Consider the following 144179-nt stretch of genomic DNA (forward strand, 5'->3'; position numbering starts at 1 on the left):
TGCCTAAACCCGGTGACGATAGACTTCGTGCCAATTCCTTAGGATAATCCTTAGGAATTAAATGAATGTGGAATAGCTAATTTTTATGGTAGATCCTTAAGAGTAAAGAAGATAATGGGGATGGGTAATTGGGTTAATTAATTGTTTGAAGATTAAACATAATACTTATATTATTGTGGGTTGAAAACCCTATGTACTCACCAAGTTTCCCAACCTTACCCACTCAGTTTATTTATATCACAGGTGTTGATATGAAGTCACATTACACTGAGAGATTAAGGAGATACAAATCACTAGTGAGATTCTTATTTCATGATGTGACCGGGTCACATATTGATGTTTTAAGAATCAAAGAAGAGTGAAGAAACTTAAAGGAAGTATATGATGATTCTGATCGCGAAGAGGGATTTCGATCGCATGGTTCGGTGATCAGAATTTTGAGTTGTTACTTAAGAGTTGAGCTATATTGCTTAGGAATAGATAACAACAAGTTTTCCATATGGATTTTAAGGATAAGTTTTCCGCAAAGTTTTAAAATAAAAGAAAATGGTTTTGATTTTATTTATTTTAAGTATCCTTACAATGGCATTTGTGAAAAAGGTTGTTGCTTATATGTTTCCATTGATAAGCAATATGGGTAAATGGATTTGATTCTTTCATTAGTGGTAGTGTCATAATTTACCAAATAAGGAAAGATTCTCATCACCCAAGTTTCAGTTGGATAGAAACTTGGAATCATGCAACTTGTATTGTATGATGAATGAGAAGTTTTCATCTTTGGGAAATTAAGACTAATTCCTTGTTCACATGTACATATGAGTCAAGTGAAGGACTAAAAATTTTTTTGGGTACACTTGGTTGTGTGCTGGTCAGGTCCACCACAAAGGTTGATAAGATTATTCATTATGATTTACTAAAGTTTAGTAAATATGGTTATGCTTACGAGTTTAAGTGTAATTCTGAAACACTGGAAAAGTTTCAATGTATGGCAGAATGAATAAGACGAATCAAATAAGGAAGAAAGATAATTCATACTTAGTGATTATGGAACCATATCACAATTGATCCTCTAAGGAGACCTTAGTGTGTTTGTTGCCTGAGGAGAGGAATCGTGAATTGTTGAAATGGTTAAATCAAAAGATAATTCATACTTCATTCCAAAAATAAATCCTGGAGTTGTACTCCAAGATTGTAACTTGAGTGACATAGTCTTTAGAAAGTTCATAACACTCATCAAATGTAGAGTAAGATGTTTCCTATTCTTGTACATTTGAGATTGGTAAGTTGTGATGTTTTTGATAAAACAAAGACCAGCTAAGACCAATAGTGAGAAGTTTTTAACTTGAGAAGAATCCACACTAGCTCTTGAATATTTGCTTTGTCAATGAATGGTTCTTGAGAAAGGGAAGTCTTATATGTCAAGAGGACAGTGGGAGTATAAAAGATTGAGGTTTGTAACCTATCGTGTTGACATATTCTTATTTTTGTGTCTATTCCAGTTAAAACTTGATTATGCTTGTGAGTTCTATGAGTTCTCAGTTGTTTGCATAACAACCCGGAAGCAATGGTGGGCATTGTGCTACCAGGTGGCAAGAAATTAATATTGAACAAGTTCAGTCTATATGAGTATGGATTTATCACTAACCTTGTCTTGTGATTATGGTTATGACAAATTCACATGGATAGGAACACATACACCATAAAATCTAAGTGTCATAAGGTTTCTCTTCGATTCATGAAAATGATGGTGAGGAAACGCTTTCACTAAGAAGATTTTAAGTAGATAGTGGTTGTGATATTTGCATTCTCATCTAGTTAGTGGAGCGTGTGTGGTTAACCGGCACACTAACTAGTGAGAATTACAAAAGGTCTAGACAAACATGTGAGCTATCTAAGGAAATGTGTATGTTTTTGATAAAGTCTTATCAAAGCAATCTAAGAAAATCAATAAAGTATTGATTTCTAGAACTCCAGCTGATCTCTGGATACATGTCAAAGCTAGTGGGAGCATAAGTGTTATGCTAGTAAGATAATAATCATCATGCTAGTGGGAGCATGATTATTATGTTAAGTGTTGCAAGTCAGCAATATTAATTATAGAAAACAAAAGTTTCAATTCGCCTTGAAAAAGTTGTTTTGCTATAATTAAGGGAGAGAATTTTATACTTCACTCTAATTCTACAAGCTTAGATTGATATTTTAATCTACTTTAGTCAAGAATATATATATGAATGTTATGTTGGAATGGTTCAGCATAAGGAAATTCTATATATGTTGCATTCTCAAAATTCGATTATGATTATGGCATCCCTCTTCATAGTTCGAATTATGAAAACATGGAAAATAAAAATTTTATAGCATGAATCGTGTCCCATATGCTTCGGATATAGGATCGATTGCATGCACTATAATATTCATCCATTCTAAATTTTCCTAATGCTTAGGGCATTAAGAAGGGAAAAGGGATTAGAATTGGATATGACTAAAATGATTAAGCAAAATTGTCGAGGACAATTTGAGGTTTACCAAAGATTGGTTACTCATGGACAATTAGAAGTATAGAGTAAGGACCATATTGACATATTTTGAAAAGAGGCAACTCTTATTCAGAAGTGATGGTCAAAATGGTAATATGGAATTGTCTCCATAGGTGGAAGTTATTCTTTGAATCCGTGTAAGATTAAAGAACTTAATGCTAAGAAGGATGTTCAAAGGAATGTACTTTGAATTTGAGACTTCATTTCCATGGAATTGTTTTCCACTGGAATACTTTGTAATGTCAGTTGTCAGGTCTTTGTGACTTCTGTGCACAGTCATTACCAAGGGGATCATTACATATAAGTTTAGAATCTAACAAATTACAGTAAATGGCAAGAGTTTGATATTCTTGCATTTACAACAAGGATTGGAATTGTGAAATGAGCATCATTGGAATATTGTCAATTGATCTATTTCACAAAGAGAGGACCTTATGTAAACATAGTATGCATACTTGGAGTATCGCATAACTGTTGTTTGGAAAAACATAGTGTGTGCTTGGAGCATTGCATGACTATTGTTTTGATTCAAGTATTAAGTTGATAAATTGAAACATAAATAATGAATAATCAATATGGTGCTTAGATAAAAGTTGTTTTATTTACACCCAAGTGTTGGGGCCATATAGGATTAAGTATTATTCTTGTGTTTCACTTTGCATGTTTTGACTTCCAGAATAACTAGGGTGTTCTTCCTAAATGACTAAGTTATTCAAACCATCCACAGTCAGTCATATGTTGGAAGTAGATATGAATCAAGACTGTCATGAATTTGGCTTATATGATTTGTCTAAAGTGATTTAGACAATGCAATGGTTGCTACAACATTCATGAGTACTCATAAGGGCTGAGTATTGGATTCAACCCACACTCACTTGCATCACTTCATGGAATTTATCTCGAGTGATCGTGAGACGGTAATATCACATAAATCTTCAAGCCTAGAGATATGAGTTGTTAACTATGAGTTAGTTATTCATTGATTGTACGAAAACGCATTGGTAACTCGATGTTATAAAACGTGCCTTTGTGAATAATTCAACAAGTAGTTAGTACAAGCATATCAGTCGAAGTTTATCTGTTCCTTCTAGAAATAGAAGCGATATCTGGGCCCCTCGATGATTTGGTTTTGACCTATGTACTGGGCCTGGTCAGAACCTAATTGATGTGTTCAATTTAGTTCTATGTCGAAACAAATCAGAGATCGAGAAACAAATGTTGGACAATAAGTAAGGCCATGTTCCATGTGTTTTTCCGGCTGATATCATGAGAACAGAGGATTATATGATCACTTATCCTAAATGGCGTATCATCATCATCTCAGTTCCGAGAGACTTTGAAAGAGCTACGATTGCTAGTCGGATTTTGAAGTCATATTTGCAAATTTAGTTATTAGACTTATCCAAGTGGGAGACTGTTGGATATAGTGTCTAAGTCCGTAACTTTATTTGGTATGTACTTGACCCGACCCAGCATGGTCCATTTGGGTTGCATGTGTAACACTCGTGTTTCTAGCCTAGGCATTTATATTGAGTTGATAGTCTAGGTTAACCTTTGTAACTCGATTTGAAGAGATGAAAAGGAATTATGTGAATATTATGTGAATTATGTGTTTTATGCTTAATTATTAGGGCTTAATTAATTAAGAATAAAAATAAGCATCAAAATTAAAGTGTGAGATAAGCCCGATATCTTTACATAAAGTTGTAGTGGTCGAAACAAGGATTTCGGGGATATAAACAATACCAAAATCCGAGTTATAACGAAGAAGTTATGACATGTCGAAGTTTCGTGACAAAACCAGCACGGTGCTGAATGTCGTAAAAAGTGAGTTTTCGATAAACTAATTTTTAGCCTTAGTAATCTAAATAAAAGTCGTAGTATTTGTTAAACCGAGAAGTTCGATAAAAAGAACGCCCAAATCTGACTTCGTATGAGGAAGTTATGATTTTTTGAAGTTTCAACGTAGCAGTAGACAGCTAAAAACTCGAATTTTAGATCGAGCGATTTTTAGCTGACACAAGCTAAACGAGAATTGAAGGTCTCGTCATTACGAGCACAACGGTAAAAAGTCTGACGAAAACGGACGTCGGATGAAGAAGTTATGAATTTTTAACGGATTTCCTGTCCCGGTCTGTTAAAAATAATAATATAAAATATAAAATCAAAATTAGCCGACGAAGTCTAAACGGAAGTTGTAGATCGTAATTTTAGCTACGCGTGCATATAAAGAACGTCAAAAACGGAGCTCGTATGCGAAAGTTATGAATTTTAGAAGTTTTGGCACGAAAACTGAGAAATTTCGCATAGTCACAATTGCCATGTCACCCTCACTTAGAATGTGACACGTGTCCTGCTGAGTCATCAGGCTGCTGAGTCACCGAAGCTGCTGAGTCATGCGAAGCCACGTGTCCTCTTCTGATTCGACCGAGGAGGAGGCCTAATCCGAAGTAGCCAGCTCCCCAGCCGAAGCTTCGCCCTGCTGCCGCGTGTGTCCGAGCCTCGCATAGCCTAACTCTAGGCCTCGCAGGTGCACCAGTAAGCCGCGGTCCACTTAGAAGCCGCCAGCAAGCCCTCGCAGGTGCGAGCCTTCGCCTGCGAGCCTTCTCAGCCGTCGGATCAGAAGACTCCTGACCGTCCGATCAGAAGCTTCCCCCTATAAATAGAAGGCTGCGAGCCTTCTCGGATAATATTAAGAAATTGCCACTTTTAACCCCTAAACCCATATTTTCTTCATTTTAACATCCCGCAAAGCCCCGGTATCGATTGTAAAGCCCGGAATACCCCACGAAGTGCCTGAGAAGCCCGGAAAATTTATCTTTTCGGTTTCGAAGCCCGACTTTTACAAAGCCCGGTTTCTCAATAAAACTCTCGGTTTTATTAGAAACGATCGTTTTAGGAAACGAATTGCTGCCCGATTATCATCAAATCATGTGAGTGTATAGTCACTTTCATTTTACACATAGATATGAAGTATTTACCTTATAATACGTGCTATGTGTAAATATATTAATTATTTATTTGAGGTAATTGTTGTGTTGATGTTTTATACAAGTTTTAAACTGTATAAGTATTTTTATCTACAAATATATTGGGTAGAACATGGGTAGATTGTGATGTGTGATAAAATAAATTTGATGAGAGGCCTCGATGTGTTTTGAGATCCAGTCATCTAGCGGAGTTTGGATGACGACCACGGACTTTCTAGACAGTCCATTGGGAAACATTAGCAGGTCCGCAACCTGTAGGTGTTAATGAACTAAGAGTGTTTATTCGCTGTACTCCATCCCCCTCATGGTTGCCTTTAGGACATGTATGGCTGAGGAAACCCCTTAGCAGTAGTGTCCATCCCGATGATATTCTTTAGGCTAAGTCCCTTGTGATAAGTGTTTAGGGACATAAAGTGAGGATAACGGGAAGGGTAATCAGGGTTATAGTTGATTGATGAACTTAGTAAGTTTATTATTATTGTGGGTTGAAAACCCTATATGCTCACCTGGCTCCCAAGTCTAACCCACTCAACTTTTTATGTTATAGGTAGTGGACCCCGAGCATAGTCGGAGGACAACGAGAGATTTTTGGATTATAGGCCAGTAGTTGTAAATAACTGTTGAAAGGCTTATAATGTCTTGTTTATGCTTTTGATCTGTATCGGAACATGACATCCCGAGGTTTTGATATATATATATATATATATATATATATATATATATATATATATATATATATATATATATGAAAAACATATACCTTCTTAATGAAGGGTTTTGATAAACTTTTATCATATTTTGTTTGGGGACCAATTTCGCAACATCTTTTAAAAAGATTTCTCTGATTTTATTTTAAAAAGCATAAATTAAATCGGTCTTTTCTGGCCGAGAAATATGGGGATGTCACAGTTGGTATCAGAGCCTTAGTTTAAGCGAACTAAGAAATTGTAGAATTTCTAGACTTGAACTTAGAATGCTAAGTGATGATTGTGAGATGAGTGTCTACCATATTTTAGACACGAGCACTAGTTTATTTTAGGGAAGATGCCTAAAATGCCCTTATGTGCTAAATGCTATGTGTTTGCCATGTGTGCCATTATTTGTTCGGATCTATGGTCTGTTGCCGACCGGATCTGGAAACCTTATGTGTGTAGGATTCTAAGCGTATGATTACGAGATTAGAACTAACATGTAAACGTTTAGGAGTGATAAGGGAATTGACATGTCTAACAAGGATAAAGACCTAAATTCGCCTTATTCGTTATGTAGATTGTAATGGCCATAACTCATAGTGGAGCTACAAATGCAAACGGAAACAGGGATCAACAGCCTCAACCTCAAGTTGTTGAGCAAGTACCTATTGTAGGAGCTGCACCTAAGCCAATGACGATGGCTGGGGTACAAGCAATGATACAAATGATGTTAGATCGCCAAATGGAGGAGACAAGGCGATTACTACAACAACATAGGGAAGAGACTACGATGCCTGTTGAACAGCCCGTATTGAATGAAGGGCAATCAGTAGGAGGGAACTACAGTGGGACTCTTGGTCAAGCCAACCCACCGATAGTTAGACAAAACAACCAGGATGGAGGAGTTGATGGACGCGGATGCAAATACAAAGATTTCATGGCATCTAAACTGCCGTTTCTATCTGGAAGTCCGACACCGGTGGAAGTCATGAATTGGATCTTTGAAATAGAGACGATGTTTGAAAGTTGCGAGTGCAGCAACAAACAAAAGACTGCACTTGCGATTCCTCTATTAAAGTCTGGTGTGTTAAGCTGGTGGAAGTTACTAGTTGATTCGATGCCCAAGGGTGAAGCTAGTAAGATGTCTTGGGAAGAATTTGTGGTACAACTGAAATTGCAGTATTGCTCTGAGCAGGATCTTCTGGAAATCAACAATGAGTTTCAGAATTTAAAGAAAGGAAAGATGAGCTTTACTGAATACGCTGCTAGTTTTATGGAAAAGATGAAGCTAGTTCCTCATCTAGTTCCAATTGAACTCTCTAAGGTCAACAAGTTTGCCCTCGGATTACCAGCGGACTTTGGTCCGATGGTTAAGCAAGCAACCACTTTGAAAGCCGCCATCTGGGCTGCTAAGAATGTCGAGGTTCAGATCAAATAGAAGGGTCTGGAGAGGGTAGAAGTTGGTGAAAAGATAAAATATGAAGGAACTTCGGGTTCCAACAAGAAAAGCAAATTTTCTAAGTCCAAGAAGTTTGGAGGAGGAGGAGGTGAAGTGAAATGGTGTGAGAAGTGCAAGAGAAAGCACTCTGGGAGATGTAGTGAGGAGGTGACTTGCTTCAAATGTGGAAAGACTGGGCATTATGCCAACATGTGTCCGTCCGACAAGAGGGTATGTTTTGAGTGCCATGAAGTAGGGCATGTTCTTAAAGACTGTCCAAAGAGGAAGGATGCCGCAAAGCCTAATCTACCACCAAAGCCGAAGGCGAGAGCCTTTCAGATGACACTTGAAGCTGCAAAAGAAGAAGTCGATGTCGCTTCAGGTACCTTTCTCGTAAACGAATTGCCTGCCCAAATTTTGTTTGATTCTGGAGCCAATTACTCCTTTATATCGCATGAATTTGGTAGAAAGCTAGCTTTGCCTGTAGATAGGCTAGTTAATGCCTTATTAGTTGAGATTGCTAGTGGCAAGTTTGTACCTGTTAGCCATCGAATGAAAAACATCCTCATTGACTTGGATGGGAATAAGTTCCAAGAGGAATTATTGCCTATCGAGTTAAATGGATTCGACATAGTTTTAGGAATGGATTGGCTTAGCGCCAATGATGTAGAAATACTATGTAGAAAGAAGATAGTTAAAGTAAACCCACCAGGGAAAGAGTCGTTTATGGTGTATGGAGACAAACGCAGAGTAAACTCTGGAATCATTTCCCTAATGAAAGCCAGAAAGTGTTTAGCCAAGGGATGTACATCATATCTAGCGTTCGTGATCGATGCCAAGATGGAAAAGAAGGAGGTGCAGAATATTCCGGTGGTGTGTGATTATCCGGAAGTCTTTCCCGAAGATCTTCCTGGATTGCCCCCTGATCGACAAGTAGAATTTCATATCGACTTGTTACCAGGAACGACGCCGATAGCGAAAGCACCTTATCGATTAGCGCCAACCGAAATGAAAGAACTTATGACACAACTTCAGGAGTTATTGGACAAAGGTTTCATTCGACCTAGCTCATCACCCTGGGGAGCCCTTGTGTTATTTGTAAAGAAGAAAGATGGAAGCATGAGAATGTGAATCGATTACAGAGAGCTGAACAAAGTGACGATAAAGAACAAGTACCCATTGCCAAGGATCGATGACTTGTTCGACCAGTTGCAGGGTTCGAACTATTTCTCGAAGATCGATCTTAGGTCGGGATACCATCAATTAAAGGTAAGAGAGCAGGATATCGAAAAGACTGCTTTTAGAACGAGATATGGACACTATGAATTTTTGGTTATGTCGTTCGGACTAACCAATGCCCCAGCAGCTTTCATGGGTTTGATGAATAGGGTTTGTAAACCATTCTTAGATAAATCCGTGATAGTATTCATAGACGATATCTTGATTTATTCGAAAAGCAAGCAGGAGCATGAAAAGCATCTACGTGAAGTGCTAGAAGTCCTGAAAAAGGAGAAGCTATATGCAAAGTTCTCCAAGTGTGAATTTTGGATTCAAGAAGTCCAATTTTTAGGTCATGTGGTTAACCAAGAAGGAATAATGGTTGACCCAGCAAAGATTGACGCTGTAATGAAGTGGGAACAACCAAAAAGTCATACGGAGATTCGAAGCTTTTTAGGATTAGCTGGATATTACCGAAGGTTTATCCAAGGCTTTTCTTCGATTGCTACTCCATTAACAGCTTTGACCCACAAAGGAGCCACTTATGCTTGGAATGAGAAGCATAAGGAAGCTTTTGAGAAGTTGAAGAAGAGACTGTGTGAAGCACCGATTCTTTCGTTGCCCGAAGGAGTTGATGACTTCGCAGTTTATAGCGATGCATCTGGAGTTGGGTTAGGTTGTGTTCTAACCCAAAGGGATAAAGTGATTGCGTATGCATCGAGGCAATTGAAGGAACATGAAAAGAACTACCCCACTCATGATCTGGAGTTGGTAGCGGTAGTATTCGCCCTAAAGATATGGAGGCATTATCTTTATGACACAAAGTGTAAACTTTTCACTGATCATAAGAGTCTCTAGTATCTCTTTAATCAGAAGGAATTGAACATGAGGCAACGACGCTGGCTAGAGTTACTCAAGGACTACGACTGTGAGATACTTTACCACCCTGGTAAAGCAAATGTGGTTGCTGATGCTCTCAGTCGGAAGGTAAACCTTGAAAAGAAAAGGCCAAGAGCGTTGAGAATTGAAGTTGTCTCGACAATTGTGGAAAGTATAAAGAAAGCTCAAGAGGAAGCTTTAGAGAAAAATGCCCGAAAGGAAGAACGTTTGGGCAAAATGTTAGTGTTCGGCACAAACAACCAAGGGTTGAAGGTATTTCAAGATAGAATTTGGGTACCTAAGATAGGAGGAATAAAAGATCTTCTGATGGAAGAAGCTCACAAGACCATGTACTCAATTCATCCCGGAAGTACAAAAATGTATAGGGACCTAAAACCCTATTATTGGTGGCCGATGATGAAGCTCGATGTTGCTAAGTATGTGGCCGAGTGTGTAACTTGTGCTAGGGTTAAGGCACAACATCAGAAACCGTATGGGAGTTTAGAACCTTTACCCATACCCATGGGTAAATGGGAAGACATCACCATGGATTTTGTGACTAAACTGCCCAGAACAAGGAACGGTCACGACATGATTTGGGTGGTCGTTGATCGCTTCACTAAGAGTGCGCATTTCATAGCGGCCAAAGAGAAATGGTCTATGGATAAACTTGCGAATTCTTACGTGAAGGAAATTATGAGGCTTCACGGTGTTCCGTTAACGATTGTGTCCGATCGTGATAGCCGTTTACCTCAAGGTTTTGGAGGAGTCTACAAGAGGAATTGGGTACCAAGTTGTGTTTGAGTACAGCTTACCATCCGCAAACCGATGGTCAGAGTGAGTGAACGATTCAAACATTGGAGGATATGCTGAGAGCGTGTACCCTAGAATTCCAAGGTAACTGGGATGAACACTTACCTTTAGTAGAATTCTCCTATAATAATAGTTTCCACTCAAGCATTAAGATGGCACCTTATCACGCTTTGTATGGGGAGAAGTGTCGAACGCCATCATGTTGGCTGGAAGCTGGGGAAAAGCAGTTTATGGGACCTGAAATAGTCCATGAGACTGCTGAAAAGTTGAAAGTGATAAGGGAAAGGATGTTAGCTGCTCAAGATCGACAAAAGAGTTATGCTGACAAGAAAAGACAACAGATATCCTTCGATGTTGGAGATTCGGTTTTACTTAAAGTTTCGTCGTGGAAGGGACTTATAAGATTTGGTAAGAGAGGGAAGTTGAGTCCAAGGTTTATTGGACCATTTAAAGTTCTTCAGAGAATCGGTAATCAAGCTTACAAGCTAGAGTTACCGAAAGAACTAGAGGGTATTCATAAAACCTTTCATGTGTGTTATTTGAGAAAGTTCATAGGAGATGTGCCCGACATAATTCCGATTTCTGAGTTAAGGTTGGATGAAAACAAGAGGTTGATCGAGGAACCTGAGGCAATCGTTGACCGTAAGACTATGAAGTTACGACGCAAGATGGTCGATTTAGTGCTTGTGCGTTGGAAACATACGAATGGACCAAATCTCACTTGGGAAACGGAGAGTGACATGATGAGTCGCTACCCGCAGTTGTTTGGTGATATGTGATTCACAGGACGGAATCATCCTAAGGGGGAGAGAATTGTAACACTCGTGTTTCTAGCCTAGGCATTTATATTGAGTTGATAGTCTAGGTTAACCTTTGTAACTCTATTTGAAGAAATGAAAAGGAATTATGTGAATATTATGTGAATTATGTGTTTTATCCTTAATTATTAGGGCTTAATTAATTAAGAATAAAAATAAGCGTCAAAATTAAAGTGTGACATAAGCCCGATATCTTTACATAAAGTTGTAGTGGTCGAAACAAGGATTTCGGGGATATAAAGAATACCAAAATCCGAGTTCTAACGAAGAAGTTATGACATGTCGAACTTTCGCGACAAAACCGGCACGGTGCTAAATGTCGTAAAAAGTGAGTTTTCGATAAATAAATTTTTAGCCTTAGTAATCTAAATTAAATTCGTAGTATTCATTAAACCGAGAAGTTCGATAAAAAGAACGCCCAAATCTAACTTCGTATGAGGAAGTTATGATTCTTCGAAGTTTCAGCGTACCAGTAGACAGCTAAAAACTCAAATTTTAGATCGAGCGATTTTTAGCCGACACAACCTAAACGAGAATTGAAGGCCTCGTCATTAGGAGCACAACGGTAAAAAGTCTGACGAAAACGGATGTCGGATGAAGAAGTTATGAATTTTTAACGGATTTCCTGTCCCGGTCTGTTAAAAATAATAATATAAAATTTAAATTCAAAATTAGCCGACGAAGTCTAAACGGAAGTTGTAGATCGTAATTTTAGCAACGCGTGCATATAAAGAACGTCAAAAACGAAGCTCGTATGCGAAAGTTATGAATTTTAGAAGTTTTGGCACGAAAACCAAGAAATTTCGCATAGTCACAATTGCCACGTCACCCTCGCTTAGAATGTGACACGTGTCCTGCTGAGTCACCAAGCTGCTGAGTCATCAGGCTGCTGAGTCACCGAAGCTGCTAAGTCATGCGAAGCCACATGTCCTCTTCTGATTCGACCGAGGAGGAGGCCCAATCCGAAGCAGCCAGCTCCCTAGCCGAAGCTTCGCCCTGCTGCCGCGTGTGTCCGAGCCTCGCATAGCCTAACTCCGAGCCTCGCTGGTGCACCAGTAAGCCGCGGTCCACTTAGAAGCCGCCAGCGAGCCCTCACAGGTGCGAGCCATGTGCGAGCCATGCGAGCCTTCGCCTGCGAGCCTTCTCAGCCGTCGGATCAGAAGACTCCTGACCGTCCAATCAGAAGATTCCCCCTATAAATAGAAGGCTGCGAGCCTTCTCGGATAATTTTAAGAAATCGCCACTTTTAACCCCTAAACCCATCTTTTCTTCATTTTAACATCCCGCAAAGCCCCGGTATCGATTGTAAAGCCCGGAATACCCCACGAAGTGCCCGAGAAGCCCGAAAAATTTATCTTTTCGGTTTCGAAGCCCGGCTTTTACAAAGCCCGGTTTCTCAATAAAACTCCCAGTTTTATTAGAAACGATCGTTTTAGGAAACGAATTGCTGCCCGATTATCATCAAATCATGTGAGTGTATAGTCACTTTCATTTTACACAAAGATATGAAGTATTTACCTTATAATACGTGCTATGTGTAAATATATTAATTATTTATTTGAGGTAATTGTTGTGTTGATGTTTTATACAAGTTTTAAACTGTATAAGTAGTTTTATCTACAAATATGTTGGGTAGAACATGGGTAGATTGTGATGTGTGATAAAATAAAATTGATGAGAGGCCTCGATGTGTTTTGAGATCCAGTCATCTAGCGGAGTTTGGATGACGACCACGGACTTTCTAGACAGTCCATTGGGAAACATTAGCAGGTCCGCAACCTGTAGGTGTTAATGAACTAAGAGTGTTCATTCGCTGTACTCCATCCCCCTCATGGTTGCCTTTAGGACATGTATGGCTGAGGAAACCCCTTAGCAGTAGTGTCCATCCCGATGATATTCTTTAGGCTAAGTCCCTTGTGATAAGTGTTTAGGGACATAAAGTGAGGATAACGGGAACGGGTAATCAGGGTTATTGTTGATTGATGAACTTAGTAAGTTTATTATTATTGTGGGTTGAAAACCCTATATGCTCACCAGGCTCCCAAGCCTGACCCACTCAGCTTTTTATGTTACAGGTAGTGGACCCCGAGCATAGTCGGAGGACAACAAGAGATTTTTGGATTATAGGCCAGTAGTTGTAAATAACTGTTGAAAGGCTTATAATGTCTTGTTTATGCTTTTGATCTGTATCGGAACATGACATCCCGAGGTTTTGATATATATATATATATGAAAAACATATACCTTCTTAATGAAGGGTTTTGATAAACTTTTATCATATTTTGTTTGGGGAGCAATTTCGCAACATCTTTTAAAAAGATTTCTCTGATTTTATTTTAAAAAGCATAAATTAAATCGGTCTTTTCTGGCCGAGAAATATGGGGATGTCACAGCATGGCATTGCAATACATGGATAGACTAAATGAGAGAATAAGGCATTTATGATTATTAATATATTATAAGTTCTAATATATTAATAATAGTATTATTTAATTAGTATTGATCAAGTATTAATCTAGTATTAATTTGGTGATCAAGTTGAAACTAATTAAATATATGGGGTTGATTATGACAATCATCTAAACTTTTATAGTGGGTTAAATGATCCATGCTTTATGGGTTATGGATATAACCATTTGGATCTCCATGGATAGTCCATGGGAGTTACAAACCCATGGGTCATGAGAATGGAAGAGTCATGACAGTTATTAGTCTTCATGATGAAACCCTAATTGTGACACCACTATAAAAGGGACCCCCATGGCTAGGAAAATGGGACCTAGTGTTACTAGAGAGGGCATAACCGATTTTTGAGTGCTAGAAGTATTCTCTCAAGTTATTCCAAGTTTTGTGGTGTTGTGTGAAGCATTTAAGGCACAACATTTGGGGTGGTAGGCTCACAAAGTCTTGAAGGAATCCAAGCAACAACAAGGTATGTATTTATACTAGTTTTATGTTTTATGTAATCCCCATGCCATGCTAGTTAGGAAATAACCTTGAAAAAGAAATTTACATGTATATAGAGAAAACATAGATTCAAGGTTATTAGGGCTGCATGTACACTTAGGAAGTGTTAGAATGCTCAAAACCCATCAGGTATCGCTCAAGAGGGATGCCAACTCATTATTGATAGGCTTTGAATTGATTATTCTTGTTAGCAGGGCTAGAGCAGTACAACACCATCACTCCAGAGTATGGGTGAAAAATTAATCACGCGAGTTTGTTCAAGATCTTGGGATTATCGAAGGGACTTAAATGGATTTTGATAAAGATGTATAGGGTGGATCGATTTATCAATAAGCGGGTAGTTAGATGGGTGATCTATCCATTCCGGTCGGAGGTTATGGTTCTTTGTCACAAACTGAAATGGCTTAAGGATTTCGAGTTATAATGGAATGCTAGCCTTGTAAGCCCTAGTCACTGACAGTTTGGATTGTAAGGTTTTGAGATGGATTAGGAACCCATTAATGTTTGGTGCATTGGAAGAGCACAACCGAATCTAATAGGGGGAATCATCTCGTCTAAAAGTTGTACAAAAGTGGATATTCAGCTTTCATTATGCATCAGTAGTGGTTTATGGTGGGTATTTGGAAGGATTCAGGTTATCATATCTAAATATATGAAGCATCCATCATGGCACATTAAGAAAAGGTAAGCAACTATAGGTGGAGGGATTTGTGTTAGACCTCCTTGCTTGTTCTTGTCTGATTAAGGCTTTGGGGTTCTAAGCACAACCCGAACACCTGGTTTGGATTCAGTCAACATGGTTTTAACCCATTCTTGAACATGATTGGTACAGTTGATGGACGATAAGACCATGGTGGGACCATTAATGGTGGGAGATCGCTAAGGTTGGCTAGCAATGGAATGCTAGCCTTGTAAGCCCTAGTTGCTGACAGTTTGGATTGTAAGGTTTTGAGATGGATTAGGAATCCATTAATGTTTGGTGCATTGGAAGAGCGCAACTAAATCTAAGAGGGGGAGAATTGTCTCGTCTAAAAGTTGCACAAAAGTGGATATTCAAGTTTCATTGCACATCAGTAGTGGTGTATGGTGGGTATGTGGAAGGATTCAAGTTATCATATCTAAATATTTGAAGCATTCGTCATGGCACATTAAGAAAGGGTATGCAGCTACAGGTGGAGGGATTTGTGTTAGACCTCCTTGCATGTTCTTGTATGATTAAGGCTTTAGGGTTCAAAGCACAACCCGAACACCTGGTTTAGATTCAGTCAATATGGTTTTGACCCATGCTTGATCATGATTGGTACAATTGATGGACGATAAGACCATGGTGGGACCATAGTAGTGTGGGAGAGTTGTAAGACTATGGGGCAACCGGTGAATTCACAAGGTTGATGGGTATATATGTAAGTATTGTAATACTACGGGGTATCCATAGCATATGCAATGATGTTAAGATGCGAGAGAAGTATTGTAACTCAACGATGTGGTCATAACATTCATCAGAATAAGGTAGGCCACGTTATTTAACGCCCGTAGATTTAGGCTAGTAAATTTAGAAATAATAAGCGTTAAAAATGACTTTTTGATAGAATATTGTTTAGGATAAATAGTCGTAACCAAATTCATAGTATATCTCACAAGGATCTCGTACATATAAAGAACGCTGAAATCTAACTTATAACGAAGAAGTTATGACCCGTAAAAGTTTAACGATTAAACCGGCACGACTCCACGTATTGTAAAAAGTAAATTATTGATATATTACTTTTTGCCTTAGTGATCTAAACAAAAGTCGTAGTAGTCATTAAAACGAGAGTGTGCATATAGAGAATGTCTAAATCTGACTTCATTTGAGAAAGTTATGATCTTTTTAAGATTCAACCTAGCAGTGTACAGCTCGGAAATCGAATTTTAGATCGATCGATTATTAGCCGACACAATCTAAATAAGAATTGACAATCTCGTTAATAGGATCTCAACGATATAAAGATAGTTAAAACCAGACGTTGGATAACAAATTTATGAATTTCTAACTGACTTTAACTGTCGAAAAAAATCAAAATTAGTTGACAAATTCCGAATAAAGTTATAGATCTTGTCGATTGCTACACGTAGATATAAAGAACGTCAAAAACGGAGCTCGTATGTGAAAGTAATGGATTTTACAAGATAATTAATTCTTGGATTGACAAGAGTGTGACACATGTCACGATCTGGCACCCACTTTTCTCCCTACAGCTTGCCACCAGATGCTGACACGTGGCCTCTAGTACGTCCAGCGTAATTTTAGTACGCCCAGCGTATTGGGCCTCCTGGCAGCCTATAAATAGGACACGAATTTCACTCTTTTCTTCACACCAATTCATTATTTCTCTTCCAAAAATATCCCAAGGTCCCAAGACCTTTCTCTAGAAAGCCCGAGAAATAGAGCTTTTGGTTTAGAAGTTCTGCTCGCACAGAGTCTGGTTTCTCGATAAACCACCTGTAAGTTGAGTTATGCTTACTGTACTATAAGTATAACTTATGTTTAAGTTCATTATAATTATTATGAACTTATAAAAAAGATTTATTAGTAATTCCAAGTCATTATATTGATTTACATACATACAGGAGAGGTATTTAGAATGGTCATGTTGGCTTGGTTGTTGGATTTTAGAAAAGTTATACGTCAAAATGATCTTGCCTCCCAACTACCCTACCTGGTTGATCCTTACTTGATAGATCTTGAAGTAGAATTTGAATTAATGATTAATCTAAACTAATAATTAGTTGCAAGAAGTATTAGACTAAGAATCAATGATAATAATATTAGGTTACGTTGAAGGAAAAGACAGTTACTACAAGCGAAGCATTATCCGAGTTTCGAGTCATCACTTTAACAAGTGAGTGCATAGTTACTTTCATCTTAGATGTACATATGAAGTATTTAATATAAATACATGCTATATGTGCCTATTATTTTTTTTCCTCATATCTATTCTATATGAACGGTTTATACATGTTTTTCTTGATTTAAATTGTATATGTATTTTTATATCTATAAATATATAGGGTAAAGATGGGTAGATGAAAGATGATATAGATCATGAGGGATAAAAGATGACATAGATGACGAGAGACGAAACAAGAAATAGATGATGAGAGGCTTTGACTTTAAAGATGACTTCGTCTAGCAGAGTATAGATGACAACTACAGACTATTCTAGACAGTCCAGTGGAACGCTAGCAGACTTGCAACATGTAGGTATTTTTAAACCATATGTTCATCAGATGTACTCTAAAAACCCATTGATATGTATTGTGAGTGGACTCCCTAAAATATTACTATCAATAAAGAAGATAAACCTTGGCAGCTATATACTTAGTGCCTATTAAATAAACACTGACAACTATGACTTAATGCCTAATAGATAACTCCAGCAGCTATGGACTTAGTACATATTAGATAAACCCTAGCAGTGATGGACTATGTGCCTATTCCTTAGGACAAATCCCTATGAATAAATATAGAAGAATACCTAGTAACAAGTGTCATGGAGGAATCTATGAACCAGTACTGTCATAATAGATGATTCTTAGGGTAGATCCTTAAGAATAAAGAAGATAATGAGGATGGGAAATTGGGTTAATTGTTTGATGATTAAACATATTAATTACATTATTGTGGGTTGAAAACCCTATGTGCTCACTAGATGTCTTAACCTGACCCACTCAGTTTATTGTATCATAGGTAGCGATATTAGAGATACATTTTGTTGAGGGATTCAATGAGTATTAGGCCACTAATTTAATTACTGTAAGGCTTGTAATATTTCGTTTTGCTTGACTCTGTATTGACGATGACATCCCAAAGTTTTAATATAAATAAAATACATTTCTTATTATCATGTTTTTTGGAACAAATTCCGCAACATTACTTTTGAAAAAGAATACTCTGATTTTTAAATAAGCATAAACAAATCAGTCTTTTCTGGAAGCGAAATTGCGGATGTCATATGGTAGGAGTGTTCGTTGGGTTGAAAAATGATCAACACAAGCATGGGTTGAGGCAGACAATATTGTGAGATGATTTCTCTTTTTGTTGGTATAAGGATCGTTGGATCTGAGGCGAATTTAGGCATGCATAGCAATCGATGGGTGGGACCCGTTAGTGAGGGTCGCTCGATTATGCAGATTGGGTGGGACCCGAGGGTGAGGCCCGTTTGGTTGAGATAGAATGGGTGAGGCCCTGTGGAATAGGACTGGAGTGCGGTTTTGGAACACTTTTAGAGTGAGATGACTCTTTGGTTAGTGGTTGGTATCCGTATAATGGTTAGGCAAGGGTAGCCTTTATCAGTAGGCTTTTATTCGAAGCCTTGTGGCAGGACCTGTCGCAACTAGCAACTCTAATGTTTTGTAAACACTTAACGAGGATAACATTGGGATTAAAACCTGAAAGCATGTATGATGTTTATTCAATGACAACAAAGTTTCCTTCAAACACTCCGTATAAACATTCAAATAGTCAACAAAAGGTTGGAAACCCTAGAAATCCCGGTTTAAGTCCATTATGGACTAGGATATCCTTATTAGGTCTAATGGACCAATAAGCTTCCAATTTGACTATTTTGGGCCTAGAACCCTTAAATGGGCTCTAATTGGACCCACTTTCATAAAATTTAGCATTTTGGGCCATAATGGGCCTAAAATGAAATAAATTGCCCTAATGGGCCTTAACTAAACTAATAAGCTTTATTGGGCCATAAAACTCAATCTTTTAAAAATTATTGGGCCGTAAGATATCTTAAAAGCCCAATGGGCTAAAAAATAATAATTTGGGACTATGATTTCGAACTAGGGCAACTAATGGCCCAAACTACTCAACTCCTTTCCCCTATCCCAATTCTCGACCCACACCCATGATATTAATAAAAAAGGGAGAGAAGTGAATTATTGAGGGTTAGACACCTAATCATTACATTTTGGGTATCCATGCACCATCCGCTCCTCCCCATGCACCATCACTTCATCTATTTATCTCTCTCCTCTTCTCTCCTACTCTCGGCCGAAGGTAGACACACACACACATAATTCATTTCCAACTCTTTCCAAATTCTCTCAAGAACACTTTCATTCCTCCATCAAAATTTCGAGATCTAGGGCATTTTAAGGAGGTTCTTCCATAATAAATCATCATCCTTGGTAAGTTGTACTTAGATCCATGGTTTAGTTTCTTAATTCTTTTATAAATCTCCTTTTAACTCATGAAAGTTCATGATCATGCTTCTTAGAACCTATCTAAGCCAAAGTCTTCTCAACAAGCTTTCTAGGGCCGAAAATAACATCAAACTCTTCCATTCATTCTTCAAAACCAAAAACAACAAGCAAAGGTGAGTTCATAACCCTCTATTTTCGGTTTGTACATGTTTTATGGGGGATAATACAAGTAAAATGTGTAGATCTATGTGTATTTGTATGTTATGTGTGATTTCTTGTGTTTATGTGGTAAATATGTGCCAAAAATGTAATATATTCGAGATCTATAGTTCAAGAAGGAAAAATATGTGATCTAGGTTATATTTCACTTAACATGGCAAGATAAACGTCCATACAAGCTTTATAATAAGCACACAACAACATAGAATTTGTTATTGGACCATTTTTGAAATATAAACAAAAGTTGGGGAAGAAGATGTCATTCACGATTTCTACAAGGATCAAAAGGTCAAAACAGTTAAAATAGAAGTCTTTATGAACATTATGCTTTCCAAAGGACTAAAAATGTAAATTGTAGCCTATTGGGCTAAAACTTTTGGGCTTTTCGACCCATAGGCCCAAATTTGCGAAAAATATGGTTTTTAAGGGGCTGAAATGGTAAATTTCTTAAAACAGTGGGTAGAAAAGTAAATAAATCTATTTCAAGGGTTAAAGTGACCCTTTTTGCCAAAAAGGATTAAAAATGTAAAGTTTTTGGACTTTGGGTCAAATTTGTAAAAGTTGCGAAAAGTTTGGATTATAAATAATTTTTTTTACTAAAGGGGCTGAAACTGCCAAAAAGTAAACATTGGGCTGAAAACATTATTTAAATAAGTCTTTGGGCCAATATGTCAAGAAAAATAGTTTAAGGACCTAAAATGTCATTTTTTCTATAAAAGGGGACTAAAATTGTCATTTTTATTAAAGAAGGGTTGAATAGGTCAAACCAATATTTTTGAGTCAATTATTTTATTATTAAGATATTTGGGTCAAAAATACCAAATTATAACTTACTAATTTAGAATGAAAAATATACATATATTTTCATAAATCTAAATGTCGTTATAAAACAATCGACAAACTTTGTGCATTTGCGATTCAACAATTGTTCAAACAAAATTCTCGACATTTATACTATGCAAAACAAGTAAACATTCAAATTGTTGGGCTTGAAAGATTCTAATCATGATTATTGGGCCTTCGTGACCCATTAACATGACTTTTGGGCCTAACATAAATAATACATGTTTATTGGGCCTCTTATGGCCCAATTACATGCTTAAGGGACCCTCAATGGCATTTACATGCTATTGGGCCTCAGTGGCCCATTAGAATTGCTAGTAAGGTCCAAACAAATCATATGCGAAATAGGCCAACACGTCCTTCGTATACTCGATAGCCTTAAATAACATACGTAATTAGTAGGACCTCGTGGTCCTCTTCTCCTCGTGTGTTAGGATTACCTTCTATTCAAGTAAACAAAAATCAAGTCGTTAGTCAAGGTTAATCAAATTCATTTGGATTAAGTGAGTAATAACGGGCGACACCAATAAGTGTCGGTCGTAGTCCGTAGTTATAATCAAAGTCTCCTGGAGGGAGAGCAAGAGTTTGTGTATAGATCTATACGGGGGTGACTCCCCCACACCTAAGTTGTTCGCTACAGTTAGACTCGGCCAGTCTAGGGTGACAAAATCTTAAGATCAATTTCGGCGTTCACCAGAATGCCAAGACAGACGAACTAGTCATTATCATGCATGGTTATAACGACTCACATAGAAATCCAATACTATCTAAGTAATCAGGGAAATCATACTCATTCGATGTGATGATACAATAATACAAAACGATCATACTATTTTATCGGAAAGCATCGGGTTTTCCGGGGAAATCAACATTATTCACTTGAACTTTCAATAACTATAATGCAAAACTTCTCATTCATACACCTTTGGAAATCATTCATGCACATACCTATGGATCTTCACACTTTTTGTATAAACGATTGTCGTTTCAGAAAATATCGGAGTTTCTGGGATTTATAAACTACACAAAACATTTTCATATCAAACCTGATTATGAACTTACCACCATTCTATATGTTGACGTTATCAAAATAACTTGTATTCTCAGGTAACAGATAAGTTGAAGAACAATACGAAGTGTGTTAGGATGTTATGTTTTGAAAACTTTCAAACAATTTATGCTATGGATATGTAATACTTAGACAATGTACTTGATGTGAACAATGTTAGTTGTAATGTATTAATGCATGCTGATTTTTATGTTATGTTTCATGTATATTGATTATGATGATATTTCAATTTAAGTCACGCGAGCTCTCGGACGTTTCCGCCGTCTGGTTCAGGGGTGTGACAGGTTGGTATCAAAGCTTTGTTTATAGTGAACTGGCATATCTAATCATACATTGATATTCAACTATAAACCTAAGGAGGGACTAAATAACTCTGAACAAAATATATAAAATGTGCTTACTTGTGCAACTTAGGAAAATGAACATAATACCAAATCCAATAAGATGATCCTGACATCTCGGTTAATCCAGGATTGTTCATAGTTGTACTAAGGGGCGAATGTAGCCTGATCAACTACATTTCCTTTGGAATACAACTATCCCATGCCTTGGGGAAATCGCGATGGTCGGTAAACTTAAAACATAACCTTTTGTTACCAAGAAGAGAACATCAACTCAATTTATATAACAATTAAAACATCTTAGGGATAATAGTAGTATATTATATGCACTCTTGCAGACAATATGGCCGGCTTCCATCACCCTGGAGATCCGTATTTCCCTAACCAGTGGAATAACGGATGGTTGGAAGAGGAACCTGAAGAAGACCTCGAGGATGAGTCTGAAGAGGAACCTGGAGCAGAAGTCGAGGGCGGACCTGCCGAACCAGTGGTAGACCTAGAAGAAGAAGAAGTTGAAGGAGACATCGAGGAAGAACCCAGTGATGAAGATGACGGTGAATCGGACGCGGAGTCTAAAGTCATCAACCCCCTTACCCGATTAGGGTGCCCGCTCATCGGATGGGCCCAACTGGCCCTACACCCCCATGGGGTATCAAAATTTGGAGGTGGAGCAGGCAACAAGGACAGCGACCCCTATTTGGCATGACATGCGAGTTCTATGACTTGAGTGAGGGAGGACCGGTTGATCACGCACTTCCATTTATGGTGGGATGATTGTGGGATACTGGTGAGTTGGCTCAGAGCAGCGCCGATCAGATGCACCAGATGCGGACTAGGGTTGAGCGGGCGGACGAGGAGACACGAGAATTTATTCGAGAGTTCCACATGAGACAAGTCAGGTGGGAGACTCGACTCCAAGACGCGGAGCGATAGGTGGCTCGCCTTCAGGTAGCATCCACTTCCTCAGCACCACCCCCTGGCACATCCCACCATTGCTAGGATTAGTCGTATCCATCTTTAGTATTATGCTTATATGATCTATGCTATGTATCATCGACTCTATGTTTAAGTGATTACACTACTCATAGGGTCGTTATGCTGCCGAACTTTTTACTCTTTATGTATGCTCTTTCGAGCAAATTTTCATTTATCAAAGTATGGATATTATTAGTGAAAAATATTATGTGTTTATTTGTGATGTTGTTATCTGCTATGCGCTATATTTCTGTGTTGTATGTCAATATCTTAAACTACTTAAGTACACGTCATACACCTAGTTTATAGGACCACGAACTCATAAAAATTTTAGGCACTCAACATCTTCCTGTTCCATGACAGAAGGATGCCTCAATGACTTGCCCGTGCAAACCCCAAGCCGATATCTCCAGAAATTAACTCAGTTGCATTTCAAGAAGCTGTATCTGCTACAGTCACGGTGGCAATGGCGCAGATCCACAATGGGAACAATGGTGGAGGTAACGGGCAAGGGGCTGGAAGCTCAAACAACGGAATGAACCAGGGGCCTACCAAGACATGCTCCTTCAAGGATTTCACCAACGCCAAGCCACGAACCTTTAATGGCACAGGGGGAATGATAACCCTAAAGAGATGGATTGAAAAGGTGGAATCGGTGTTCGAGATATGTGAATGCCCCAAAGAGGTGAAAGTGAAGTTTGCAGCATGCACATTTGTTGATCAAGCTATCACCTGGAGGAATGGACATGTGGATGCCATGACTCTTCCCGTAGCCAATGCCATGCCGTGGGTGGAATTGAAAGAAATGTTGATGGCCGACTACTGCCCGCGTGGCAAAATTCAGAAAATAAAGCAAGAGTTATGGAATCTCATCATCCGAAACTCCGACATCGATGCTTACATAACAAGGTTTAGCGAACTGTCTCTATTGTTCCCTGGCATGATTACTTCGGAACGAAAGAAAATCGAATAATTCATCTGGGGGTTAACATCCCCAATTCAAGAAAATGTGATAGCTGAAACCTTTGACGGTGCCAAGAGGTTGGCCAAGAAGTTGTATGACCACAATAACAAGAAGGGTGAGAAGTCAGGGGAAACTGAAGGCATAGTGACAACAAGAAAGGAAAGAATAACAAGAGAAAGGGCCGACAGGGCTCAGAGTCGTCAAAGAAACAACAAACAACGACAGTTAATGCAGTAACCACCCAAGTTCCCTCCACACCACATGCTCCAGTTTGATCCACTCCAAGTGCCCCTAAGCAGTACTCTGGAAATCTCCCAAAGTGCAACAAGTGCAATTTTCATGACAATGGTGAATGCAGGGAGATGCATTGTACCAATTGCAATCGAAAGGGTCACACAGAAAAATAATGCATGACCTATCCTCCCAAGAACCAGCAGAAGGGAAACAACAACAACAACAACCACCGCAACTACAACAACAACAGCACCAACAACCACGACAACAATGTTGGGGCAAGCCACACCCGTTATGGATGTGGAAAGACTGGGCATTTCCGTCGAAACTGCCCCAATGTCAAAACCCCTGGGAATGGAGGAGCAGAGAGAGTGCAGACCATGGGTCATGGAGAAGCGGCTCAGGATCCCGCTGTTGTCACTGGTATGTTTCTCTTAAACCACACATATGCATGCATCCTGTTTGATATTGGTGCAGAGCGAAGCTTTGTGAGTAATAAATTCAAACACTTGCTAAAACAACAACCCCAAAAGCTTAATGAAACCTTTACGGTAGAAATGGCTAACGGGAAAACAGAATCAACTAGGGAAATCTACGTAGGATGTACCCTGACCTTAAATACTCACGTCTTTCAAATAAACTTGATGCCTGTAACTATTAGGAGTTTTTATGTGATCATCGACATGGACTGTTTGAGCCCCCACCATGCAAAAATTATTTGTCACGAGAAGGTCGTTCGCCTTCACCTCCCTAATCTCAAAACCCTAATTATATAAGGCACAAAAGTATCTACAAAAGAAGGACTTGGCGTTTCTGGCTCACATAGTGGATAAGTCCAAGGAAGAGGTCAATATTCGAGACATCCTAGTGGCTTGCAGTTTCCCGGATGTTTTTCCTGAAGATCTCCTGGGGATACCCCCAGAAAGAAGAGTCGAGTTCCGAATTGACATTGTGTCGGGAGCTACACCCATTGCCAAATCACCTTATAGGTTGGCTCCTGCGGAGATGCAAGAACTGTCCAGCCAACTCACCGAACTCTTGAACAAAGGATTCATCCGACCCAGCTTCTCACCTTGGGGAGCTCCGGTCCTCTTTGTTAAGAAAAAAGACGGATCCTTTAGGATGTGTATTTGTTGGATTAATGTCTAAGTCCATAACTATATTTAGTAAGACTTGACCCGACCCGGCATGGTCCATTTGGGTTGCATACCATCATGCACTTGGATGAGAGAAATAAGACACTTATGGTTATTAATATATTATAAGTTCTAGTATATTAATAATAAGAATAATAAGATTATTTAATTAGTATTGATCAAGAATTAATCTAGGATTAATTAAGTGATCAAAAGAAGACTAATTAAATATATGGGTTGATTGTGTAAATCATCCATACTTGTATAGTGGGCTAATGCTCCATGGATAATCAAGTTGGGCTAAAACCCATAGGATGGTCCATGGATGCTCCATGGTGTATTTGTACCCATGGATCCAAGGAAATGGAAAGTCATGACAATTAGGGTTTGCCCTAATTGTAACACTATATAAAGATATTATTCTTGGCAAAATTGGTGACTAGAATCACACTAGTGTGTGTGTGAAAGGGCTAGCCGATTTCATGAGTGTAGAATTCTCTCAAGCTATTCCAAGTGTTTTGATGATTGTGATTCCATTTGAGGTGTCACACTTGGGGCACTAGGCACTCAAGCTTCATGAAGACATTCTACATCAAAGAGGTATGTATTCTATCTTGTTATATTGATTGTTTTGTATGCTAGATTAGGATAATACCTTAGATGTTCTTATTTGCATGTATAATAGAGAAAACATAGATCCAAGGTATTTAGGGTTGCATGTACACTTAGGAGTGTTAGAATGCTCAAAAACCCAACAGTGGTATCAGAGCCTAGGCTTGTTTTCTTGTTATACCTGCAATAGAAGCTGAAAAAACGAATATGGTGCTGTCTGGCCATCAGACTCGGTGAGTCCATCAGGAGACTCGGCGAGTCCATGCCTAAAAAGTGATGAATTCGATCCAACTCGCCGAGTTTGTTCATGCACTCGACGAGTTGGACCCCCAGACAGCATATTTTCGAGTTTTTTGGCTAGAAATGGACTAGGAACATTACCCTAAGTTGTTTTTGATCTTATAGACTTGTTTTTGATGTGGTAATGTTCATGCTAATCCATTTTCAAAGATAATTGTCAATAGATTCATGTTTTGTATTAGTTTAAGGTTTAGACTAATTACATGAAAAAGTTTGATTTGAATTATCTTGTTCTTATGAGTTGCTTAGATTAATAGAAATGTTGAGTGAAATAGTTGTTTTCAATCCATTTTAATCTAAGAGTTGAGTATAAAATGTGTTTGTGTAACTTGTCCTCAAGTTACATGAAGAGTCACATTAAAGACTCATAAAATTCATAAGAGTTGGCAATGGTTACAAAATGAAGAGTCTTGTGTCATTGAATAACTTTTTATGACTCCATAACTTGTCCTCAAGTTATGGAAGTTCAAGAGTCACTTCATTAAAGAAAAATATGTAACCATAATTAAATCCATAAGTTATAAAATAAAGAAAAAGTTAGTTCTTTTATTAGTTTAAAGTCTTCCATAACTTGTCCTCAAGTTATGGAACTTGAAGAGTTTTTGGATTAAAACTACTTTAAACACATAAGTTATGGAATTAATTAGTTTTGAATAGTTTCAAAACTTGCCCTCAAGTTTTGGAATTTGAAAAGTTTTCAAGTATGAATACTTTAATTCCAAGTTATCCCTTAGAATTTTAAAAGTTAAAATTCAACCCTTATACTTTATAATATTATAAGTTAATAATATATATATATATGTATAAGAGTAAAGTCAGTCTTACCGCTAGTACGCCTCATTCACGAAGCCGGTCTATAAGGTGGGTATAAGGTTGTTGCCTATAAAATGGCAACTTAATGGGTGTCCACTCTCACCCACCGCTTGCTTGACTGGTGGAGGGTCGTTAGCCGAACGGGTTTGACAGGACTAGAACTCTCCCTTCATTAAAAGTATTAATGATAATACTAAGTAACTAAACTCTTAATAATACCCAATCTTAGTTACTTAGGAAAAATGTGAATAAGGTGCTAATCCATTAAATTACACTTTGCACTTTGTCAAAGTCGTTAGTGGAGCGTGTGTGGTTAACCGGCACACTAACTTGGACTTAACAAGGTAGGTAAAGGGTGACTTAATATTTATCATAGTATCGATGGAGCGTGTGTGGTTAACCGGCACATCGATTGAGGGGTAATTTATTAAGGGTACCAAGTGATTTGCATGGTTACTTCACACCTTGTTTTGTGATCCTCGGCATCCCAGTCACAAAACCTGAAGGGCACACTCGAGATTGAAACATGCCATTGAACAGTTCAATGAATCTCAAAGATCTAGGAGTTTCAAAACCAATTAAAAACCTAATAATACATTTCGTTTATCTTGGTGGAAACTGGTGAATCGTCATTCACCTGCCTTCAAATATTTTATAGCTTGGATTACGGCATACCTCTTCTAAGTTATAAAATAGTTTGTTGGGTCCTAGCCTTAATATTTCATATTGGGTGTCATATTAAGGACTTAAAATCAATTATCTTGAATATCTCCCAAAAGATGTCTGGTTTAGACATTTATGATCTTCCCAAATCTCTTGAAACAAGCTTTCCTAATGAAGATGATGTCCCAGGGATATCATACTTCTTTCTCCTCCTCCAATTATTCTCCCCAATCCACAAGTTCTTGAAAAGGTTTAAGGTCACTCAGGCCCTATTGGCAAGGCAAGGTCTAGGTGTGGTCACCTCTTGGAGATGTAGTCACATATTGAAAAGCCGGGAGAGTTGGGTGTCAAAGTCTTGAGAAAGTTGGTGGTTCAATCACTTTCTAAGTCACATAGTGAGTTCCTTTGGGACACCTATGAAATAGACTATGACAAGACCCTTAATGATCTTATCTATTTGCTAAGATCAACTTCCTAAAACTTTATGGACATTGACAATGATGACATTGGATATCTAGTAAAGCTCTCTCTTCCCGGTGGAAAGGGATCGGCCATAGTCAACTCGGTTGACCAAATGGTAAAGAGAAAAGCTAAGTCTGTGATAGTCTCGTGTACCATTATCAAAGGGTCCATATGTTTATATTGCCAAAGGAAGGGGCATTGGTTGCGAAGCTGCCAAATTTATCTAAGGATGTTAAAGTCAATAAGTTTGACTCTACTTCAGGTAAATTCCACTATCTAACTCTGTTAAGTTTCTATTCTGAGATTCTTGATACATGATGTGACTGGGTCACATGGTGATGTTTTAAGAATCAAAGAAAAGTGAAGAAACTTAAAGAAAGAATATGTTGAATCTGATCGCGTAGATGGACTTCTATTGCATAGCTTGAAAAAAATCGGATTCTTGAGCTACTTCTTAGGAGTTATGATATTTTTGCTTAGGAATAGATAACAACAAGTTTTCATATGGATTGTAAGGATTAGTTTTTCCGCAAAGTTTTTAAAATAAAAGGAAAATTTTTTGATTTTATTTATTTTAAAATATCCTTACAATGGCATTTGAGGAGAAATTGTTGCTTATATGATTCCATTAAGAGCAAGAGTGGAAATATGAAATTGATTCTTTCATTTGTGGTAATGTCTAGATTTACCAAATAAGGAAAGATTCTCATCACCCAAGTTTCAATTGGACCGGAACTTGGAATCATGCAAGTTGTATAGCATGATGAATGAGAACTTTCAAGTTTTGGAAAATTAAGACTAATTACTTGTTCACATGGATGTGTGAGTCAAGTAAAGGACTAAGGGATCGAGTACACATTCTTGTGCACTGATTAAGTCCACCACAAAAGATCGATAAGACTATTCGTCATAGTTTACTAAAGCTCAGTAAATATGATTATACTTACAAGCTTAAGTGTAACTCTGAGACATTGGAAAAGGTTCCAATGTATGGCAGAGCGAATAAGAAGAATCAAATTAGGCAGAAGGATAAAAGTTTCTCAAATCTGAAAAGATGGGAGAGTACTTTAGTATCAGTTTTGTGATCATCTTAATGATTAAGAAACCATAGCACAATTAGTTCTCTAAGAAAGTCTTAGTGCATTCTTATGACTAAGAAGAGGGATCTTGAATTGTTGAAATGGTTAAATCAAGAAGATGAGTCATACTGCAAGTCTTAGAGTCATACTCCAAGATTGTAATTTGAGTGACATGTCTTAAAGAAGGTTTAAAACACTTGTCAAATGTAAGAGTAAAAGTTTTCTACTCTTGTACATTTGAAATTGGTAAGTTGTGATGTTTTGGATAAAACAAAGACCAACTTAGGCCAATTGTGTGAAGTGTTTGTCTTGATTAGAATCCACACTATCTCTTGGATATTTGACAAGGGAGTCTTATATGTCAAGAGGACAGTGGGAGTCTTAAAGGTCTTGAAAGTCTCAAGAAATAATCAAGAATAAAACCTGAAGTTCTTCACTAGCACACGACTTGAGGTTTATAACCTATCGTGTTGACTTATTCTGTGCCCATTCCAGTTAAAGTTGGCTTTGCATATGAGTTCTTAGAGTTCTCAATTGGTTGCACAACAACTTGGAAGCAATGGTAGGCCCTTGAGCTGCCAGGTGGCAAGAAATTAAGATTGAGTTCAGTCCATATGAGTTAGGATTTGTCATTATCCTTGTCTTGTGACTATGATTTTGACAATTCACATGGATAAGAACACATACACCAGTAAATCTAAGTGTCATAAGGTTTCTCTCCGATTCATGAAAATGATGGTGAGGAAACACTTTCACTAAGTAGATTTTAGCTAGATAGCAATTGTGATATTTGCATTCTCAAAGTCGTTAGTGGAGCGCGTGTGGTTAACCGGCACACTAATATGGACTTGTGAGAAGTGGCAAAAAGGTCTAAACATTATGATTACGGCATCCCTCTTCATAATTGTTTAGATACACAAGTGTGCTATCTAAGGGAAGGTGTATGATTTTGATAAAGTCTTATCAAAACAATCTAGTATCAGAAATCTGAACTTTGGTAAGAAAGTCAGTTGATTTCTGAGTACATGTCAAAGCTAGTGGGAGCATAAGTGTTATGCTAATAATCATCATGTTAGTGGGAGCATGATAATTATGTTAAGTATTGCAAGCTAGCAATGTTAATTATAGAAAACAAAAGTTTCAATTGGGAAAAGTTGTTTTGCTATAATTAAGGGAGAGGAAATTATGCTTCATCTCAAATCTATAAGCTTAGATCGTGAGGTTTTAATCATTTAGTCAAGCATATATATATGAATTTCATGTTGGAATGGCTCAAAATAAGGAAATTTTGTATATGGGTCTCAAATCTATAAGCTTAGATCGTGAGGTTTTAATCATTTAGTCAAGCATATATATATGAATTTCATGTTGGAATGGCTCAACATAAGGAAATTTTGTATATGGGTCCATTATTTGCGTTCTAAAATTCGATTATGATTACGGCATCCCTTTTCATAATCTGAATTATGAGAACTTGGCAAATTGAAATGGAAATGTTATAGCAAAAGACTGGTTTAGTCTTTATGTGAGACATCATGAATCGTGTCCCATATGCTTCGGATATAGGATCGATTACATGTGATATAATCATTCGTTCTAAAATTTTCCAAATGCCTAGGGCATTAAGAAGGGAAAAGGTTTAGAACTGGATATGACTAAAAGGATTAAACAATTGTCGAGGACAATCTAAGGTTTACCAAAGATTGCTTGCTCAAGGACAGTTGGAAGTATAGTGATAATTCTGGAAGGACCATATTGACATAGTCTGTAAGGAGGCAACTCTTGTTCAGAAATGATAGTCAAAATGGAATCTGGAAATGTTTCAAAGTTAGAATTTTCAATCTGTGTAAGATTAAGGAAACTTAATGCAAGAAGGATATTTCAAGGAGTTGATCTCCTTTGGAATACTCTGTAATGATTGTTGACAAGTCTTTCTGACTTTGTGCATAATCGTTACAAGAGTATCAATGCATATAAGTTTAGAATCTAACAGATTTCAGTAAATGGCATGAATTTGGAATTCTTGCATTTGCAGTAGGGATTTGGGAGTGTGAAAAGAGAATTATTGAAGTTATGTTCAATGGATCTAGTTCACAAAGTAAAGATCATAGACAAACATAGTATGCATACTTGGTGTGTGGCATGACTAGTGTTTAAGAAAACATAGTGTACATGCTTGGAGCATGGGACAACTATTGTTTTAAATTCAAGAATAAAGTTGATAGCTGAAACAGTATACAATGAATAATGTGTAATCATATGGTGATAAATAAAAGGTGTTTTATTTATATTCATAAGTTCTGAGACCATATTGGATTCAATTATTATTGTGTTTCACTTTGCATGTTTTGACTTCCCGAATAAACTGGGTTATTCTTCCGGAATGACTAAGTTATTCAAACTATCCACAGTCGGTCATATGTTGGAAGTAGATATGAATTAAGACTGTCATGATGGGTTGTAGAGGTCTAAGGTGTTGGGCAAGGCTACAACAATCATGAGTGCTCATAAGTTCTGAGTATTGGATTCAACCCGCGCTCATTGGAATCACTTCATGGATTTTATCACGAGTGATCATGAGACGATAATATCTTATATTCTTCAAACCTAGAGATATGAGTTGTTACTATGAGTTGATAGTACATTGATTGCACGAAACCGCATTTGGTAACTCTGTGCTATAAAACGTGCCTTTGTGTATGATTCAACAAGTAGTAGAACAAGCCATATGAGTCGAAGTTTATCCATTCCTTTTACCTTCGGGATAAAAGCGATATCTGTGGGCCCCTCGATGATTTGATGATGACAAATGGAAGTGCTCGGCCGGGCCAGGACTGATTTGATTTGTTCAATTAGTCAGTCGTCATAAATCGGAAATCGGGAAACAACAAATGGACAGAGAGAATGATTATAATCCATGTCTCAGTCCATATGATATCTAGAATGGAGGAATATATGATCCCTTATCTAATGGACAAGTCACTGACAAAGGTCAGAGTTCATCGACAAGGTCAGAGTTCGACGGAAGCTTTTGAGAGCTACGATTGCCAGTTGGTTCCTGAAGTCATACGCAATAATAGTTTTAGACTTATCCAAGTGGGAGACTGTTGGATTAATGTCTAAGTCCATAACTATATTTGGTAAGACTTGACCCGACCCGGCATGGTCCATTTGGGTTGCATACCATCATGCACTTGGATGAGAGAAATAAGACACTTATGGTTATTAATATATTATAAGTTCTAGTATATTAATAATAAGAATAATAAGATTATTTAATTAGTATTGATCAAGAATTAATCTAGGATTAATTAAGTGATCAAAAGAAGACTAATTAAATATATGGGTTGATTGTGTAAATCATCCATACTTGTATAGTGGGCTAATGCTCCATGGATAATCAAGTTGGGCTAAAACCCATAGGATGGTCCATGGATGCTCCATGGTGTATTTGTACCCATGGATCCAAGGAAATGGAAAGTCATGACAATTAGGGTTTGCCCTAATTGTAACACTATATAAAGATATTATTCTTGGCAAAATTGGTGACTAGAATCACACTAGTGTGTGTGTGAAAGGGCTAGCCGATTTCATGAGTGTAGAATTCTCTCAAGCTATTCCAAGTGTTTTGATGATTGTGATTCCATTTGAGGTGTCACACTTGGGGCACTAGGCACTCAAGCTTCATGAAGACATTCTACATCAAAGAGGTATGTATTCTATCTTGTTATATTGATTGTTTTGTATGCTAGATTAGGATAATACCTTGGATGTTCTTATTTGCATGTATAATAGAGAAAACATAGATCCAAGGTATTTAGGGTTGCATGTACACTTAGGAGTGTTAGAATGCTCAAAAACCCAACAGTATTGACTATAGAGAATTGAATAAGCTCACTATCAAAAATCGCTATCCACTCCTGCGAATCGACGATCTATTCGACCAGCTTCAAGGAGCGAGTTATTTCTCTAAGATAGATCTGTGATCCGGATGCCACCAAATCAAAGTCCAGGAAGACGATATCCCTAAAACCGCTTTCCGAACTCGCTATGGACATTATGAATTTGTTGTAATGCCCTTCGGTCTAACGAATGCCCCAACCATATTTATGGATCTGATGAATCGAATCTACCGACCATTCCTTGACAACTTTGTCATCGTTTTCATCGAAAATATCCTAGTCTATTCTCGAATCAAAGAGGACCATAGCCGACATCTCTGGCAGATCTTGGAAACCCTACGAACCGAAAAGTTAGACGCAAAACTCTCTAAGTATGAATTCTGGCTCTGTAGAGTGAACTTTGTAGGTCATGTTGTCAGTCAAGAAGGGATACATGTGGACCCTTCTAAGGTCAAAGTCATTAAAGGATGGGCAGTCCCGACGACACCCACTAAAATACGTCAGTTTCTAGGTCTTGCAGGCTATTGCAAGAGATTCATTCAGAACTTCTCAAAAATAGCCAAGCCGCTTACCATGCTTACACAGAAGGGCTCACCCTTTGAATGGACAGAGAAGCAAGAAGTTGCCTTCCGAACTCTGAAGCAAGCTCTCTGTAGTGCACCAGTACTATCATTACCAGAGGGAACGGAGGACTTCATGGTTTACTGAGACACTTCAAATCAAGGGTTAGGATGTGTACTCATTCAGCGGGGAAGGTAATTGCATATGCATCCAGACAATTAAAGACGCATGAGGTGAATTATACCACTCATGATCTCGAATTGGGAGTTGTAGTCTTCGCCTTGAAGATTTGGAGGCACTACCTTTATGGTACAAAGTGCACCATTTTCACCGACCACAAGAGTCTCCAACACATTTTGAATCAAAAGGAGTTAAACATGAGACAACAAAGTTGGGTTGAGCTGCCAAACGACTATGAGTACGAGATCAAGTACCACCTAGGCAAGGCTAACATGGTAGCTGATGTCTTGACTCGAAAAGAATACTCAAATCGTCGTGTGAAGAATCTTTCAATAACCATTCAACCCCATCTTTCCTCGCAAATCAAAGCAGTCCAGTTCATCGACATGAAGATAGAAAATAGAACAAGCGAAGCATCACGTGGAATGGAAAAGAACATCAAAGTCAAGGAGGACAGAGCACATTATTTCATGAACCGAATTTGGATCCTAAACTTGGTGGATTTAGAGAGGTAGTCATGAATGAAGCTCATAAGACACGATACTCCATCCATCCAGGATCAGATAAAATGTACATGGATATCAAACAATAGTATTGGTGGCCTAATATGAAGGCAGAAATTGCCACTTACGTTAGCAAGTGACTCACTTGTGCTAAAACAAAGGTAGAATATCAAAGGACCTCGGGACTATTACAATAAACGGTAATACCCGAGTGGAAATGGGAAAGGATTACTATGGAATTTGTGACCAAATTACCCAAGACTACAGATGGATTAGATGCCATATGGGAAATAGTCGACAAGTTGACAAAATCCGCTCATTTCCTGCCAATAAAGGAATCATACAAGATGGAACGCTTGACAAGAATCCATATTAAGGAAATCGTGAGACACCATCGAGTACCAATATCTATCATCTCAGATCGAGATAATAGGTTTACTTCATGCTTTTGGCAATCGCTTCAGAAAGCTATGGGAACACAACTTGACATGAGCACTGCCTACCACCCACAAACGGATGGTCAAAGTGAGCGAACCATTCAAACGCTTGAAGATATGCTTCGCGCACGTGTGATAGACTTTGGAAGGTCGTGGGATACCCACTTGCCTTTAATTGAATTTTCGTACAACAACAGTTATCACTCAAGCATCAAAGTTGCTCCTATTGAAGCATTATATGGGCGTAAATGTAGATCACCGTTGTGTTGGGCTGAGGTAGGTGACACTCAGCTAGCAAGAGGACAGACACCAAGAAATGCATTAACAAGACCAGAAATCGTACGTGAAACGATAGAGAAGATAATTCAAATCAGAGCTCGTCTACAAGCATCGTGAGACCGACAGAAGAGCTACGCTGATAAACTGCGAAAGCCCTTTGAAATTCAAGTCGGGGATCTAGTGTTGTTAAAGGTCTCTCCCTGGAAAGGGGTGATTCGTTTTTGGAAATGGGGAAAACTAAACCCACGATACATTAGACCCTTCGATACTCTTGCACGAATCGGTCCAGTGGCTTATAGACTGCAGCTACCAGCCGAGCTCAGCAGTGTACACCCCGTGTTCCATGTTTCCAATTTGAAGAAGTGCTTATCTGACGAAACTCTCGTCATCCCATTGGAAGAAATAGAAATCAACGAGAATCTCTTGTTCATCGAGGAACCAGTTGAAATCATGGACAAGGAAGTGAAGCGTACTAAGCAAAGTCGCATTCCGATTGTGAAAGTTCGATGGAATGTGAAACGTGGAGCAGAATTCACATAGGAACTCGAAGACTGGATGAAGCAGAAGTACCCTCACCTATTCTCGCATTCTCAAATCTAGCTTCAAAACGAATTTCGGGACGTAATTCCCTCTAACGGGGGGATGATATCACAACTAGGAATTCTGATGCTTTGTAAACACTTAAAAAGGATAACATTGTGATTAAAACCTAAAAGCATGTATGATGTTTATTTAATGACAACAAAATTTCCATCAAACACTCCGTACAAACATTCAACTAGTCAACAAAAGTTTGGAAACCCTAGAAATCCCGGATTAAGTCCATTATGGACTACGATTTCCTTATTGGACCTAATGGCCCAATAAGCTTCCAATTTGACTATTTTGGGCCTAGAACCCTTATATGGGCTATAATTGGACCCACTTTCATAAAATTTAACATTTTGGGCCATAATGGGCCTAAAATGAAATAAATTACCCTAATGGGCCTTAACTAAACTAATAAGCTTTATTGGGCCGTAAAACTCACTCTTTTAAAAATTATTGGGTTGTAAGTATCACACCCCCAAACCAAGGATAATGGAAACGTCCGGGGTGGAGGACTTCATGTATAGTATCATAACAACAATTTGCAATAGTTATCAAAGTAAACACAACCAACATAAAAATAATTGAAAAAGTTACATCATTGTATGAGTTTACATGTTTCTAAATCAATTACATTATGTTGACAAAAATGAAATGTTTGACGCCTTAACGTCCCATCCTCAAAAGCACTTAATTACCTGTTTATTGATTTCCTGAGAAGACAAGTAATTTTGAAAGAGTGTCAACAATTAAGTTGGTGAGTTCATAAGCTTTTTGGATGTAGTGATGAAAACATTTTCTTGTAAAAGTAGTGTTTGTCCTTATAAAAATCCAATATTTTCCTTAAAGTGTAAAGTGTAGTGTTTAATCCAAAGACAGAAATGTACAAGCAATTTTCCTTACTTATAGTAAACAATGCAAGTTTAAATTGACATAAACTCGTTTGATTTCAATGAAATCCCCGTAAATCCAATGTTTGTTAATACTTAATGTGAGCTATTATAGCCATGCTATAACCTAGTTGTCCTGAAACGACGTTCTTCAGGCGTCGGAAATGTTATGACATTGTTCACCCCAGACCTGCCAGTCTAGCTGTTGCATGCAGCTGAGGTGTGGGTTTGTCAGACCCAATATAGATCTATATACAACTATCACTCTCTCCTTACAAGAGATTCTGGTTACAATACAGGACTTAAATGTAATACTTGAAAAGTAATATGAAGCAAATGTCTCACAAAAGTCATTAATGAATTTACGTGTGGTATAATGAAAACCCTTTTGTTTAAGTGTAACCTTTGGAAATGAGTTTGTTATGTAGATGAATCATAAACTATACCTATTATAGTTTATCAAAACAATAGTAGTGGTAGTGTACGTAAACTATATTTGTCATAGTTTACCAAATGTTTGTATGAAATGGACGTAAACATTATTTATAACAATTTATCATTCACCAAACTTAATATAGTAAAATACATTTGTTTTATGATGTAGTGTCTAAATGTCAAGACAAAATGACATATAATATAATAAAATATAATCACTTAATGATACACACCTTGCTCAACAAGTTACAAGGTGTGAATGAAATTGATAGCATTTTTCTAGTGATAACATTTCTATTACTGTTCTTAGAAAATTTATAGAAAAATCATCAAAGGTCCAAATCAGAATCCGTAAATTCTGAGAGTTTGGAATATGAGTCTAGTTTGTTCATAAATTTTATTATGATTTTTAGTGACCTCCAACTTGTTTGAAAAAGTCCATAATCACAGACTGGTCCAGATTTGTTCTTGAAATGATAGGCAGTTTTGTAAAAATCACCATAAATTGTAGAAAAATCATATGGAGACGTGCAAGTATTCATTTAAAGGTATAAACCTGAACTATTTTCACTTAATACAGTTTTGAAAACTAAAATGTTTAAGTTGGCCAAAAAGTCCGTGAATGGAGTTAAACTTTTCTGATGAAAGCTGTTGGAAAAGTTTACTTGTGTTCTTGGTGTTTTAACTTGTATTCCCCCCCCCCCCCCTTAAAACTTAAGAAAACATGAAAAGATAGGGGTATGAACTCACCTTGTGTGTTCTTAGTGGATGGATGTTGAAGAAAATAAGTGTTCAACTCAAGAACACTTAGAAGATTCCTTGAAGGTTCGAAGATCTAACACAAATGTGATGGAATTTGTGTAAGTAATCTATGATTTGGGTAGAATGAAGTGAAATAATCATAAGGAGGATACTATCACTTACCACAAGTGGAAGAAAACTTGATGATCAGCCCTTGAATCTCGAATTTGAGAGAGAGAGAGAGAGAGAGAGAGAGAGAGAGAGAGAGAGAAGTGAGAGAGAAAGGTGTTTGTTCTTTGGTGGAAAATGAGAGAAATGAGAGAGAAGAGATAATGATTCTACCTTTTGTTCAAGTGTATGTGTCACACCCCCGAACCAGACGGCGGAAACGTCCGGGGGCTCTCGTGACTCAATTGTATACCATAACATTGAATATATATGAAACATAACAACATTCATCACCATTCACCAATACAGTACAACCAGTAGCGTTTACATGAAATACATTGGTTAAGCATTACATTCCCAAAAATTAATTTGTTCAATTCATACAAAAATAAACTGCAACCGTCACTGAATATGATTTCCCTTGATTCACTGGTTCCCTGAGAATACAAGTATTTTGAAAAACGTCAACATATGAAATGTTGGTGAGTTCATAAGTAATGTTTGAAATCCAATGTTTGTATTGTTTGAAAACCACCAGAAAATCCGATATTTTCTGAAATGAAAAACTTTCGAAAATGTTTGTGAAGATCCATAGGTATGCCTGTTTGTTTCTGTACTTGTGAAAATTGTTTATTAAAAATTATAAGCGTTTCGAATCCGATATGTTTGAAAAACCTAGGAAAACCCGATGTTTTCCTAATCCTTTGAAAACCGTTATGTTGCGTTGAAACCATTACAAAGATAGGAGTGTCATTCCCAGGCGACGTTGGATTATTTTTGAGCATGATTATTTACTACAAACCCACATTACACAAACACCCAGTTCATAGTAGTACTAACGATCCCGGAGGCGTCGTTGGTATAAATCACGTTATCCAGCCGCCCTGACTATGTGTCGTCCCGCATCCGAAGAGTAAGAGGACACGAAGGCCTCGATGACTCTATTAATCGGTTGGGGATAATATGCGTACGAGGGGTCCCCGACCCGCCTCGCAAAATATGCAGACTTTTCTAACAATACCAAGGACCCTTGGGGACCAGTGATATACAAGCCATTGAAAGTCCCTCTACGTTGTGCCAAGTCGGTGAAACTCAACACTTCGTAGAAAATATGCGTCTTCGGGCCTTAAGATCAGGTCATTGGGCTAGCTAGGCCCAACGAGCAAGATTTTACACTTTTGGGGCCCGAAGATGGTGCGTAGACGTCTGTGCACACTCGTATGTAAGCTAAGTTCCCAAACGTTATTTGTATGAACCGTAGTGTCGTAGAGTTAGTAGTTGTAGATTTCTATTGGCTCGAGACCGAGCCAATTCGTTTAACAACGACTTTTGGTATTGTAATGTGTTGTATTTCGTCGATAGTCGCGGTGCCATTATTTAATCAAATTGTGTATATTGAATTAGCCTTGAAATATTTCTGTTTTCAGCCCCTCATTATTTGTAAAATTTACATTTTCAACCCTTTTATTGAATATTTCCCGGTTTGGTCCTTAAATTAATTTTCTTGACATTTTAACACCAAAAATTATTGAAATTAATATTTTTCAGCATATTTTTCATAGAAAACAGTTTAAGTCCCTGAAAATGCAGTTTTCTCGGTTTTAACCCTTCTTTTTCGCAACTTTGGCAATTTTGGCCCAAATTGGAAAATTTTTGCAACTTTGGTCCTTTTTAAATTTAAAAAGCATTTTAAACCTTTGAAAAGGATTTGGAACACTTATAGTCCACTGTTTTACAGAAAATCACAGTTTTGGCCCTCCAAAACAGAAAAATTCGCATAATGGGCCTCATTGGGCCAAAAATGTCATTTTTAGCCCATTAAGCTTGGAATTTATGTTTTTAATCCCCTAAATGAGTATATTTCCAGAAATTGATTTATGGAAACTGTTTTGGCACACTTCATCCAGCAGAATTCGTGATATGCCAATTTGGACCCTTAATTTTGTATTTTTCACATTTTAGGCCCAAAATTTGTGTTTTTAACCCAAAGAAAATTATTACTAAACCACTTAGCCATTTTTCTTGAAACACTTGGTATGTAGAAATATATTTGAAGATAAAATCATTTCACACAAGATATATCTCGGTTTTGAGGGGTTTTATGGCTAGATCCAACATTATAACACACAAAAGCATACATATAAGCATGGAAATCATACAAGGCATACAAAACACATATAGATCTACACTTTCACTTGTATTCCCCCCCCCCCCCCCCCCCCACAAAACTCATAAAAACAGAAAATAGGGGGTATGAAGCTCACCTTGGGTGTTGATTCGGTTTTTGAAGAAAGATTGGAAGAAATGAAGTGATTTTTGGCCTTTGCACTCCTTGATGAACTTTTCGAGTTTATAGGGTTTCTAGAGTGCAAGATTATGATTTTTGCATGGATTAGGAAGAGATTTTTGATAAATAAGGAATACAAGTCATAGATCCAAGCAAAACCTTACCTTAGATGATGATTTTGTGGAAGAACTTCCTTGAATGCTTCCTAATTTTCGAGATTTTGGATGGAGAAGAGGAAGAAGTCTTGAGTGAATTTTAGAGAGAGTTTGTGAGTGTTTTGTGTGTGTGGTGTTGCTCTCGTCCGAGTTCAAGAAGAGAGAGGGAGATATAGACATGAAGTGATGTGCATGGATACATGGAATGGATTTGCATGGAGATCCACAAGACAATAAGGAGGTGGCACACTAAGGTCAACCCTCTTCTTGGGCTTGAGCTTTTGGGCCGAGAATATTGGAGGAAATGAGGGTGTTTGGGCCTTAAATGCTTAAGCCCAATTTTTCATGGTTAAGTTGAGTGATTTTTGGTCCAAATAAATTTAAATGTGATTTTTATGACTTGTTAGGGTCAAATTAGGTTAATTATGGTTCATAGTCATTAATTTATTTCATTCTAGGTCCAACATGGCTCACAATATTGAAATAAATAGATGTGGGTCCAATTAGAGCCCAATTAGGGTTCTAAGCCCATGATAGTCCAATTGGAAGCTTATTGGTCCATTTGGATCCAATAAGGAAGTTCTAGTCCAAAATAGACTTAACAAGAACTTCTAGGGTTTTCCAATTGTTTGATGACTACTTGTAGTACTTGTATAATGTATTTGATTGAAGTTTTTGATTCACGTTAACTTGAATGTATAGATTACATGGCTCAAAATTTCCAGTTGTGACATCATCCCCCCGTTAGAGGGAATTTCGTCCCGAAATTCTGTTTGAAAGCTAGATTTGAGAATGCTAGAATAGGTGAGGGTACTTCTGCTTCATTTGATCTTCGCGTTCCCACGTGAATTCTGGCCCACGCTTTGCGTTCCACCGTACCTTCACGATCGGGATGCGGCTCTGTTTAGTACGCTTCACCTCCCTGTCCATGATTTCGATCGGTTCTTCAACGAACAGGAGATTCTCATTGATTTCGATTTCGTCAAGAGGAATGACAAGGGTTTCATCTGATAGGCACTTTTTCAGATTAGAGACATGAAACACGGGGTGTACACCGTTTAGTTCCGCGGGTAGTTGTAGTCTGTAGGCTACCGGACCTATTCGGGCGACGATTTCGAAAGGTCCAATGTATCGCGGGTTCAGCTTTCCCCGTTTTCCGAAACGTATAACCCCTTTCCAGGGTGAGACTTTCAACAATACTCGATCACCGACCTGGAATTCTAAGGGTTTTCGCCGTTTATCGGCGTAGCTCTTTTGTCTGTCACGCGACGCTTGCAATCGAGCTCTGATCTGAACGATCTTCACTGTGGTTTCGCGAATAATCTCCGGTCCTGTTAGTGCCCTGTCCGACGTATGCGTTCTTGCTAGCTGGGTGTCACCTACTTCAGCCCAACATAACGGTGATCTACATTTACGCCCGTACAATGCTTCGAAAGGGGCCACCTTGATGCTCGAATGATAACTATTGTTATATGAGAATTCGATCAATGGCAGGTGGGTATCCCAAGACTTTCCGAAGTCTATTACACATGCACGAAGCATGTCTTCAAGCGTCTGAATGGTTCGTTCGCTTTGCCCGTCCGTTTGTGGGTGATACGCAGTGCTCATATCGAGATGAGTTCCCATTGCCTTGTGGAGTGATTGCCAAAACCGCGACGTGAACCTACTGTCCCTATCCGAGATGATAGATTTTGGCACTCCATGGAGTCTTACGATCTCTCGTAGGTACAACCGCGTCAGTCTCTCCATCTTGTAGGACTCTTTGATTGGTAGGAAATGGGCAGATTTCTTCAGTCGGTCGATTATTACCCATATGGTGTCCAGTCCGTCCGACGTCTTGGGCAGCTTGGTCACGAAGTCCATAGAAATCCCCTCCCATTTCCACTCAGGGATTGCCGGTTGCTGTAACAATCCGGAAGGTTTCTGGTACTCCACTTTTACTTTGGCGCACGTTAGGCACTTACCAACATAAGTTGCGATTTCCGCCTTCATGTTAGGCCACCAATAGTGTTGCTTGATGTCCAAATACATCTTGTCCGAACCGGGATGAATGGAGTATCGTGTCTTGTGGGCTTTCTTCATAACGGTCTCCCTAAATCCTCCGATTTTTGGGACCCAAATACGGTTCATGAAGTAGTATACCCCATTCTCTTTGACTTCCAGGTTCTTCTCCATTCCGCGTAATGCCTCGCTAGTTCTATTTTCCGCTTTCATAGCCTCTGCCTGGACTGATGCAATTTGAGTGGCCAGATGAGACTGAATGGTTATCGAGTGCATTTTCGTACGGCGATTAGAGTACTCCTTCCGACTTAAGGCATCGGCTACTACGTTGGCCTTGCCTGGATGGTACTTGATCTCGCATTCGTAGTCGTTTAACAATTCCACCCATCTTCGTTGTCTCATGTTCAGCTCCTTCTGATTCAAGATGTGCTGGAGGCTCTTGTGGTCCGTGAAGATGGTGCACTTTGTGCCGTACAGGTAGTGCCTCCAAATTTTCAGAGTGAAGACCACGGCTCCCAGTTCTAGGTCATGGGTCATGTAATTTACTTCGTGCGTCTTTAGTTGGCGGGACGCATATGCTATCACTCTTCCACGTTGCATGAGAACGCAACCTAGGCCTTGATTCGACGCGTCACAGTAGACTACAAAATCTTCCGTTCCTTCGGGGAGAGATAGCACAGGAGCGCTACAGAGAGCTTGCTTCAAGGTTCGAAACGCAATCTCTTGTCGGTCTGTCCACTTGAATGGCACGCTCTTTTGCGTAAGCAAGGTAAGCGGCTTGGCGATCTTAGAGAAGTTTTGGATGAATCTCCTATAGTAGCCTGCTAGGCCTAAGAACTGACGAATTTCTGTGGGCGTAGTCGGAGTTGCCCATCCTTCCACGGCTTTGACCTTAGAGGGATCCACATGAATTCCGTCTTGGCTAACTACGTGACCTAGAAAATTCACGCTCCGTAGCCAAAACTCACACTTAGAGAGTTTGGCGTAAAGCTTTTCCGATCGCAGCGTCTCTAGGACTTGTCGGAGATGTTGGCCATGCTCCTCCTTGCTTCGAGAATAGACGAGGATGTCATCGATAAACACAATGACGAAGTTGTCCAAGAACGGTCGACAGATTCGGTTCATTAGGTCCATAAATGCGGCGGGTGCATTTGTTAGACCGAAGGGCATTACGACGAATTCATAATGTCCGTAGCGGGTTCGGAAAGCGGTTTTAGGAATATCCTCTTCTCGGACTTTGAGTTGATGGTATCCGGACCGTAAATCTATTTTAGAAAAATAACTAGCTCCTTGGAGCTGGTCGAATAGATCATCGATTCGTGGGAGTGGGTAGCGGTTTTTGACAGTGAGTTTATTTAACTCTCTGTAATCGATGCACATTCTGAAAGATCCGTCCTTCTTTTTGACAAAGAGTACCGGAGCTCCCCATGGCGAGTAGCTAGGTCGGATAAATCCCTTGTCCAGAAGCTCACTGAGTTGGCTGGACAATTCCTGCATTTCAGCAGGTGCCAACCGATATGGTGATTTAGCGAGAGGAGTTGCCCCTGGAACGAGGTCGATTCGGAACTCAACCTGTCTCTTTGGGGGTACTCCTGGAAGATCTTCGGGAAACACGTCCGGAAACTCACACGCTACTGGAATGTCTTGGATGTTAGTTTCTTCTTTGGTCTTGTCCACTATGTGAGCCAAGAACGCCAAATTGTTCTTTCGCAAGTGTTTTTGTGCTTGGATGCACGAGATGAGACGAAGATTCGTACTGGGTTTATCTCCGTAAATTACTAGGGTTTCGTGATTTGGGAGACGAAGGCGAATGGCCTTCTCATGGCACATAATCTCAGCATGGTGGGGGCTTAACCAATCCATGCCGATAATCACATCGAAACTCCTAATTGATACTGGCATCAGATCTATTCGTAAGACGTGTTGGTTGAGGGTTAGGGTACATCCGATGTAGATCTCCCTAGTGGATTCGGTTTTCCCATTGGCCATTTCCACCGTATAGGTTTCATTTAGCTTCTGGGGTTGTTGTTTTAATAAATGTTTAAACTTCTCACTTACGAAACTTCGCTCCGCTCCGGTATCAAATAAGATGCATGCATAAGTGTGGTTTAGGAGGAACGTACCGGTCACAACTGCGGGGTCCTGAACTGCATCACTCTGACCCATAGTCAGCATTCTTCCTGCTCCTCTGTTTCCTGAGTTGTTGTTGTTAGGGAAATCTCGACGGAAATGCCCCGTCCTTCCACACCCAAAACAGGTGTGGCTAGGCCCTGCGTTGTTGCCGCCGGTATTGGTGTTGATGTTATTGCGGGGGTTGTTGTTGTTCTGGTTGTTTCCCTGACTCTGGTTCTGAGAAGGATAAGTCCTGCAGAACCTTGCAGTGTGTCCCCTTCGGTTGCAACTGGTGCAATGGAACTCCCTGCATTCTCCTTGGTGATGAAAACCGCACTTGTTGCATTTGGGAAGATTACCGGAATAGGGTCTTGAAGCATTTGAAACAGCTGAGACTGGAGCATGTGATGTGACTGGAACCGGCGCAGTGACAGCGTTAACTGCCACGGTTTGCTGCTTTTTAGAGGTCTCGGGGCCCTGACGCCCCTTTCTCTTGTTGTTCCATCCTTTCTTACCATCACTCTCCTTCTTCTTCTCAGTCTCTACCGGTTTCTCGCCCTTTTGTGGTTATGATCATATAGTCTTTTCGCCAATCTCTTTGCACTGTCAAACGTTTCAGGGTTCGCAGCTATCACATTCCCTTGAATAGGGGATGTCAGTCCCCAGATGAGTCGTTCGATCTTCTTTCCCTCTGATGTGATCATACCCGGGCACAACAAAGATAGTTCACTGAATCTCAATATGTAAGCATCGATGTTCCCATTCTGCACCGTGAGATTCCATAGTTCCTGCTCCATCTTCTGTATTTCGCCTCGGGGGCAGTACTCTGCCATTAACATTTCTTTCATTTCTGCCCAGGGAATAGAGTTGGCTACAGGGAGTGTCATAGCTTCTACGTGACCATTCCACCAAGTGAGTGCTTGGTCCACGAAAGTGCAGGCCGCGAACTTCACCTTCATCTGCTCGGGGCACTCGCATATCTCGAATACCGACTCTACCTTCTCGATCCATCGCTTTAGAGCGATCACTCCTCCAGTGCCGTTGAAAGTTCGGGGTTTAGCGTTCGCAAAATCCTTGTAGGTGCACGTTTTAGTGAGTCCTTGGTTCGTCCCGTTGTTCGAACTTCCGGATCCTTGCCCGTTACCTCCTCCGTTGTTCCCTCGGTGAAGTTGTGCCATAGCTGCGGTGACCGCAGCAGACACGGCTGCCTGGAAAGCAGTGGAGTCAACTTCGGGCGGGGTTGGTTCGGGATTTCCGCGAGTAGCTGGGCGAGGCATCTTTCTGTCATGAAACGGAAAGATGTTGAGTGTACGTGATTTCTGTGAGGTTGCGACCCTACTAACTAGGTGTATGATACGAACCTAAACATTACTACCATCGAGCATACAATCATAACGTCTCAACACATAACAACTGATAAACACACAAAAGTTCATTAATATTATCCGCATGTAATACAAGAAAATTTGCTCGTAGGAGCATACATAAGTAACACTAATCCGACAGCATAACGGCTCCATGAGTAGTGTAGTCACTTAAACATAGAGCCGAAGTACATAACATAGTTCCTAATGATCTACTACGATGAGTCTATCCCTAACCGCGATGAGCTGCGTCAGGAGGTGGTGCCGAAGATGTGGATGCTCCCTGAAGACGAGCCACTAGGCGTTCTGCGTTCTGAAGTCGAGACTCCCACCTCACCTGCCTCATGTGAAACTCCCGGAGGACGTCACGCGTCTCCTGTTCCGCACGCTCAACCCTAGTCCACAACTGGCGTACTTGATCAGCGGTGCCTTGAGCAAGGTCGCCGGTGTCTCGTAATCATCTCACCATGACCGGTAGGGCTCGGTCGGCTGGTCCTCCGTCCCTCAAGTCAAAGAACTCACGTGACATGCCAAACGGGGGTCGCTGTCCCTGATGTCTGCTCCATCTCCAAAGATCAATGCCCCAAGGAGGGGTAGGTCCAGTGGGGCCCACACGGTAAGCAGGCACCCTGATTGGGTAAGGGGGGTCGATGACCTCGGACTCTGCGTCCGAATCACCCCCTTCGCTGTCATCGAGCTCCTCTCCGAAAGGTTCTTCGTCTTCTTCGGGTTCGGCAGGCCCGCCCTCGACTTCTGCCTCCGGTTCCCCGTCAGATTCTTCTTCGGCGTCCTCCTCAGGTTCCTCTTCAGGCTCTTCCTCAGGCTCCTCCTCCTCTAGCCACCCGTTGTTTCCCTGATTAGGGAAGTAGGGGTCTCCAGGGTGATGAAAACCAGCCATGCTGTCTGCGCGAGCACGTGAATATGCTAACATTATTCCTAGGTGCTACGACTATTATACAGGTTAAGCGAACGTTCTCTTTTTGGTGATAAAGGGTATAATTTTAGGTTCCCTAGCTATCCCGATCTCATCAAGACGTGTGTTAGTTTTACCTTGGAGAGAATGTAGTTGATCAGGCTACATTCACTCCTTGGTATCACTAAGAACAGTCCTGAATTAACCGAGATACCAGTGTTATTGTGTTTGATTCTGCGTTAGGTCCTTATTCCTAATGCAAGCAAGCGTGTTTTATTTACTTGTTTTGTTCAGAGTTATGTTAGTCCCTCTTTTTGGTTTATAGTTGCATATCAATGTATGGCTCGACATGCTAGTTCACTATAAACAAAGCTCTGATACCAACCTGTCACACCCCCGAACCAGACGGCGGAAACGTCCGGGGGCTGTCGTGACTCAATTGTATACCATAACATTGAATATATATGAAACATAACAACATTCGTCACCATTCACCAATACAGTACAACCAGTAGCATTTACATGAAATACATTGGTTAAGCATTACATTCCCAAAAATTAATTTGTTCAATTCATACAAAAATAAACTGCAACCGTCACTGAATATGATTTCCCTTGATTCACTGGTTCCCTGAGAATACAAGTATTTTGAAAAACGTCAACATATGAAATGTTGGTGAGTTCATAAGTAATGTTTGAAATCCAATGTTTGTATTGTTTGAAAACCACCAGAAAATCCGATATTTTCTGAAATGAAAAACATTCGAAAATGTTTGTGAAGATCCATAGGTATGCCTGTTTGTTTCTGTACTTGTGAAAATTGTTTATTAAAAATTATAAGCGTTTCGAATCCGATATGTTTCAAAAACCTAGGAAAACCCGATGTTTTCCTAATCCTTTGAAAACCGTTATGTTGCGTTGAAACCATTACAAAGATAGGAGTGTCATTCCCAGGCGACGTTGGATTATTTTTGAGCATGATTATTTACTACAAACCCACATTACACAAACACCCAGTTCATAGTAGTACTAACGATCCCGGAGGCGTCGTTGGTATAAATCACGTTATCCAGCCGCCCTGACTATGTGTCGTCCCGCATCCGAAGAGTAAGAGGACACGAAGGCCTCGATGACTCTATTAATCGGTTGGGGATAATATGCGTACGAGGGGTCCCCGACCCGCCTCGCAAAATATGCAGACTTTTCTAGTAATACCAAGGACCCTTGGGGACCAGTGATATACAAGCCATTGAAAGTCCCTCTACGTTGTGCCAAGTCGGTGAAACTCAACACTTCGTAGAAAATATGCGTCTTCGGGCCTTAAGATCAGGTCATTGGGCTAGCTAGGCCCAACGAGCAAGATTTTACACTTTTGGGGCCCGAAGATGGTGCGTAGACGTCTGTGCACACTCGTATGTAAGCTAAGTTCCCAAACGTTATTTGTATGAACCGTAGTGTCGTAGAGTTAGTAGTTGTAGATTTCTATTGGCTCGAGACCGAGCCAATTCGTTTAACAACGACTTTTGGTATTGTAATGTGTTGTATTTCGTCGATAGTCGCGGTGCCATTATTTAATCAAATTGTGTATATTGAATTAGCCTTGAAATATTTCTGTTTTCAGCCCCTCATTATTTGTAAAATTTACATTTTCAACCCTTTTATTGAATATTTCCCGGTTTGGTCCTTAAATTAATTTTCTTGACATTTTAACACCAAAAATTATTGAAATTAATATTTTTCAGCATATTTTTCATAGAAAACAGTTTAAGTCCCTGAAAATGCAGTTTTCTCGGTTTTAACCCTTCTTTTTCGCAACTTTGGCAATTTTGGCCCAAATTGGAAAAATTTTGCAACTTTGGTCCTTTTTAAATTTAAAAAGCATTTTAAACCTTTGAAAAGGATTTGGAACACTTATAGTCCACTGTTTTACAGAAAATCACAGTTTTGGCCCTCCAAAACAGAAAAATTCGCATAATGGGCCTCATTGGGCCAAAAATGTCATTTTTAGCCCATTAAGCTTGGAATTTATGTTTTTAATCCCCTAAATGAGTATATTTCCAGAAATTGATTTATGGAAACTGTTTTGGCACACTTCATCCAGCAGAATTCGTGATATGCCAATTTGGACCCTTAATTTTGTATTTTTCACATTTTAGGCCCAAAATTTGTGTTTTTAACCCAAAGAAAATTATTACTAAACCACTTAGCCATTTTTCTTGAAACACTTGGTATGTAGAAATATATTTGAAGCTAAAATCATTTCACACAAGATATATCTCGGTTTTGAGGGGTTTTATGGCTAGATCCAACATTATAACACACAAAAGCATACATATAAGCATGGAAATCATACAAGGCATACAAAACACATATAGATCTACACTTTCACTTGTATTCCCCCCCCCCCCACAAAACTCATAAAAACAGAAAATAGGGGGTATGAAGCTCACCTTGGGTGTTGATTCGGTTTTTGAAGAAAGATTGGAAGAAATGAAGTGATTTTTGGCCTTTGCACTCCTTGATGAACTTTTCGAGTTTATGGGGTTTCTAGAGTGCAAGATTATGATTTTTGCATGGATTAGGAAGAGATTTTTGATAAATAAGGAATACAAGTCATAGATCCAAGCAAAACCTTACCTTAGATGGTGATTTTGTGGAAGAACTTCCTTGAATGCTTCCTAATTTTCGAGATTTTGGATGGAGAAGAGGAAGAAGTCTTGAGTGAATTTTAGAGAGAGTTTGTGAGTGTTTTGTGTGTGTGTGGTGTTGCTCTCGTCCGAGTTCAAGAAGAGAGAGGGAGATATAGACATGAAGTGATGTGCATGGATACATGGAATGGATTTGCATGGAGATCCACAAGACAATAAGGAGGTGGCACACTAAGGTCAACCCTCTTCTTGGGCTTGAGCTTTTGGGCCGAGAATATTGGAGGAAATGAGGGTGTTTGGGCCTTAAATGCTTAAGCCCAATTTTTCATGGTTAAGTTGAGTGATTTTTGGTCCAAATAAATTTAAATGTGATTTTTATGACTTGTTAGGGTCAAATTAGGTTAATTATGGTTCATAGTCATTAATTTATTTCATTCTAGGTCCAACATGGCTCACAATATTGAAATAAATAGATGTGGGTCCAATTAGAGCCCAATTAGGGTTCTAAGCCCATGATAGTCCAATTGGAAGCTTATTGGTCCATTTGGATCCAATAAGGAAGTTCTAGTCCAAAATAGACTTAACAAGAACTTCTAGGGTTTTCCAATTGTTTGATGACTACTTGTAGTACTTGTATAATGTATTTGATTGAAGTTTTTGATTCACGTTAACTTGAATGTATAGATTACATGGCTCAAAATTTCCAGTTGTGACATCATCCCCCCGTTAGAGGGAATTTCGTCCCGAAATTCTGTTTGAAAGCTAGATTTGAGAATGCTAGAATAGGTGAGGGTACTTCTGCTTCATTTGATCTTCGCGTTCCCACGTGAATTCTGGCCCACGCTTTGCGTTCCACCGTACCTTCACGATCGGGATGCGGCTCTGTTTAGTACGCTTCACCTCCCTGTCCATGATTTCGATCGGTTCTTCAACGAACAGGAGATTCTCATTGATTTCGATTTCGTCAAGAGGAATGACAAGGGTTTCATCTGATAGGCACTTTTTCAGATTAGATACATGAAACACGGGGTGTACACCGTTTAGTTCCGCGGGTAGTTGTAGTCTGTAGGCTACCGGACCTATTCGGGCGACGATTTCGAAAGGTCCAATGTATCGCGGGTTCAGCTTTCACCATAAATTGTAGAAAAATCATATGGAGACGTGCAAGTATTCATTTAAAGGTATAAACCTGAACTATTTTCACTTAATACAGTTTTGAAAACTAAAATGTTTAAGTTGGCCAAAAAGTCCGTGAATGGAGTTAAACTTTTCTGATGAAAGCTGTTGGAAAAGTTTACTTGTGTTCTTGGTGTTTTAACTTGTATTCCCCCCCCCCCCTTAAAACTTAAGAAAACATGAAAAGATAGGGGTATGAACTCACCTTGTGTGTTCTTAGTGGATGGATGTTGAAGAAAATAAGTGTTCAACTCAAGAACACTTAGAAGATTCCTTGAAGGTTCGAAGATCTAACACAAATGTGATGGAATTTGTGTAAGTAATCTATGATTTGGGTAGAATGAAGTGAAATAATCATAAGGAGGATACTATCACTTACCACAAGTGGAAGAAAACTTGATGATCAGCCCTTGAATCTCGAATTTGAGAGAGAGAGAGAGAGAGAGAGAAGTGAGAGAGAAAGGTGTTTGTTCTTTGGTGGAAAATGAGAGAAATGAGAGAGAAGAGATAATGATTCTACCTTTTGTTCAAGTGTATGTGTCACACCCCCGAACCAGACGGCGGAAACGTCCGGGGGCTCTCGTGACTCAATTGTATACCATAACATTGAATATATATGAAACATAACAACATTCATCACCATTCACCAATACAGTACAACCAGTAGCGTTTACATGAAATACATTGGTTAAGCATTACATTCCCAAAAATTAATTTGTTCAATTCATACAAAAATAAACTGCAACCGTCACTGAATATGATTTCCAAAATAGACTTAACAAGAACTTCTAGGGTTTTCCAATTGTTTGATGACTACTTGTAGTACTTGTATAATGTATTTGATTGAAGTTTTTGATTCACGTTAACTTGAATGTATAGATTACATGGCTCAAAATTTCCAGTTGTGACAGTATGGCTGGAAGAAAATAATGGGAAGGATGATGGAAGTGACTAGGTATGGTGGAAGAACAAGGGTTGGTCATGGAGTGGGCATGGGGTGGTTGCTTGTGTCATACACTAAAGTAAAGTCAACACTCCACCAATAATATCCCACCCACTCTTCTTGGATAAGGATTATATGTAACGCCTGTGTTTCCGGGCTTGCCACTTGTAGCAATGTAATAGTCTAGGTTAACCTTTGTAACCCGTTTTGAAATAATAATAATAATGTATTATTTGAGTATTATGTGTTATTTGCTTAATTGCTTAATTATGTGGTTTGATTAATTAAGAATAAAATAAGCGTCAAAATTTAAGTGTAAAATAAACTTAATATCTTTGGTTAGTGTTGTAGTATTTGAAACGAGGTTTCCGAATATATATAGAACGCCCAAATCTGACTTCGTATGAGGAAGTTATGATTTATCGAAGTTCCGGCTTAGCGGTATACAGCATGTTTTACTCGATTTGAGATCGAGCGGTTGTTAGCCGAAGCAATCTAAATGAGAATCGAAGATCTCATTGTTGGTATTGAAACGATAAAAAGTTAGGCGAGAACGGACGTTAAACGAAGAAGTTATGAATTTATAACGAAAGTTTCTGTCCTGGCCTATTAAAAATAATTAATAAAAATAAAGTCAAAATTAGCCGACGGAGTCTAAACGAAAGTCGTAGAGCGTAGTCTCACCTTTCCGTGGATATAAAGAACGTCGAAAACGGAGTTCGTATGAAGAAGTTATGAATTTCCGAAGTTTATTAATCATTTTGTATTTATTTTTAATTCAAAATTCGGAAGTATTATCCGAAGGAGTCACCGATCTGATCTAAGGTACGCCCCGCGTACTCCGAGGGATGTCGACACTCGCACTCGAGCACTTCGGATACGTAAGCAATGACGTTTTGGGCAGTACGCCCCGCGTAACGCAGTACGCCCCGCATACTCCGAGGCTCCAGCCTCTATATAAAGGAATCCGAAGACAGCCTTATGTCTTGTTCATTTTCTTCTCTTCTCTCTAGTCTTTTGCATCGTTTTTCGTGACGAAGCTATCCCGAAGTCCCGGTATCATACTCTATCCCCGAGGCAAGTCCCGAGATCCCGAAGATCCCGAAAAGTGTGGTTCCCGAGTCGAAGCTCTGCCCACGAGAAGTTCGATTTTCGAGGAGATCTTCCAGATCTGCTGTGGATTACTACTTCTATAAGCCGTAGTGTTGTCCGATCATCTTCTGATCAAGTGAGTGTGTAGTTATTTTCTTTCCAAATACAATAATACGAAGTATCATATATAAAATACGTGCTATGTGTATATATTTGGTTGTGTTATGTGTGAATGAGTATTCACTCTCTTCTATCTTACAGATCTGCTTATTTATTTATGAAATATGTGTTATGTGTGTGTGTGCCTCATCTGTTTTGTGATATATGTGTTGATTAAAGCATGCTATACAGGTTTTCTTTAAACTATGTATACAAATGTATATTTTTATCTACTAATATGTTGGGTAGAACATGGGTAGACAGTTGGTGTGTAATAAACAGATGAGAGGCCTCGTTGTTGTTTGATTGAGTCATCTAGCGGAGTTTAGATGACGACCACTGGCTATTCTAGACAGTCTTGTGGAAACATTAGCAGGTTCGCCACCTGTAGGTGTTAATGAACTTGGGTGTTCATTCGTTGTACTCCATCCCCCTCATGGTTGCCTTATTTGACTTATATTGCTGAGGTACTCCCAAAGCATGTGTTGTCGCCCCGATGAAATATTCTTAGACTAGGTCCCTTATGTTAGTTGTTTTAGGGACATTAAAGTGAGAATAACGGGAATGGGTAATTGGGTTATTGTTGGTTGGTGAAAATTAAATATGATGTTTATTGTGGGTTGAAAACCCTATATGCTCACCAGGCTCCCAAGCCTGACCCACTCAGTTTTATTTGTATTACAGGAAGTGGCGCGAGGGCATGAGATGGATGATCCATCAGTTGTTTTGTTTACAAGTGTGCATATGTTTATATTTGTTATATGACTTCTAATGTATTCGTTTATGCTTATTGGTCTGTATCGGAACATGACACCCCGAGTTTTGTTTATAATGAAAATACATTTCTTTTTTGAAATGCTTCGGTAAACAATGTTTTATCATGTTTTGCTTTTGGGAACAAATTCCGCAACTCTTTCAAATCAAAAGGATTTACTCTGAAAATATTTAAAAGCATAAATGAAAATCAGTCTTTTCTGGCCGAGATTTTGGGGATGTCACGGTTGGTATCAGAGCATTAGTTTAAGCGAACTAGGAATTTGTTGGATTTCTAGACTTAAACTTAGAATGCTAAGTGAAGTTTTGAGATGTGTGTCTGTTGTGATTTAGACACGAGCACTAGTTTATTTTAGGAAAGTTGCCTAAAATGCTTTATGTGCTAAATGTTATATGTTGCCATATATGATATTATTTGTTCGGATCTATGGTCTGTTGCCGACCGGATCTAGAAACCTTATGTGTGTAGGATTCTAAGCGTACGTCTACGATATTAGAACTAGCATGTAAACGTTTCGGAGTGATAAAGATGATTTGAATATCTATCATGATTGAGGATCTAATTTCACCTTATTCGGTGTGTAGATCAAAATGGTGAGAACAAGAAGTGGAGTTGGAAATGCTGACGAAACAGAAATCAACCACCAGTGATTGAGCCAATACCTGTCATAGCAGCAGCACCTGAGCCAATAACCATGGCTGGTGTGCAATTGATGATTCAGACGATGTTGGATCGTCAGATGGATGAAACTAGACGGTTGCTTCAACAAAATCGTGAAGAACTGTCGATTCGTGTGGAAGAGCCTGAATTAAATGAAGGGCACTCAGAAGGTGAAAACTTCAGTGGGTCTGTTGGTCCAGCCAACCCACCGATAGTTAGGCAAGATAACCGTGAAGGAAGGAATGATGGAATGGGATGCAAGTACAAGGACTTTTTGACTTGAAAACCATCGACCTTCAATGGAAAGGAGGATCCGATTGGGGTTATGGATTGGATCTCCGAAATGGAGCTAGCCTTCATGACGTGTGGCTGCAGAGGTAAGTTGCAAACTATCTATGCCGTGCGACAATTCCGAGGTGGAGCTGTTCGTTGGTGGAACACTCTAGGGAAGACCTTAAGCCCTAATGAGCCACTGCAATTGTCATGGGTAGAATTCTTGGTGCAGTTCAAGCGCAAGTTTTGTTCGGCTCAAAATCTGTTGGAGTTGGAGAATAAGTTTTTGACATTGACGAAGGGTAGCATGTCAGTGGATGAGTACACCAATAACTTCACCGATAAGATGGAGTTTGCCTTGCGTATCGTTCCAGACGAGTTGACAAAGGTGGACCGGTATGCGAAGGGACTTCCATGGGAGTACGAGGTGCCAGTACGTCAGGCACTTACTCTAGAGGCAGCTATCTGGGCTGCCAAGTCTATGGAGAACATGATCAAGGGGAGAACCACCATCAAGGTTGAGGTTGGTGAGAAAAGGAAGTTTGAAGGAACATCTGGTTCCAGTAAGAAGAGCAAATTTTCGAAATCTGATTCGAAAAAGTTTGGAGGAAAAGGAGGCGAAGCAAAGTGGTGTGATAAGTGTAGGAAAAAGCACTTTGGGAAATGTAGCGAGGGTGTGACCTGCTACAAGTGTGGAAAGGTTGGACATTTTGCCAATGAATGTCCGAACAACAAAAGGATGTGTTTTGGGTGTAATGAAGAGGGGCACATTTTGAAAGACTGTCCGAAGAAGAAGGAGGCAGCAAAGCCCAACATTCCACCAAAGCCGAAGGCTAGGGCCTTCCAGATGACACTTGAGGCTGCGAAAGATGAAGCTGATGTCGCTTCAGGTACCTTTCTCGTAAGCGAATTACCTGCTCATATATTGTTTGATTCTGGAGCCAACTACTCCTTTATTTCGCATGAGTTTGGTAGAAAGCTAGCCTTTCCTATTGATAGACTAGATGATGCTTTATTAGTCGAAGTAGCTAGTGGCAAGTTTGTACCTGTTAGTCATCGTATGAAAAGCATCTTAATTGATCTGAATGGGAATAAGTTTCACGAGGAATTATTGCCTATCGAACTAAATGGTTTCGACATCGTGTTGGGAATGGATTGGCTTAGCGCCAATGATGCCGAAATTTTGTGCAAGAAAAAGATAGTTAAAGTAAACCCGCCTGGAAAAGATTCGTTTATGGTGTATGGGGACAAACACAGAGTGAATTTTGGGATCATTTCTCTAATGAAATCCAGAAAGTGTTTGACCAAGGGATGTACATCATATTTAGCATTTGTGATTGATGCTAAGAAAGAAAAGAAGGTGATACAGAGCATTCCAGTGGTGTGTGATTATCCGGAAGTATTTCCCGAAGATCTTCCTGGATTACCACCTGATAGACAAGTGGAGTTCAGAATAGACTTGTTACCAGGAACCACGCCAATAGCAAAAGCACCTTATCGATTAGCACCGACGGAGATGAAGGAGCTAATGATGCAACTTCAGGAGTTATTGGACAAAGGTTTCATTAGACCTAGTTCATCGCCCTGGGGAGCTCCGGTGTTATTTGTAAAGAAGAAAGATGGAAGTATGAGAATGTGCATCGATTACAGAGAGCTGAACAAGGCAACAATAAAGAATAGATATCCGTTGCCGAGGATTGATGACCTGTTTGATCAATTGCAAGGTTCGAGCTATTTCTCGAAGATCGATCTTAGGTCAAGATATCATCAGCTAAAAGTAAGAGAGCAAGATATCGAGAAGACTGCATTCAGAACTAGATATGGACACTACGAGTTCTTGGTTATGTCGTTTGGACTAACCAATGCTCCAGCAGCGTTCATGGATTTGATGAATAGGGTTTGTAACCCGTTCCTTGATAAATCCGTGATAGTGTTCATAGACGACATTCTGATCTACTCGAAAAGCCAGGAGGAGCATGGCAGACACTTGCGAGAAGTGTTAGAAGTTTTGAAGGAGGAGAAGCTTTATGCAAAGTTCTCCAAATGTGATTTTTGGATTCGTGAGGTCCAATTCTTGGGTCACGTGGTCAACCAAGAAGGTATAATGGTTGATCCAGCGAAGATTGAGGCTGTGATGAAGTGGGAACAACCGAAAAGTCCCACGGAGATTCGAAGCTTTTTGGGATTAGCCGGATATTACCGCAGGTTTATCCAAGGCTTTTCTTCGATTGCTACTCCATTGACAGCTTTGACCCACAAAGGAGCTACTTATGCTTGGAGTGAGAAGCATAAAGAAGCATTCGAGAAGTTAAAATAGAAGCTATGCGAGGCACCGATACTTTCTCTACCCGATGGAGTTGAAGACTTTGCTGTTTATAGCGATGCGTCTGGTGTTGGATTGGGTTGTGTTTTGACCCAAAGAGAAAAGGTGATAGCATATGCGTCTCGACAGCTGAAAGAGCATGAAAAGAATTACCCTACTCATGATTTGGAGTTGGCAGCGGTAGTGTTCGCTCTGAAAATATGGAGGCATTACCTTTATGGCACGAAGTGCAAACTTTTCACTGATCATAAGAGTCTCCAATACCTCTTTAATCAGAAAGAATTGAATATGAGGCAACGACGCTGGCTAGAATTACTTAAAGACTACGACTGCGAGATACTTTACCACCCCGGTAAAGCTAATGTTGTTGCTGATGCTCTCAGTCGGAAAGTCAATCTTGAAAGGAAGAGGCCAAGAGCGTTGAGAATTGAAGTTGTCTCGACTATTGTGGAAAGTATAAAGAAAGCTCAAGAGGAAGCTTTTGAGAAAAATGACCGAAAGGAGGAACGTTTGGGTAAAACGTTGGTGTTTGGTACTAACGGTCATGGACTGAAGGTATTCCAAGATCGTATTTGGGTACCTAAGTCGGGAGGAATTAGGGATCTTCTGATGGAAGAAGCTCACAAAACCATGTACTCAATTCATCCGGGTAGCACTAAAATGTATAGGGACCTGAAACCCTACTACTGGTGGCCGACGATGAAGCTTGATGTTGCAAAGTATGTGGCCGAGTGTGTGACTTGTGCGAGAGTCAAGACACAACATCAGAAACCTTACGGGAGTTTAGAACCTTTGCCTGTGCCTATGGGTAAGTGGGAAGACATTGCTATGGATTTTGTCACTAAACTGCCCAGAACAAAGAATGGTCACGACATGATTTGGGTGGTCGTTGATCGACTCACTAAGAGTGCGCATTTCATAGCGGCCAGGGAGAAATAGTCTATGGAGAAGCTTGCGAATTCTTACGTGAAGGAAATTGTGAGGCTTCACGGTGTTCCGTTAACGATTGTATCGGATCGTGATAGCCGTTTCACCTCAAGGTTTTGGAAAAGTCTACAAGAGGAAATGGGTACCAAGTTATGTTTAAGCACAGCTTACCATCCGCAGACTGATGGTCAGATTGAAAGAACGATACAAACACTTGAAGATATGCTGAGAGCATGTACCTTGGAATTCCTAGGTAATTGGGATGAACATTTACCGTTGGTAGAATTTTCCTATAATAATAGTTTTCACTCGAGCATTAAGATGGCACCTTATCAAGCTTTGTATGGACAGAAGTGTCGTACGCCGTCTTGTTGGCTTGAGGCTGGGGAAAAGCAGTTTATGGGACCAGAGTTGGTTCATCAAACTGCTGAAAAGTTGAAAATAATTAGGGAAAGAATGTTAGCAGCTCAAGATCGTCAAAAGAGCTATGCTGACAAGAAGCGAAGACCGATGACTTTTGAGGTTGGAGATTCGGTTTTGCTTAAAGTCTCGTCGTGGAAGGGACTTATAAGATTTGGTAAAAGGGGAAAGTTGAGTCCAAGGTTTATTGGATAGTTTAAAGTCCTTCAGAGGATTGGGAACCAAGCTTACAAGCTCGAATTACCCGAAGAACTGAATGGAATTCACAACACTTTTCATGTGTGTTATTTGAGGAAGTTCACGGGAGAAGTTCCCGATATAATTCCAATTTCTGAATTGAGAATTGATGAGAACAAAAGGTTGATTGAAGAACCAGAGGCAATTGTTGACCGAAAGACTAAGAAGTTGCGACGCAAAATGGTTGGGTTAGTGCTTGTCCGATGGAAACACACGAATGGGCCGAATCTCACCTGGGAGACGGAGAGTGACATGTTGAGTCGCTATCCGCATTTGTTTGTTGATGTGTGATTCCGGGGACGGAATCATTCTAAGGTGGAGAGAATTGTAACGCCTGTGTTTCCGGGCTTGCCACTTGTAGCAATGTAATAGTCTAGGTTAACCTTTGTAACCCGTTTTGAAATAATAATAATAATGTATTATTTGAGTATTATGTGTTATTTGCTTAATTGCTTAATTATGTGGTTTGATTAATTAAGAATAAAATAAGCGTCAAAATTTAAGTGTAAAATAAACTTAATATCTTTGGTTAGTGTTGTAGTATTTGAAACGAGGTTTCCGAATATATATAGAACGCCCAAATCTGACTTCGTATGAGGAAGTTATGATTTATCGAAGTTCCGGCTTAGCGGTATACAGCCTGTTTTACTCGATTTGAGATCGAGCGGTTGTTAGCCGAAGCAATCTAAATGAGAATCGAAGATCTCATTGTTGGTATTGAAACGATAAAAAGTTAGGCGAGAACGGACGTTAAACGAAGAAGTTATGAATTTATAACGAAAGTTTCTGTCCCGGCCTATTAAAAATAATTAATAAAAATAAAGTCAAAATTAGCCGACGGAGTCTAAACGAAAGTCGTAGAGCGTAGTCTCACCTTTCCATGGATATAAAGAACGTCGAAAACGGAGTTCGTATGAAGAAGTTATGAATTTCCGAAGTTTATTAATCATTTTGTATTTATTTTTAATTCAAAATTCGGAAGTATTATCCGAAGGAGTCACCGATCTGATCCGAGGTACGCCCCGCGTACTCGAGTACGCCCCGCGTACTCCGAGGGATGTCGACACTCGCACTCGAGCACTTCGGATACGTAAGCAATGACGTTTTGGGCAGTACGCCCCGCGTAACGCAGTACGCCCCGCGTACTCCGAGGCTCCAACCTCTATATAAAGGAATCCGAAGACAGCCTTATGTCTTGTTCATTTTCTTCTCTTCTCTCTAGTCTTTTGCATCGTTTTTCGTGCCGAAGCTATCCCGAAGTCCCGGTATCATACTCTAGCCCCGAGGCAAGTCCCGAGATCCCGAAGATCCCGAAAAGTGCGGTTCCCGAGTCGAAGCTCTGCCCGCGAGAAATTCGATTTTCGAGGAGATCTTCCAGATCTGCTGTGGATTACTACTTCTATAAGTCGTAGTGCTGTCCGATCATCTTCTGATCAAGTGAGTGTGTAGTTATTTTCTTTCCAAATACAATAATACGAAGTATCATATATAAAATACGTGCTATGTGTATATATTTGGTTGTGTTATGTGTGAATGAGTATTCACTCTCTTCTATCTTATAGATCTGCTTATTTCTTTATGAAATATGTGTTATGTGTGTGTGTGCCTCATCTGTTTTGTGATATATGTGTTGATTAAAGCATGCTATACAGGTTTTCTTTAAACTATGTATACAAATGTATATTTTTATCTACTAATATGTTGGGTAGAACATGGGTAGACAGTTGGTGTGTAATAAACAGATGAGAGGCCTCGTTGTTGTTTGATTGAGTCATCTAGCGGAGTTTAGATGACGACCACTGGCTATTCTAGACAGTCTTGTGGAAACATTAGCAGGTTCGCCACCTGTAGGTGTTAATGAACTTGGGTGTTCATTCGCTGTACTCCATCCCCCTCATGGTTGCCTTATTTGACTTATATTGCTGAGGTACCCCCGAAGCATGTGTTGTCGCCCCGATGAAATATTCTTAGACTAGGTCCCTTATGTTAGTTGTTTTAGGGACATTAAAGTGAGAATAACGGGAATGGGTAATTGGGTTATTGTTGGTTGGTGAAAATTAAATATGATGTTTATTGTGGGTTGAAAACCCTATATGCTCACCAGGCTCCCAAGCCTGACCCACTCAGTTTTATTTGTATTACAGGAAGTGGCGCGAGGGCATGAGATGGATGATCCATCAGTTGTTTTGTTTACAAGTCTGCATATGTTTATATTTGTTATATGACTTGTAATGTATTCGTTTATGCTTATTGGTCTGTATCGGAACATGACACCCCGAGTTTTGTTTATAATGAAAATACATTTCTTTTATGAAATGCTTCGGTAAACAATGTTTTATCATGTTTTGCTTTTGGGAACAAATTCCGCAACTCTTTAAAATCAAAAGGATTTACTCTGAAAATATTTAAAAGCATAAATGAAAATCGGTCATTTCTGGCCGAGATTTTGGGGATGTCACATTATACCCGAAAACGTGATTGATTATGAAATAAGGGGTTCTATATGTTAAAATATGACTTTGGGTGAAAACCCCACGTTAAAATAATTAAAATCGGGCTTAGAACGCAAAACTAGTCGAGAACCAGGAAGAAAAGGACGAAGTCTGCGAAGCTTCTCGCATGGGACCGAAGGTGCGAGGGTTCGGCCCCGAGAAGGCTGGAACCGAAGGCAAATGTAGATCGAGTGAAGGCGAAGGGAGGTTCGGTCCTAGTTGCGAGGTTCGAGTTCGGTTCTTCCATTTTCGGGTTCGGTTCAAGCCATTTCGGTTCTTAACAGGTTCGGTCCCTATAGGGGACCTTCGGCCTTAAGAGGGTTCGCCCCTACAGAGTAGGTTTCGGGTCGTTAAGGCTATTTTACCCGTTTTACCCCGTTTTAAGTGATTTTTAACCCGGTTAAAGATCAGGATGACCCGAATGATTTCAAAAAGTTATAGGAACTTTTGAGAGAGATTTGGGAGAGATTTTTAATAGAGAGAGATAGAGTGAAAAAGATTGGGAGAGGCTTCATTTGTGACCACTGCAAGTGTTTGACTTTGAAATGCAAAGTCCGCAAACCCTATTTAGCCATGTTTAAGAGTCTTACACACCCCCGAACGGTACGTAATAGTGTTTTATCGCTTTGCTACCTAACTTATCCCGATTAGGGTTTAAGAATCTAAAAATACAAACTTTTCAAGTTATGATTTCTAATTAAAATAGTGAGTTGTATAGTAATTACATAAAGTGAACTCTAGTATACACAGGTTGGAGGAGTTGACCGGTTTGACCGATTGACTTTGACTTGATGAGAAATTGACGGTTGTCACGGTAAGATATCTTAAAAGCCCAATGGGCTGAAAAATAATAATTTGGGCCTATGATTTCGAACTAGGGCAACTAATGGCCCAAACTACTCAACTCCTTTCCCCTAGCCCAATTCTCGGCCCTCACCCATGATATTAATAAAAAAAAAGGAAAGAAGTGAATTATTGAGGGTTAGACACTTAATCTTTACACTTTGGGTATCCATGCACCATCCGCTCCTCCCCATGCACCATCACTTCATCTGTTTATCTCTCCCTTCTTCTCTCCTACTCTCGGCCGAAGGTAGACACACACACACACACATAATTCATTTCCAACTCTTTCCAAATTCTCTCAAGAACACTTTCATTCCTCCATCAAAATATTGAGATCTAGGGCATTTCAAGGAGGTTCTTCCATAAGAAATCATCATCCTTGGTAAGTTGTACTTAGATCCATGGTTTAGTTTCTTAATTCTTTTATAAATCTCCTTTTAACTCATGAAAGTTCATGATCATGCTTCTTAGAACCTATCTAAGCCAAAGTCTTCTCAAGAAGCTTTCGAGGGCCGAAAACAACATCAAACTCTTCCATTCTTTCTTCAAAACCGAAAACAACAAGCAAAGGTGAGTTCATACCCCTTTATTTTTGGTTTTCACATCTTTTATGGGGGAGAATACAAGTAAAATGTGTAGATCTATGTGTATTTGTATGTTATGTGTGATTTCTTGTGTTTATGTGGTACATATGTGCCAAAATGTAATATATTCGAGATCTATAGTTCAAGAAGGAAAATATGTGATCTAGGTTATATTTCACTTAACATGGCAAGATAAACGTCCATACAAGCTTTATAATAAGCACACAACAACATAGAATTTGTTATGGGACCATTTTTGAAAATAAACAAAAGTTAGGGAAAAAGATGTCATTCATGATTTCTACAAGGATCAAAAGGTCAAAACAGTTAAAATAAAGTCTTTATGAACATTATGCTTTCCAAAGGACTAAAAATGTAAATTGTAGCCTATTGGGCTAAAACTTTGGGCTTTTCGACCCATAGGCCCAAATTTGAAAAAAATATGGTTTTTAAGGGGCTGAAATAGTAAATTTCTCAAAACATTGGGTAGAAAAGTAAATAAATCTATTTCAGGGGTTAAAACGACCCTTTTTGCCAAAAAGGATTAAAAATGTAAAGTTTTTGGACTTTGGGTCAAATTTGTAAAAGTTGCGAAAAGTTTGGATTATAAATAAATTTATTTTACTAAAGGGCTGAAACTGCCAAAAGGTAAACATTGGGCTGAAAACATTATTTAAATAAGCGTTTGGGCCAATATGTCAAGAAAAATAGTTTAAGGACCTAAAATGTCATTTTTTTTCTATAAAAGGGGACTAAAATTGTCATTTTTATTAAAGAAGAGCTAAATAGGTCAAACCAATAATTTTGAGTCAATTATTTTATTATTAAGATATTTGGGTCAAAAATACCACATTATAACTTATTAATTTAGATTGAAAAATATACATATATTTTCATAAATCTAAATATCGTTATAAAACAATCGACAAACTTTGTACCTTGGCGATTCAAAAATTGTTCAAACAAAATTCCCGACATTTATACTATGCAAAACAAGTAAACATTCAAATTGTTGGGCTTGAAAGATTCTAATCATGATTATTGGGCCTTCGTGACCCATTAACATGACTTTTGGGCCTAACATAAATAATACATGTTTATTGGGCCTCTTGTGGCCCAATTACATGCTTAAGGAACCCTCAATGGCTTTTACATGCTATTGGGCCTCAGGGGCCCATTAGAATTGCTAGTAAGGTCCAAACAAATCATACGCGAAATAGGCCAACGCGTCATTCGTATACTCGACAGCCTTAAATAACATACGTAGTTAGTAGGACCTCGTGGTCCTCCTCTCCTCGTGTGTTAGGATAACCTTCTATTCAAGTAAACAAAAATCAAGTCGTTAATCAAGGTTAATCAAATTCATTTGGATTAAGTGAGTAATAACGGGCGACACCAATAAGTGTCGGTCGTAGTCTGTAGTTATAATCAAAGTCTCCTGGAGGGAGAGCGAGAGTTTGTGTATAGATCTATATGGGGGTGACTCCCCCACACCTAAGTTGTTCGCTACAGTTAGACTCGGCCAGTCTAGGGTGACAAAATCTTAAGATCAATTTCGGCGTTCACCAGAATGTCAAGACAGACAAACTAGTCATTATCATGCATGGTTATAACGACTCACATAGAAATCCAATACCATCTAAGTAATCAGGGAAATCATACTCATTCGATGTGACGATACAATAATACAAAACGATCATACTATTTTATCGGAAAGCATCGGGTTTTCTGGGGAAATCAACATTATTCACTTGTACTTTCAATAACTATAATGCAAAACTTCTCATTCATACACGTTTGGAAATCATTCATGCACATACCTATGGATCTTCACACTTATTGTATAAACGATTGTCGTTTCAGAAAATATCGGAGTTTCTGGGATTTATAAACTACACAAAACATTTTCATATCAAACATGCTTATGAACTTACCAACATTCTATATGTTGACGTTTTCAAAATAACTTGTATTCTCAGGTAACAGATAAGCTGAAGAACAATACCAAGTGTGTTAGGATGTTATGTTTTGAAAACTCTCAAACATTTTTACTCTATGGATATGTAATATTTAGACAATGTACTTGATGTGAACAATGTCAGTTGTAATATATTAATTCATGGTGATGTTTATGTTATGTTTCATGTATATTCATTGTGATGATATTTCAATTTAAGTCACGCGAGCCTTCGGACGTTTCCGCCATCTGGTTCGGGGGGTGTGACAGGTTGGTATCAGAGCTCTATTTATAGTGAACTGGCATATCTAACCACACATTGATATGCAACTATAAACACAGGGAGGGACTAAATAACTCTGAACAAAACAAATAAATATACTTACTTGTGCAACTTAGGAAAATGAACATAATACCAAATCCAATAAGATGATCTTGACATCTCGATTAAGCCAGGACTGTTCACAGTTGTATTAAGAGGCGAATGTAGCCTGATCAACTACATTTCCTCCGGAATATAACTATCACATGCCCTGGGGAAATCACGATGGTCGGTGAACGTAAAACATTCCCCTTTGTTACCAAGAAGAGAACATCAACTCAATTTATATAACAATTAAAACATCTTAGGAATAATAGTAGTATATTTATACGCACTCTTGTAGACAGTATGGCCGACTTCCATCACCCTGGAGATCCGTATTTCCCTAACCAGGGGAATAACGAATGGTTGGAAGAGGAACCTGAAGAAGACCCCGAGGACCAGTCTAAAGAGGAACCTGGAGCGAAAGTTGAGGGCGGACCTGCCGAACCGGTGGTAGACCTGGAAGAAGAAGAAGTTGAAGGAGACATCGAGGAAGAACCCAGTGATGACGATGACGGTGATTCTGACGCGGAGTCTGAAGTCATCAACCCCCCTTACCCGATTAGGGTGCCCGCTCATCGGATGGGCCCAACTGGCCCTACACCCCCATGGGGTATCGAAATTTGGAGGTGGAGCAGGCAACAGGGACAGCGACCCCTATTTGGCATGACATGCGAGTTCTATGACTTGAGGGAGGGAGGACCGGCTGATCATGCACTTCCAGTTATGGTGAGATGATATCCGGATACTGGTGATCTGGCTTAGATTACCGCCGATCAAATGCACCAGATGCGGGCAAGGGTTGAGCGGGCGGAGCAGGAGACACGAGAAGTTATCCGAGATTTCCACATGAGACAAGTGAAGTGGGAGACTCGACTCCAAGACGCGGAGCGACAGGTGGCTCGCCTTCAGGGAGCATCCACTTCCTCAGCACCACCCCATGGCACATCCCACCATCGCTAGGATTATTCATATCCATCTTTAGTATTATGCTTATATGATCTATGCTATGTACCATCGACTCTATGTTTAAGTGATTACACTACTCATAGGGTCGTTATGCTGCCGAACTTTGTACTCTTTATGTATGCTCTTTCGAGCAAATTTTCATGTATCAAAGTACGGGTATTATTAGTGGAAAATATTATGTGTTTAATTGTGACGTTTTTATCTACTATGCGCTATATTTCTGTGTTGTATGTCAATATGTGAAACTACTTAAGTACATGCCATACACCTATTTTATAGGACCACGAACTCACAAAAATTTTAGGCACTCAACATCTTCCCGTTTCATGACAGAAGGATGCCTCAACGACCTGCCCGTGGAAACCCCAAGCCGATATCACCAGAAATCAACTCAGTGGCATTTCAAGCAGCTGTATCTGCTACAGTCACGACGGCAATGGCGTAGATCCACAATGGGAACAATGGTGGAGGCAACGAGCAAGGGGTTGGAAGCTCAAACAACGGAATGAACCAGGGGCCTACCAAGACATGCTCCTACAAGAATTTCACCAACTCCAAGCCACAAACCTTTAATGGCATAGGGGGAATGATAACCCTAAACAGATGGATTGAAAATGTGGAATCGGTGTTCGAGATATGTGAATGCCCCCGAAGAGGTAAAAGTGAAGTTTGCAACATGAACATTTGTTGATCAAGCTCTCACCTGGTGGAATGGACATGTGGAGGACATGACTCTTCCCGTAGCCAATGCCATGCCGTGGGCAGAATTGAAAGAAATGTTGATGGCCGAGTACTGCCCGCATGACGGAATTCAGAAAATGGAGCAAGAGTTATGGAATCTCACCGTCCGAAACTCCGACATCGATGCTTACATAAAAAGGTTTAGCGAAATGTCTTTGTTGTGCCCTAGCATGATTACTTCAGAAGGAAAGAAAATCGAAGGATTCGTCTGGGGTTTAACCTCCCAATTCAAGGAAATGTGATAGCTGCAAATCCTGAAACCTTTGATGGTGCCAAGACTTTGGCCAAGAAAAGTCAGGGGAAACTGAAGGCAAGAAGGAGAGTGACAACAAGAAAGGAAAGAATAACAGGAGAAAGGGACGACAAGGCTCAGAGTCATCAAAGAAACAACAAACAGCGACAGTTCATGTAGTAACCACCCAAGTTCCCTCCACACCACATGCTCCAGTTTCATCCACTCCAAGTGCCCCTAAGAAGTACTTTGGAAATCTCCTAAAGTGCAACAAGTGCAATTTTCATCACAATGGTGAATGCAGGGAGATGCATTGTACCAGTTGGAATCGAAAGGGTCACAAGGCAAAATAATGCAGGGCATATCCTCCCCAGAACCAGCAGTAGGGAAACAACAACAACAACAATAACCGCAACTACAACAAAAACAACACCAACAACAGCGGAAACAACGCTGGGGCAAGCCACACCTGTTATGGATGTGGAAAGACTAGGCATTTCCGTCAAAACTACCCCAATGTCAACAACCCTTGAATGGAGGAGCAGGGAGAGTGCTGACCATGGGTCAAGGAGAAGCGGTTTAGGATCCCGTTGTTGTCACTGGTACGTTTCTCCTAAACCACACATATGCATGCATCCTGTTTGATACTGGATCAAAGCGAAGCTTTGTGAGTAATAAATTCAAACACTTGCTAACACAATAACCCCAGAATCTTAACGAAATCTTTATGGTGGAAATGGCTAATGGGAAAACAGAATCAACTGCGGAAATCTACATAGGATGTACCCTGACCTTAAATCATCACGTCTTTCAAATAAACTTGATGCATGTAACTATTGGGAGTTTTGATGTGATCATCGGCATGGGCTGGTTGAGCCCCCTACCATGCTGAAATTATGTGTCACAAGAAGGCCGTTCGCCTTCACCTCCCTAATCACGAAACCTTAATTATATATAGAGACAAGCCCATTACAAACCTTTGTCTTATCTCGTGTATTAAGGCACATAAGTATCTATAAAAGAAGGACTTGGCGTCTTTGGCTCACATAGTGGATAAGTCCAAGTAAGAGGTCAATATTCGAGACATCCCAGTGGCTTGCGATTTCCCGGATGTTTTTCCTGAAGATCTCCCAGGGATACCCCCAGAAAGACAAGTCGAGTTCCGAATTGACCTTGTGTCGGGAGCTACACCCATTGCCAAATCACCCTATAGGTTGGCTCCTAAGGAGATGCAAGAACTGTCCAGCAAACTCAGCGAACTCTTGAACAAAGCATTCATCCGACCCAGCTTCTCACCTTAGGGAGATCTGGTCCTCTTTGTTAAGAAAAAGGACAGATCCTTTAGGATGTGTATTGACTACAGAGAATTGAATAAGCTCACTATCAAAAATCACTATCCACTACCGCGAATCGACGATCTATTCGACCAGCTTCAAGGAGCGAGTTATTTCTTTAAGATAGATCTGCGATCCGGATACCACCAAATCAAAGTCCGGGAAGAGGATATCCCCAAAACCGCTTTCCAAACTCGCTATGGATATTATGAATTTGTTGTAATGCCCTTCGGTCTAACGAGTGCCCTTGCCGCATTCATGGACCTGATGAATCGAATCTATCGAACATTCCTCGACAACTTTGTCATCGTTTTCATCGACAATATCCTAGTCTATTCTCGAAGAAAATAGGAGCATAGCCGATGTCTACGACAAATCTTGGAAACCCTACGAACCGAAAATTTATATGCAAAACTCTCTAAGTGTGAGTTCTGGCTCCATAGCATGAACTTTTTAGGTCATGTTGTCAGTCAAGAAAGGATACATGTGGACCCTTCTGAGGTCAAAGCCATTGAAGGAAGGGTAGTCCCGACGACACCCACTGAAATACGTCAGTTTCTAGGTCTCGCAGGCTATTGCAGGAGATTCATTCAGAAATTCTCCAAAACAGCCAAGCCGCTTACCATGCGTACACAGAAGGGCGTACCCTTTGAATGGATAGAGAAGCAAGAAATTGCCTTCCAAACTCTGAAGCGAGCTCTCGGCAGTGCACCAGTACTATCATTACCAGAGGGAACGGAGGACTTCGTGGTTTACTGCAACGCTTCAAATCATGGGTTAGGCTGTCTACTCATGCAGCGGGGGAAGGTAACTGCATATGCATGCAGACAATTAAAGACGCATGAGGTGAATTATACCACTCATGATCTCGAATTGGGAGTTGTGGTCTTCGCCTTGAAGATTTGGAGGCACTACCTTTATGGTACAAAGTGCACCATTTTCACCGACCACAAGAGTCTCCAATACATTCTGAATCAAAAGGAGTTAAACATGAGACAGCAAAGATGAGTTGAGCTGCTAAATGACTATGAGTGCGAGATCATGTACCACCCAGGCAAGGCTAACGTGGTAGCTGATGCCTTGAGTTGAAAAGAATACTCAAATCATCATGTGAAGACTCTTTCAATAACCATTCAATCCCATATGTCCTCGCAAATCAAAGCAGCCCGGTTCGATGCCATGAAGATAGAAAACAGAACTAGTGAAGCACTACGTGGAATGGAAAAGAACTTCATAGTCAAGGAGGATGGAGCACATTATTTCATGAACTGAATTTGGATCCCTAAACTTGGGGGATTTAGAGAGGTAGTCATGAATGAAGCCCATAAGACACGATACTCCATCCATCCAGGATCAGATTAAATGTACTTGGATATCAAACAACAGTATTGGTGGCCTAACATGAAGGCAGAAATTGCCAAGTAAAGGTAGAATATCAGAAGCCCTCGGGACTATTACAACAACCGGTAATACCCGAGTGGAAATGGGAAAGGATTACTATGGACTTTGTAACGAAATTACCCAATACTACAGATGGATTGGATACAATATGGGTAATAGTCGACGGGTTGACAAAATCCACTCATTTCCTGCCAATAAAGGAATCATACTAGATGGAACGGTTGACAAGAATCTATATTAAGGAAATCGTGAGACTCCATGGAGTACCAATATCTATCATCTCAGATCGAGATAGTAGGTTTACTTCATGCTTTTGGCAATCGCTTCAGAAAGCTATGGGAACACAACTTGACATGAGCACTGCCTACCACCCACAAACGAATGATCAAAGTGAGCGAACCATTCAAACGCTTGAAGATATGCTTCGCGCATGTGTGATAGACTTTGGAAGGTCGTGGGATACCGACTTGCCTTTAATTGAATTTTCGTACAACAACAGTTATCACTCAAGCATCAAAGTTGCTCCTTTTGAAGCATTGTATGGGCATAAATGTTGATCACAGTTGTGTTGGGCTGAGGTAGGTGACACTCAGCTAGCCAGAGGACAGACACCAAGAAATGCATTAACAGGACAAGAAATCATACGCGAAACGACAGAGAAGTTAATTCAAATCAGAGCTCGACTACAAGCATCACGAGACTGACAGAAGAGTTACGCTGATAAACGGCAAAAGCCCTTGGAACTTCAAGTCAGGGATCGGGTGTTGTTAAAGGTCTCTCCCTGGAAAGGGGTGATTCGTTTTGGGAAACGGGGAAAACTAAACCGACGATACATTGGACCCTTCGAGATTCTTGCCCGAATCGGTCCAGTGGCTTATAGACTGCAGCTACCTGCCGAGCTCAGTAGTGTACACCCCGTGTTCCATGTTTCCAATTTGAAGAAGTGTTTATCCGATGAAACTCTCGTCATCCCATTGGAAGAAATAGAAATCAACAAAAATCTCCTGTTCATCGAGGAACTAGTTGAAATCATGGACAGGGAAGTGAAGCGTACTAAGCAAAGTCGCATTCAATTGTGAAAGTTTGGTGGAACGCGAAACATGGACCGAAATTCACATGGGAACACGAAGACCAAATGAAGCAGAAGTACCCTCACCTATTCTCGCATTCTCAAATCTAGCTTCAACAAGAATTTCGGGATGAAATTCCCTCTAACGGGGGGATGATGTCACAACTAGAAATTCTGATGCTTTGTAAACACTTAACAAGGATAACATTATGATTAAAACCTGAAAGCATGTATGATGTTTATTCAATGACAACAAAATTTCCATCAAACACTCCGTACAAACATTTAAATAGTCAATAAAAGTTTGTAAACCCTTGATATCTCGGTTTAAGTCCATTATGGACTAGGATTTCTTTATTGGGCCTAATGGACCAATAAACTTCTAATTTGACTATTTTGGGCCTAGAACCCTTAAATGGGCTATAATTGGACCCACTTTCATAAAATTTAACATTTTGGGCCATAATGGGCCAAAAATGAAATAAATTACCCTAATGGGCCTTAACTAAACTAATAAGCTTTATTGGGCTGTAAAACTCACTCTTTTAAAAATTATTGGGTCGTAAGATATCTTAAAAGCCCGATGGGCTGAAAAATAATAATTTGGGCCAATGATTTCGAACTAGGGCAACTAATGTTCCAAACTACTCAACTCCTTTCCCCTATCCCAATCTCGGCCCACACCCCTGATATTAATAAAAAAGGAGAGAAGTGAATTATTGACGGTTAGACACCTAATCTTTACATTTTGCGTATCCATGCACCATCCTCTCCTCCCCATGCACCATCACTTCATCTATTTATCTCTCCCCTCTTCTCTCCTACTCTCTGCCGAAGGTAGACACACACACACATAATTAATTTCCAACTCTTTCCAAATTCTCTCAAGAAAACTTTCATTCCTCCATCAAAATTTTGAGATCTAGGGCATTACAAGGAGGTTCTTGCATAAGAAATCATCATCCTTGGTAAGTTGTACTTAAATCCATGGTTAGGATTCTTAACTCTTTTATAAATCTCCTTCTAACTCATGAAATTTCATGATCATGGTTCTTAGAACCTATCTAATCCAAAGTCTTCTCAAGAAGCTTTCTAGGGCCGAAAATAACATCAAACTCTTCCATTCTTTCTTCAAAACCGAAAACAACAAGAAAAGGTGAGTTCATACCCTTCTATTTTCGGTTTTCACATGTTTTATGGGGGAGAATACAAGTAAAATGTGTAAATCTATGTGTATTTGTATGTTATGTGTGATTTCTTGTGTTTATGTGGTAAATATGTGCCAAAAATGTAATATATTTGAGATCTATACTTCAAGAAGGAAAAATATGTAATCTAGGTTATATTTCACTTAACATGTCAAGATAAACGTCCATACAAGCTTTATAATAAGGACACAACAACATAGAATTTGTTATTGGACCATTTTTGAAAAATAAACAAAAGTTGGGGAAAAAGATGTCATTCCCGGTTTCTACAAGGATCAAAAGGTCAAAACAACTAAAATAGAAGTTTTTATGAGCATTATGCTTTCCAAAGGACTAAAAATGTAAATTGTAGCCTATTGGGCTAAAATTTTGGGCTTTTCGGCCCATAGGCCCAAATTTTCGAAAAAATATGGTTTTTAAGGGGCTGAAATGGTAAATTTCTCAAAACAGTGGGTAGAAAAGTAAATAAATCTATTTCAGGGGTTAAAATGACCCTTTTTTCCAAAAAGGATTAAAAATGTAAAGTTTTTGGATTTTGGGTCAAATTTGTAAAAGGTGCGAAAAGTTTGGATTATAAATGAAATTTTTTTTACTAAAGGGGCTGAAACTTCCAAAAAGTAAACATTAGGCTGAAAACATTATTTAAATAAGTCTTTGGGCCAAAATGTCAAGAAAAATAGTTGTAGGAAAAAGGGACTAAATTTGTCATTTTTATTAAAGAATGGCTGAATAGGTCAAACCAATATTTTTGAGTCAATTATTTTATTATTAAGATATTTGGGTCAAAAATACCACATTATAACGTATGAATTTAGAATAAAAAATATACATATATTTTCATAAATCTAAATATCGTTATAAAGCAATTGACAAACTTTGTGCCTTTGCGATTCAATAATTGTTCAAACAAAATTCCCGATATTTATACTATGCAAAACAAGTAAACATTCAAATTTTTGGGCTTTAAAGATTCTAATCATGCTTATTGGGCCTTCGTGACCCATTAACATAATTGTTGGGCCTAACTTAAATAATACTTGTTTCTTAGGCCTCCTGTGGCCCAATTACATGCTATTGGGCCTCAGTGGCCCATTAGCATTGCTAGTAAGGTCCAAATAAATCATATGTGAAATAGGCCAACGCGTCCTTCGTATACTCGACAGCCTTAAATAACATACATAATTAGTAGGACCTCGTGGTCTTCTTCTCCTCGTCTGTTAGGCTTACATTCTATTCAAGTAAACAAAAACCAAGTCGTTAATCAAGGTTAATCAAATTCATTTGGATTAGGTGACTAATAATGGGTGACACCAATAAGTTTCGGTCATAGCCTGTAGTTATAATCAAAGTCTCCTGGAGGGAGAGCGAGAGTTTGTGTATAGATCTATATGGGGGTGACTCCCCCACACCTAAGTTGTTCGCTACAGTTAGACTCGGCCAGTCTAGGGTGACAAAATCTTAAGATCAATTCCGGCGTTCACCATAATGCCAAGACAGACAAACTAGTCATTATCATGCATGGTTATAACGACTCACATAGAAATCCAATACCATATAAGTAATCAGGGAAATCATACTTATTCGATGTGACGATACAATAATACAAAACGATCATACTATTTTATCGGAAAGCATCGGGTTTTCCGGGGAATTCAACATTATTCACTTGTACTTTCAATAACTATAATGCAAAACTTCTCATTCATACACGTTTTGAAATCATTCATGCACATACCTATGGATCTTCACACTTTTTGTATAAATGATTTCCATTTCATAAAATATCGGACCAGGTGTGTGACGGTCGGTTTTCGTGAATAATTGGGGAGTTTACATCTCAGTTCAGTGGGAGGTCACCATAGGCACAAGAGATCTCACAAAGATCGAATCTACGAATCCTTTGGATTATCAAAATGTAAGTTTTAGTTTGGTCTGGCACTTAGGGGTGGGACTTGCATTGGGAAGTCATCCTTGGATCTCTAGTGAAGGATTCGATTGGGGTTAATGGTTGGTTATGTTATCCTTGGTTGGACCTGGAGGATTGTTGGTGCCGTTATGGCAAGCGAGCTAGGACAACTCTTGCCAGATAGACCTTTATTTAGGAGTCATGAGGTACGATGGCGTGAGTCTATCAGCCTCAGCAACCGGTTGGAAAATCCAATATATCGGTTAATTGGTGGGTTGGTATGAGACTAGGGAGGCCTCGGTTGCATCAAAAATGAAATTAGGAGACAACAAGATAATCTTGGGTTGGAAAAGTTTATGCTCAGTTTGGAATTCGAAGTGGAGTTGAATTGACATTGATTCAGTTTAGGTTATCTGTCGGGGAGTCAGACAAGGTTTTGGGATTTCAGTTTTTGGGCTGAGTAGGAGTGGTTATTCTTAGTGGTTAGTGATTAATGAGGCAATATCCCGTTCATCGCCACAGTTTGAGAGCCAGACTAAGGCTTAGTTCAGTTGCAGTTTTAAAAAGCTGATGTATGCATTAGTTGATTCCTCAGCCTGTATCGGGCCTTTGGAAGAATTGTCCAGGTGTTCTGGCATGTATGGAAGGTAGTAAGGAATGATTTCAAGGATGAAATCTAATTTAAGTGGGGGAGAGTTGTAACACCCATTTTTCTAGGACAAATCAAATTAGGGTTTCAAGGAGTCAAAAGGTTGGATTTTGGAGAAAAAGGATCCTCACGATGTGAGACATAGAGGCTTAGGAGGTGAGATGGGTTGCATGAAGATTTTTTCTGGGACTGAGCTCACAACGTGAGCAATAAGAGCTTACGACGTAAGGAGAGATTCAACCTAATCCCATGATCTTTTAGGGTCCTCGCCCCCTCGCCCGTGTATTTAAGCATCTTTAACCTCATTTTAGGGTTTCTTATTAGCCCTAAACCCTCTTTCACTTCAGCTAAACCCTAGTGCCCATCCTTGCTTAATCTTTGGTAGTTTTGGAGCTTTTATTGGATTGGAAGGAGGAAAGAAGAAGAAAAAGAATGTAGTCTTGTATTGTGGCTTGCAAGGAAAATCATCAACATCACCTTACATTGTCTCTAGACCATTGTAAGTAATAAATTTCCTATCGTTATGGTTATATAAGCCTAGATATAAGTTTTTGTCACACCCCAAAACCGGAACGACGGAAACGTTCGGGGGTAGAGGACGTCATGTTTAGTATCATGAGATATGTATATGGTAAGCAAGTAATGAACAGCCATTTCATTTAGAAAGAAAGTGTTTACAATGTACGTATTCACAAAACATAGAAGTCATAAACAAATAACAAAACAACACTTGAAGCTATAATGCTCCATCTTCTGAATTCCCAGCACGAGCACCTGTCTAATAGTCTCCTGAGAATACAAGTTATTTGAAAGAGTTGATCAGCAATTAAGCTGGTGAGTTCATAAGATTTTAGTGATGTGAGTAAGCTGTAAAATGTGGTTGAAAATGTATATACACAAGTGATGTAAGCTGTAAGTTCTGTTTTGAAATGCACGCCTGTTCCTCTAGAAAATCCCATATTTCATACTTGAATGGATGTTAAGTAAAATGACACTACAAGCCTTTCTATGCGTACTAAGTGGGTACAAGTTATATATACTCCGAGTAAACAAAAAATCGATTGTGTGTATCTGCCCTAAGCTCACAACCCAACAGGGAACAGAAAGTAAGGCGAATATCACACATTCCATTGGTTGTTAGGTCGTTGTCATATATAACCCTGGTGTATTCACTTGTTACTCATGGAGTTATTTGTAATGCTTCCTTTATATCTAATGAAGAGTTCTTTTAATAAAACCTATATTTCTTATGATAAAATAATGACTATGGTGACTACTTTTATACTAGCTTTGTTTATACTGCTATATATAATCTGATATCGGGTAGAAAGTTAACTAGGTGAATCTGCCCTAATCCCACAATCCAACGGGAACAAGAAGTAAGGCGGAAAAAACACATTTAACTATCTATTGGATGTTAGTTTTATATATAAACATGGTGTATAAACTAAGGTGTTATAGAGTTACTCACTTAAAGTCTCTAAAACTGTACTGGCATAATAAAATGGATTAAGCCCTTATCTGGGAAATCTCTAGTTTTGTATACCAAAAATACTGACTTTGAGAAGTAAGTTTTGTACTAGAAAAACTGTGTGTTGGTTATGTGTCCTATGACCTGATCCATACCTGGTACCCTTATGATGACTTAATGTATACTAAGCATAGATATATATAGATTTAGGTAGATAATAGGTTGGGTGACCTCTGTCCAAGCCCACAATCCAACGAGAACATGAAGTGAAGCGAAGAGCACACATCCTATTAGCTGTCGGAATCAATTAGTATATATGTATCCTATAGTGTATACATTAAGAAAGCATAAGGATAGAATTTTGATCCTAACCTTTAATCGTAGCCTTCTACCAAGGCGTCTTCTGTTCTGTGTTGAACCCGACTGTTCCTTTGTCGAATGTAAAACTATTTTCTTCCTAGTTTATATCTATCTTGACTAGAAAATAGATCAACTTTCAAGTTGTACCGACACTTTATGAAAGTAATGGGAGAAGTAAGTACAGAGAGGTCATTTATAATGACATGCGGATGTACTAATAACCTGAAGACATATTTGTCCTATTACGATCATAATGTGAAACCTAGAACCCCTACTAAACGCTCTCAATGTAAAGAGACTAAGGGAACCAAACGCAACCTCAACAATTTCTTACAAGTCGTGTAATTCACATTAAAGTTATATGATCATGTATACCCAATATAACTATCACTAATGCGCTAGTGATTCATTGGTATAATTAGATCATGTCTGTGTGTTCTCATGCTATAGCAACCTAACTTGTTTGTTATGTTCTGTTCTGGTATTGTTTAATTCTCTTCACTATTTATTCTGTTCTGGTATTGATTTCTTGTGTGCTTCATTGTACTAGAAGTAATGAACATTCTCCTAAACTATACCTATAATAGTTTACTAATGCTCTACTTAGACTGTTACTGAAAGGACTCATTTCTCTACTAAGTTATATTTTACTTTACAAACAAAGTTTTGTATAACTATCAAGTAACATAACTTTAAACGAGTTTTGAAATGTTTTGACAGCTTATAATTAACATAAGTAACATTTTGTAAGATGTTTAACAATAAACATTTACACAATTATCATTGTGTTCAACCTGTATCCCCCCCCCCCCTTAAAACAGTTTAAATAATTAAATGATTCATTACGGGGTATGAACTCACCTGATGTGGGTGATTCAAACGGGTATGCGTGTAAGGATGAGAAGTTCCAAGAATGAAGTCCCGAGACACAATAAGTCCTAAATAACATATAAGGACACATATTGACATGAACATAGTGTGTATAACAACTATATGAAAGGAAACACCTTCCGGGACTAGGAAACACCTTGACCAAGTGTTGGAATCACATGTGATTCAACATAGGAAGGTAGAATGGCACTCACATGAGTTTACTACCATGGGTTTACGGCCCAAAGGAGTTTACGGCCGTAAACTCATGGCTACTCATGTGTAAGTGCTAGTTTGAAGGCTAGGGAATGATTTAGGGACCTTAGCTCTACCCTAGGATCAGGAAGACCACCTTCTTTGGAGTTGTTGAGGAGTTCATGGCCCTAATGATTTTACAACCGTAAACTCATGGCTATTTATGTTTATGAGGGTCCTAAAGGGCATAAGGAAGCATCCTAAATTTAAGTCTAAGCCTTAGGAAATGTTTGTGGCATCAAAACACCCCTAACTTGAGTTTACGGCCCATGGACCACTTTGACAAGTGTTTGCGGCCGTAAACACCTATGGGTGATGGTATTTTGATTGCTTTAAGTCCTAAACACATCAAGGTAAAGTGCTAGGCTAGTCTCTTGGCATAAGGAAGGCATTTAGGGCATTTTGGTACCATAAAATGGAGTTCACATCCCAAGAACATCCTTGGCCGTGAACTCACTTCTAGCCCTTGTTTCTTAATGTTTTTGAGGTTTAAAAAGTCATGGGTAGTCTCTAGGTTCAGTTCCAAGGTTTAGAGGGACATTAGGCACACTTTGGCCCTCAAAATTAGTGTTCACGGTCCAAGAAGTTCTTGGGCCGTGAACACCATTTCCTTGGTGTTTTGGCTGATTTTTCATGTTATCAAGGCATATATTACACTTAAATACACTCTAGGTTGAAGTACTTACAATTGGGGGTGATCGGGTGAAGATCCTTGAGAGAGAATTCGGGTTTTCTCTAGTTGGAAATGTAACAAATGAATAAATATGGCTCAGAATCATATATATACTCCTGGGGTTTTTGGCAGAAAATATTTTATTCAGGCATTGAAGTCTAATATCATGAAGCTTTGGAATAACATAGTTGCACAAAACCCTAGTGCATCCTCTCTCCTAATATCATCTTTAAGTGTAAATCCTGAAATACTCAAACTTATACCAAAAGACTGAAAATTTAATGTTCTAACTTATATTGACTTGATATTGTTTGTACATAATAGAAATTTCGGGTTGTCACATCATCCCATCGTTAGAAGGAATTTCGTCCTGAAATTAGCTCTCTTAGCATTACTACTGGGGTTGTGCTCTTCTGCTCTGTAGAATACTCACTCGTAGACCTGGAAACTTTGCCCTGGTGTTCTTGATAGGATTCATACTTGGTCCATCTATCATTACCTCGTGTATACAAGCCGTATATAATTAGGATTAGTAGGACAGTCGGATGTGCGACTCTGCCCCATATCCACAACCCAACGAGGACAGGAGATAGCGCGGAAACACACATACTAGATCTGTGTAATCATACTCATATACCACCCTCGTGTATACACTCAATAATAATAGGCGGGATGTATTCGTCCATAGCCTCTGTGCTCGAACTTGGTCTGTTGGACGAGTGGTATTTCGTGATGGTCTGCGGACGTCTAACAATAAGGCGTCGGAGGACAAAGTACTCTTCGCACAAGTACTTCGGGGGTTTAGAATGCGAAAGATAAAATTTTTGATTCAGGTCAGACTTTCGGTATGAAAGATGAAAGTTTCGAGAACTTGCCAATCGAGGCGATAGAAATATATGAACTCAGTATGGTGAGGACCATGCCAACTCATGAAGAAAGAGAACAACGGACTCTATACTGAACAAAGTTTTGGTCAAATGAAAGAAACGTATGATAAATGACGATGTATCCCTGGTATGCTTGGTATTGTACTCCTAGTATGTTCAACAATGTACTCCTTGTAACTGATCTCGTGTTTCCTGCCTTCTATTCGAAGTTAACACTCCTATGTATCGTACCGCTATGTGCGCATACATACAAATAAAAGTGCTTTACTAAATGAAGGGATACTTTTATACCATGATCCCCCATGGTACCACTACTATCGCCCGTCATATACAAGTTGTGAATACTTAAGATGAGCCAGGCAGTCGACTGAGCATCTCTGCCTCAAATCCTAAACCAATTAAGGAAAAGGGACCTAAGCGGAGTCATTCACTCTAAGTCTGCAACATCTCAGTTGCGCACAACCCTGATGCATATGGTGAGCCATAATAGCTTCTCTAAGGGATCCTTTAGTTCTCTTGAATATTACGACCTTATTATAACATGTGAGTTGTTATAGTTACTTTTAAGTGTCATCCCCAAATTTTAATCCTTTATGAATATAAATTAATTTTAAAAGTAAATACTATTTAGAAAACGTACCACTACTCGTCGACGACTCTAGGGTAGATTCTCATGCGGTGATCATCAGAATACGTCCATCCGCGTCCGAGTTCTTGATTATCGGGCAGTTCCTCTGATTGTGTCCAGTCTCACCACAGCCATAGCAGGCTTGGTTTTCTTCCGCTCCGGGGACTTGGGAGATCGGTTAAGCCGGTGCCCTGCAGTAACAGACTGTGTGTCCCTTTCTGTGGCAGTTTAGACACTGCATTTCCCGGCACACTCTAGTATGGTGAAAGTTGCATTTTCCATACTTAGGAAGGTTTCCAGCATAACGAATGGCAGGTGCGGAGGCAGTAGGTGTCGTAGCGGCGTACATAGTACTCGCTCGTTGCTCTTGCGGGGTGTCTTGTGTCGTTTGTTTCTTCTTCCTCTTGTTCCCCGACTTCTGATTATAGTCTTCTTCCCTCGATGACTCGGGAATAGGGACTTTTACGCTGTGGCAGACTCCATGATCAATGAGTCGCTAAGCCAAGCGTTTAGCACTAGCGAACGTGGTTGGGTTAGAAGACAGCACATTTCCTTCGGTCAGAGCAGTCAGACCCCAAATGTATCTTTCTATCTTCTTGCTCTCTGAGGTAATCATCTCGGGGCATAGAGCTGCTAGTTCGATGAACCGGTCCGTGTAGGTCACTATGTCTGAGCCGACCATAGTGAGATCCCACAGCTCTTGTTCCAGTTTTTGAGTCTTGCCTAACGGGCAATATTCTTCCCGCATTAACTCTTTTAGGTTTTCCCAACCTATTGAGTTTGCTACTGATAGGGTCAGTGAATTAACATGGTTGTTCCACCATGTTAGGGCCTTGCCAGAGAAGGTGCATGCAGCAAACTTCACTTTGTTTCCTTCTGGGCATAAACACATTTCGAAAACCGACTCGGTTTTCTCGAACCATTGCATGATAGCACTGACTCCTTCAGTCCCATTAAAGGACAATGGTTGGCATCTGGTGAAGTCCTTGTAGGAGAACTATCCCTGGCGCATCGGGACTTCACTTTGAGTAGAATCAGTAGGCGTTTCACCTCTACTTGTACTAATGGGGTGATATTGATCCATGGCTGTTGCCACGGCCGCGGTCACTGCAGCGTTCAGAGTTGTTGCATCGATTTGTGGAGAAGGTATTGGAGTTATCAGAGCAATTAAGCTGGTGAGTTCATAAGATTTTAGTGATGTGAATAAGCTGTAAAATGTGGTTGAAAATGTATATGCACAAGTGATGTAAGTTTTAAGTTCTGTTTTGAAATGTACGCCTGTTCCTCTAGAAAATCCTATATTTCCTACTTGAATGGATGTTAAGTAAAATGACACTACAAGCCTTCCTATGCGTACTTAGTGGGTACAAGTTATATATACTCTGAGTAAACAAACAATCGATTGTGCGCATCTGCCCTAAGCTCACAACCCAACAGGGAACAGAAAGTAAGCCGGATAGCACACATTCCATTGGTTGTTAGGTCGTTGTCATATATAACCATGGTGTATTCACTTGTTACTCATGGAGTTATTTGTAATGGTTCCTTTATATCTAATGAAGAGTTCTTCTAAGAAAACCTATATTTCTTATGATAAAATAATGACTATGGTGACTACTTTTATACTAGCTTTGTTTATACTGCTATATATAATTTGATATCGGGTAGAAAGTTAACTGGGTGAATCTGCCCTAATCCCACAATCCAACGGGAACAAGAAGTAAGGCGGAAAACACACATTTAACTATCTATTGGATATTAGTTTTACATATAAACATGGTGTATAAACTAAGGCGTTATAGAGTTACTCACTTAAAGTCTCTAAAACTGTATTGGCTTAATAAAATGGATTAAGCCCTTATCTGGAAAATCTCTAGTTTTGTATACCAAAAATAATGACTTTGAGAAGTAAGTTTTGTACTAGAAAAACTATGTGTTGACTCTGTGTCCTATGACCTGATCCATACCTGGTACCCTTATGATGACTTAATGTATACTAAGCATAGATATATATAGATTCGGGTAGATAATAGGTTGGGTGACCTCAGTCTAAGCCCACAATCCAACGAGAACAGAAAGTGAAGCGAAGAGCACACATCCTATTAGCTGTCGTAATCTATTAGTATATATGTATCCTATAGTGTATACATTAAGAAATCATAAGGCTAGCATTTTGATCCTAACCTTTAATCGTAGCCTTCTACCAAGGCGTCTTCTGTTCTGTGTTGAACCCGACTGTTCCTTTGTCGAATGTAAAACTATTTTCTTCCTAGTTTATATCTATCTTGACTAGAAAATAGATCAACGTTCAAGTGGTACCGACACTTTATGAAAGTAATGGGAGAAGTAAGTAGACAGAGGTCATTTATAATGACATGCGGATGTACTAATAACCTGAAGAGATATTTGTCTTATTACGGTCATAATGTGAAACCTAGAACCCCTACTAAACGCTCTCAATGTAAAGAGATTAAGGGAACCAAACGCGACCTCAGCAATTTCTTACAAGCCATGTAATTCACATTAAAGTTATATGATCATGTATACCCAATATAACTATCACTAATGCGTTAGTGATTCATTGGTATATTTAGATCCTGTCTGTGTTTTCTCATGCTATAGCAACCTAACTTGTTTGTTATGTTCTGTTCTGGTATTGTTTGATTCTCTTCACCGTTTGTTCTGTTCTGGTATTGATTTCTTGTGTGCTTCATTGTACTAGAAGTAATGAATAGCATTCTCCTAAACTATACCTATAATAGTTTACTAATGCTCTACTTAGACTGTTACTGAAAGGACTCATTTCTCTACTAAGTTATGCTTTTACTTTACAAACGGAGTTTTGTATAACTATCAAGTAACATAACTTTAAACGAGTTTTGAAATGTTTTGACAGCTTATAATTAACATAAGTAACATTTTGTAAGATGTTTAACAATAAACATTTACACAATTATCATTGTGTTCAACCTGTATCCCCTCACCCCCCCCCCCTTAAAACAGTTTAAATAATTAAATGATTCATTACGGGGTATGAACTCACCTGATGTGGGTGATTCAAACGGGTATGCGTGTAAGGATGAGAAGTTCCACGAATGAAGTCCCGAGACACAGTAAGTCCTAAATAACATATAAGGACACACATTGACATGAATATAGTGTTTATAACAACTATATGAAAGGAAACACCTTCCGGGACTAGGAAACACCTTGACCAAGTGTTGGAATCACATGTGATTCAACATAGGAAGGTAGAATGGCACTCACATGAGTTTACTACCATGGGTTTACGGCCCAAAGGATTTTACGGCCGTAAACTCATGGCTACTCATGTGTAAGTGCTAGTTTGAAGGCTAGGGAATGATTTAGGGACCTTAGCTCTACCCTAGGATGAGGAAGACCACCTTCTTTGGAGTTTTTGAGGAGTTCACGGCCTTAATGAGTTTACAACTGTAAACTCATGGCCATTTATGTTTATGAGGGTCCTAAAGGTCATAAGGAAGCATCCTAAATTCAAGTCTAAGCCTTAGGAAATAGGTGTGGCATCAAAACACCCCTAACTTGAGTTTACGGCCCATGGACCACTTTGACAAGTGTTTGCGGCCGTAAACACCTATGGGTGATGGTATTTTCATTGCTTTAAGTCCTAAACACATCAAGGTAAAGTGCTAGGCTAGTCTCTTGGCTTAAGGAAGGCATTTAGGGCATTTTGGCACCATCAAACGGAGTTCATGGCCCAAGAACATCCTTGGCCATGAACTCACTTCTAGCCCTTGTTTCTTAATGTTTTTGAGGTTTAAACAAGTCATGGGTAGTCTCTAGGTTCAGTTCCAAGGTTTGGAGGGACATTGGGCACACTTTTGCCCTCAAAATTAGTGTTCACGGTCCAAGAAGATCTTGGGCCGTGAACACCATTTCCTTGGTGTTTTGGCTGACTTTTCATGTTATCAAGGCATATATTACACTTAAATACACTCTAGGTTGAAGTACTTACAATTGGGGGTGATCGGGTGAAGATCCTTGAGAGAGAATTCGGGTTTTCTCTAGTTGGAAATGTAACAAATGAATAAATATGGCTCAGAATCATATATATACTCCTGGGGTTTTTGGCAGAAAATATTTTATTCAGGCATTGAACTCTAATATCATGAAGCTTTGGAATAACAGAGTTGCACAAAACCCTAGTGCATCCTCTATCCTGATATCATCTTTAAGTGTAAATCCTGAAATACTCAAACTTATACCAAAAGTCTGAAAATTTAATGTTCTAACTTCTATTGACTTGATATTGATTGTACAGAATAGAAATTTCGGGTTGTCACAGTTTTGTCCTAATTTTCTTCTTGATTAAGCATGTTGAATGAATGGAAACCATAAATTTGGCATCTTTATAGGTTAAGAGGACCTAAAGAGAGTCTTGGAGTTTATATCTAAAAAATGGTTGAGTTTTGGAGCGTTGCATGAAAGTTGGATATCTTTTCTTCAACTTTGGGCCTAAATGAGATCTAGACATGTATTAGACATATATGTTTTAAAAGCATCGAATTTCTAATGTATTAAAAGGTTATGCGACCTTCTAGGATGTTAGATTTCAAGGCTTAATTGATTAAGGACTTAAAAGTTGAATTTTTGGCCTCATAGTGTTCTTACGATGTGAAATACAAGGTCTCACGATGTGAGAAGCAATTGATCCTATATTTGATGAGCTTAATGGTGCTCACGACATGAGGAAAGGCTGTCTACGTCACGAGGTCAGCTCAGGTGTCATTCCTTGACTGAGTTGGATAGGTTGAGTCGTGATGAGTTGGGATCAGATCGGGTGAACTCTCATGACGTGACCAAGGACTGGTCACGATGTGAAATGTGATTTTAGGCTTTTGGGCCTTGTTGGGCCCTATTTTTCTATCTTTGCACGTTCTTGTGTTTGGGTCCCTTTGTAGCTTTAGGTGTCTTTTAGGAATTTGAGCCTTATTGGATTAGGCCCATGATGGTTTTTGGCCCAATTTGGAAGTTAGGCCATATTGGGCTTTTGGTACTATTAGTTTGGGCCTTGGATTTTAGGCCAAATGGGGGAAGGGGTAAAATGAACTTTTATCCTTAGTGTTGGACAATTGGACTAGGATTCCATCTATGGGCTGTTGACCAATTATTAATTCGGTATTATTTGATGAGGCTAGCACGGGGATTTTTCCGTATCAGTCCGAACTTTTATCTAAGATATTCAGCATTGTGAGGTGAGTTTCCTCATTGTGTTTAGTGGGTCAAAGGCACCAATGCCGTCCCATGATTTATTATGATTAGGATGTTAGTTTTCTACATGTCTCTGCATGTATGGTTCCACACATTATAATTTTGGGAATGTGTACTCTAATAACTAATTACTCTGATTACTTTAAATGATTGAAATCGTTAAATGGTGTTTATGGTTGAACTAAAAATGAAATTTTTATCTTACAATTTTTGGGACGTTACAATATTAATCATCATGGTGGTGCATCAAGCAATATCCAAGAGCATCTTCAACTTCTGAGCTTCCTTGAACAATCTTGAGCATTATAGGGGACTTCATAGCATACAACTCATCAAGGGATACCTTGGCATATCAAGGAACCAAGTGACATATCCTTGCATCAAGATGGCGCATCAAGCATGATGATTGCGCATCTTGATCAAGGGATGGCACATCCTCTCCAAGGTTGTCATATCTAGACTCCAATTTGGCACATCCACTCCACAATGGCACATCCACCTCATGAATGGAATATACAGTCACTTGGTGGCATATCATCTCACTTGATGGCATATCAAGTCACTTCGTGGCATATCAAGTCACTTCGTGGCATATCAACTTACTTCGTGGTATATCAAGTTCCAATAGTAGCGCACCTTGCCTTCTAAGTGGCACATCCAAACACAGGATGTCGCAGATGGTGCATCCATACACCGGGATGCTCCATTCCATTTCCAGGTGCTCCATATCCCTTTTAGAAGATTCGTTCCAGTGTCACGTGATCCATTCCTTTGTTAGGATATTGATTCCTTTCTCAGGTGATCCATTCCTTTCTCACATGCTCCAAAAACCCCAAGTGATCCATTGAGTTCCAAGTGTTCCAAATGCTTCAAATGCTCGAGTCATATTTAACATTGCCAATCATGGAAGTTTTAGTATGATCATTGACTTTATTCGCATAACTATATTTCGAACATAAATTGTTAACATCTTAAACTTCTTGGATTAAGAAAGATTTGTCAAGGTAAAAGTGATAGGTTGGTGTCTTTTTGGAAGAAAGTCAAAAATTAGAAAGTAAAGGAACTAAACTTGCCAAATACGGAAAGATGGAAATGGTGAAGTTGGAAGCATTATTAAAGAGCATTTTGGTGATTATATGTCAAAATCTTCAAGGAAAAGCTTGGGAGGTAGTTAATCCATGTTATCATTTGTTAGTTAAGGTACAATGTTAGGAATCTCTCCAAAATTGAATTTCATAATTAAGTGTTTTTTTTTTAATTCGAAGATAATTGTTGAATTCCATTTTTCTATCACGATTTGTATTCATGTTTGATGTTGCCAAGTACAAATTATGATGCTAACACCTTTAATTTTATCAAATTTAAAGTCAGGATGCTTAGATGAATGTTTCGAGCCCTATCAATGGTGGATCGCGCTTTAATGCATCTAAATTTGAAATCCAGTATTAAATTAATGAAATCATGAGTATTAAGGCAAGTGGTCTACATCAATTTCATTGATGAAAATCCATGCAAATGGACATTTGTTGAGTTTTAAAAATAATAATAATAATAAATGTTCTTTAAACAGTAAAAAGCGAAGAGTATATTGTCATTTAGGCATTTAACTCAAAATACATAGTTAAAACAATATAAAGTTCAAAGTACGCCTTTACAGAAAGGATCAATGGTAAACAACGTACGTACTACAAATGAAAAACTAAAAATAAAAGTAATACGTTGTTTTAGGTATTAACAAAGTCTTAATGTAAACTGAATCTAGTAGTATAACATCACTATCAAGTGCCATTACACAAGAATATTTCTATGATTTAAACCATTATTAAGGTACATTTATAGATGCAAATTTTATTCCACATAAAAGAGTAAAAAACTACAATGGAAGTAACATTTTACAACACAAAATCACTCTTTTCAACATATATTTATGAGAATACAAAAGTTCCTATCAACAATGAGGCAAGAGGCACTGTGAGATTGTCATCCAATGTGGTGCTTATCGGGTGGGACTCAACCAATGCGCTTGTAAGAGACACAACCAAGAACCCCCTCACCATTTCAAAACTATTCTCAACAAACCCAAAAATCGAGAAATAGTACATGTACCTATACATATCAACAATATTAGTATTTATTTAATAACATTATATGGGTGTTTCTTTTTTACTTAAGGAAAAAAGAATGATTTGATAGAAAAAGTGGAGACTTTCCCCACTTAAGTCCAAAACTTTTTATAAAGTTGGCATTTTTCATATTTTCCAGCATTTTTTAACGTATGCCGCTCTTTTCTCCTATCGTTTTCAAACACCAAATATTGCATTTCTTTTGACACTAGACATTATTTGCAAAAAAAAAAAAAAAAAAAAAGAGATAGAGATTACAAAAAATTACCCGACAGATGCAATGAAACCAGCAAGTGCCATGGCAATGGTCCCCGCATAAGATTTATCGGTATTATAAGGAAGCTTCTTCTTTCCAAACCTCCTTCCAATAATGTCAGCAAAGCCTGCAGCAACAACCAGAACTTAGACTGATGTCAATGGGACAAAAACTGTGACACTGATTGATGTATGTCAATGAGACAAAAACTGTGACACTGATTGATGTATGTCAATGAGACAAAAACTGTGACACTGACATATGTCAGTGGGACAAAAAGTGTATTCTTTGTCACGCCTAAAGGTGGGACAGGGATTCGCTCCCTATTTTTTTTACGTAAAAGACGTTAATGCCCTTACAATCCTCGTAATTTTAGAAAAGAATAATTACCATCTCCGGCGCAAAGATTGCACATGGCAGCAATGGCAATAGGGGACGTCCGCCAGTAAACTGCACAACACAATGTGATTGTACAAGCATAATACAACGGACCCCTAAGAAGTTCCCTAGTACATAAAGAAACAAATTAAAAAAGTCAAAAATATTTAATTGGTTGATAATTAATTAATAGGATTATGATATGTTATATTATGTATCACTTAAATATTTAATTAATTGATAGTTCAAAAAAAAACCTGTAGTCTCCAAATCTGCTCATAGATACAACCGTGGCCTCATCTTTCACTATTCCATTTCCGATAAGAAACATTTTCACTATGTTGACTCCTGGAACAACAGCCGCCATGAATGCTCCTTGACTGCCTGAACTGTGATAATGTAAAGGTAAATTTATCATCATATGTGAAATGACAAAAATGTCCTTTTTGTTTTTGTTGTCGTGTTGTTACCTGAAAAGAGGCCAGCATAACATGAACGCTAGCCCAATTGTCACATGCACGAGCTTCCTGTTTAGTTTCTGATAAAGAAAGAAAACAATTTTATTGCCCAGTTTGGTAAGAAATACAGTACAGATATAAAAACAGGTTGTAATGGATAAAAATGGTACTTTTTTACTTAATTATATAAAGAAATGATTTTTTAATTTGAACAACAAACCAACACAAGGTTGAAATTTGTAGGATTTATATCTAGATCTACTCGATTTTGGAGTGTTTGAATCCAAAATGACTCAAAAGTGAACTTTAGAGGAACTGATTATGAATTTAACCTGCATTTTATCGATGAAATCAACCCTATCAATTTGCAAATGCGAAATTTTGGTTATGGGTTTTGTGGTAGATTTATAGCCAACGGAATTCTATCCATACATATCATAGATTCTAATACAGTTTCAAAGCTCAAATCTACATTGAATTTGAGTTGAAATGTAGTTTGACTTCAAGTAAAAGTCAAAATTGGACTCCTTACGAGGAAGTAAGATCATTGCATCAAGAACTAAACTGAAACGTACCCAAATGGGAAAAAGGAAATATTTTTTTTTTCTACAAGAGGATGAATATTTTATTATTCGGTACTTTTAACAAATCTATTTGAAATGAATTGCGTAATTAATTAGAGAAGAGTAGAAGGCTCACCTTGTGGAAAACCCCTCTTTTTGCAGTTTCTTCAAAGATTCGAAGCAAAGAGAGTGCGAAACAGGTGGAGAAAGCCAATGCGCAAAGATCTCTCGCGAGGGGAGACTCTGTCAAAAATATCTGTCCACCGGTCATGTTTGACCTTATTCTCCGACGACCCAATTCGGGATTTAACTACCGGAATGCAAAATTGGAGGTAAATTAGTTGAAAATTTGAGAGTTGGGATGTAGAACTGTATTTGATAATCATTGAATATTGGAGGGAAAATTCCAGCGTCAGTTCAACAAGAGCAAGATAGAATGACATAAAGTCATAAATTTTTGTTCGAAAAAAAGGGGGGTTTTAGAATCTTGAAAAGAAAAACAAAAACAAAAAAGGGAATCGGAGCTTACCTTTCTTGAATTTGGGTATTACGAGGCATATCAAATCTGCGGAGACCGTTTGATCGATATCAGTTTTTCAGCCTATTTATAGGAATGAAAGATGTAAGTGCAGTTGTTCTTGATTTCATTTTACAGGGAAGAAAGAGAGATGTTTGTTTCTAAATAGAATTTTGTACGCTTGTGGTTTCTAACATTTTGAAGTGAAAAAACATCAGAACATGTCACTCGATTTTATCTTTTGTTAAATGTACAATACAATTACAAAAAAAAAAAGTACCTTTAACTTAAACTATTTTAAAAATATAAGCTTTTTGGTGAGAAAAAATAAAAAATACTATTAGCACACGAAACATAAAATAGAAAAACAAAAACAAAAACATAATTTTGTCATAATCACTAATCTAATTTGTCATAGTATCAATGGTATATATATATATATATATATATATATATATATATATATATATATATATATATATATATATATATATATATATATATGAGTTTATTTTTATTTTTCATAACGGATCAACCGTGCTAAAGATTAAGTATTAAGTAAGAATGTAAGTGACACAAGTTAGTGTGTCAAGGTGAAGAATATTTTAAAGTTTGACAACAATTATGATAACATTTTGGAGTTATGCACTTAAAACAAGCACACATATACTAAACAAGGTACCAACCAAAAAGGTTGAAAGTTAGAAACAAGATATGAGGTATCACAACTTGTGTTATCTTAGAATTTGAGGGTAGAAGGCTTATTTACAAATATGGAGAAAAACACAAGGAAGCAATTGGTATGTCAATGAAATCAACAAAGAGAGAAGGATATATTAGGTTTTTAATTGACAATACGGAGAAAAGACAATAGAATGGAATAATTCAAATTGTGAATAGAAATACTTTATTTTTATTTTAACCATTATATATATATATATATATATATATATATATATATATATATATATATATATATATATATATATATATATATATATATATATATATATATTGAAACATCTCAAAAATACAGGCCAAAATTTTCATTTTTAAATACGTCATTATAAAACCAATAGTGTAATAAAACATTTATAATATCATGTCATGTCAAAACCAAAGTAGAAATAATCAAACGTGTTATCATAAAACAATATCAGAGTGTAATACCCAAAGATCTCATGTGCGGAAAACCATAGTGTGATGCGCTGCGATCAAGCTGACTCCTTTCCTTTAAACACGAAGTACCTGAAACCAAAACTGAAAACCGTAAACACAAACCTTAGTGAGTTCCCCCATCATACCACATACCAAACAATCACATAGCATACATACTGCCGGGCATTTCTGGGGTGCCCGACCTACCCGGTACAGCCATTTTGGGGTGCCGACCTACCCGTATCAAGCCATTCTGGGATGCTGACCTACCCTTGTCAAGCCATTCTGGGGTGCTGACCTACCCGTCGGTCCTAACAACCAACCCTCGGGGACTATTCCACCCCCTACTGCTACTATAACATATATCATAACATAAACATACTATCAGACATATCTAGGGTGTCCGAACTGCCCTTCGGTCCTAACAACCGAACTTGGGGACTATTCCCCTCATACTACGACTATCACATATAACATATCCAGTGTTGTAAATATCGGCCTAGGCGGCGCCTAGGCGCTAGGCGGTCTGCAACTGATTACGAATAGGGGTGCTAGGCAGAAATTGGTCAATATCGGTCAAACTCGGGCTAGGCGGTCCTCGGCGGTCCTTGGCGGGAAGATTTTAAAAAATTCAAATTTTCAAATTTTCAAATTTTCAAATATTATACCAAAATTTTCAAAACTTCAAATTTCAAATATTATACCAAATATTTCAAAATTTCAAAATTTCAAAATTTGAAATTTTCAAATACTATATTTTTTTAGGATATATTAAGTTTTAAAATAGTTTTATTTCTAATTTATGGTCCCCGATTAATCCTCCGATTAATCCCCGCCAAACCGATTAATCGCTTGACCCCAGTCGACCGCCGAGCTACCGCCGAGCGATTTTTACAACCTTGAACATATCATGCCAGCATATAAACATATCATCACATAATGTCAGACATATTTGGGGTGTCTGACCTACCCTTTGGTCTTAACAACCGAACTCTACTACTATCACATATAACATATCATGCCATCATATAACATATCAGGTAGTAGCAAACCTAAATGATATCACAAAGACAATCATCTAACATACAACTCCTACTGGTGGGCCGGCATTGTGGCCATAGACCCACCGCTACTGGAAGGTAACTCACCTCACACTGCTGAAGTCCCGTAGACACAATCCCACACTGCTAAAGTCCTGTAGACTCGACCCCAGCTGCTGGCTGACAGATTCCCGAACTGTCAACACCAAAATAATACCCAATTAATACTTGGGTTCCACTACATAACCATGAGTACATACTTGGATAATTACTATATTACTCCAAGCTTGGCTTTATTCAAGCCCAAGGCCCAATCCATAGGCCCAAAGTCCATTAGGAATCAAAGCCCAACATATGGCCCAATTTTCCAAATTGGGCCTAGGCCTATACATGGTCTCCTCTAAAGCCCAACATCATATAATCATTAAGGCCCAAACTATGGCCCATCTATGGGCCAATTTTCCAAATTGGACCCAAACCCCTTACATGGGCCTTACCCTAGGCCCATTAATAACGCAATCATCAAGGCCCAATAGAAGGGCCCAACAATAACCCAAGTGAAATTAGGGTTTCACATAAAATGATGATTAGGGTTAAGTTTCCTACTTAACCCATTAAGGACTTAATCCATTAAATCCAATATTGCTTAGATTAATTTTCGCCAATGATTATTATTTAATATCTCAAGTTATTAAATAATTCCCGTGTGCCTTGATTAATTCTTAAAGTTGGGGTTTCATTGGCATTAGGGTTTTCCAATCCAAATATTAGCCCATTTATTAATTTGTTGGCCTTTTATGTCAATTAGGGCTTTATTGGGCCTAATAAGCCCACTAAAATCTTATTAAGCCCATATGGGTTCTTATTGGGTCCATTAGAGTCCATTAAGCTTCCTTGGGCCCATTAGAGCTCCTTTGAGCCCATTAGGCTTTCTAGCACCCCAAACGAATCTATCACAAGAGGCAAAGCGCACCGCCACCCGACACGGCGGTCGGTGGCGGTAGGAGAAGGCAGCTACCACCTCACGGTGGTGGTTTGAGTTTCTTTTCATTATTTTTCTTTCCGGTTACATTTTACAATGCTAAAACCCCAAATAATCACACACACACACACACTAATACAAGCACATATACAACAACCTAATGGCGGCCCACGGTACCACGTGGCGGCAGCCACCACGTCGTGGTGGTGGCGGTGGGGTCTATCTTGGATTTTCCGACCAACGAATACTCCATACTACACTCCCTCGGGATAAACATGCACACACCAAAATGTACCCACAGCCACCCCACACACGGTGGTCGAAGGTGGCAGAGAACAAAATGGCGGCAGCCACCATGGTTGGCTGTCATGGTGGCTTTATCAATGTCCGGTCAGCCAACAAACGCACACACACATGAAGCACGAGCACCCACCACACAGCGACACCTCGGACGTGAAGGAGAAGGTCGGCGACGGTGGAATCCGCTATAGCGGCTTCGTCGGTGACTGTCGGGCAGGAGATGGCGAAGATCGATCTGGGTAGCGTCGGTGATGGACTTCGTTCGTCTGTAGAAGACGACATCGGCAGAGGAAAAGAGATGACGGAGGAGCGGCGGCAACATCAATGCAATAGTGGCGGTTGGCGTCTCCCTGCCTCGTCGTCGACTGATATGGCGGCCCCACCGTGGTCTCGTTTCTCTGGCTTTACAGACGAGGGAGGCGGCGTAGACGGCTACTACAACAGCCTTGTTCTCGTCAGCAAGGAGGATATGGAAGTGGGCATTCTCGCCGGCAACAAAACAACACGGTAGTGTTCCGCTCACTTGGTGGCTCAATTGGTCGGAAGAACAGCGTCACGGGTGGTGGTGTTTCGATGGCTGGCGGCGCCGGAGGTGGAAGGGGGTATAAGGGTGAAGAGGTGACGGCTGCAACATGTATTAGGGTTAGGGTTTGAGAGTGGTAAGGTGAAGGGTTATAAACTCCCGTCTAATCTCCAAACTTCAACCATATTAATGATTTCAGTCCCTCCTTCTCTCATTCTTCTCAATTAAGGCCCATAAATTACCATTCAGCCCCTAAACCCCCAAAATCTATTCAACATAAGTCCTGAAATTACCCTTTTAACCCCGAAAGTTTAAATTATATCGTTCGGCTCCCGGAAGCAACACCTTGCTATATAATTATTTATTTTAGGGCTTATATTCGTTCATTAATTTATTTATTTATCTAATAAATAAACAGGGTGTTACAACTCTCCCCCACTTAAATTAGATTTCGTCCTCGAAATCATTCCTTACTCGCCCAACCACTCTAGTAGCATGGTCACCAACCTGGCCACGCCCTAGCCTTCCCAAGGTAGCCATGACCAATCCTCGTAAAGCCCTAAAATCCGCAGGTGAACGAATTCCTCACAACAAGTTCACATCTACTTCGTCTGAAATCTACTGTCTTGAGATAGTCTGTTTCCCTGACAGACCACTCATACTGAATCATTATTGATGAATCTAGTTTGTTCATTCCTTAACTAACTACTTAACTTCTGATAACATGTGGTTCCCACCATAAACCTGGGTCACAAACCCAATTACCTCTGCAGATCACATATTCTCGGCTAAGCCTTAGCTACTCCCATTGTGGGTGACTTGTCACTCCCCAATAAACCAGCTATTCCATGCACATATGCAACTAAAACACACATACTATCACTGACCAAACGTTGAAACTGCCCGAACACTGAATTGCCTGAAGCAGTATACGCTGCTACATAGCTGCTTACCAAAAGCTACTGAGACCTCCTGGGTCTCAATTCGCTTGCCAATCCTCTAAAATATTGGGTTTCCACCTGGCTGCGGAGCCAAAGGACTCCCTACTTAGTCGTCTCAGACGACTTCTGAACGAAATCCTTCTCTGGAACTAATTGCCACTAGTTATCATGCCACTATGGCTCTAACAACCTCCTGATCTAACCGATCAGGTCCATGCGTCGCATCCTGTCATCATCCAATCCGAGACTAAAAGTAATCGCTACCTAACCAATGGTAGCCTTTCATCACAAACGCCCTTAAGCAGTCCATTACTTCCATGATCTCATAACTATAGTGGTGTTCGTACAGTCTTATCACTGGCTCAACCAGAGCTAATCCATCTGGGTAATACCGAAATCTAATATCTGGATTTCCATATCCTCACTATTGCACCCGAACTGGTGGGTACTACTGTTCCTTCCGCATTCTAACAACACGCTCATGCCATCTATCATCCTAGTGAATGCTACGGCTACACCCGCGGACTTACAACACTCTATCACTATCTAGCTGCTAGTGAATGCTACGACTACACCCATAGACTTACAACACTCTAATACTATCTGGTTGCTAGTGAATGCTACGGCTACACCCGCAGACTTACAACACTCTAATACTATCTGGCTGCTAGTGAATGCTACGGCTACACGCGCAGACTTACAACACTCTAACACTCTCTGACTGCATGGTGAATGCTACGGCTACACCCGTAGACTTACAACACCCTAACACTATCTACCAACCTGGTGAATGCTATGGCTACACCAGCAGACTTACAGCACCCCTCACACTATCTGCTGCTAGTGAATGCTACGGCTACACCCACAGACTTACAACACTTTCCGTGCTATCTTACCGCTAGTAAATGCTACAGTTGCACCCGTAGTCTTACAACACTTTCCATTCTATCTGACCGCTAGTGAATGTTACGGCTACCCCCGTAGTCTTACAACACTTTCCATCCCGGGTCGAACACGCACTTGACCTAAACCTCAACTGAACTCGATTCCTAACCGGGACTCTAACCTGGTTCCCGAAACCTGCTATCACGTGACCCCACTTTATCAGTACCACACCCATGCCCGTGATCAAAGCGTCACCGTAAACCACAAAAACATCTACACCCTCTAGCAGGGTGAGAATCGGTACCTCGTACAACCGCTGTCTGAGAGCCTCAAAGGCTGCCTGCTGCCCAGTCCCCTAACGAAAGGCCATCGACTTCTTGGTCAGTCGGGTCAAAGGAACCTCAATCTCGGATAAGTCTCATATAAATCTCCGGTAATAACCTACTATACCCAGGGAATTCCAAATCTCAGATGGAGACCTTGGAATCTCCCACTGCATCACAGCCTCTATGTTGGCCGAATCAACTAGAATACCCTTCTGGTTGACAAGATGGCCAAGAGATTGCACCTCGCGCAACCAGAACTCACAGTTGGAGAACTTTATAAAGAGTCTCTCCCTCACTTAGATTCGACTAAGTCTTCACATTACATGAGAATTGAAGGATTCCTAATCCTTCTCGCTTTCTAATATCCCATTGATGACAACCTGCCTGCCAATGCTAGTGCTTAATCGCCGATTAAACCTTGAGATCTCCCATCATTGGAAATCTCGATGAGTACTCTTGAAATCTGATCCAGTCTGACACGTCAATCCATCTAACATGCTGTCAATTGAAGACCTTAATCTTCACTCTAGCTGACTAATCCTTGTTCCCATTCCCAATCTTGCAATACCACTGAACTCTAACCGAGCACAACCCATGAGAAAGTGAATTTCTTTTGAACATCCAATGTCCGAACACTTATACATCTAACACCCGCAACTGTCACTACCCTATTCATGCTACCAGTCCTGTCCTAGAAACGGTAGTGCCTTGAACTCCAAAGTTCATTCAAAGACAATTGTCGACCATACCTAAACCATGATAGAACCACTGAACATTGACTTCACTGGATAACTACCGCTCTACTCCTGACCGAGTATCCTCTAAATAATACTCATGCATAGATCCCGACAAGGATCCAAAGTGATAACGGTACACACGGAACCCACTCAGCAAGATGCGTCCCTCTGTGGGTTCATCAAGGACCTTTCAGAGTGCATGATGGCATATATGATCCTTGATAACCCAAACGCTAGCAGAAAACCGACATGAGGTCTGACTTATCCAAACTCACTCACAATTCTAACGCGATACGTATCCCCAACGTCCATCTAGTAGCAATAGAAGATGACATACTCACAATGTTTGGGGAAATACTGGTCACCTTCTGCAGACATGACCAACCCTGCCACACCTGTGGCTGCCTAAACCCTTGGAGTGACAAACTCCCTCGTGTACTCTCTCGTACACATTGCACTGACTCCAATCTGATTGAGGTGGTGAATATCTTAGTATTGAGTTCCACGACTATCTTAAAGAATGTAGAATTATTTGACAAAAGACGCCACCTAGGACACCACAACTTAATGGTGTGGCTGAGAGGTGCGCTTGTTGGAGATGGTTCGTTCCATGATGAGTCGAGCTTCGTTACCTATCTCATTCTGGGGTACGCCTTAGAGACTTTCATCCATATCCTTAATCTAGTCCCAACTAAGAAGTTTACTAAAACACCTCACGAAATGTGGACAGGGAAGGTTCCCTCGTTAGCCGCATATCAAGGTTTAGGGTTGCGAGGCTTTCGTAAGATGAGAGACTCACGATAAGCTCGAACCTCTTAGTGAGCGATGTATTTTCATTAGCTACCCACAAAAATCCTTTCGATATTTGTTCTATAGACCTAGTGATAATGTGGTCTTCATAGCATGAAGGGTGTCTTTTGTGAAAGAGAACTCATATGCCTAGAGCATAATGGGAGGCAAATTGATCTTGAAGAGCTTCAAGAGATAAGAGATGAAGGGACCATTAATACTAGCACTCAACTGAGGATGAGACTCCTGTTGAACCAGTTGATGAGTCCTTACCTTTCAGACGTTCCAGTAGGGTTAGTGTTCCACCTGTGTTCTATGGTTTTCATATAACAACTGAAGGTGATATGTTTATCAGTGATAGTACATTGATAAATTTTAATGAACTTAATAACTACAAGGAAGTTATGGCGGGCCAGCAGTCTGCAAAGTGGAAAGAGGTGATGGACAACGAGATTCGGTCCATGTATGACAATCAAGTTTGGAACTTGGTGGACAATGTACCAAGTTGTAAGAAGGTCGGGTGCAAGTGGATCTTCAAGAAGAAGACCAACATAGATGGGAAAGTACACACATAAGGCACAACTGGTTGTGAAGGGCTTTACTCAAACTCCTGGAGTTGACTATGATGAGACCTTATCACCAGTAGCGAAGATTAAGTCTATAAGGGTTATGCTAGCCATAGCTACATTTCATGATTATGAAATATGACAAATGGATGTCAAAACCGCTTTCCTTAATGGGAAGTTGGCTGAGGGATTTTACATGAGTCAGCTAAAGGGTTTTGTAGATGTGAAGTTCCCTAATAGAGTGTGTAAGCTTGAGAAATCCATTTATGGATTGAAGCAAGCGTCTCGCAGATGGAATCTTTGTTTCGATGAGAAGGTCAAAGAGTTTGGTTTTTTGAGAAGCGAGGATGAGTCATGTGTGTATGTCAAAGCTAGTGGGAGTATTGTTAGCTTTCTGGTGTTGTATATGGATGACATACTTCTCATAGGAAACGTCGTTCCAACCTTTGCAGGAGGTTAAGTCCTGGCTTGGGAAGTGTTTCGCTATGAAGGACCTCGGAGAAGCTGCTTACATTATGGGGATAAGGATATTGAGAAATAGTTGTAAAGACTAATAGGACTTAGTCAAAGTACCTACTTGGACAAGGTGTTGAAACGTTTCAACATGGAGAATTCAAAGAAAGGAGAGTTGCCTATCCAGAGCAATACCAAACTGAGTAAGACTCAGAGTCCGAGTACCAATGCTAAGATAGCACAAATGAGTCGATTACCTTATGCTTCCGCCGTTGGCTCGATCATGTATGCTATGACGTGTACTCACCCTGATGTGGCTTTTGCTTAAGCATGGTTAGTCGATATCAAGGGAATCCTGGTAGAGCACACTGGATTGCAGTAAAAAAACATTCTTTAAGTACCTATAAAGGACTAAGGACTGGGTCCTTACCCTCGGTAGGAGTGATGACTTGAGAGTAACAGGGTATAGAGACGCCAACTTTCAAACCGAACGAGATAATTTCCGCTCTCTGTCAGGCTAGGTGTTTACCCTGAATGGAGGAGCAGTAACATGGAAAAAGTTCCAAATAGGACACTATAGCTGATTCAACGTAAGAATTAGAGTATGATGATATATGGTCCATTAGCATGGCCTAGACCACTCTAGAGCGCTAGCCTGGCCTGGCGCACCCCTGCCAGCTATGTCTGTCGTTCCCTTGCCAGCCTTGTTGGGGACTCTCCCGCCGGCCCGACCTGGCGCTCCCTTGACAGTCTTTCCTGGTGCGCACCCGCCAGCCCCGCCAGGCGCCTCCGGGCGACCTTGCCCAGCTCCTTGTTAGCTGGGCCTGAATTGGGCTGGCTCATGGCCTGCCCTAATTCCCCTGGACCTAATTATCCACTATAAATAGAATAGTGCCTCTTCCATGAAGGAGGAATTTTTCCCGAGAACTTTTCCCTAGACTTCCCCCATGGATCAGCTGCCACTACACTCCGGCCGGGTGGTTCAGCCGCCACCCGCCGCCGTTAGCCACCATACACCACCACTAGCACCAAGATGGTTCTCTCCAACTATGGAGGACCATCTCAGATCTTCTAGCTGATCTAACTTGATCGTCGGAGTCCACTCCCGGAGCACAGTCCCTGGGGCGGCTCTAATGACTTTGCACTGTGATGTCCAGATCTCCACCGCAGCAGAAGACCAGAAGACTCGCCGGAGGTCGACGTCGCATCAGAGTACATAGCAGCAAGCGAAGCGTCGAAGGAGGCAATATGCCTAAAGAACTTCATCGGAGACCTTGGAGTTGTACCAGTTGTAAAGGAGCCTATGGAGATTTTATGTGACAACGAGGGTGTGGTCGCCTTAACCAAGAAACCAAGGGATCATTGTCACACCCCCAAACTAGAATGGCGGAAACGTTCGGGGGCGGAGACCGTCATGTACAGTATCACAACAATTCTATACTAGTAATCAAAGCAACAACAACCATTATATTGATAATATATAATTTACATTGTGTTTAAAACATTTCCTGATTTACATTAAAACTATAGCAAAATATAAGACGTAATACTACTAAGCTCCGTCTTCGCAACGCCTGAGAGGGTACCTGTTGACTAACTTTCCTGAGAATACAAGTGGTTTGAAAAAGTGTCAACATTAAAGTTGGTGAGTTCATAAGCATTTTTGTTATAGAAAGTATATTCATTGTTCTTTGGAAAAGTTTGTGTGTTCCTCCAGAAAACCCTATATTTTCTCTGTAAGAAGTGTGACCATACTAGTTCCTTCTATGGTTACTTAGTTTATACTAGCTATATATAAACAAGTATCAAATGGGCAGTTGAATGTATGGATCTGCCCTAAGCCCACAACCAAACAAGGAATAGGAAGTAAGGTGAAAATCACATATTCCGCTGCTTATCGGATATTATTTATATATAACTCTGATGTATAAACTAAGGAACTATAGAATTTAACAATTAAGGGTCCTTTAAGTTATATTAGTTTGTAAATAAGTGTTGAACCTTATGTAAATATATTCCTAGTTCCACTTGCTCTATTGTGATGCATGGTTTTCAGTAAATAGTCGTATTTGTTTTTCAGAAAGTTGAATTGTAAACTGTGTACTTTTAAAATAATAAAGTTTATCCTAGAAAATCGTATATTTTCCATAAAACTGGACTGTAGTCTTTATACATTCCAAGAACAAAAAGTACAATCATGTATGCCATACTAAGTTTATTAACATATAGTTTTATTCGTCAATAAAACCGTTTGAAGAGTTGGGTATTTACGTAAAATAAGTGTACTATCGAAAATACGTAAAAATAACATATTGTCGTTTATCATGTGAGTTTTCATAACCGTGCTATTAATTAATTGCCTGTCTTGACGTTCTTCAGGCATCGAAAAGATATGACGTTTGTCACCCATAACATGTCGGTCGTGTTGTAGCTAACAGCTAGGGTGCGGGATCATCAATCCCCGTATAGATCTATACACAACTATTATGCTCTTCGGGAGGAGACCCTGGTTATAAAACAGGAATTCCATGTATACCTTTGGTAGGTACGATGAAGACGAATGACTCATAAATTTCCAACGAGATACGTGTTTTGAAATGAAATTATTCATGCATGAAATTGTTACCCATTTCATCATATTTAATATGTATATAAAAATAACTGTATTTTTATATAATCGTTTCTCTGCCCTGAAGGGTAAAATAATGTGAATATTTCTTAGACCATAACTATAATAGTTTAAAAGGTATTGTTTCGTTAAAAATGATAATCATTTTGTTTTAACATGTTTTGCATATAACCGTTTGTAATTTGGTAGTAACGTTATGTCGCATGTTTGATATTCTTACGTAAAAGATACTTAAACGCAAGGTTGTAAAAAAAGCTCGGCGGTAGCTCGACGGTCGACTGACGATAAGCGATTAATCAAACTCGGCGGGGATTAATTGGCGATTAATCAGGGACCCTAAATTATTAATAAAATTATTTAAAAATTTAATATTTCCTAAAAAATTAAGTATTTGAAAATTTTAAATTTTAAAATTTTGAATTTTTAAAAATTTAAGTATAATATTTTAAATTTTGAAAGCTCTAAAATTTAAAAAATTAAAATTTTGGTGTAATATTTGAAATTTTCTTTTTGGAATTTTTAAATATTTCCTGCCTATGACTGCCGAGGACTGCCAAGGCCGCCAAGGACCGCCAAGCCCGATTTTGACCGATTTTAACCAATTTCCGCCAAACACCCTAATCGTAATCGGTTCGAGGCCGCCAAACGATTAATCGCCCGCCAAGGCCGATTTTTGCAACACAGCTTAAACGTAATAAAACATAAAATAATGGTTTATATATCAACACAAGTTTCTTGTGTTTTTACTTGTATTCCCCCTCCCCCCACCCCCCAAAAAAACATTGAAAAAGCTTGGAAAAATATGGGGGTATGAACTCACCTTATGTGTGGTCACGGTTTAGATTACGAGCTAAAATGGTGACTTCGAGCTAGTATACGGGAAGGATGTCATAATCCTAATGATTTTAAACACACAATAGTGCGTGAATAAGATGTCTTAATAACACAAGTATTCCATAAACACTGAATAATATGAAGGGACTTACAAACTTATATCTATTTTGAAGTGAAGATTTCCTGTAACTTGAATTGAAAGGATGAAGGAAATGGGTTTGTATCTTGAGAGTAAAGTTATAGAGTGAAAGTTTACTAATGAAATGAATTTGAAGGATGCCTAATTTGTATCTTATATAGGAAGTATTGAGATAAGTTTTGCATTGGTATGTGTAACTTATCTTATTCGGAAAACAAATCACAGATCAAGTGGCTAAAATATCTAGATATTTTGAGGGGTTTTTCTCCAAATTTCCACCTAAAACAATAGAGATTTCGGTCCTAAAAGCATGAAGGTTTTAGGCCATAACGGGCCATAACAAATAGATTTTGGTCATGGCTTCCTTAAGGAAGTGATTTCGGCCATTCAACATCGAAAACACCTTTTGAACTTGACTTAAAATCGAAAACTACCTTTCCTAAGATTCCTTAAATCGAAAACACCATGTTTTCTTAAATTCTTGGACTGAAAACTAATATATGGTGGGTTATTTCATGGTTTTAAGTTTAGAATTTTAACTTATATTTATTTATACTAACCTAAATTAACTTAGGTTTAAATCTATGCTTAGATACAAGCTTATAAACATGTCCTAATGGCTATGGGTAACACAATGCATCAAGGTTTCAATATGGTTTCATTTGTACTTTGATAGGGTTTAGACCATAACGTATACACTCAGTAATTATAGACCTACCAGTAAGGGTCTTTTAGTTTTCACATATCTTATTTATAGTACCTAAAATACTCCTATAGTATTTTAATTGCATGTTTGATTCTAGAGTTTCTTGGTATACGAGGTTGATAAGTTTTTGGACTTGTTACTGTATAGAATCATAAAATACTCCTATAGTATTTTAAACTTTATGTTTGGTTCAAGTATTCCTTTGTATATAGAATTGGTAAGTTTTAGACTTGTTGCAACACTACTATCACTCCCAAACATATGTTGGTCGTATCTCAAATAAATATAGTTGATCAGGCTATATTTATCCCAGATATGATTACATAATTGTCTACGTTTGACTGTAGTGTCCAACATCCAAATACTTTTGTTTTATTCTTCTTGTGATACTTGTTCTATTGTATATAATATATATATATATATATATATATATATATATATATATATATATATATATATATATATATATGCACGTATGTATATTTTTATAAAATTTTTATTATATTATTAAAGTATAATTCTTGGTCAGAGTGTTTTAGTCTCATTGTATTTATAGTTGTATATCTTTTATGGGTTGATATACTTAGTTTACTATAAACAATGCTTTGATACCAATCTATCGCACCCCCAAACAGGAACGGCGGAAACGTTTTGTTTAAAACAACCATTGTATTGATAATATAATAGTAATCAAAGCAACAACAACCATTGTATTGATAATATATAATTTACATTGTGTTTAAAACATTTCCCGATTTACATTAAAACTATAGCAAAATATAGGACATAATACTACTATGCCCTATCTTCGCAACACCTGAGAGGGTACCTGTCTACCAACTTTCTTGAGAATACAAGTGGTCTGAAAAAGTGTCAACATTAAAGTTGGTGAGTTCATAAGCATTTTTGTTATAGAAAGTATATATTCTTTGTTCTTTGGAAACGTTCGTGTGTTCCTCCATAAAATCCTATATTTTCTCTATAAGAAGTGTGACCATACTAGTTCCTTCTATGATTACTTAGTTTATACTAGCTAGATATAAACAAGTATCAAATGGGCAGTTGAATGTATGGATCTGTCCTAAGCCCACAACCAAACAAGGAATAGGAAGTAAGCCGAAAATCACATATTCCGCTGCTTATCGGATATTATTTATATATAACTCTGATGTATAAACTAAGGAACTATAGAATTTAACAATTAAGGGTCCTTTAAGTTATATTAGTTTGTAAATAAGTGTTGAACCTTTTGTAAATATATTCCTAGTTCCACTTGCTCTATTGTGATGCATGGTTTTTAGTAAATAGTCGTATTTGTTTTCAGAAATTTGAATTGTAAATTGTTTACTTTTAAAATAATAAAGTTTATCCTAGAAAATCCTATATTTTCCATAAAACTGAACTGTAGTCTTTATACATTCCAAGACCGAAAAGTACAAGTATGTATGCCAAACTTAGTTTAATAACATATAGTTTTATTCGTGAATAAAACCGTTTGAAGAGTTGGGTATTTACGTAAAATAAGTGTACTATCAATTTCACGTAAAAATAATGTATTTTCGTTTATCCTGTGACTTTTCATAACCATGCTATTCATGAATTGCATGCCTGGACGTTCTTCAGGCGTCGAAAATATATGACATTTGTCACCCAAAACTTGTCGGTGGTGCTATAGCTAACAGCCAGGGTACGGTATCATTAGTTTCGTATAAATCTCTACACAAGTATCACACTCTCCGGGAGGAGACTCTGGTTATAAAACAGGACTTCCATGGATACCTTTGGTAGGTACGATAAAGACGAATGACTCACAAATTTCCAACGAGAGACGTGTTTTGAAATGAAATTATTCATGCATGAAATTGTTACCCATTTCATCATATTTAATATGTATATAAAAATAACCGTATTTTTATATAATCGTTTCTCTGCCCTGAAGGGTAAAATAATGTGAATATTTCTTAGACTATAACTATAATTGTTTAAAAGGTATTGTTTCGTTAAAAATGATAACCGTTTCATTTTAACGTGTTTTGCATATAACCGTTTGTAATTTCGTAATAACGTTATGTCGCATGTTTGATATTCTTACGTAAAAGATACTTAAACGTAATAAAACATAAAATAATGGTTTGTATATCAATACAAGATTCTTGTGTTTTACTTGTATTCCTGTATTCCCCCCCCCCCCCCCCCCCAAACCTAAAAACATTGAAAAAGGTTGGAAAAATATGGGGGTATGAACTCACCATATCACACCCCCGAACTGGAACAGCAGAAACGTCGAGGGGAGGAGGACATCATTGCTCAGTATCATAACAGTTGTATATAAATGAGACATAACAACACAAACATTAATATATTTAGATTTAGAGTATTACATTGTTTATAACACAATTGTTTGAAAGCTAAACACGAATAACAAAAGTAGAAATAACATAATGCAGCCACGCCAGGGATCGATCGTGGTGAATACCTGTCTACTAGATCCCTGAGAAGACAAGTCGTTTTGAAAAGCATCAACTAAAAAGTTTGTGAGTTTATAAGCATTTTTGTAGGTAAAACTTTGTAATAACTTTGTTCATAGTTCATTGTAAACTCTAGAAAATCCAAAATTTTATATAAAAGTAGTTTATGAGTCTCGTTCCAAAATCGTGTATAATTGCATGCATGTTCTTTAGTTTTCCTTTTTTTTTTTTGTTACTGAAAAGAGGGTGTTCCCATAAAATCCTATATTTTCTGTATGTAAAAGATGTTGTGGTTCTCAAACCATAAAACCGAAGTTTTGAAATCATATTTATAAAATATATGGGCATGGTTCTGAATTCTTGTAAAACTAGCAGAGTGAGTACTCTTTGTAAAATCATGTATAGTTGCGTGCGTGTTCCTTGGTTTTCCCTTGTTTGTTTTCGTAAAGAAAGTGTTCCCAGAAAATCATATATTTTCTGTATATAAAAGATGTTGTGGTCTTAAAAAAAACTAAGACCAAAGTTGTGAAAGTAGTTTATAAAATATACGAAACATAGTTCTGTATTTTATAAAATTAATGGGGTGTATAATCCATGCAAATATAATGTCGCTAGGACCCTACTCTATGCGAGTCGTTATAACCATACAGATATGACGAGAATGCCTGCCCTGACATTTTTCAGGCGTCAGATACGGTCCAAATGATTGTCACCTTAGACTGACCGGTCTAGCTATAGCGAACAACACAGGTGTGGGGTGTCAACCCCGTATAGATCTATTCATAATTATCACGCTCCCCCTCCAGGGGACTCTGGTTATAAACACATGACTTACAATGTACCCAGATAGATACGGCGAAAATAAAACTAGTCTTACAAGAGCTTTAATGGAATGTACGCGAGTTTTCCTCCCTTTGTTAAACAATGAAAATAATGTTTTCCTTCTGTAAAAAATATGACTACATCTTTGTGACACACGTTTTACTGCTTTATGACATACAGCTTATCACTTGTGTTTCTGAAAGTTTTATGACGGCAGTTTATGACATGTGTATAAATCTGTCATTAAAGCCTTGTTTTGTACATTTTCTTGATGAAGTTATTTATATTGAATATTTATAAATAATCACTAATATTTTGTTAACTTGCAAAAAGTTATGAATATGACATAATGTTCCAAGTTTCAAAACCCTTGAAATAGTAGCAACATAACATGATTGATTTACTAGCAACATTTATTTTTAGACAAATAGCCATGTTTTGTAGGTTGTTTTGACCTACCCAAAATTTTATGGAGATCTTTGCAAACAAAATTTTCTCTTCTTGTTGTGATAAAAATATTTTCACTAGTTCCACCAAAATCTCATATAAATCCTTGCAATTTATTATGTCTTAAAGTTTGCACAAGTTTTAGTGGTAAGGTGTTTTTAACCAAAAATTACCATTTTGGTGTAACTCATCATATATTTACCTAATAGCTCAGTTTTATGTTTAATATAACACAAAATATGTAGATCTATACAAACATAAATTAGTTTTAACATCATGGATTTTGTGAAATCTCAAGTTTATGAAGTATTAACATGAAATAATATCGTTTCAACACACATAAACACCTAAACATACAAATACATGCAATCACTACTAAAAAACAACCCTTTAATGACGCGCAAACAATGACACTCGCTGATAGAGGACATGCATTTGTGCGTGCCCTAAAAAATAATGTCAGTTTTGCAAAATTTGAAGGATAGAGGGCATGCATTTATGCGTGCCCTAAAACTAGTGTCCAACAAAAAAAATTAAAAATACGGAGGGCACCTATCATAAAAAAGCGTGTCGTCTAAAATTGTCGCTTCATATTTTGCTTAAGGAAGGCGTGTTTTCTAGGGGGGGGGGGGGGGGCGGGGAATGAAATACCAAAAAATTAAACAGCCCGCCAAAACATCTCCTTCTTCTTCTTCTAAAATCCTCTACCAAAAAGCCCTAATAATCCTTTAAGTAGTTCGTCTTCCTCTCTCTCTCTCTCTCTCTCTCTCTCTCTCTTTCTCTCTCTCTCTACAAGCCCTAAGCCGCCACCACCAGCTTCAAACCTCATAATCTGTAAGAGTTTGAAGTGCCTAAGCAAACACTTCCGCCATTTCAAGATGTCGGTTCAAGATTGGAACGCCACATTGCAGTACACGATGACATCATCTTCTTCACAAACCACCGTCAACGGTGTAGAAAATGAATGCGACTGGGTTCTTTTCTATTACTTCCAAATCTAATCCAGACAAAAAGCATTTGATGCTGCCCAATGGAATTCTAACCAACATCTTGTGAAATCCAAGCACACAAAGATGATAGGGTGAAAGTTCATTACCGAGTGAGTTAGTAGATACATCTACATAGCTAATTCCTTTCTTTCTCCATCCCATCCCATCCCCCTCTTCTCTGAGTTATTATCTCAGTTTTCTGTATCACTTAATGAATGATTGTATTTGTATGTATATCTTTGAACATTCTTTTAAGCTCTCATTTTGCAGGGGAAACTTACTGATGGGACTGTTTTCGATTCCAACTTTGAAAGGGCTGACCCAATTGAATTCGAACTTGGTACTGGTCAGGTGATAAAAGGTATAAAACCATATGATATGACCCAATTTGATTCTTGTGAAATTCAATTCTTATATATATTATGGAAGTTAACAAAAATAGTGTATTCCAGGATGGGATCAGGAACTATTGGGAATGTGTGTTGGGGAGAAACGTAAGTTGAAGATACCTTCAAAGCTGGGGTATGGAGACCAGGGAGAAACGTAAGTCGAAGATACCTTCAAAGCAAGTAACATTTTTTTTAAATAAATAAAAAGTAAGGATCTTGGTGGGGTTGATGTTTGTATTGTATGCTGTAGCAGTGAAATGGGTGCTCATTTTTCAGCTTGTGGGAGATATCTAACTGCTTGTGTTGCATGTGTGCTTCCTCAGTTTGAAGGCGATTCAATTTCTGGGGTACAATCACAACTTCATCATCAAGAGGGTACAATCACAGCTTATGGGAGGCGTCATAGCTCTCTTCTGAAAAGCATTGATATCAATGGAGACGCATCTTTATCCAGTTACACAGTTTTGGAGGTAAATAATAGGGTTTTAGTATTTTTATACATAACTGTGTTGAAAAAAAAATAAAAAAGGTTGAGGTTTTGAATGTTGTAGGTATATAGGTTTTGAATGTTGTTACTGATTGGTTTGCAACAACCACACTAATCTTACCTCGCATTTCTTACTACTCTAGGGACGCTTTGGTAATTTCCATAAACACTCTCCTCAACAACTATTTAAATTAGTGATAAATTTAAATTATATATAATAATAATTGCAGATTTAGTATGGAAGAAGCTCCTGCCATATACAAAGTGAGATGCTATAATATACAAATAAATTGATGCACATTGTTCTTTCTCTTGCTTACTTGGCATCTTTTGCAATTGCAGGAATCCTCTGGTCAATATATTCTCGATACCCTTCCATATACCTGAGTTGATATTCCCATCATTATTGTGTTTCGAGCACTGGGATTTATTGCTGATAAAGATATATTAGAACACATTTGTTATGATTTTGCCGATACTCAGATGCTGGAGTTGTTAAGACCATCACTAGAAGAAGAATTTGTTATACAAAGTCAAGCATGGTATGCTACTTCCTCTTTTTCCTTTTCTTTTCAGTTTCCCAATCATTGTTTATAATATATATATATATATATATATATATATATATATATATATATAATGAAAAGTAACCTTACCTCAATAAGCTCTTTTTCTTTGTTTAATTGCAGGTTGCACTAGATTTCATTTGGAAAAGAGTGCCCCTGCTGGTTCCACGCAAAAGAAGAGAATAAAGTATGATTTTTTTATTGTCCTTTTGTCTTAATTTAATTTGTGTTGTGTTAACAAGATATGTTGTTTCACATGTATGCACGTGATATTCTAAAAAAAAGTGCTTCCTCATGTTTGGGTTGGAGAGTATTGTGAAACAAAGAAATCATACTACTTTGGGTAAACCTTATTTTTTTTTGTTATGTGTAAAAGACATGAATGTCCTTCTTGTGTTGTAGTTTATATGTAGAAGTAACATTTGTTTGCTTGCATCAGCTATATCATCCACCGTCTTTTGTTATGTGCTCTTGGTCGGAGGGTTGAGGATGATAGGGACCATTATGGAAACAAAAGGTTGGATCTAGCTGGTCCATTGCTCGGGAGCCTATTTAGAATGGTGGGTTTATATTTTATATTTCTTGGATTATTTACATATGTATATGCATTTGACAAGTTGTCACCTTTTGTTTTAATGCATCACTTTCGACAGTTAACAAGAGATGTAAGAGTATATGTTCAGAAGGTAATCTCAAATTCTTCAAGTTTCATTGTTTCTTGTTTTTTATCTGTCCATTGAATTTGAATCCATTATATTGAATAATCTCCAGTGTTTAAACAAAGGGAAGGATACTAATCTGCAATTTGCAATTAAAGCAAACACAATAACAAATGGGCTTAAATATTCCATTGCTACTATGAATTAGGGGAAAGCAAATGCAGCTGGAACTAGGGCTGGTGTTTCACAGGTGTTGAATCGCCTCACATATGCATCTACATTGTCACATTTACAAAGAGTAAATTTACCTGTAGGACGTGAAAGTAACTTATGTTATAATTCTTCTCAAAATGTCTGATGACATTACTGTGTCTTTATTGTTTCTTGCTTTAGATTTAGTTCCATGGCGCATGATGCTTTTTCTTTTAGCTTGTCTTATATGTAGTTCTTTTTACAAGGAGTCGTCAGTTGTATTGACTTGATGGGTTCTTTATCACATATATACATCAGTAACTCAAATATTCCATTTTTAATTTTTTTAATGGGATATATTAACTGAAAAATAGTTTAATATTGTGGTTGCAGTGGGCTGTCATGATGATTTTAGTCTTAACTAATTGTGTAGTTAATGGTGTAGAGGATCTCATATACAATCTGATGATTATTCTTCTGCAATCTGTAATTGTGTTACTTGAAGAAGAATATGAGTTGTGGAAAGGAATGAACTTAAATCTAAATTGAATTTTATGAGCTTAATGGGTTAAGCGAGAAAACATGGCTTAATGTATTAGAACACTAACCATTTACATATTTGCCCTTCTTTTTTCCACCCAACTCCTCTCATGTTGAAATTAATTTAAAATTTTAAAACTTGTTAACAATTACTATTACTACTAGTATCTTTTAATCAACACAACAGGACATAACATATAAATATATGACTTCTAAACTTTGTTGATTAATCAGAAACCTATGATTGACATCTAATGTTCAAATACCATATGCATTTTTAGGTGGCTTCAGGTCTCCGAAACCGGTCTGTGGAAATGGTGGAGGCTGTTTATTCTCTAAATAAGGTAATAATGAAATCTAATGTATCTTGTTATCTGACCTGTTCAGGTCATGTTACTGTTGTCTCCCCTTTAAAATATTCAGTCCATATGTCAACTTGGTAATTAATGTACATGTGTCACTTTCACGCATATTTATCTCTTCCAGAGGGAACAGCCTCTGTTGCAGGGTTTACTGCAATGATGACTGAGTATTATAGCAACATGGTGAGATTTTAATCTTTATTTCTTGTTGTGCATCTGTAGGTGCACATATTTGCTTTTTCTTGCAAGTACATCAAGTCTTGTTTATCGTTTTTATTGAATACAAGTTTCAGCAAATCATGAAAAATCAATAAATTAAAAGTAAGAAGATAAAAAAGAAGCAGCCATTTTATTAACATGAGATGCGGGTGTGTATTTTTATGATTTTTATCTGACATGACATCTAAGGGTTGTATTGGTAAATAGATGTCTATTGGGATATAGTGTTGTATAGATAAGGTTTCTATCTTTTCTATACTGAATAAACCATCTTAATGAGACTAAGGTGTTGTTTGTTTTTTTTTTAAAAAACCACTTATTGTTGCGCCGCGCAACACTTGGCCATTCGCAGATGTTTGTTTTTCAGAAGACTTCTGACTTAAAAACTGTTGTGCGTGTGCTGCGTGGTGCAGCACTAAACCAACTGCTTCAAACCTCTTCACGCCTTAGTTTAACTTACTGCAGCAGTCTGCAAACGTTAAAAAACAAACATATTTTTTATTACATGCTGCAGCCGTTTTTTCCACCTCTTCTACTACAGAGGATTGAAGAGGTGGTCCGCAGACTTCAAGCAATTTCACTTCGGAAAAACAAATAGCACCTAAATGACCATTATACCCTTATTCATCAATTTTAACGAGAGAGGAGTTGGGTGGAAAAAAAGGAAGGGAAATGGGTAAATGGTTGGTGTCTCAATACTTTAAGCCAGTTTATTTTTGGCTTAACCCTAAAGGCTCTGTTTATCGTATTCATTTGCATCCAGGGGCAGTTTTGTCAGATTATGGTTGCATGTCTTCAACAAAGAAGAAGTCTTTTTTGTTAGTGATTGGTGGGGATAACATTGAAGGACTTCTAATTTCTCTAAAGCAATTACCTTTCAAGTATCTGGAGGTTTGTTAGTTACTTCAAGGATATGGAACACATAAACCTTTTAAGAAGATCTTTTTTAATATCTTTAATTGTTTTTCTCTTGCAGTTTCTATCCAACAAAGGGTTTTTTTATCAGCATATCCAATGACAATGACATACGGGTAGCAACTAGTTTCTTATTTCTCATTTTTCAAAATACACTAGAAAATACCAATCCAGATAATTTAGGTTTATTGTGATCTGAGTTAAGCAGGAAAACTCAGTACAGTCAAAGTTTGACTTTTTCCTATCAGGGTCCCACTTGACTAGTCCCATGGTAATGATTTTATCTAAGTACAACTCCGTTTCACACTTGATGCTCTCTTTGTAGGTGAGGAATTTGGAAGATAGAGCTGTAGCCTCTAGTTTGCAATGGAACTCTAACATTACAAGTTTTTCTCTAATACATGGCTCCTTCTTCATGTATGATAATGTTCAAGTGATGTCTTTGAACATTATCTTTGAAGCTCAAATGATTATAGTTAGAGGTGATAATGTACTGGAACTAAAGAATGGAGTTGTTGGCTCTGTTGATCATATTCGTTTCCCTGTCTCACATTCTCACGAGTATGTCAAGGGAGAAAAGTCTTTTTTTGCAAACAAGGAAAGGGATAATAAAACCCAAGGCAGATGATGATGAAGATGTTGCTCATGGTATAGCAATGGCATTGGCAGAAGCTTCAAAGAAAGGTAGTTCTCCAAATAGAAGAGCTTCCAGTCTAATGTCATCACCTTCTCAGAGCGCTGAAAGAATGGTATGTGTGATTTATATATATATATATATATATATATATATATATATATATATATATATATATATTATTTTTAAACAACATCTAGAAAGATGAGACTTGAGAGACTGATTTACCTTTTCTTTTGGACACAGTATGATGAGTCAGATGTGGGTAGTGGTTATGGTGAGGATATAGATAGTAGCATGGAAGCTGATAATACAAATTTTCCTAGGGATAAGAGTAAAGAAAGATTAAATGCTGGTTATTTGGATTGATTCTGCCTAAAATGCCTGATATAAAATGCCTAAAATACCCCTAATGCCCCTGTTTAATCATACTTGGGAAATCATCAAGTATAGAGAATCAAGGGAATTTGGGAAAGGGAAAACTGCAATAAAGTCCCTATATATTGGCCGCATAATCGATTTAGTCCTTATGTATTTTTTTATTCAATTAAGTCCCAAATACTGGTAATCGTATTCAATTTAACCCTTTGACCCGGTCAACAGGTCATCCAACTTTCAAAAATTACATTTTTGGCCCAGATTTCAAAATTTATTACAAATTTGGTCCAACATTTACACTTTTGGCCCAGATTTTAATTTTTTTCTAGAAATTTGGTCCAAAATTTACCCTTTTTGCCCAAATTTTAGAATTTTATTATGAATTCATCCTAAATTTAGTTTTTTTTACAACTTTTTTTCTCAAAAATTTGTTTCTAATATGTTTTTTCTTTATAAACTCATATTTATACAAAAAAAAAAAAGATATTTTCACATAAAAATCTTATTTTTTCTACATAAAAAATTTTTTTAAAAGGTTTTTTTGTATATAAAATATCTAGTTATAAAATAGGTTTGGACTATTTGTGTGATATCTCTTAAAAAATCAATTAAGAAACTAAAAGTAACCCTAAATTATAAAAACAGGTTTGGATTATTTGTTCTTTAATCACATTTATATGAAAGTTTAAACTAGTTACATTATATATGAAAGTTTAAAATGTATATAATATAACAATATTATATTTTATTCGTAAGAATTTTTTTTAAGAAAAAAGTTAAAATCATAATTTTGATATATTTTTTTATAACTTTTTAATAAATATATTATCTAAATAAAACATATCCATTCGTGGCACGTGTCCGATCTAGGTTTTGATATTTTATTGCCAATCAACCTTTTCTTATTTGGATTATTTATAATCTTGTATTTCCTTTATTATTTAATGTATGTTATATGAAATATCGGTTGCAATTTATTATCGATAAACATGTTTTTAGGGGAGTGAGAAATGACCAAAAATACAATAGCAACATAAATATATAAAATATTATAACTATCAATAACACAATATAATACTTTAACTAAAGTTCTAGAGAATTTACACATGAGTTTGGTTAAAAAAAAATTACTCAAAGACCTGAAAAATGCTTGAGTTGAGCTTCAAAAGGAATTTTTTTAACCAAAATCATGTGTAAATTATCTAGAACTTTAGTTAAAGTATTCTATTGTGTTATTGATAGTTATAATATTTTATATATTTATGTTGCTATTGTATTTTTGGTCATTTCTCACTCCCCTAAAAATATATTTATCGATAATAAATTGCAACCGATATCCCATATAACAGACATTAAAAAAGAAAGGAAATACAAGATTATAAATAATCCAAGTAAGAAGAGGTTGATTGGCAATAAAAAATCACAACGTAGATCAGACACGTGTCATGAATGGATATGTTTTATTTAGATAATATATTTATTAAAAAGTTATAAAAAATATATCAAAGTTATGATTTTAACTTTTTACCTAAAAAAATTCTTACGAATAAAATATAATATTATTGTATTATATATATATATATATATATATATATATATATATATATATATATATTAAACTTTCATATATAATGTAACTAGTTTAAACTTTCATATAAATGTGATTAAAGAACAAATAATCCAAACTTGTTTTTATAATTTAGGGTTACTTTTAATTTCTTAATTGATTTTTTAAGAGATATCACACAAATAATCCAAACTTATTTTTATAACTAGATATTTTATATACAAAAAACATTTTAAAAAAAGTTTTTATATAGAAAAAATAAGATTTTTATGTGAAAATATGTTTTTTCTTGTATAAATATGAGTTTATAAAGAAAAAACATATTAGAAACAATTTTTTGAGAAAAAAAAGCTGTAAAAAAAACTAAAGTTAGGATGAATTCATAATAAAATTTTAAAATTTGGGCAAAAAGGGTATATATTTTGGACCAAATTTGTAAAAAAATTTAAATATGGGCCAAAAGTGTAAATTTTGGACCAACTTTGTAATAAAATTTGAAATTTGGGCCAAAAATGTAATTTTTTGAAAGTTGGATGACCTGTTGACCGGGTCAAAGGGTTAAATTGAATACAATTACCGGTATTTGGGACTTAATTGAATAAAAAAAAATATAAGGACTAAATCGATTATGAGGTTAATATATAGGGACTTTATTGCAGTTTTCCCTTTGGGAAATCATCAAAGTATCTTACTTTACTTCCTTTTTCTTTCTACAATATAATAGTGATAACTACAAGTAAACAAAGTAGCGTCCACTTTTATACTGCCCCTGATTCTGCCTGATATAAAATGCCTAAAATGTCCCTAATGCCCCTGATTCTCTTTATAAAATGCCTAAAATGCCCCCTGATTCTCTTTCTTTTCACATTGATTCATCATTTTTTATTAATAGACCAAAATACCCTTGAAAGATCCCTTCATTCTCTTTGAGACGAAGCATTTTTTGACAGATTAGGGGGAGAGCAGCTTTAGTCACCGGTTTAATAAATATACCAGATCTGAACATCTTTGAGATGGCAACATATTTTCATTTTTAACTGATGTATTGTGTCCTAAACTTGCAGTCTATTACTAGACCATAGTGGCCTTCTTCACTTGCTTGTCATTGCCCATTAGAAAGAAAAGCGAGTTATAATTCTACTTTTTGTCATATATACCATTAAATAGTCTTTCCAACTGTTCGAAAAGATACTTTCTCTTCATTGTTTTAGAGTTAATGAACTTAAAATTGAGCTTCTAGGGGAAACTTCTATAGCATCAACTATATCATATCTAGATAATGCATTTGTGTATGTTGACTCAAGTTATGGAGATTCTCAGGTATGTAAAAAGTTTAATCACATAAAAGTATTATATTAACATCAATAATGTCAAATGCTAATGTAATTTATTATTATTATTGTTTACATATTATAGCTTATTAAGTTGAATCTCCAACCTGATACAAAAGGCTCTTATGTGGAAGTTCTAGAAAGGTATGTCAACTTGTTCAGGTATAATTATCTAAATATTTTTCTATTATATTTATACCCCATTTAATTATTTTCATTCTTTCAGGTTTTTGCTCTATAAATTTTGCCAATGCTAACGCTACTCAGGTATAACCAAGGGTATTTTGGTCTTTTAATAAATAAGTTTGACTATCCTTTTTAATTTCCATAACAAGTGTTGTTGGCTACTAGAGGTGGCCATCTGGTTTACCTTGAAATCGGTGATGGTGTTCTAGTAGGAAAAAAAGCATGCAGAACTGAAATATGATATCTCATGTCTTGACATAAACCCCATTGGTGAAAATCCAAATTATAGTAATCTTGTTGTAGTTGGGATGTGGACTGATATTTAATTACGGATACCTTACTTGTTGTGCCTTTGAAGGGGTATGATTCTCATCACATCACTGAAGAACATCTAGGTGGCAAATAATATCACGTTCTGTTCTTCTTTGTGCCTTTGAAGGGGTATGATTCTCATCTCATCTTCATCTTTATCTTCGTCTATGAGGGAAAATTTGTAAAAAGTGTTTAATGTTTAATTATAGATACATTACCTGTTGTGTGCACTTGGGGATGGACATCTTTTGAACTTTTTACTCAACACAAGCACATGAAAATTAACAGACAGGAAAAAGGTGTCACTTGGGAAAAAATTAAGAATGTTGAAGCTGGTGAGTGAATTTTCTGTAAAAAAATCTAAGTATTATATAATACAATTTTATCTAAATTCTTTGAATTATAAGAATAAATAGTAATAAAAAAATTATAATATATGTTGTCACAGGCTGCAAGAGATGTTGGAGCCCTTAGAGAACCCAAGGACAAACTGGAGAAGTGAGTTGAAGAGCTGACATGGAGATTAGTTTGTAAATTTTTGTTACAACTATTGATTTATTTTATCTTTCCATGGAACGCTTATTTGTATGACATTAAATTTTATGCAATGGATTGTATTTTTTGTATATGATATTTTATTTTCTATTATGAGTCATTAAACACAAATTTAATTTGAAAATTAGTAAATCTATAAATAATATTTTTTTTAAACATTTAAAATTATGATATGCAAATATGTTTATCATCTTCATTTATGACATGGCCTTTCTTGACAGGGGCTTTTTTGATGCGCATTGCGTGTCATTAACACGCACGTCGTAAGGTTACGACACGCGAATGCGTGTCGTCTTCCTTTATGACAGGGCCTTCCTTGATACACATTGTGTGTCGTAAACGCGCATCTTAATTGTGCATCGTAAATGAGCGTCGTAAATGTGCATCGTCTGAGCCTTTTACGACGCACAATGAGCGTCGTAAAAGGCTGTTTTTCTAGTAGTGAATTATCCAAGGATATAAACAATATTTGACTTGTATTCCCCCCTCCCCCCCCCCCCCCAAAAAAAAAAGAATGAAAACTTGAAAGAGAGGAGTATGAAGCTCAGCTTGGTTTGATTTGGTGGATGATTCGGATAGATATTGAGAAGTGTTCAAGTCCTAACACTTGAAAAGTTTGATAAAATCTTTGAACTTTAGAATATCCTAAGAATATTAACACATAAGTTTATGTGTAAATACGATGAAATAAACAAAAGAATATGAGAAACTACTTAGTTCATCATGAAGTACTTACAAGATCTAGGGGATACATTGAAGAAATAAGGCTTGAAGCTTGAATACGTTGGGAGTGATTTCAGGAGTTTACAGAAAGCAAATGTCATAAATGGGAAGTAGTTTATGCTCATAAAAAAGGGAGGATGAAAGGGATAAGATGTGCTTGGTAAATTGATGGATAATGCATGGGTATTTGGAGGATATCACGTGGTTCACTGTAATTGCTTTGGGAAGGGAAGAAATGTCACCCCTTAAAGTCAATGGTTCTTGTCTTATTTACTCATTATGGCCGTGAAATCCATATAATGGAGTTGTTTACGACCTAGATGCCTCCTAGGATTGTGTTTACGCCCAACCATCACATCCATAAGTAGTTTATGCCAAACAATGCTTCCCCTTTTGAGTTTATGGCCAAGGCACTACGTAGGGGTGTGTTCACGTCCTATCTTTGTTTTATTAGGGTGTTCACGCCCCAAGGGGTCCACTAAAGGAGTTTATGGTCAAGTAAGGTCCACTGAGGGAGTTTATGGTCAAGTAAGGTCCAATGAAGAGGGTTTACGGCCAAGGGTGGCCCAAAGGAAGGTGTTCACGGTTTTGGGTGATTTTCCAAGGTTGTTGTGTTAATGTTTTTAGCTACTATGCACTCAAAGGTGATGGCCTTAGTGGGATATTGTGCTAAAAATTCCATACAAGGTGTCTAATGGGTATTTGCTTGTTAACTAGCCAAGGGTTCGTTCAATCATGGTTCCACAACACTTATTGCCCATATTTATATCCATATAAGTTGACTTAAGTCATTATTCTTTTGCCTTCCATATTCTAGGCTGGTGGGGAGACTAAGTTTAATACTACTAGGCAATCTTTTGATTCAAGATTCTTATTCTAATTCATTTGCTTAGTTTTCCTTGATAAACTTGTTTACTTTCAAGAGGTTACCTTATATGTGACTTCCAAGGTGCATACTTCCATACACATGCACTTTTACTCTAATGGTTTTCAAGGTTCCCATTATAATAGGGTTACAATTTAGACCTTGCTTGATCCAAATATTTTGGGTTGTCACATCATCCCCCCGTTAGAGGGAATTTCATCCTAAAATTCAAATTCTTTGTGGAATATCAAGAGTTGTGTTTCTTTTGATCTTCTTGTTCTGAGATCCTCGCTTGGCGTTCTAGTGGATCTTCACTATTAGTGTTTAACATTGATCTTTTGATTTTACAGTCTATGATTTTCATCTGTTCCCCTTGGGGTGTGGGTTCTTGTTTCCCTTGATCTCTTCGAGGGGGACCATGAGGTCTTTGGTGGTCCGACACTTATTAGGTTTGAATATGTGGAATGTGAGATGTATGATGCTGAGTTCTTAGGGTATCCAGGGGCTATAGGTTACTAGAACTATCCTAAATGGTTTTCTGAAGATTGTGCTCTTGGTGTTCTAGGAGTAGAGTTCCTAGACAGTCAGTCACACATATTCACACCACACGACTTTTGAACGAAGGCCTCATCTGACAATTAATTGTCCTATCTATCTCGCCACTAGGGCTCCAACAACATTTCTGATCCAACCGGTCATAACCGACTGTTAATCATGACGCCAACTAAATCCAATGCTAAAAGTGAATGTTACATGACCAACTGTAGTCTTATATCACAATCTACCTCATACGACCCACCACTTCCTTAATTCCATGGATGTTGTGGCCTTCCCATAGTCTTACAAACCGACCAACTTCGGTATAATCTATCTGAAGAAATCCATAAGCCAAATCATATATTTGCCATGCCCTCACCGCTACTCAAGGACTGGTGAATGCTACGGGCCATCTCATAGTCTTACAACACTCCAACACTATCTGACAACTTGGTGAATGGTACAGGCCACCCCACAGCCTTACAACACTCCAACATTATCTACCAACATAGTGAATGCTATGGGCCACCCTACAGTCTTACAACACTCCTATCTTGCCATGGCCACCACTTATGGTATTACCGGTCATCTACCAATCCATGCATGCTCATCCTGTGTCGAACACGCACCTAACTATACTCCACTAAGGTGTTCGGGTCATGCTTCGAATCCTAAAGCCTTAATCAGACAAGAACAGACAGAGAGGTTCTAACATAATCCTCAACCCGGATCCATCTATATGCCTCATATCCATCACAAGGAAGACACCAACAGGTTGTTGGAAGTTTCCCTAACTCCCAACTTACACAATCTTCGATCTAGATGTCCACTTGAGTTATCTTCCCTCCCGACGGGGATGTGAAACTCATCCTAGTTTCATGTCTGATTCAGCTTCCGCAAATCTAAACGATTCTCCCCCACTTAGATTCGACGAAGCTATCCCAAGCCACAAATTTTGATGGATTCCCAGCCCATCGTAGCTCCTTATAATTTGAACTACCGACAACCTACGCTTACCAATACTAGTGTTCCATCACTAGCCAATCTCAATGACCGCAAAACTCTTGAAATCCAGATGAACATTCCCTGAAATCTCAGCAAGTCTGACAACCCCAATAGGTACCCATGATACAACACCCAATCCTTAAGTCCTTTATGTTGGTGACAAAGACCATAATCCTTGCAATAAACAAATTCCCATGGCACTTCTGGTGACCAACCAAACTCATGCGTTTGCCACCACTATCTCCTTCTTACCGCTCCTTCCCTAACAACAGTAGTGATTGAACCAGAAGGTTCTTCCATAGACGACCACCGATCCCACCCGATCAAATGTTAACACAATTGAACTCTGACTTCATTGGAGAACTAACCCACTAATCCGACCATAGACCTTCTAACCGATACCCTTGAATTCACCCATCAAAGAACCGGAACATAATCAAAACAACTAAAAGCCACTTAGCAAGATACGACCACTAATGATTCATGGCATGCAAAAATGGCATATAACAATTCTTGACGATGTAACCCAGAAAATAACAGAGAACCAAACTAGACATAATTCTTACCCAAACCAACGCATAATTCAAAAGCAAAATAAATACTGATAATAACCAAGAAGAAAGCAAAAGATAACATACCCGCAATAGTACCTGTTGGAACCCTGGCATCCCCTGATTGACACTGCAATGCTCAGCTCCTCTCTGTTGGGGCTCATGTCCTACCCTCACGACCATCAGTGATCCTCAAAGTAACTGCAACAGGTGCACCCACTGCTCTTCCCCTCAACATCCGACAGTCGGCCTTCTTGTGGCCCACTTGGCTGTAGTGAAAACATAATAGACTTTTCCCCTAAGGACAATCTATGCTGACATGACTAACCCTGCGACACTTGTAGTACCCCATACCCCTGGAACGAAAAACCCCATCGTGCTGCTTCTCCCACGTGCTATACTGACCCCGGTTTTGTTGTCCCCTCATTCGCTAGTCTGAAGTTTTGGGTCTCTTCGCAGGACCCTCAATTGCCTGCACATGCTCTAGCCCCCTCTTTCCCAGGTGCTCCAAATCAATCCCCCGCTCTCGGGCTCTAGAAATCATATCATTCAAGGTACTACACCCTGAAATACTTACGAACTCCATGATGTCATCCCTAATGTCATCCCTCTGTATATCATGACACCTTACCTTCTTCATTTCCTCATCCATTGTATACTGCAAAACCAATAAATCTCTCTCCCATAACTTGGAAGTGATCTCTACCACAGTCTCTGCAGTTTGACAAAGGTCCTGAAACTCCCTCGCCAACTACTGTACCTCAATAGCTGGCGCAAACTTAGCCCTAAACCAAGTCACAAACTGATCCCAAGTCATCGTCTTAAGGGTTTCGTCTCCAAAAGTGAATCTACCTCCTCCCACCAATCCTAGCTCTGTCCTTCATAAGACAGAAGAAAAATCTGACCTTCTACCCCTCAAGGCAGAAACTCGTTGTGACAACCCGAAGTTATTCTATTGCTGTAACCCGTTCTGTTAATAAAATTCGTCTTTTTCAAATTGTTTCCGTTTATGTTTTTAAATTAAGTCATTAATTTTAAGACTTCTATTATGACTTAATGGGTGTCCAAACACGTTAGAAACACAAGATAACACCCCAAATTATTAATTGGAAAATTTCTAGTTTCGACCACGTCGGGTTACGACAACTTAATCGGGTACGACCAAAAGCCCCGTTTAGCGTCAGTATCGGGTAGAATTCCACCGTGTCTCAAACTTATACCATATTTAAAGTTGAAGTAACTTCATTTTGAAGCTTTTCACCCTCTATCTACTCTCTCTCTACAATTCCAAGCTTTTGATCCAAAATCACCCCATTTCAAGCTCTAATTTGGTAAGATATCCATCCTAGCTCTTAGATTATCATGTTTAGCTTACAATTTCGTGTCAAAATCATCCAAAAGGACCATAATCATGTGTTTACGGCCCTGGAACATCCCTAGGGCGCAAACACACATAAATGGGGTTTTTGAGCCTTAAAACCCTTCCAAACCACCTTTAGAGCTTAGATATGACTTAGGGGCTTACAAGACCAGACTTGGAGCACCAAAAACTCAACATTTGAGGGGTAAACATGAGTTTACGGCCTAAGAACATGCTTGGACCATAAAAACCCTTTCATAGGCCGTAAACCCCTTTTTAGGTGTTAAAGTGCCCCTTAAGCACCTCCTAAGCCTTGGAATAAAGTCTAGAACCATCCTCCAATGTGTTAGGGACCTTAAACTTGATAAAAACCATCCCTTTAGGAGTTCATGGCCGTAAACCCCCCAAGGAATGGTTCCTGGGCCGTAAACTCCTATAACATGGTCAAATGGTGCCCTAACTTCATCCTATAGCTTGTACTTTGGACTAGAAACACTTGTGATTAACCTATGACCACCAAAACACATTAAGAATGGGTACATAAGATTTTACGGCCGTAAACTCCTAGTTTACTGCCGTAAACTCCTCAAATGGTCCAAATGATGATCAAGCCCCCTTCCAATGCCTTAAAACTAAGCCTAGCATCACCCCACAAAAGTTTTAAGACCATTAAGCACCCAAGTACACCCCCACCATGAGTTTACGACCGTAAACTCATGGGGATATGGTCTTAGGGCCGAAAACTCCCTTAGGAGTTTACTCTTGAAGAGCAAACTCCATGTTTAGGCCATACACACCCTTAGATGCTACCTGGGTCACTCCTAACACTTGAAATGAAGTGTTTTCGCGCCTCGAAGTGTAATGTCTTATCTAATTGGTAGTTCAAGGTCTAATTAGATACAATTATGTATCTCTTCATATTACATAGGAACCTCGCATGTACTCAAGCCCCAAAATGACGCTTAGCATCCAAACGACACATTTCTCGTCTGGTGAGTTCATACCCCTACGCCTTTTTTTAGTGTTTTTCAATGTTTTTAGGGGTGAATACAAGCAAATTATAAATGTTTTCGAAACTAAAAACTGATGTAATTCTATAAATATTTGGCAAACTTCTAGATATCTTTACGTCTTATGTATTATGCGGAGCATAAGGGATGTTTTTAAATGGATTTCAATTATAGTGAAGGAAACAATCAAATTATTATGGTAATAATTTGGGATCTTCAATTCTTGTTTTATGAGTTCGGATATCATGCTATATCAATAGATAAACTATGTCTGATTCAGTTTATCTATGTTAATGTAGAGTATTATGCCAGATAATTTCCTTGTATTCAATTGTTTATACTTTATTATGTTTCAAAACGATTACGATATTGGATAACGACCGAGTACACCATGAATAATTTAATACTAGTTTGTGAGATTAGTCTTCAATATACCCTTCGGGTTATCAGTAAATCCTCCCCGGAAGTATAACCAGAGTCTCCTGGAGGGAGAGTGTGGAATTTGTGAATAGATCTATTCGGGACTGACAATCCCACACCTTAACTGCTAGCTATAGTTAGGCGGGCACGCCTGGGGTGACAAATTCTGGATATCGTCCAACGCCTGAAGAACGTCAAGGAGGTCTCGTGTAACAGCCCGGATTTCCAGGTATCTTTTATGTTTATGTTTTTGGTGTTTTGAGAGGGGACTCGGCGAGTTGGAGCCCAGGGTATGGACTCGGCGGGTTCGCGCCTGGACTCGGCGAGTCCAGGGTATGGACTCGGCGAGTTTGCGCTGTTTAATGAAACCCTAATTTCTCGGGTTTGGGACCTATTTAAAGGGCCTTATGGCCGTCATTTGTGCTCACCAGTCCCTTGAGTGAAACCCTAATCGAGTATGAGCGTTTGGAGCAAAGTAGGAGGCCATTATTGATCTTGGAGGTGTCGTCTTGCAAGGGAAAGGGAGGATCAGCTAAGGGGAAAGCAAGGGGAGCCATTTTCTGAGAGTTTGGAGTCCAGAGCATCACTATTGTGGTAATATCTTCGAGCTATCCTCTTCTATGTTGATGTTTATTTGATTTAGGGTTTATTGAACCCTTTTGTGGCTAGATCTAGAGCCCCCTTGGCCCCTTAAGCAATTTAGACCATAGATCTGGACCCTTGGAGGTCCAGAGTGTCCCTTTGTCCAAGCTTTCTGTGAATCAATGGAGGTTTTGGATTGGAATCCTTATGCCTTGGGTCAAAATGCTATATATGAGCCATGGGGTGTGTTGTGAACAGCAAGATAAGGTCTTTACATGATGAATCAGTCTAGGAAGGCCAGATCTATGAATTGTTGGAGCAGATCTGACCTTAGAAGTGAGTTTGAGTGATTGCATGGCATGGACTCGCCGAGTCCGATGAGCAGACTCGGCGAGTAGCTTGAAGATTGCCCTTAGATCGGCCAGTGAGTGGTCCAGTCGAGTCATAGGTTGAATCAGTGAGTCAGGACGAGTTAGAGAGGGTGGTCAGGTGGACTGACTCGAGCTGGGACTCGCCGAGTTGTTCTTGAGACTCGGCGAGTTGAGTCGGGGTGGCCCCGCGATTCTTCCAGGTGGAACTCGTCGAGTCAGGGGGAGTACTCGACGTGTGAAAAGGGAATTCTGGAGAGGTTGGTGAAAACGTCTAGACTCGCCGAGTCGCCATAGTGCACTCGCCGAGTCCGGTCAAAGTTGACCGTTGACTGTTGACCGTTGACCAGAGTTGACCAGTGTTGACTTCTTAGGGGTGGTCAACCTTAGTGTAAAGAGTGTTAATTAGAGACATATGATGTTATAGGAGGATTATAGCTCGGAGGATCGAGCACGAGGGATTCCAGGATTTGAGTCATCGAGATACGCGAGGTGAGTCTTCTCACTATACTTTACCTTGAGTAGGTAATCAGAGTTATGTGTCAGAGTATGTGTATGTTATGTGTATGCTATGCGTTGTACTGCATGATGTCTATGTGATTTATGCTGTGCATGTTTATAGAGTTGGAACCGGAAGGTTCCCAGAGTTAGAACCTGAGGGTTCACAGAGCTTGGGTGCACGGACCCACAGAGTTATAGCCTCGAGTGGCTAATATATATATATATATATATATATATATGTGTGTGTGTGTGTGTGTGTGTTTATGCAGTATTTTCGGGAACTCACTAAGCTTTGTGCTTACAGTGTTAGTGTTGTTGTTTCAGGTACTAGCGATGACCGTGGGAAGGCGTCGGCTTGATCTGTACACACGCATGGGATTTTTTGATATACATTGATCTTGGGATTTTGTATAATGTGAATTGAGATTTAAACTTGATGTTTTTATGGAAAGTTAATGAGATATGTTTTTTATAAATTGTGAAAAATTATTTTTAAATTTACGGTGTTACAAGTTGGTATCAGAGCCTTGGTTTGAGGGATTCGAGTACACCTTCGGGCGTATTTGAACTCCAACTGAGGATTTGAGAAGTATTTTCAAAAAAAAAAAAAAAGAGAAGTATAAAAGATTTTGAAAATGCAGAGCAGAGTTGTGTGTACGATCAGTCCGCGCCCGAACGGTGATTTCCCAAAATACCCTTATGTTATGTGATATTGATACTGATATGATGTATTCACATGCTAGAGTAGGCTAGGTATTCCTATTAGGACTAGAGTGGCCTGATTTGTGATGCCTTAGCCTAGGAAGAGGTGAGCTGCTATGAGAGGCTTGAGAGTGAGTAGGTAGCAGCAAGGGGCTTATGAGAGATCTATTAGTGGGAGGTCTATGCATGATAGAGTACTTGGAAATTGGGATACGAAGAGGAGAACTTGGGGTGTATTCTGATACGGTGTGGACAGTAGTATTGGGCCCGTACTACTGAAAGCACCGGAGCGGTGTACAGCCCAAGTAAGAATCTTTGGAATACCAAGAATCAAGGAGGAAAGAGTTGTCGAGTGTGAGTATGCTCGTAAGGGTTCTAATTTATCGTATGTTGTATTTCAGAGGTAGATCATGGTGAGGACACGCTTGATGCCCGAGAGCAGTGGTACCAGTGATGAGGAGATCCGCCGGATCATTCATGAAGAGGTGGCTGCGGCCATCAGGGCAGAGATACCGGAGATGTTTGGGTCTATAAAGACCACGCTGATTGAGACGTTTGACGAGCGTTATGCCGCCCTTTCTGAGGCTGCTATTGCAGCGGCTACCGCAGCGATTGCTGCTGCGAGGCCGCAAGGTGGTGATGCGTTGCTGTTCCGGGAGTTTAGCAGCACAAAACCACCAGAGTTTGATGGGACCCAGGATCCGGTGGCAGCGATGAGGTGGATATCTGATATTGAGGGGTGCTTCTTCACTTGCTCATCTCCTGAGCATTTGAAGGTTTGGTTTGCATTGAACCAGCTTTGCTTGGGAGCGAAGGACTGGTGGAAGTTTGTGACAACGCATTATACGCCTGCTGAGCTTGCGGCAGTGACCTGGGAGAGGTTCACTGTCATGTTCCGAGATGAGTACGTTCCCCAGGTGGAGAGGGAGCGTTTGGCGCAGGAGTTTCTGACCCTCAAGCAGGGTACTGAGTCGGTTGCAGTGATCACCAGGATGTTTCATGAGAGGGCGATGTTCTGCCCTAAGCACGTGGCCACTGAGTAGGCACGTATGAGCCGTTATTTGAGCATTTTGAGGCGGGATATTCGGGAGTTCGCGGCGAACTCCTCGTACCGGACATTTGCTGAGCTTCAGGCAAATGCCCGGAAGAGGGAGATCGAGCTAGAGACTCAGGCTAGGGAGGATGCGGAGTCTTAGGGGAGGGATCGGCGACCGGCACAGTCTCAGCCGGTAGCCAAGTGGGCCAAGCCCGCTGATCCCAAACCAGGGAGCCAGAAGGGCCGCACTTGTGGGAAGTGTGGCAAGGGTCATGATGGAGTCTGTCGAGCGGGATCTTGCTACAAATGTGGCAAGGAGGGGCATATGGCCAAGGATTGCCCCAAGGGGTTTGCAGTGTGCTTCCACTGCAATCAGACCGGACACCGGAAGGCCGAGTGTCTGCAACTGCGAGGGTCATCTCAGGGAGCACCTTAGGGATCTGCCCCTGCCGCCATCAGAGCTACAGAGAGTCGGCCAGTGAAGGCCGAGGCGCCGAGGGCACGAGGGAGAGCCTTTCAGCTGACCGCGGAGGAGGTCCGCGCAGCGCCCGATGTCGTGGCTGGTATGTGTTCTTTCATATATTTATTTTGATGTTGAGATATTATGCTTATGTTATGTTATGCGTAGGTACTTTTCTTGTGAATTATGTACCTTCCTTGGTGTTATTTGACTCGGGTGCGAGTCGGTCTTTTGTATCTTTGGCTTTTAGTCAGCATATCAGTGTTAGTCGTGAGGCGTTGAGTCGGCCTCTGAGAGTTTCCATAGCTGATGAGAGGGTGATATATGCCACGGAGGTTCTCCGAGGTTGTGTAGTTGAGATATTCGGTGTTGAGTTCCTGATTGATCTGATTCCTATTGCTATGGGTGATGTCTGTGTCATTGTGGGCATGGATTGGTTGAGCAGATTCGGTGCGGTCATCGACTGCGAGCGACAGCTGGTGACGATACGAGACCCTAGTGGGGGAGTTCTTTCGGTATACGGCGAGGGTACACGTTCAGGATCAGCGTTTTGTTCGGCCGCTAGGGCGTGGCAGTGTCTACAGCAGGGCTGTAAGGGTTTTGTGGCGTATGTGATGGATACGCGGGTGATTTCCGAGAGGCCGAGTTCAGTGGAGGAGGTTCCGGTAGTGCGTGAGTTCCCGGATGTATTTCCCGAGGAGTTGCCGGGTGTGCCTCCTATGAGGCAAGTAGAGTTCAGTATCGATTTGGTTCCGGGGGCTGCGCCTATCGCTAAGGTGCCTTATCGCCTTACACCTCTAGAGATGCAAGAGTTATCCTCACAGCTTCAGGAGCTGCTGGGGAAGGGGTTTATTCGGCCGAGCAGCTCGCCGTGGGGAGCACCTATCGTGTTCGTCAAGAAGAAGGATGGTTCACACCGGATGTGCATTGATTACCGGGAGTTGAACAAGCTGACGGTCAAGAACCATTAACCATTGCCGAGGATTGACGATTTGTTCGATCAGTTGCAGGGAGCATCTTGGTTTTCCAAGATCGATTTGAGATCGGGATATCATCAGGTGAGAGTGCGGGATGAGGGCGTCCAGAAGACAGCGTTCAGGACACGTTATGGGCATTATGAGTTTGTGGTGATGCCTTTTGGGCTCACCAATGCCCCGACAGTGTTCATGGATCTCATGAACCGAGTGTGTAGGCTGATGCTGGATCGGTCGGTGATTGTGTTTATCGACGACATTCTGGTATATTCGAGATCTAGAGAGCAGCATGAGGAGCATCTGAGAGATGTTCTTGGAGTTCTGAGATCGGAGAGGCTCTATGCCAAATTCTCCAAGTGTGATTTCTGGTTGCGGGAGGTTCTGTTCTTAGGACATCTCGTTAACCAGGAAGGGATTTTGGTCGATCCGGCCAAGGTGGAGGCAGTGATGAGTTGGGAGGTGTCGAAGTCACCCTCCGAGATCAGGAGTTTCCTAGGGTTGGCAGGGTATTATCGGAGATTTATCAAGGATTTCTCCAAGATCGCAGTGCCACTCACCAGATTGACTCGGAAGGGTGTTGCTTTTTCATGGGGCCCCGAGCAGCAGGCCTCCTTTGAGACACTTCGCCAGAGGTTGTGCGAAGCCCCAGTGTTAGCTCTTCCGGAAGGGATGGAGGACTTTGTGGTATTCTGTGATGCATTGATTTTGGGATTGGGAGCGGTGCTGATGCAGAGAGGGCATGTGATAGCATATGCATCGAGGCAGCTGAAGCCTCATGAGACGAGATATCCCACCCATGATCTAGAGTTGGGGGCAGTGGTGTTCGCCCTCAAGATTTGGCGTCACTACTTGTATGGGGTTCGGTGTACAATATACACGGACCATAAAAGTCTGTAGTATTTGATGGACCAGCCCAACCTAAATATGCGTCAGAGAAGGTGGTTGGATGTGGTCAAGGATTATGATTGTGAGATCTTGTACCACCCAGGCAAGGCTAATGTGATAGCCGATGCGTTGAGCCGCAGGGCGGAGAGCACTCCACTGCGGGATGTGTGTTTGAGATTGACCGTGATAGCTCCGGTATTGGACGCCATTCGCGGGGCACAAGCCAAGGCTGTGCAACCTGAGATGCAGAAGAGGGAACGGGTTGTTGGTTTGGTTTCAAAGTTCGTGACCGATGGTCGGGGTCTTATGACATTTCAGGGGCGTATCTGGGTACCGTTTGTGGGAGGAATGCGTACCACTTTGATGGAGGAGGCTCATCGGTTGAAATTTTCGATCCATCCGGGGGCCACTAAGATGTATTTGGATTTGAGAAAGGAGTATTGGTGGCCCTGTATGAAGAGGGACGTCGCATGGTTTGTTGAGAGGTGCTTGACCTGCCGTAGGGTTAAGACCGAGCACCAGAGGCCGCATGGCAAGTTGCAGCCATTGGAGATTCCCGAGTGGAAGTGGGAACAGATCACTATGGATTTCATCACCAAATTGCCGAGGACTGCTAGAGGAGTTGATGCAATTTGGGTGATTGTGGACAGGTTGACGAAGAGCGCTCACTTCCTTGCTATTAGTGAGAGTTCTTCAGCAGAGAAATTGGCGGAGGTGTATCTGAGGGAAGTGGTATCTCGGCATGGGGTGCCGATCTCGATTGTTTTGGACCGTGATGTGCGTTTCACTTCCAGGTTTTGGAAGAAATTTCATGAGGAGTTGGGTACTAGACTGCATTTTAGTACCGCATATCATCCCCAGACAGACGGTCAGAGTGAGCGGACGATTTAGACGCTTGAGGACATGCTCCGAGCATGTGTGTTGGATTTCGGGGGTAGCTGGGATGCGTATTTACCCCTGGCAGAGTTTTCCTACAACAACAGCCATCATTCGAGCATTGGTATGCCGCCCTTTGAGCTGTTGTATGGGAGGAGGTGTCAGACCCCCCATTTGTTGGGGAGAGGTTGGTCAGCGAGTGATGGGCAGTACAGAGATCGTGCTTCAGACGACAGAGCAAATTCAGTAGGTCAGACAGAGGATGTTGACCGCTCAGAGCCGACAGAAGAGTTATGCAGACAGACGTCGGTCCAAGCTTGAGTTCCAGGTCGGCGACTTCGTTCTCCTGAAGGTCTCTCCTTGGAAAGGAGTGATTCGATTCAGGAAGAGGGGCAAGTTGGGGCCCCGGTATATTGGTCCATTTCTTGTGGTTGCAAGGGTAGGCCGGGTAGCTTATCGTTTGGAGTTGCCAGCAGAGTTGGGGCAGATTCACGACACTTTTCATGTGTCGCAGTTGAGGAAGTGTATAGCCGACGAGTCGGCAGTGGTTCCATTAGAGGATATTCAGGTGGATGCGAGCCTAAATTATGCCGAGAGGCCAGTGGCCATCAGAGATCGGAAGATCAAGGTTTTGAGGAACAAGGAGGTACCTCTGGTGTTGGTTCAGTGGCAACATCGGAAGGGATCAGAGATGACGTGGGAGCCGGAGCGTGAGATGCGTGAGCAGCATCCGGAGCTATTTTCAGAGCGAGACTTCGAGGGCGAAGTCTAGTTCTAGTGGGGGAGAGTTGTAACAGCCCGGATTTCCAGGTATCTTTTATGTTTATGTTTTTGGTGTTTTGAGAGGGGACTCGGCGGGTTGGAGCGCAGACTCGCCGAGTAGGATTGCGGTTCTGGTCGCGGGTTCGCGCCTGGACTCGGCGAGTCCAGGGTATGGACTCGGCGAGTCTGCGCTGTTTAATGAAACCCTAATTTCTCGGGTTTGGGACCTATTTAAATGGCCTTATGGCCGTCATTTGTGCTCACCAGTCCCTTGAGTGAAACCCTAATCGAGTGTGAGCGTTTGGAGCAAAGTAGGAGGCCATTATTGATTTTGGAGGTGTCGTCTTACAAGGGAAAGGGAGGATCAGCTAAGGGGAAAGCAAGGGGAGCCATTTTCTGAGAGTTTGGAGTCCAGAGCATCACTATTGTGGTAATATCTTCGAGTTATCCTCTTCTATGTTGATGTTTATTTGATTTAGGGTTTATTGAACCCTTTTGTGGCTAGATCTAGAGCCCCCTTGGCCCCTTAAGCGATTTAGACCATAGATCTGGACCCTTGGAGGTCCAGAGTGTCCCTTTGTCCAAGCTTTCTGTGAATCAATGGAGGTTTTGGATTGGAATCCTTATGCCTTGGGTCAAAATGCTATTTATAAGCCATGGGGTGTGTTGTGAACACCAAGATAAGGGCTTTACGTGATGAATCAGTCTAGGAAGGCCAGATCTATGAATTGTTGGAGCAGATCTGACCTTAGAAGCGAGTTTGAGTGATTGCATGGCATGGACTCGCCGAGTCCGATGAGCAGACTCGACGAGTAGCTTGAAGATTGCCCTTAGATCTGCCAATGAGTGGTCCAGTCGAGTCATAGGTTGACTCAGTGATTCAGGACGAGTTAGAGAGGGTGGTCAGGTGGACTGACTCGAGCTGGGACTCGCCGAGTTGTTCTTGAGACTCGGCGAGTTGAGTCGGGGTGGCCCCGCGATTCTTCTAGGTGGAACTCGTCGAGTCAGGGAGAGTACTCGACGTGTCAAAAGGGAATTCTGGAGAGGTTGGTGAAAACATCTAGACTCGCCGAGTCGCCATAGTGCACTCGCCGAGTCCGGTCAAAGTTGACCGTTGACCGTTGACCAGAGTTGACCAATGTTGACTTCTTAGGGGTGGTCAACCTTAGTGTAAAGAGTGTTAATTAGAGACATATGATGTTATGGGAGGATTATAGCTCAGAGGATCGAGCACGAGGGATTCCAGGATTTGAGTCATCGAGATACGCGAGGTGAGTCTTCTCACTATACTTTACCTTGAGTAGGTAATCAGAGTTATGTGTCAAAGTATATGTATGTTATGTGTATGCTATGCGTTGTACTGCATGATGTCTATGTGATTTATGTTGTGCATGTTTATAGAGTTGGAACCGGAAGGTTCCCAGAGTTAGAACCTGAGGGTTCACAGAGCTTGGGTGCACGGACCCACAGAGTTATAGCCTCGAGTGGCTAATATATATATATATATATATATATATATATATATATATATATATATATGTGTGTGTGTGTGTGTGTGTGTGTGTTTATGTGGTATTTTGGGGAACTCACTAAGCTTTGTGCTTAGAGTGTTAGTGTTGTTGTTTCAGGTACTAGCGATGACCGTGGGAAGACGCCGGCTTGATCTGTACACACGCATGGGATTTTTTGATATACATTGATCTTGGGATTTTGTATAATGTGAATTGAGATTTAAACTTGATGTTTTTATGGAAAGTTAATGAGCTATGTTTTTTATAAATTGTGAAAAATTATTTTTAAATTTACGGTGTTACATCTCGGGTCAAATTAGCATGGTTATACGACTCACAATACATATTAAAATATAAAGGTTTGTTCACGGATTTTATATCTTCCTTTAATCTATAGATTTATATATTAAAATCTACCTACTGTGGTACTGGATGGTAATCCAGGGTTTTTTAATCTATAGTTTTACATATTAAACTATCTACTGTTGTACCGAACGAAATTCAGAAGTTTTAACTAAACTGTCTTAATAAGAAAATATGGGATTTTCTTGGATAACAACTTTTCAGAAAACCAAAGGAAACATGTTCATTTTACATAAACAAACAGCTTATGAACTCACCAGCTTTATGCTGATTTTCAAACTGCTTGTATTCTCAGGTCCACATTAGACAGGTACTCACGATCTTTTGGAGAAGACGAAGCATGTTATCAGACTCGTCTTTACTTTTGTTCTAACTATTGTATAGATAAAACATGTATCACTTTACTTTCAAACAAATGTAAATATTCTATGTAATGTAATGTTTTGTGTTTACTATGCTTACTATGTACATTGGTTGTGATACTTAACATGAAGTCACCTCCGCCCCGGAACGTTTCTGCCATCGGTTTCGGGGTGTGACACTTGTCCTGAAAACCCTAGCCATATCTGCTAACCATCTCCTACTGGCAATGTGGTCCTTCTCCCCAAAGAACGCGGGAGCTTCACAAGCATGAAACTCATGGAAAGAAAGAGTGTGAGCTCCAAAAATAGCCATAACCTCGGTGCAAAAAGCACCCAGACGCTCATCCAAATTCTCTAAAATCCCTTCATTGACCTTAACAAAGATCATAGGATTTTGCTCCAAAATACTATAGGTAATCTCCGACGAGATGAACTTCCACATCTGCTCGCTAATCGGCTTAGTACATGCACCTGATCCGGAACAAGAACCTGAACCTCCTTCCTGAGTTCTCATCACCAACTAAAAAGAACAACATACAAATGATCATAACATCCCCAAGAATCCACATCCCATCGGCTTACTAGATTCTCTAAGACTCTCCCCGATTCAAATATGAATCCTATGTTTTTAGTAGTACAAGCCCAATACTACCTTGCACACCTATCCATACTTTCCTCAAGAATCATCCCGAGTCCTCTGAGTCACCTTCTCAAATTCATACTCAAAATGATCGCTAAACAGTGCCACTAAAGCCACTAAAGCACTTCCTAGGCTTTCCTAGGTTCCTGATCTCACCCTGCCATCAACTACTGAAGAACTCCCCATAATGTGAATTAGCTACCTCATGAATACAATCACATGTAACAGAGCTCGTATGATCCTTTGAGTAAAATACTCATCCCTACAATGGTTAGACTCAAACGAGAGCTGCACAATAGGGTCAAATCCATCACTCTGAGATTATTCAACCTTTATTACATGTGACTTAACATATTCAATTAATAGTTAACTTACATCACTTAAGAGCCCCACAAAAGAATAAAAGCAAGCAACATTCATGTAGTAGCATTCCAATCCATAGAATTGTTGGATTTGGTGTCTAAGCCCATAACTATATTTGGTATGTACTTGACCCGATTGTAGCATGGTCCTTTTGGGTTGCCTTCAACAGTGAAATTTGATAGGATGGACTTTTGAGAATAAGGCTATTGATGATTTATTAAAATATTATAAGTATAATATATTAATTGAGAAATCATATTATTTAATTAGTATTGGTCAAGAATTAATTTAGCGATCAAAAGAGACTAATTAAATCTATGGGGTTGATTATGTAAATCTATCATTCTTATAGTGTGGGCCAAAGATCCATTAGGGTGGGCTAAGTAGTTCATGGATAGTCCATGGAGCTTTAACCCGTGGAGCCTAAGGGATATGGAAGGTCATGGTGCATTAGGGTTTCTTGGATGAAACCCTAGAGTTTGTAACACTATATAATGAACTCCCTTGTACCAAAAATAGGTAATCCCCAATATACTTGTGTGTGAGCGAATTTTGTGCTAGCTAAACCTATTCTCTAAAAGCCTCCTTTGCATTTGGTGTTTGTAACACATTAGAGGCATTACATTTGAGGTGCTCAAGCTTCCAAGGCCAAGAACTACACAAGAGGTAAGTTATCTAACTAGTTGTTATATTCAATTGTATGCTAGTTAATTTATATGCTTTCGAAATTTGAAAAATGCATACATAATTAGAGAAAACATAGTTCCAAAGAATCTATAATTTCATGTGCACCATAGGAGTGTTATAGTACTGAAAACCCAACAGTGGTATTAGAGCCTAGGAATTTTTTCTGTTATATTTGATGCTCACTTGTTTTCAAAGCAGGAAAATCGGTTTTTCTGCACTGAGACTTATGAACTCGCGGGGTCCATGAACAGAATCGATGAGTCCACTCAGTAATGGGTCAACTCGGCGAGTCCAGTTCAGTAGTACTCGACGAGTTGAAGCCACTGTGTGCAAAACTTTGAGTTTTTGACCAGAAATGGATAGAATCATTCCCACAAACTATTTTGTATTCTTGAAAATTGTATTTTATGAAATGGTAATGATAGTCTTCATCCATTTAAAAGGCAATTATCAAATGTTTTGATAATAAAGTAATTATTTGTAGTATTTGATATGAATTGTCTTGTTATGAGTTAGTCTAGATCAATAGGAAAAATCATATGATAATTGTGTTTGACCCAAGAACTTGATCTAATTGTTCATGTTATGTGTTTTTTTGTAACTTGTCCTCAAGTTATATGAAAATTCACATTCATGACCTTTAAAACTCATAAATTTCCATAAGTCATGGACATGAAGAGTCTTGAAAAATTTCAAAACTTGCCCTCAAGTTTTGGAATTTGTAAATTCACACTAGTGAGACATTTATTTCCAAACCCTAGAGTTTTAAAAGATTAAAATTCTACCCTTATACTATTATAATATTAATTGTTAATACCTATATATATATATATGTGTGTGTGTGTGTGTGTGTGTGTCTATATATATATATATATATATATATATATATATAAAAGATAAATTCAATCTTACCATTAGTAGGCCTCATTCACGAACTCAGTCTATAAGGGAGGTATAAGGTTACTGCTATAAAATGGCAGTTTAATGGGTGTCCATTCTCATCCACCGCTTCCTTGACTGGTGGAGGGTCGTAGCCGAACGGGTAGGATAGGACATTAATTCTCGTTAAAAGTGTAATGAAATTATAAAGTAACTAAACTTTTATTAAATTCCCAATCTTAGTTACTTTAGAAAAAATGTGAAAATGGTGCTAATCCATGAAAGTACACTTTGCACTTTATTTAGTCGTTAGTGGAGCATGTGTGGTTAACTAGGACACTAATATAGGACTAATAAAGAGTAGTGAAGGGTAGCTTAATGTGAATCATAGATCAATGGAGCGTATGTGGTTAGCCGGCACATTGATTAGGTGATTTGTAACATTAAGAGTACCAAATATATTTGCATGGTTATTCACACCTTCTTTGTGATCCTTGGCATCCCAATCACAAATTTGAGAGGGCACAATCGAGATTTAAACATGCCATTGAAATTTCAATGAATCTCAAAGATCTCGGAATTTCAAATTCAATTAAAACTTAATAATCTATTTCGTTTTTCATGGTGGAAATTGGTAAATCGTCATTTACCTACCTTCAAATATTTTACAATTGGATTACGACATCCCTCTTCGCAATTATAGAATATTGTGTTGGATCCTATCCTTAATATCTCATTTGGGTGTTATATTAAGGATTCTCATCTAAATCTAAACTTTGTTCCTTTTCTTTTACAAATGTCTATTCGAAACAATGCTTCAGGATCCAAACCTTCAGGATCTTTCTCCCTAATGAACTTAGTAGGGAGAACCATCTTCAATGGGTCCAACTTTAATGATTGGATCAGAAACATTTGCATGCCCCTTTGATATAAGGACAAAGAGTATGTCCTAGACAAAGAGCTGAAGGAAATTGATGAACAAACTGCTACTCCTGAGCAAATAGAGGAGTATCGAGTTCATGAGAGGGACACGACCAAAGTGACGAGTATTATGATAGCTACCATGACTGCTGAGCTACAAAAGTCCTATGAGGACTTCTGGCCCTATAAAATGCACCTAGATTTGATGGAGAGATACCATCAAAGTGCTCGGCAGGAGAGGTATGCAATCATCGCCTCCATGATCACCACTAAGATGAAGGATGGAGAGTCCATCACAGGCCACTTGCAGAAAATGCAGAGATATGTGGACCTTTTGCTAAAGTTGAATGTTAACTTTGATGAAGACTTGGCCATTGATATTATTTTTCATTCACTACCTCCTTGTTGTGATCAGTTTTGTTTGACCTATCATATGAACAAGGAGGAGGTCACTCTTACCAAACTTCAAGGTCTCCTCAAAAATGTTGAAAGCAATGTGAAAGTTAAATATGTTGTTACCTCTCTTACTCCTACTGTTGCTGCCCCTGTCCTGGCAATTGGACATGGTACGGGTAAAAAGAGGAAAGCTTCTTCCAAGGGAAAGTCCCGGGATGGATCCTCCTCTAGTGTAACCAAAGTTGCTTCTACTGTACCTTCTACCAATCCAAAGGAAGCAGAGTGATTCCATTTCCATGAAAAGGGGCACTGGAAGCCAAGCTGCCCCAAGTACCTACATGATATTAAGGATGGGAAAAGAAATCCCTCCTTTGCAAGTATTTACACTATTCAATCTAATGATACATCACATGCTAATGCTTGGGTCCTTGATACAGGTTGTCGATTTCACATCTGTTCTGATTTATAGGGACTAAAAAGAAGTAGGGATGTGGAGCACGGGAAGATAAACTTAATCATGGGAAATAGGAAAGTGTCGCATGTGAGCAAGATTAGAGTTTTTCTTTATTGCTTAGTAGTGGCTTAATTTTAGATTTGAATAATTGTTGTTTCTCGCCCGATATGGCAAGAAATATTATTTCCTTTCACAGTTTGTATAAACAAGGTTTTACCTTTACTTTTAATAATAAAAATGGTGGTATTTGTGCTTATTTAAATGGTGTATTTTATTTAAAACATTACCTTGCAATGGTATATATGAAACTGTGATGATTGTAGATAACCTAGGAAATAATGTGTTACATACTGATTCATCCCATGATTTGGATAAAGCATGCTTGTGGCATTGTCTTCTTGGACATGTCAACAAGAAGCGCATAGGCCAACTCCAAAAGGCTGGAGTTTTGGAGTCATTTGACTTAAAATCGGACGACACTTGCAAATCTTGTTTACTTGGAAAGATGACAAAGTCACCCTTCACTGGTACATGTGAAAGGGGTGAGGGTTTGTTGGATCTCATATATGTGGACCCTTTAGATCTGCTACAAGGGATGCTAACCGCTTCTATGTGACTTTTACTGATGATTACAGTAGGTATGTCTATATCTACTTAATCAAGCATAAGTCAGAAACCTTTGAAAAGTTCAAAGAGTTTAAGTCAGAAGTAGAGAATCAATTGGGCAGGAAGATAAAGATGTTGTGATTTGATCAAGGAGGAGAGTATCTAAGTATCGAGTTCCTTGACTATCTTAAGGAATGTGGAATTGTTTCACAATTGACACCTCCTAGGACACCCCAGCTAAATGGTGTGGCCGAATGGCGCAATCGAACCTTGTTGGACATGGTTTGTTCAATGATGAGTCAAGCTTCGTTACCAATCTCATTTTGGGGGTATGCTTTAGAGACTGTCGCCCATATCCTTAATCTAGTCCCTACAAAGATGGTTACCAAAACACCTCACAAGATGTGGTCTGGGAAAATTCCCACTTTGGATCACAACAAATTTTTGGGTTGCGAGCCTTCGTGAGGCGCGAGACTCACGACAAGCTCGAACCTCGCAGTGAGCGATGTTTTTTCATCGGCTACCCACAGAGATCCTTTAGATATCTCTTCTATCGACCAAGTGATATCGACCAAGTGACAATGTTATCTTCGTCGCGAGGAGAGCAGTCTTTCGTAAGAGAGAACTCATATGCCAAGGAGACAGTAGGAGGCAAATTAACCTTGAATAGCTTCAAGAGTCAAGCGATGAAAAAACCTCAAACAATAACGATCAACCCAAGGAGGAAACTCATGTTGAACCAATTGACGAGACCATACCTCTGAGGCATTCTAGTAGAGTTAGTGTCCCACCTGTGTTATATGGTTTTCATATAACAGCTGAAGGTGATACATTTATTAGTGATAGTACATTGATAAATTTGGATGAACCTAAAAACTACACTGAAGCCATTGCAGGCCCTGAGTCTACAAAATGGAAAGAGGCTATGGACAACGAGATTCAGTCCATGTATAAAAATCAAGTTTGGAACTTGGTTGACAATGTACTGGGTCAAAAGACAGTCGGGTGCAAATGGATCTTTAAGAAGAAGACCGACATGGATGGGAAAGTACACACATATAAAGCGCAACTGGTTGCGAAGGGCTTTACTCAAACTCAGGGAGTTGACTATGATAAGACCTTCTCACCAGTAGCAAAGATAAAATCTATAAGAGTTATGTTAGCCATAGCTGCATTTCATAACTATGAAATATGGCAGATGGATATCAAAACCGCTTTCCTTAATGAAAAGTTCGCTGAAGATGTTTTCATGAGTCAGCGAGAGGGTTTTGTCAATGCAAAATACCCTTGTAGAATGTGTAAGCTTGAGAGATCTATTTATGGATTGAAACAAGCGTCTCGCAGTTGGAATCTTTGTTTCGATGAGAAAGTGAAAGAGTTTGGATTTTCGAGAAGCGAGGATGAGTCATGTATGTGTCAAGGCTAGTGGGAATGTGGTTAGCTTTCTCGTGTTGTATGTGGATGACATACTACTCATAGGAAATGACATCCTAACCTTGTAGGAGTTTAAGTCCTGGCTTGGGAAGTGTTTCGCTATTAAGGACCTTGGAGAAGCTGCCTATATCCTAGGGATAAGGATATTGAGAGACAGGAGTAAGAGACTAATAGAACTTAGTCAAAGTACCTACTTGGACAAGGTACTGAAGCGTTTCAGCATGGAGAACTCCAAGAGAGGTGACCTACCCATCCAAATGAATACCAAACTGAGTAAAACTCAATGTCCGAGTGTAGAGGCTGAGATAGCAGAGATGAGCTGACTACCGTATGCTTCTGCAGTTGGCACAATCATGTATGCTATGACTTGTAGTCGCCCTGATGTGGCCTTTGATTTGAGCATGGTCAGCAGATATCAAGAGAATCCTGGTAGAGCTCGCTAGACTGCAACTAAGAACATTCTTAAGTACTTACAGAGGACTAAGAATTGGATCCTTACCCTCGGTGGGAGTGATGAATTGAGAGTATTAGGGTATTGTGACGTCAGGTTTCAGACGGACAGAGATAATATGCGTTCTCATTCGGGCTGGGTGTTTACCCTAAATGGAGGATTAATAACTTGGAAAAGTTCCAAGCATGAGACTATGGTTGATTCAACATGTGAGTCAGAGTACATAACGGCGAGCGAAGCATCGAAAGAGGCGATATGGTTGAGGAACTTCAGCGGAGATCTTGGAGTTATGCCATCCATAAAGGAGCCCATAGAATTTTTCTGCGATAATGAAGGGGCGGTTTCCTTATCCAAGGAACCGAGAGATCACGATAGATCCATACATATTGTCAGAAAGTACCACTTCATAAGACATCAGGTAGAATAAGGACACCTCGTGGTGAAGAGGATATCGTCACAGGATAACCCAACAGATCCCCTTACAAAGGGACTTAGTAAGGTTAAGCACTTGCAGCACGCAAGAGGCATTGTGCTAAAGGACGATATTATCTTTAGTGATTAGATAAATTAGAAACTTGTAATAGCTAAATTGTAATTGACATGTTGATGATTGAATAAAAGGTGTTATTTATTTATAAGTAATGTTATTGGCTTATGTCAATTATTTACTATTGTTTGACTTTGCATGTTTTGACTTCCAGAATGATAAGACTATTCAAACTATCCACATTCGATCATACTTTGGAAGTAGGTATGAGGCTAGACTGTCATGAGTTGGCTTGTAGATGTGTAAGGTGTTAGACAAAGCAAAATTCTGCTACACCAATCATGAGTGCTTATGAAATAAGATTTAAGCATTGGCTCAACCCGCACTTACCTAAATCACTTCATGGAATTTATCACGAGTGATTGTGAGATGATAATATCATATAATCTTCAAACCTAGATATATTAGTTTTTTACTACAAATTGGTTATGCATTGATGATACGAAAAGGCATCAGTAACTTGATGTTATAAAAACGTATCGTTGTGCGTGATTTAACGAGTGGTTAGTACAAGCATATAATGTCGAAGTTTATCTGTTCCATTTATCCAAAGAGGATCAAAAGCGATATATGGGCCCCTCGATGATTTGTTTTGGCCTATGCGTCGGGCCCGGTCAGAACTAAATTGATGTGTTCAATTATGTTCTATGTCAAGCATATTGGAAATCGGGAAATTAATTGTTGGACAACAAGTTTGACTATGTTCCATGTATTTTTCCGCTGATATCTTGAAGAACAAAGGAATATATGATCACTTATCTAAAGGACAGTCACCGACTGGGTCAGAGTTCGACAACGGCTATTGGAAGCTATGATTGCTAATCAGATCTTGAAGTTACATTGGCAGTTATAGTTATTAGACTTATCCAAGTGGGAGACTGTTGGATTTGGTGTCTAAGCCCATAACTATATCTGGTATGTATTTGACTCGATTTTATCATGGTCCTTTTGGGTTGCCTTCACTAGTACAATTTGATAGGATGGACTTTTGAGAATAAGGTTATTGATGATTTATTAATATATTATAAGTATAATATATTAATTGAGAAATCATATTATTTAATTAGTATTGGTCAAGAATTAATTTGGAATTAATTTAGTGATAAAAAAGAGACTAATTAAATCTATGGGGTTGATTATGTAAATCTATCATTCTTATAGTGTGGACCAAAACTCCATTGGGGGGGGGGGGGGGGGCTAAGTGTTTCATGGATAGTCCATGGAGCTTAATGGATATGGAAGGTCATGGTGCATTTGGGTTTCTTTGATGAAACCCTATAGTTTGTAACACTATATAATGAACCCCCTTGTGCCAAAAATAGGTAATCCCCAATATACTTGTGTGTGAGCCGATTTGGTGCTAGCTAAACCTATTATCTAAAAGCCTCCTTTGCATTTGGTGTTTGTAACACATTAAAGGCATTACATTTGAGGTGCTCAAGCTTACAAGGCCAAGAACTACACAAGAGGTAAGCTATCTAACTAGTTGTTATATTCAATTGTATGCTAGTTAAGTTATATGCTTTGAAAATTTGAAAAATGCATGTATAATTAGAGAAAACATAGTTCCAAAGCATCTAGGGTTGCATGTGCACCATAGGAGTATTATAGTGTTGAAAACCAAACAAGAATAACCAAAGAACATTCAAACTCACATACTACAACTCAGGCTAGCAACTTCCACTCTCACTTTCGGTTGCCTTATGCATGCAAATTGTACACACTACAAGATTAAATAGTTTTTTGAATAAAAGACTCTACTCTAGGACCACAACCAAACGAGAAACAGGAAATAAGGCCAAATCAATCATTATAGGGCTATAAAATCCTAACCGTATACAATTTTTAAGGAATACACTTAGCAATTATTGATACCAATACATATGCCTAATCTAGCATAGCATCCAATGCTCCCTAGACTACAAGGCATCACATATCAAGCCAATCTATCATGCAATTCCTTAATGTATCAAATGCCTCATCCTAGCATGTAATTCTCACAACATATAATCATAACAAACATTTATGGGTATTCTGGGAATCATTTGTCTGAGCTCAGCCGATTGAACGCATCACACCTCCCCCATTTTTCTTTACAAAAATCCTTTTAGAATTTTCCTTCCTTTTACAAAATATTTTTAAAAATCGTTTTCTTTTAAAGAGAAATTACAAATTCCTCAGTTTGAGTTCAGTCACACCCAAAAGTGTGCCCGAATCCACAAACCAAGGCTCTGATACCAACTTGTAACATCCCAAAAGTTTCAAGGTAAAAATTTTGTTTTTAATTCAACCCTAAAAGACCATTTAGTATTAACAAACATTCAAAGTGTATTAATGTAAAAATAGTTATCAGAGTACAATCCCAAAATCTTAAAGTTGGGGAAAAACATTGGTGGATCCGTTGCGATCATGTCGGGCCCTTCCCTTTCGAACCAGAAGTAACTAAAACCATAACCATAAAAACCATAAGCACAAAGCTTAGTGAGTTCCCCAAATACCACATACCATACATACACTAAAGAATGCTATGTGCCAACATAGTCTTGTCATTATGCCACGAGCCGTATCATGGTCTTTCCTTGCCAGGTCAGGGGGCAACACCATGGGTCTTACAGATAAGTGCCAAGAGCCACCTCCTAGTCTTCCATGAAAGTATAACAAAGAAAACTAACATACCACCTTTACATATATACATACAACTATCTATTTATATGTCAAGGTCTGATCCCTGGTCTTGCATACAATTTTCCAGGAGCCACCCCTAGCTCTTTCATACAAATGGAAAGGGCCACTGTTGGTCTTCGTATAACATAAGCCAATGGGTCGACATTGGTTCCTTCAACCCATAGTGTAGTAAGGAGACTCACCTCCAGCTGTTGAATATCACATACAAAGCTAGAACTGCCGATATGAAAACTCCTTCCGCTAACAACATCAAATAACACCAAATAAATGATTGGTCCTCAACCTAAAGCTAAAAACCTAGATCAACTGACAAATACTTAGGGTAAAAGTCCATTTAACCCTTTCCTCACTTGGCCCAAAATCCAAAGCCCAAAGAATAGCAAGAAAAGCCCAACATGGCCTAATATCCCAATTGGGCCCAAACGCAACATGGGCCTAAACCAGAAGGCCTAATATTCAAATTGGAACCAAAAGCTCCAAATGGTCCCATGTACAAAGAGGACCAAAGACAAAAAGCTCGGACTCAACAAGGCCCAAAACCACATCTCACGTCGTGGCCAGACCCTGGTCTGTTGGGTTTTTATGTACTATAACACTCTATGGTGCATATACAACCCTAATGCTTTGGATCTATTTTTCTCTAGTTATATATGCAACAAAATCATCCAAACCATGAAACCTATAACTAGCATACAACTTGATATTTGAAACATAAAAACAAGTTAAGTTATTACCTCTTTGTTGTAGCTTGTAGAGTTTTGGCCTTTTAAGAGCTTAGCACCCCAAGTGTGATGCCTCAAACAAGTCACAAATACCAAGAACAATCAGAGGGATATGAGAGAGGTTTTGGAGACACCAAAATCGGCTAGCCACTTCTAGGGATACATGAGTGTCGATTTTGGAGCTAAAGGAACACATTTATAGTGTAGAATTCCAAGAGTCACTTCTTAACCCTAATTCATACACTTAGGCTTTTAATCCAATAACACTTCATGGACTCTTATATGAACTTAGTCCATTACTAGTTAATCATGGATCATTAGCCTAAATTATATTGTAACATCCCGACTCCCAGGTAAAATATTTATATATTTATTTTAATTTTTGGGGTTGATTGGGTGACTTGACGAGTTGTATGCCCAAATCATCGAGTAGAGTCGGATTGGCCACGTGGGTTTAATGACCAACTCGACGAGTTAGAGAGCCGACTCGCCAAGTTGGCGTTGTGTGAGGAAACCCTAAATCCCTAGGTTAGTGTCCTATTTAAAAGGCCTTAAACCTTCATTTCCGCCTCACCAGCTACCTTACTCCCCAGAGTGAAACCCTAATCACCTAAAGTGAGCTAAGAGAGAAAAGAAAGTTAATCTTGGGCATTTTTGGGATCTTTTGGAGGAGAAGTGGATAGCATCTAAGATTAGATCAAGAGGAGGCTTTTGGATCCAAAGATGCTTTAGAGATTTGCTTCAGTTGGAGGTAAAAAGATGCTAACTTGATCATTTCCTTATGAGATCTTGGTTTAGGGAGTTTTTAGGGTTTTCTCCCATCCATCTTGTGTCATTACGTCATTTGAGCATGGCTTGAGGTTGGAACCTCAGATCTGGAATGTAGGAGGCCTTGTGAGTCCAAAGACTCGAGCTTTATTGAGCTGGAGGCAAGCTCTTATGCATCTAACCCTTGTTGGAGCTTGTATTTGCAATATGAGCCTAAAATGCCATGCATGAACGTAAAGCTTGCAGCTTTACGTGATATTCGAGCCTTAGGAAGATAGATCCAGAGTATGGGGCATCAGTTTTGCCTTAAAACTTTTGAATGAGAATTTGACTTAAGGGACTCAAAAATTCGATGAGCTAAGTCGACGAGTTTGTTGAAGTTTGTCCTGATGAGTCTGAACATGCTGTAACTCGGTGAGTTGAGTTGGAATTTCATGAGGGTTATATGGAACCAATGGGACTCGACAAGTCGCATAGATGCACTCGACGAGTCATGTCAACATGGACTGTTGACTCGAGTGTTGACTTCTGTTAACTTTAGGGTTTGGTCAAACTTGAGGGATGGAGGTCATGAAGGGGTAAAATGGTCTTTTACACATCCTAAGAGTTAAAGAGGGACTAACATGAGTTTATTTAGAATTTTGATCTTTAAGTGTTAATTAGAGATGCTTATTACGTGTAGGTGGGGATTAGACTGTTCAAGGGGTATTCATCTTCCTTACTTGCTTACAAGGTGAGTCTTCTCACTATACTTACCTAGAGTGGTAACCTTTGTGTGACAGGAGGGTGTCATGTGCTTATATTGAGTATTGTGATATCCTGAATTATGTCTTTGTGATTTATGTTGTGCATTATTCTGAGCTTACTGATTTAGGACCGGAGGGTCCACCCGAGTTGTG

At 39.0% G+C, this 144179-nt stretch overlaps 1 protein-coding gene across 1 annotated transcript; it reads right to left on the bottom strand.

Annotated features, from left to right (window-relative positions):
• Nucleotides 1–86372: 86372 nt before the first annotated feature.
• LOC145070070 (putative phytol kinase 2, chloroplastic) lies at nt 86373–89046 on the bottom strand. The gene is made up of 7 exons (XM_079016992.1): nt 88861–89046; nt 88468–88641; nt 87781–87848; nt 87568–87699; nt 87323–87438; nt 86945–87059; nt 86373–86659 (listed from the first exon to the last, which is right to left on the bottom strand). The coding sequence occupies exons 2-7, from the start codon at nt 88600–88602 to the stop codon at nt 86479–86481; spliced, it is 747 nt and encodes a 248-aa protein (XP_078873118.1). The 5' UTR covers nt 88603–88641; nt 88861–89046; the 3' UTR covers nt 86373–86478.
• Nucleotides 89047–144179: the final 55133 nt, after the last annotated feature.

This window comes from Lactuca serriola, chromosome 8 (assembly GCF_051521515.1).
Source record: "Lactuca serriola cultivar US96UC23 chromosome 8, Lser_US96UC23_V15, whole genome shotgun sequence".
Classification (NCBI taxonomy): Eukaryota; Viridiplantae; Streptophyta; class Magnoliopsida; order Asterales; family Asteraceae; genus Lactuca; species Lactuca serriola.

What these genes read in the sequence shown, in the direction of transcription:
- LOC145070070 (XM_079016992.1), bottom strand. Translation starts at nt 88,602, where the DNA reads ATGACCGGTGGACAGATATTTTTGACAGAGTCTCCCCTCGCGAGAGAT. An exon ending in AGCAGATTTGGAGACTACAG is followed by an intron (nt 87,439 to 87,567) that starts GTTTTTTTTTGA and finishes TTTATGTACTAG; the next exon opens with GGAACTTCTTAGGGGTCCGT. An exon ending in CAATCTTTGCGCCGGAGATG is followed by an intron (nt 87,060 to 87,322) that starts GTAATTATTCTT and finishes TTGTTGCTGCAG; the next exon opens with GCTTTGCTGACATTATTGGA.